At 41.4% G+C, this 137,393-nt stretch overlaps 13 protein-coding genes, 1 long non-coding RNA gene and 2 other non-coding genes across 25 annotated transcripts; 8 read left to right on the top strand and 8 right to left on the bottom strand.

The window, feature by feature from the left end:
- Nucleotides 1–2,207: 2,207 nt before the first annotated feature.
- Nucleotides 2,208–20,621, bottom strand: LOC127766537 (uncharacterized protein At4g17910). Of its 6 annotated transcripts, none has more exons than XM_052291605.1 (17): nucleotides 20,360–20,621; nucleotides 20,211–20,274; nucleotides 20,100–20,133; nucleotides 19,522–19,652; nucleotides 19,232–19,305; nucleotides 19,013–19,091; nucleotides 18,817–18,906; nucleotides 18,486–18,559; nucleotides 17,556–17,643; nucleotides 17,180–17,306; nucleotides 16,992–17,096; nucleotides 16,391–16,514; nucleotides 16,258–16,309; nucleotides 15,034–15,078; nucleotides 14,365–14,463; nucleotides 14,142–14,218; nucleotides 2,208–2,471 (listed from the first exon to the last, which is right to left on the bottom strand). In XM_052291605.1, exons 1-17 carry the CDS (start codon nucleotides 20,401–20,403, stop codon nucleotides 2,438–2,440), a joined length of 1,341 nt encoding a protein of 446 aa, XP_052147565.1. In that variant the 5' UTR covers nucleotides 20,404–20,621; the 3' UTR covers nucleotides 2,208–2,437. The 6 variants fall into 6 exon arrangements, 5 of the variants coding, with proteins under 5 accessions (XP_052147565.1, XP_052147562.1, XP_052147564.1 ...); XM_052291602.1 differs by lacking the exon at nucleotides 2,208–2,471 and adding an exon at nucleotides 5,434–5,931; XM_052291604.1 differs by lacking the exon at nucleotides 2,208–2,471 and adding an exon at nucleotides 5,948–8,291.
- A 4,119-nt stretch (nucleotides 20,622–24,740) lies between these two features.
- Nucleotides 24,741–24,821, bottom strand: TRNAL-CAG (transfer RNA leucine (anticodon CAG)). The gene has a single exon. It is a non-coding gene; the product is annotated as a tRNA-Leu (tRNA).
- A 148-nt stretch (nucleotides 24,822–24,969) lies between these two features.
- Nucleotides 24,970–28,757, bottom strand: LOC127768855 (probable apyrase 6). Its single transcript, XM_052294511.1, has 8 exons — nucleotides 28,136–28,757; nucleotides 27,502–27,614; nucleotides 27,127–27,234; nucleotides 26,984–27,026; nucleotides 26,322–26,504; nucleotides 25,825–25,922; nucleotides 25,546–25,742; nucleotides 24,970–25,446 (listed from the first exon to the last, which is right to left on the bottom strand). The coding sequence occupies exons 1-8, from the start codon at nucleotides 28,656–28,658 to the stop codon at nucleotides 25,191–25,193; spliced, it is 1,521 nt and encodes a 506-aa protein (XP_052150471.1). The 5' UTR covers nucleotides 28,659–28,757; the 3' UTR covers nucleotides 24,970–25,190.
- Nucleotides 28,758–36,800: 8,043 nt separating this feature from the next.
- Nucleotides 36,801–40,847, top strand: LOC127768463 (probable glucomannan 4-beta-mannosyltransferase 5). 2 transcript variants are annotated; one of them, XM_052294045.1, is made up of 10 exons: nucleotides 36,801–37,028; nucleotides 37,123–37,460; nucleotides 37,541–37,639; nucleotides 38,763–39,015; nucleotides 39,273–39,383; nucleotides 39,466–39,602; nucleotides 39,678–39,791; nucleotides 39,874–39,921; nucleotides 39,998–40,073; nucleotides 40,177–40,324. In XM_052294045.1, exons 1-9 carry the CDS (start codon nucleotides 36,920–36,922, stop codon nucleotides 40,046–40,048), a joined length of 1,260 nt encoding a protein of 419 aa, XP_052150005.1. In that variant the 5' UTR covers nucleotides 36,801–36,919; the 3' UTR covers nucleotides 40,049–40,073; nucleotides 40,177–40,324. The 2 variants fall into 2 exon arrangements, with proteins under 2 accessions (XP_052150005.1, XP_052150004.1); XM_052294044.1 differs by adding an exon at nucleotides 40,482–40,847 and having other exon boundaries at nucleotides 36,807–37,028; nucleotides 39,874–40,073; nucleotides 40,177–40,374.
- On the bottom strand, nucleotides 39,272–40,588 carry LOC127768466 (uncharacterized). The gene is made up of 3 exons (XR_008016585.1): nucleotides 40,460–40,588; nucleotides 40,132–40,342; nucleotides 39,272–40,054 (listed from the first exon to the last, which is right to left on the bottom strand). It is a non-coding gene; the product is annotated as an uncharacterized LOC127768466 (long non-coding RNA).
- Nucleotides 40,848–40,881: 34 nt separating the features above from the next.
- Nucleotides 40,882–42,093, top strand: LOC127768465 (E3 ubiquitin-protein ligase RDUF1-like). The gene has a single exon (XM_052294046.1). The coding sequence runs from the start codon at nucleotides 41,383–41,385 to the stop codon at nucleotides 42,025–42,027; it is 645 nt and encodes a 214-aa protein (XP_052150006.1). The 5' UTR covers nucleotides 40,882–41,382; the 3' UTR covers nucleotides 42,028–42,093.
- A 905-nt stretch (nucleotides 42,094–42,998) lies between these two features.
- Nucleotides 42,999–51,739, bottom strand: LOC127766577 (protein DGS1, mitochondrial-like). The gene is made up of 14 exons (XM_052291659.1): nucleotides 51,400–51,739; nucleotides 50,926–51,040; nucleotides 50,620–50,823; nucleotides 50,260–50,388; nucleotides 50,013–50,180; nucleotides 48,415–48,609; nucleotides 47,559–47,659; nucleotides 46,783–46,872; nucleotides 45,212–45,284; nucleotides 45,099–45,127; nucleotides 44,867–44,990; nucleotides 44,228–44,338; nucleotides 43,512–43,612; nucleotides 42,999–43,419 (listed from the first exon to the last, which is right to left on the bottom strand). Exons 1-14 carry the CDS (start codon nucleotides 51,639–51,641, stop codon nucleotides 43,287–43,289), a joined length of 1,815 nt encoding a protein of 604 aa, XP_052147619.1. The 5' UTR covers nucleotides 51,642–51,739; the 3' UTR covers nucleotides 42,999–43,286.
- Nucleotides 51,740–60,229: 8,490 nt separating this feature from the next.
- Nucleotides 60,230–67,448, bottom strand: LOC127766578 (protein DGS1, mitochondrial-like). Its single transcript, XM_052291660.1, has 14 exons — nucleotides 67,159–67,448; nucleotides 66,673–66,787; nucleotides 66,357–66,560; nucleotides 65,999–66,127; nucleotides 65,745–65,912; nucleotides 64,875–65,069; nucleotides 63,842–63,942; nucleotides 62,699–62,788; nucleotides 61,790–61,862; nucleotides 61,675–61,703; nucleotides 61,446–61,569; nucleotides 61,143–61,253; nucleotides 60,812–60,912; nucleotides 60,230–60,731 (listed from the first exon to the last, which is right to left on the bottom strand). The coding sequence occupies exons 1-14, from the start codon at nucleotides 67,365–67,367 to the stop codon at nucleotides 60,629–60,631; spliced, it is 1,752 nt and encodes a 583-aa protein (XP_052147620.1). The 5' UTR covers nucleotides 67,368–67,448; the 3' UTR covers nucleotides 60,230–60,628.
- Nucleotides 67,449–71,044: 3,596 nt separating this feature from the next.
- Nucleotides 71,045–72,680, bottom strand: LOC127765335 (expansin-A21). The gene is made up of 3 exons (XM_052290203.1): nucleotides 72,464–72,680; nucleotides 72,037–72,373; nucleotides 71,045–71,667 (listed from the first exon to the last, which is right to left on the bottom strand). Exons 1-3 carry the CDS (start codon nucleotides 72,606–72,608, stop codon nucleotides 71,340–71,342), a joined length of 810 nt encoding a protein of 269 aa, XP_052146163.1. The 5' UTR covers nucleotides 72,609–72,680; the 3' UTR covers nucleotides 71,045–71,339.
- A 10,447-nt stretch (nucleotides 72,681–83,127) lies between these two features.
- Nucleotides 83,128–88,150, bottom strand: LOC127767365 (polypyrimidine tract-binding protein homolog 1-like). Of its 2 annotated transcripts, none has more exons than XM_052292680.1 (10): nucleotides 87,796–88,146; nucleotides 86,666–86,875; nucleotides 85,887–85,949; nucleotides 85,736–85,809; nucleotides 85,543–85,638; nucleotides 84,883–84,937; nucleotides 84,669–84,773; nucleotides 84,505–84,586; nucleotides 84,078–84,190; nucleotides 83,128–83,923 (listed from the first exon to the last, which is right to left on the bottom strand). In XM_052292680.1, exons 1-10 carry the CDS (start codon nucleotides 87,988–87,990, stop codon nucleotides 83,522–83,524), a joined length of 1,395 nt encoding a protein of 464 aa, XP_052148640.1. In that variant the 5' UTR covers nucleotides 87,991–88,146; the 3' UTR covers nucleotides 83,128–83,521. The 2 variants fall into 2 exon arrangements, with proteins under 2 accessions (XP_052148640.1, XP_052148641.1); XM_052292681.1 differs by having other exon boundaries at nucleotides 83,781–83,923; nucleotides 84,125–84,190; nucleotides 87,796–88,150.
- Nucleotides 88,151–90,272: 2,122 nt separating this feature from the next.
- Nucleotides 90,273–93,954, top strand: LOC127766493 (KH domain-containing protein At4g18375). 2 transcript variants are annotated; one of them, XM_052291544.1, is made up of 8 exons: nucleotides 90,273–90,403; nucleotides 91,117–91,692; nucleotides 92,005–92,427; nucleotides 92,520–92,777; nucleotides 92,865–93,131; nucleotides 93,213–93,271; nucleotides 93,464–93,536; nucleotides 93,704–93,954. In XM_052291544.1, exons 2-7 carry the CDS (start codon nucleotides 91,120–91,122, stop codon nucleotides 93,510–93,512), a joined length of 1,629 nt encoding a protein of 542 aa, XP_052147504.1. In that variant the 5' UTR covers nucleotides 90,273–90,403; nucleotides 91,117–91,119; the 3' UTR covers nucleotides 93,513–93,536; nucleotides 93,704–93,954. The 2 variants fall into 2 exon arrangements, with proteins under 2 accessions (XP_052147504.1, XP_052147505.1); XM_052291545.1 differs by having other exon boundaries at nucleotides 93,640–93,954.
- A 985-nt stretch (nucleotides 93,955–94,939) lies between these two features.
- TRNAI-AAU (transfer RNA isoleucine (anticodon AAU)) lies at nucleotides 94,940–95,013 on the top strand. The gene has a single exon. It is a non-coding gene; the product is annotated as a tRNA-Ile (tRNA).
- Nucleotides 95,014–97,788: 2,775 nt separating this feature from the next.
- LOC127766494 (29 kDa ribonucleoprotein A, chloroplastic-like) lies at nucleotides 97,789–99,760 on the top strand. Its single transcript, XM_052291546.1, has 4 exons — nucleotides 97,789–98,223; nucleotides 98,717–98,818; nucleotides 99,153–99,434; nucleotides 99,539–99,760. Exons 1-4 carry the CDS (start codon nucleotides 97,885–97,887, stop codon nucleotides 99,602–99,604), a joined length of 789 nt encoding a protein of 262 aa, XP_052147506.1. The 5' UTR covers nucleotides 97,789–97,884; the 3' UTR covers nucleotides 99,605–99,760.
- Nucleotides 99,761–111,921: 12,161 nt separating this feature from the next.
- LOC127767510 (cystathionine gamma-synthase 1, chloroplastic) lies at nucleotides 111,922–115,471 on the top strand. Its single transcript, XM_052292862.1, has 11 exons — nucleotides 111,922–112,426; nucleotides 112,523–112,626; nucleotides 112,739–112,812; nucleotides 112,970–113,138; nucleotides 113,745–113,804; nucleotides 113,895–114,098; nucleotides 114,173–114,259; nucleotides 114,521–114,628; nucleotides 114,732–114,827; nucleotides 114,922–115,040; nucleotides 115,122–115,471. The coding sequence occupies exons 1-11, from the start codon at nucleotides 112,024–112,026 to the stop codon at nucleotides 115,240–115,242; spliced, it is 1,545 nt and encodes a 514-aa protein (XP_052148822.1). The 5' UTR covers nucleotides 111,922–112,023; the 3' UTR covers nucleotides 115,243–115,471.
- A 3,349-nt stretch (nucleotides 115,472–118,820) lies between these two features.
- On the top strand, nucleotides 118,821–124,334 carry LOC127765748 (transmembrane emp24 domain-containing protein p24delta9-like). Of its 2 annotated transcripts, XR_008016155.1 has the most exons (4): nucleotides 118,821–119,407; nucleotides 121,787–121,863; nucleotides 121,948–122,384; nucleotides 122,493–124,334. XR_008016155.1 is itself a non-coding variant. In XM_052290695.1 (3 exons), exons 1-3 carry the CDS (start codon nucleotides 118,931–118,933, stop codon nucleotides 122,090–122,092), a joined length of 699 nt encoding a protein of 232 aa, XP_052146655.1. In that variant the 5' UTR covers nucleotides 118,821–118,930; the 3' UTR covers nucleotides 122,093–124,334. The 2 variants fall into 2 exon arrangements, 1 of the variants encoding a protein (XP_052146655.1); XM_052290695.1 differs by having other exon boundaries at nucleotides 121,948–124,334.
- A 2,573-nt stretch (nucleotides 124,335–126,907) lies between these two features.
- Nucleotides 126,908–130,204, top strand: LOC127765419 (probable polyamine transporter At3g13620). The gene is made up of 2 exons (XM_052290323.1): nucleotides 126,908–127,991; nucleotides 129,283–130,204. The coding sequence occupies exons 1-2, from the start codon at nucleotides 127,100–127,102 to the stop codon at nucleotides 129,888–129,890; spliced, it is 1,500 nt and encodes a 499-aa protein (XP_052146283.1). The 5' UTR covers nucleotides 126,908–127,099; the 3' UTR covers nucleotides 129,891–130,204.
- The last annotated feature ends 7,189 nt before the right edge of the window (nucleotides 130,205–137,393 follow it).

Genomic DNA, 137,393 nt, shown 5'->3' with positions numbered 1-137,393 from the left:
ACTGTGCAATTAAAAAAAAACAGGGAGAATGCCCAAGCAAGCATGTGTGTGTATGTACATATAGCCTAGAGCTGACTGGCTGGATCGTCATAATTGTTTCAACAGTGGTATCCATATTAGATTTAGTTTTTGTATGGTGACCCTGAATTATTTATTTAGGAGAATGGATTTTAAACTATCCACGTGTTGTCTCTTTATTTCTTGTATGACATTCAAATAGTTATGAATTTTTTTTTAAAAAAGAGAGAAGATAGATTAATTAATACATGATCGATTACACTGCATTTTACAAAGATATAAGTTAAAATTCGACATCCATAAGTTGTAGAAAGAATAAATTAAACTTTAGCTTAGTTAACATATATTTACATGCAAATTTGTTTTTAATGTTGTAGAAGTAATATTTAAAACTTGCATGTGTACGGAGCAATATATCACATATTATCTATTTTATCGAAAGATTTTAATTTTTTGCACAACCCTTTATATGACTTGTAAGGAACTGGCGAATATATTCGCATCAGTTTAGAATCGTTTCAGATTATTTAGATTTAAAGTAACAGTAACTACTCTCTATGTTCATAAATACTTATCGCCGATTTAATGAGTAAATTTCACAAAGCTACATCAGATTTAAGATTTATGAGTAAATTTTACAAAAATTATGGATACTTTGACCAAATTATTATAAAACTACGTATTTAAGATGATGTATCACAAAATTATAGGTATATAATAAATTTATTACAAAACTATATCTTTAAAGCTAAATATCTAAAACTACAGATGATATAATAAAATTATGATAAAATTATAGATTTTAGAGTTTAAAGTTTTAATATTATGTTTGAGTTATAAATATTCAAATTTTATGATTAATTAACTTGACGTTAGACTTGTAGTTTTATGATAACTTTATTATTACATATGTAGTAGTTTTGTGATATATATCATTTTAAATCTATACTTTTATACTTCTATGAGGTAATGTCAATTAATAATACTTAAAATTGTGTTACCTTTCAAACGTAAAATCACTTCATTAAAATTAGATTCTTTCGAGTCAAAATCGTAACTTTGGATTCTTCCTTAATTAATCAAAGTCCAGAAAGAGATTTTAAGGCAACGGTACGTGAACGGTGTGAATGGTGACGGACGGACGGATGCGGTGTTAAGTTGATGATAGTATCGCCGCGTGCGTGCATTTATATTATAAAATATTGTATAATGACGTACCTATAGTAATTTATTAAACTTCAATGTGGTACAACAATATCGGTCAATACCTTTAATGCTATATATGAGCCAAATACAAATGGACTAGGAAATATAATTGACAAATTTAACATAGTACTTATAATATTATTATTAGATAATGGAATTCATTCCGGCCTTTGCTTTAAAGAAGCTAAAACCAATTATTATAAAGATTATAGCTCAAAAGACTATAAATCTTGATTAAAAAACAAAGAAAACTATTTAGACTACAACCTAAAGACCAGGATGAGCCAATGGCTTATAAGTTGTACGTATAGTCTTTGTCTTCCTAAGCTATGAAGCAGAATATCCAAAAACAATTACTGATCATTACCGATTGAAACGCGCATATCATCGATGTCAACATAGCGAAAGATAATGTCGGAGAGCAACTAAGATGTAAAACAATCCTACGCAGTTGTGAATCTAGAAAATCGATTCGTTGGTGTCATAACGTGTCTATCAGTGTCATAGTATACTAATTATACTTAGATCATAGTATAATAACACATGGATAAGCAGTTTTGCTATAGGTTTTGCCGAAAGCCGTCGGTGTCACCTGACACTGGCCCTATTACTGTAGCTCCGCCTCTGATCCTACGCTCAAATCTTACCACCAGCCTAACCATCGAAAACGGCAACAGGGATGTACACTGCACCAACGGGCAGGGGTGAAAACAGTACGGAAACGGACGGAAACAACTTTTATCGTTTTCATTTTCATATTTTTTCCGGAATCGGAAACCCCGGAAACGAAAACGGAAATGAATACTATCGAAACCGAAAACGGAGCGAAAACGAACCGGCGCGGATACGGTAACGAAAATTTATTGGAATACAAAAACCCCTCAAACTGAGCTTCAAACTTTTGTCAAGTCCAATTCTCAACTCTCAACAGTCAACAATTCATCATAAAACACAATTATATGAAATCGTCTCAACAGCAAAATATATTCCTATGTAACTTCATATAATTTGCATAACAAATATTTAAAAAAATTACAGCAAAAACCATGGTACAAGGTATACAATATACACTATTATTCAGTGCTATACTGCTAATCTGCTATGAGCTATCACTCCATCATCAGTACATCAGTCATTCATCATTCATCAGTCATCACAGAACAGCAACACACATCAGTCCATCAGTACAGTACTTAGCTCAATCACAAAACAGCTACTTGCATTTGATGATTCGATCCATCGTAAATCTGCAGCACAAAAGAAATCAAATCGATTTAGGCTCGTCGGCTCGTCGCTAGGCTGCTGGCTGCTGCCGCTAGGCTGCTGGCTGCTGCGACTGCTGAGGCGAGGCATCGTCGGCTCGTCGTTGTGGCTGTGGCGTCGTCGTCAGTGGTGGTAGCGGCGGCGAAACAGTGGGATGGCGCCGCGGCTGCGAGACAGCGCCGCGAAACGGCGGGACAGCGCCGCAAGATAGCGGCGGTATGAGACGGCGAAGACGGTGGGGGCAAGGTCGCGAGGAGCCGAGGACGGCAGAGAAGCGGTGGCGCGGGCGCCGAGCGGTGGGTGCTGGCGGTGCGCGGAGCGCGATGCTCCGCCGCCGGCTCGCGGTCTCGCGAAGTCGTGTGCCTGTCTCTCTCCTCTCTAGGGTTAGCCACTATTTGGATTGGGCTGGAAGCTTAGGGATGAGTTATAGACTATTGATTCTATGGGCCTTTTTATCTTCGGAAATTCCGACAAATTTTCCGGAATTTTTCTGACCGATTCCGAGTTCCGACGGAAACTGCTATTATCATATTCGATTCCGTTTCCGAGAAAATATTCCTGTTTTCGATTCCGTTTCCGAGAAATTCCGAAAAAATTATGACCGGCTGATTCCGTTTCCGAAAACAGGCCCGGAATCCGGAAAGTTTCCGTTTCGTTTTCACCCCTACCAACGGGGACCTCTAACACGACGCCTCTAAGAAGGTCGTGGCATCTATGGTGTCGTCATCGCTATTATGGGCAAACCTGAAGTATCTACTCAAAAGCATGAAGATGAGCTAGGGTATTGCGACATCGCCTTCGGGAAGGTGTGTGGAGTCCACAGGCATCATCGATGTTGAACACTGCTGTCAACCTACATCGCCACCTAAGCCATGCGTCCCCTCCATCGCCACTACAACCAGCACCGATAGGCAGCCTCTGGCTTGGTGGTCCGCGGCTGCCTTCGACTCTCGGCCAAATCCAGCTGGCCCTCCAACTAGAAGTGGCCACAGCCGCACCTGTCATCGACACCTATGACATGGATCTAAGGACAAGCATACTTCGGGACTTTCGCTAGAGGTAAGTGCATGATGATGTCGTGGCACCGCGCCACCACCACAGTCATTCCTATCGTGCAACAACAGATAGCTCCAGCTATGAGGATGCCGTAACCGCACCGCAAGGGCCACCGCCACGTTGCATACGCCGTGCAACGCTGCAACCTGGAGCTCGCCCTTCACCCCGCCGCAACGGTCAGCCACATCGCGATAGCTGCCGTCGTGATGAATCCGACATCCGTCACTGGAAACCTTGCCGCCGCCTTCCTTGCTACTACGTTGGCGGTGAACTTGAGCGTTGGCGAGGCGGATGGGAGAAGGAGGATGAGCCGGAGGGAAGAGGGAGCTCACCAAAGGGCCTTGTCTGTCGCCCTCACCTGCTCCGCTTGCCGTCGTCGCTGTCGTTGCTCGACTGCGTCTCCTCTTCTCCGTTAGAGCAGTACGCGGGAGGGAAAAGGAGGGGGCTCACTGGAGGTCCGTCACAATCGCTAGAGACTCGTCGCTCACTGTTGGCGTAGAGAAAGAATGAGAGGAGGGGAGGGGAGAGGAAGGGAGGGTAAGAAATGGATAAGGTGAGAGAGAAGGGAATAGAATGGATAAGGTGAGAGAAAGGGGCACACGACTTAATCAATCAGCGTGCGTGCATTAGAACCCCTCATATTTTGGAGCGAAGGGAGTACTAAACACTTAAGGGTGTTGGACTACGACTGATAAGAAAAAAACGAAGCAACCAAAAATAATTTATGAATAAAACCTTTATATTTGCATTACTAGCTATTGAAAGCCAAAGCTAGAAAATAGATTAAGATAAAAAGAACCTAATAAACTATAAAATTAAATTAATTTAAAAATTTAAATTTGGATTATAATAAAAGAAAATGTGTAGGCGCATGCGTTCCTTGCGCCAGAGATGGCTGACTTGTTCAATCAGATTGGGCGGCAAGTGGTCAATCGAAGCCCTAAATGCAGCAAGAGAGAAAGAAATTAAAAGCTAGCTAAGCTAATCTTCCTCCTGATCACAATCCTACCAACCAGTCTGAAGAAGAAAAAAGAGGACCGAGTCAGCTGCATGCTTTGCTAGCAGCCGATGAGCTCTCCCCATCCACGTACACCATTCAATGCGGTGTATGCCATCACAGATCTGACATCCATCAATTTGGCTCGAGAAATATATGTGCAGGATATTGAAGATTAGCCCATCATGCAAAAGAACCGGCTCACGAACCCACTTATTTTATAATATAAATAGATGGATAACCCGGTATATAGGTTTTTAGATTGGTCCATTTATCCCTTACATCAAATCAAAGAGAATTATCATGCAGCTAGGTATTGTCTGCGGTAAGCCGGTAATTACCAATGACATATAAGTCTTTCATATATTTTTTAAGGGGAGTGCTTTATTAATTAGGAAATAGCAGCACAGTCTTAGCTCACAGCCAATTTTACAAAATCATGGAAAAAAAATCTCCACACTGCACTAGCCTCATTCCTACAAGCAAACTGAGAAAATAAATGAGCTACTCAGTACTCACTACTAACCGCTTATACTTATCCTTAATTATGGTTTATTAGTAGAACCAATAAATAGTTTATGAATAAAATTTTTATATACATATTTTTAACGATTTAAAATAAAATACTGTAAAATAAACTACGATGAAAAATATCATAAAGTCACCTTCAAAATTAAATTTTAGAATTGAAATTTTAGCTTAATTGTAAGCATAAATGAAAAGAGGTAGTTGATCATATGTTCTAATATTATAATACTCACTCTGTTTCTAAATATTTGACATCGTTGATTTTTTATTACATATTTGACCGTTCGTCTTATTCAAAAACTTTTGTGAAATATGTAAAACTATATGTATACGTATAAGTATATTTAACAACGAATTAAATGATAGGAAAAGAATTAAAAATTACTTAAATTTTTTAAATAAGACGAACGGTCAAATATATTTAAAAAAGTTAACGGCGTCAAATATTTAGAAACGGAGGGAGTATATAAGTGTCATTGATAACTAGTGACACGACAGTAAGTGGTTGTACACGTACATTTTCCTAGGCTGAAAAAAAAAAAGAAGCAGCCTTGTAGTTGTACTTGTTCATCGTCCTAGCAATTAAATATGCAGTGCAAGTGTGCAACTAGATGTCCTGAACAGCACACTAACACAACCATCAATAATTAATATAGACAAGCAGGAGCATGCACCGGTAATCACTATTATGAGACGAGAAACAGTAGAAAAATACAAAAGAGTTAATCAAGGCCCTATTTAGAATGGTGAAAAACGTTCTGTTGATCTTAATCTACACGGAGAAAATGGACTGATTTATGTGCAATTCAGCATTTTTAATCAAATCGCTGAGAAACCAAATCGGTTCAAACAAATCGGCTAACCTGCAATAACAAAGCAATGTTTTCAGGAAGCTCTAGATCACTATCATTTCAATTAGTAGTAGGGACAACCGTAAAAATTATTCATCAATTATTAATTGTTAGACAATAATGGCAGTAATAGACTAACAACAGTGGCATGAAGTACAAGATAGTAATTATATTGAGGCTTATTCTTGCATGCGTTTGAGAAACAGCCAAGAAGAAGACCATTCAATTTCTTCCCGGATATATTCCAGTTACGCCGAAACGGTAAGCAGAAATAAAAGCATGACCGACATTTAATCATATAAGCTGTGGCCAGCTTCAATTCCTAATCTCGCCAAGAGTTACGTATGTAATTTATCAATCATGACCGACAATTAATCATATAAAAAATGTATTAAAACGTGTCACAAACTAAGCTAGTAGCTACTAGCTGTAGCTATAATTAATGACATGCAAATTAAAGAATCCAAAGCTATATATATAGTTGTTGTCTTGTTTACATTCCTTCAAATTTAAGCCAAATTAAAGGCATCACGAATATGAAGATATATCGAGCGTTCCGCGTTGTTTGGAATTAAATTTGAAAATATACTGTTGTTGACTCGTTTTTTTCTCACAAATATTCGGAATGTAAATTTATTAGCATAAATATATCGTCGATCTCGCACAACAGTTCCGCGAAAGTGACGTGGATGTGACGACGCAAACGGTCTCGCACAATGACAGCGCGAGACCGCAGGATGTCACGTGGTGGTAGCGTGAGACCGCACGGTCTCGCACGATGAAACTGTGACACTGAACGGCGAAATCGAGGATGTGTGTGGTGGCGGCGTCAGACCACGCGGTCTCGCACGGCCAAACCGCGAGACCGAGCAATCTCGCTCACCCAATGAGCGATAGCAACTGTTGAAAATTGTTAGTTACTTCCTCCGTTTCATAATATAAGTCATTCTAGTATTTTTCATATTCATATTAATGTTAATGAATTTAGATAGATATATATGTCTAGATTCTTTAACACTAATATAATATAGGAAATACTAGAATAACTTACATTGCGAAATGGAGAGAGTAGTGATTGATTATCCTAATTAGCAATTAATTAATATTAATTAATCGCTAATTAGGATAATTAATAGTTAATTAGAGTAATTAATCACTAATTAAGCAGCACTCATGGACAAGACGTTCGGTCTCGCTGATTCCTTGTGCGAGACCGTTCGCTCTCGCTGTTTTATCTCGCGATACCACGCGGTCTCGCACGACACAGCGTGCATCGTCACGCTCTCGTCACTTTCGCACAACGATTGTGCAAGATCGACGGTATTTTTGCTAAAAAATTTACATCATGAATATTTCTAAGAAAAAAACGAATCACAGTATATTTTTAAATTTAATTTCGTTGTTTGCGTGACTGGCTTCCTTCTTACTATTAATTGACGCGTCTGATCCTTGCAGTTGTAGCCTAAATGCCTAATAACTACCGGCAAAACGATGGACTTGTCCTACGTACAGTTGCCGAGGATTCAATGCATCCAAATACCCAATATTTGCATTGGCATGGCCAAAATATTCGAGATATATATATACAAGACCATATTTACATTAGAAAATATGGCACTTTCTCGGATTCAAAAATATAAGTGATGGGTATGAATATACTTATATTTTGATTTATAGCAATAAATGCTTATATTTTAAAATGAAGTGACGAGCTAAAGAACCCAGAGAAAAAGAATTGTAATTAAAATCATTTTTCAACTAATCTTCATCAACATTGTAAGCCCAGTTATCACTGCAAATACTATAGCAAGGGGTTTTAAATGATCCAACAAGTTTTTAGCATGCAAAATTTGAGGGCTGAATCTAAAATAGTGTGGATTAAAATTTTATGTATTTTTAATCTAAAAATATGGAAGGGCTAGGTAGAATTGTGAAAGAACCCATGCATTGGTCTTTACCCATTAGTTACCACCGCTAATTATAGTTCTTTAATTTTTTTTCTATCTGAATATTAAGGGGTTGTTTAGTTGTCAGCCACACTTTACTATGAATGTTTTATCAATAAAAATAAGGTGATCAAATTTTTAGCCATACCATTAATTATAGCAAGTATAAGAAAATATTGGCATACTTTGGTGAAACGGAGGACCGTCCTTTGATTAATTAATTGCCTGGCCAATTTAGGACTTGAGAAGGAGAGATATTAGATGATAATTAGGCCGTGCTTAGCTCTATCGTACTTTTGCCACCATGTACTATCAGCTCCCATTGTCACGTAACCCTTGTCCCTTGGCCATTATATTTCATTCTCTTAATTAGAGATGCACCATTGGTGGGTTGACAGAGTTGTGGGTGCATGCATGACGCAAACCCTATAAAAGGGTAAATCTCATGTACATCAATATTCCATAAATATATAGATGTGTGTAACCTTACTTGATGCACAGACTAAAACTTATATTATTAATTATTGTTAAATAATTAAAGAGTCGGTGCAGAGGTCGGCATTTACAGGCCCGTCCATAGACACATGCAAGATGAGCGACCGTACATGGCCTCCAAAAATTTAGGCCCCCCAGAAGTACATGTTTTAATCCATACCCATACGTTCTGATGTGTTTAGGATTTCTGCACTCCTTTTTTTTTATTATTTTCTATCTTTCTGCTCCGTTATATTAGACTAGAACGAGATCTTTTCGTCGGCTCCGGTAAATATTCGATGACGATATCATAGTTATCTTAAAGAAATGTACATCATGATGTGAACCTGCATTCCAAGCAATAAGGATTCCATTTTTGCACCTATTAGTCAGCAAAACTGAATTGGTGCAATGATTTTTTTTTTCTACTTCATCAGATCGCCATTACATAAGTAGGTGAATGTTCTTTGGTATAGCAGTTGTCGCCACGGTATCCTATCTTACTATAAATAAAGTTATCTCCCACTAACTACTTAAACTTAACATGCAAAGATGCCCATCATCATCCACTAACAAGATGACACATCATCATCCACTAATTAACAAGATGCCCACATTTAAACATCATGCAAACATGCTATATCTTTATAGTTTTTATAATTTAAGAGCTTTTCAAATACAAACATGTTAAATTATCATCCAATATAATTCACATAATGTTTCAATGTATATCTTTATTATGTTTTATAATATCCTATATACTTATATAGTTCATCCTCACTTAGTTAGTGCTTAAATAATTAATCTATGGTCCAAATTATCTTTCTCTTTTTTTTCCTCTAATTAAGTCGTATCACATCAATTGTTTTTAGCCTTTAGATGATTAATCTACTGTCCAAACTATCTCTCTACTTTTCTTTTTCCATAAAGTCATACCACCTTACTTTTTACGTTTGAATCACCATTCTACAATTCAAGTTTAAATTATCATAAACCACGTTAATTTACTTAACTTTACACTTTATTTTTTTTATCATACTAAATTCCCGCAACAATACGCGGGGTTTCACCAAGTACATAAAGTCTTGTTCCCCAAGATTTTTGAGGACGGCTCTGGGAAATTATATGTACTTTTAACTAAAAGGGAAACAAAATAAAGATGGCGTAAATTGATATTACACCGGGAATCAGTAAAATAGCAAATATTTGACTTAAGTTGACCTAATTACAGGGAGATTAATATTTGGTCATAGTCTCATAGAAATCACCGTCCAGATACAGATAGCGACCCCACCTATTATTATTATTTTGAGAGGGACGATCTAAAAGAATCGAGTTTATATATCATGTTTATTTATTCTTAGCTGTAGCAGGTTAAAATTATGACATCGATCGAGTTTAAAAATCTTAAGACAGCAATTGCAGAAAGTAACAATCAAGGGAGGTGCCATTTTCATACTGATTTGATGGTTAAACCCTATCGTGACAGGCGAGAACTGGAGAGCAGTATGTGATACTGAATGTGAAATTCTGACAATAATGCCAAATTAATGTAACAATGAGCTCTTCACATGTTGTATTCAATTCGGTCAGCTGATCTGTAATAGTCTTTTTCAACGTCAAAACTCAAAAGTAAACGGCAGTTTTAATAAGATTGACCAGTTGCGATCTGTTTAGAACGTTAGGAGGCTTTCAAATGGGATAGAACATAGAGAAACTCGAGCAGAAAATAGGCAGAATTGATGACAAGATGGACCAATTGGTTTAGCAACTTGGGTACATTTCAAGAAAACTTGCTGACCAATTTGTTGCCAAAACCTTATGAAGTAAGAGTATTTAAGTAAGTACTCCCTTTATCCTATATTCCCTTTATCCTAAAATATAGGGCCTATTCAGATTGTAACCAAAATAAACCTTACCATGTTTTGGCAATGCTAAAATTTTACCAAGATGGCAATATTATCAAAATTTTGGCAGGATTTTTTTATGTATTGACTAAATTTGTGAACAAACTAGACGTAGATATTTTTTTGGTAACTTTAAAAAAAAATGATATGGTTGAAAATGGCATCAAATTGAACAGGCTCATAAACATTTATAATTATATATCTAACATGTTTCCATATTCATAGCTAAAAATTGTTATATTTTGATACGGAAGTAGTAGTAATACATAAGTATGTACTTGTGAAATTTGTGAACTGACAAACTTTCATGGTTTTCTGTCGATATGAAAACTTTGCTCTCCATTCATCGGTTGGCCAAGGTTGACTGTTGATTACTCCCTCCATTTTTTAATAGATGACGCCGTTGACTTTTTCTCACATGTTTGACCATTTGTCTTATTCAAAAAATTTACGTAATTATAATTTATTTTGTTATGAGTTGTTTTATCACTCATAATACTTTGTGTGATTTATATCTTATACATTTGCTTAAAATTTTTGAATAAGACGAATGGTCAAACATCTGAGAAAAAGTCAACGATGTCATCTATTAAAAAACGGAGGTAGTACATGACAAAACGCGACCAAAAATAATTTGTAGGTAAAGCTCTTATATGCATGTACTTGATGACTTAAAATCCAATGCTGAAAACAAAACTATATTGAATACCCTAAAGTTAACTCCAAAATTAAGTTTTATAATTTAATTTTTGGTAGCTGCTAATTTTTTTCAGGGCAAACGATGAGGCTAGAAAACAGCTGCTACCGAAGCCTATTGGATATATAGACTTACAAATCGACAAAATTCAGCCTGATTATTACGTGTTTATGGGTCAAAATTCGCTCTTCCAAAAACTGTTGTGTGCCTAAAATTTGTCCTGGCCTGTTTATGTTTGTTCCGCTCCTAATTCCGCCTTACCAAAATCACATATAGGCCTAATTTGTCCTGGCCTGTTTAAGATCACCCAGGGCCTAAAAACTGTTTGAGCCCTTTTATTGTAACTGGTGGGCCAAACATTTGAGATAATAAGGTAGTGGGCCAAGTATTTAGTTTCAGTCCATTAAACGGGTATCGTGGGCTAATTACAGCCCATTAACGATGGCAGGAGGGTAGTTCCAGCCTGTTTATTCGGAAGGAAAAAGTCCACTTTGACTCCCTTAAAAGTCACCCGAATCTAATCCGTGACCCTCAACCGTAAAACCGGATATGATGACTCCCCGAACTATTCAAACTAGTGCAATTTGACTCCCTCAACGGTTTTGGATGGCGGTTTTGCTGACGTGATGCTGACATGGCGGTGTTGACCCGGTCTTCATCCCACGTGACGCTTATGTGGCATTACAATTAAAAATATTTTGTGGGACCCGTCTGTCATTTACACACAAAATATATTGTGGGACCCACATGTCATCCTTTCTCTCTCCAACCCTTATTCCTCCCCCCTCTCCCTCCCTTCTCTCTCTTTTCTCCTGCAGCCGCACCCGCTGAACATGCCGGTGCAGTTGAACCCGTGTGCCACCTCGCCGGTGCCGAACACCACGATGAGCCCGATGAACCCTTCGTCCAGCCGTTCCTTGACGCAGTAGTCGATGGCCTCCTGCAGCCCGGCGCCCCTGTACTTCATCACGGCGGCGACGTCGCGCACCAGCGTGGAGCGTATGATGGCCTTGCCGATGCGCCCGGTCATCTTGTTCATCAGCCCACCCATGGACATGGCCGCCGCGGTGTGGCCGTTTGAGTGCACCACTGCGCAACCCACCGTCTCCGGCGCGGGATACGGCAGTCAAACTGCTTGTACCAATTAATCACAGGATGTCACGGTTAGATGTTAGCAATTTTCATAGGCGAATTGGTAACATGAGTCAATGCGCTGATCGACGAACCAAGATGCTGTTAGCCTCCTTGGCGAGCTTCAGCATGCCGACGTTGTCCTCGGTGATGAAGTAGCTATTGTCTACGACCTGAAGACCTTGCAAACAGTGACCACAAAGAATAAAATCAGACCAGTCCACGACCTCAAGATCTGCAGGACTCGGGTGGACCACGCTGGTAGGACGGATTCGTCCTGCAGCTGCTGGTCCTGCCAAAATTCGACTGGATTCCATGGCGGCTGCGCCTTGCTACCCCACACCGGCGCTGCACTTGCATCTGCTAGGCAACGTTGTGCACATGCATGTTCTCCGGGCAGAAAGAAACAGAGGCGGCACCCCCTGCCGGCGCAGACCGAGAGGCACGGCTGGGGCCGGCGGCGTCTCAGGCTTCGCCGTCTGCATTAGCCCTCTCGTTCGTCCCAGCCTGGTGCAGCACCATCGTGGGGGAGGCCACCGGCCGAACGCCCCCGCCTTCTCCGGTGAGCTGAGGCCGTCGCCGCCGAAGCCGCCGCTCGACCCGCTCAAGTTCCTTCCTCCGCGCCGGCCCTCACCCTGCCGCCGCCGCCACTCCAGATTCCGCACCGAATCTGGAGGAAGAGAAACATACAGAGAAGGGAGAGAGGGAGGGGGGAAGGATGATAGATAGAGGATGACATGTGGGCCTCACAATTTTTTTTCATTTGAATGACGAATGAAGCCCATATAATTTTTTATTTTAATGCCATATAAGTGCCACATCAACAACACAGATCAGGTCAACATCACCACGTCAACGCCACGTCAGCAAAACCGCCATCCAGAACCACTGAGGGAGTCAAATTGCACTAGTTTGAATAGTTCGGGGAGTCATCCTATCCGGTTTTACGGTTGAGGGTCACGGATTAGATTCGGGTCATTTTTAAGGGAGTCAAAGTGAACTTATTCCTATTCGGGATGTGTCTGATTCTGGCCCAATTGAAGCTGGCCCTATTTTCGGCTTATTAATTTCTAAATAGTTTCTAAAAAAAACTAACAATTTTGCTATATATTTGTCGACAAATTTTCTTCCAAAAATTTGACAGATACAATTACAGTACAATCGTAGTGTAATTACACTGTAACTTGCGTATAATTACACTAGCTATAATGTAACTTGTATGTAACTTTCAAAAATCTCTCCATAACATGTTTATTTCGGTAAAATGAGGCTGTGGGAACAAATCCTTTCACACATGTGTGTGCTGTGATTTTCTTTCTTCCTCACCAGAACAAATCTTGTAATAGATCTAACGATTCAAAATTACGTGAAACTTACATACAAGTTACACGGTAGTTATATGCAAGTTACAGTGTAATTACATACAAGTTACAGTGTAATTACACTATGATTGTACTATAATTACATCTGTCAAATTCAAATTTTTAGGAGAAAATTTGTCGACAAATGTATAGATGGTCTCAAAACTAATTATTTGAGAAATGAGTGGTGATTAAGTTTTATAAGTTTTTGTGCTAAACATCAAAAAATATCGGAATGAGTACCATTTATCTGTTGGATTCCTCTGAAAGAAATTAAGGTTGGGTCGTTGAATGCTAAGCAGGTAGTTTTGTCAAATTCTTGAGTACTGCTTAATTAATGGAACAATGAGCTGTTCATAGATCGTAATTTAGCCAACATATCTGTGATATATGTCTTCTTAAAGTACACGGCACGATAACCTATTGGCTTAGCTATTGCAGCTTCTCAGAACGTTGAAGGTTTCATATGGGACGGAACTAGAGCAATCATCTAGATCTAGGTCTAAGATACAGAAAACAGGCAGAATAGATGACAGGAAAGACTAATTGGTTTAACAATTGGCTTTATTCCAAGAAAGCTTGCTGAGAAAGTAATTAATATGCATACATCGTATTAGATAACTCTTGAATTCACCAAAATTTCATCCTAATACCGCAAAACTGAGCTAAAGCAGCAATCATGCATAGAGTAAAGGAGTATACTAACAAAATCATGAAGGCGGTGCCGGAAGAGGCAGAGAGTGTGTCAACTGAGAGATTTACTACACCAGTTAGGATGTTTGCCTGTAAGATGAAGTTAAATGTTACTCCATACAGACTTACCAAAAATAAGTTCCAAATATACTAGAAACTCAAATTGAGGATCTATTAGTTGGAACATTTCTGTTTTGGGAAAATTATTTTCTAAAATTGTGACCAAACTGTCTTACCAGAAGGAATGAACCAAGCATATTTTGATTGAATGCATCTTCAAGAACCAGGTTCTTTTCATATGAAATAAACCCAGCTAGTGTGAGAACAGATATAACCTGTTTTTAAAATAGTCACCGCCATCAGTGAAATCTGGACAGAAAATTTTAACATGGCTATATCTAGCAAAGATACAATCAGAAAACTCTAACAGGCTATATGGTTGCTAAACCATAAGTAACAGAATTATGTCAGTCAAATTCGTGAACCTCGCCAAATTTCATGGTTCTGACAATACATAAAATGTAGCCCCCAATCATCAAAGAATGAAACCGGCTAGTGAAACAATGAATACAACAGACTAAGAAATTTTCAACCATATTCTATTCATTAGACTGAGTTAAATTATTTCATTCTCATTTGATAATATTAAAGCATGCAGACAAAATAAGATGCACAGTGTAGGTTAACTCCGATGCACAATCAGTTTAAGATTTCAAGTGCATAGTTTTATTTATATCCTTGACTCATGTAATACTACTGTACTAGTGTGTTACTATTAACCATTGCTGGAAATAGTACAAGTAACTAATTCTCCCAATGGTAGAGAGGCTAATTGAGAAATATGGATACCTAAATCTGGCCATGTATGCAAATTAAATAAAATCAAGAAAGGCGAAGAACAATACCTGAAAATTCTGTCCAAATACAAGCATAACATAAGCAAAGTTGCACTGCAAAATGAAATGTACAAGTTAAATTCAAATCTAAGGACGGATTAAGTTGGGAGTTGATGGTACTAATCCTATCTTACTATAAAGTTATCCCCCACTAACTCCTTAAGCTTAACATGCAAAGATGCCACATCATCATCCACTAACACGATGCCACATCATCATCCACTAATTAACAAGATGCCACATCATCATCCACTAACAATCATCACATTTAAACATCATGCAAACATGCTATATCTTTATAGTTTTTATAATTTAAGAGCTTTTCAAATACAAACATGTTAAATTATCATCCAACATAATTCACATAATGTTTCAATGTAGTACATCATATGCATTACTATCTAAGTAACGGTATGTTTTCCCTTTCATTTTTTTTGAAAGGAACCACATTTGTACACAGGTGTCAAGGCTTCTAGGATCAAGTTATATTGAATATATAAGGGGAACAAACAACCTGGACAAGGCCAGAATTTGTTAAAAAGAATGTTTGAAATGTATCGGAACCAATATTTTGACAAGAGATTTCCTCAGCCTTAAATAACCACATCTACCTCCGTCCCAAAATGTAGTTATTTCTAGCACAGTAACTTGTTCCAAAATGAAGCTATTTCTTCACCTACCCTCTCCTCTCAACCAATCACAACCATTCTTTTCACTTACTTTCTCTTCTCCACCAATCACAACACTCCAATCATCTCTACCTACTTTCTTAATATCGGTGCCTACCTCAAAAAGGCCTATATTTTGGGACGAAGGAAGTATTATGTTAGATTTGGTTGGTGCTACCAAATTTTTGTAGCTGCTCCCAGATAATGGAGGCAAACAAAACAACAGGAAATTTCCGTTGGAACTACCCATATTTAGTTTGGTTCACCAGTATGAACCAATGAACCAAAGAGGTCAGGTATTTGCCTCAGGGTCAGCAAAGTAATCGGATCAGGAACTATGCACTTTAGATGCGGTTAATTTTCTAAGCTATGCTGGTCCATTTCATCACAGCATACTCTTTAACTATCATAACAAGGGTACTCAGTTCAATAGAATAAAACTCTGCTCAATATACTATAAACTACTATTAAAATGCACAACTATCTGGTTTCTTATATTTGTCAATCTAATGCTAGTCTAGATTTTTTGTTTCTTAAGAAAGCATGTAATCAATTAATATCCTACCATTCGTCGAGAAACTCTTTCAACATAGCTGTCAAGAATGATTGCCATAATCCTGTAACATGGAATGGGAGGAATTGTTAAAAATGAAGAAAGGTTATAACTGGGAATAATGCATGAAAAAATTGTTTCTTACCAAAAAGATGCAGCAAGAACCCAAACTTTTACCACTTGACTGCTCCTACTCTTGCCTTTTGAACTATTGTCAAAGAATAGATTGTAACCCAAGGAAACACCAATCAGGTACATACCCCAGTAACCTGTTAAAAGGGATGAATCAATCAGATTGCATCACATCACCACAACTTTTTCAAAAAAGAATCAGGTGCATGCAAATTTATGACATTCGGGTATAAAAAGGATCAAAAAGTTACATGCAATCAGCATATAAAGGTCAGCAAGGCAATACAAAAGATGTATATAATAAGCATGGATATTAAGAAATCCATAAGTGAATAGAAACAAAGAAAAAGGGCTAGAAATATGCTGTGCAGACACCTTCATGTATGCCTGAATTATCCACCAACAAGTTGGAGGCTGATTATTTATTGGCACCTTAAGCAAAGAAATAACAGATAAATAACAGACTGACATCAAAACTTTTCATGACAAATAGCATTGGAAAATTTTGTGAACTCAAGTTGATGTGAGTAGTACAATTGGGTTGTTTAAGTGTTACATTAGAGGTGAGTGTTCCTGGTAATACGAAAGAGGTTTTGTTGCATTAGTATACTTACCAAATATGCTATAAACACCTTCCTTATTCTGACTGATGATACCACCGTTTCTTTCATTAGAAATGAGATACTCATTCAACCCAAAAGAGAGCCACGTTTGGAATCCTGAAAACAAATGAAATATCTGGTACATGAAAAGGAGGCTGTAGCACATTTGAAAATAAACTATTCAAATGAATCTTTAGTACCTGTAAGCACAAGCAGACCAGCTAATCCACAATACTTAGGATGGATCCTGATAACGGACGTAAGGATCGAAATTGCTGCAAGGGTGAAAAAGAAGTTCCAGTGCACGCCATATTCTCCTACATGAACCTAGAAAATGAGAAATAGAATATGCATCTTTAGGAAGACAGCAGTACATTTTTGTTTTGTGCTGTACATATACGGTATCTAGAACAAGTCAACAAGAGAAAATAATCACATGGTAATTGAAAATGCTGGATAAGGAAAGCAAAGTTTGAGGATTGTGCATAATTACGAAGTAAATTTAATGTCAATGCATATGGCAAATTGTGGCGAAGGCATAATTTAGGTAATTGACATGGTTATGAATAAAAATACCTGATAATCAACACCTGATGTCGATATGAGACGAGCGAAACCAAGAAATATTAGAGGGCTTATAGACATCAGTGCTTTATTCCAGGTCCTAAGGACACACATGAAGTTGCATTTTAAGACACAGCATACTAGTGACTATTTGCAGACCTCTCAATCAGAATATACTCTTACTATCCAGAGAAAATTCAAATATTCAAACAATGATGTCTGCGAAAGTCAAACATTAAAATAGAGTCTAAATAAGGTTTTAGTGATTATATTAGACAAAGGTGGGATGAATTGTCAACATGTCACTTTCTCAGGATGGTTTATTATTTGGAGAGAGAAATAAATGGGAAGGATTTAAAAAAGATATCGTCCTACAATAAAACAGAGCAAGTGCAGAAATTTGATGGATAATAAAGCTTTTGTGGGTGAAAAGTGATCAAGTCAATCTTAGCTTCAACTTGATGTTATTACTTTTCTGACTTGTCTCCAGATATACAAATATAAGAATTGTGGAGATCAGCATAATTTATCTTCAGTGTGCCAATTCTGAACTAACTCAGCAGACCAAGCTAATTTTTTTATAGATAGCTCGAACTGGTGAAGTTGACTCGCTTTGTACCTGTACCTTCTAGGTTTCTAAACTAGAAGTTCCTACTTTCAATAGATAAAGCCAGCGGAATAAATATATGTTCTTTATATCATTTATATAACATGTGATATATCTAAACCATGATACTCCTTTTTACCTACAGTTCCTAACAAACAACAATCTCTAACCTGCCTAATATTATAACCAAAGAAGAGTAAGATTATCTGTCGTAAGACATGGAATCTACTTTCTCCGCCTATATTTGGCCAACTTCAGAACTGAAAGTCACTGTGATGAAAACCAAAACCCTAGATTTCTTAGCCATATGAGATCATATGTAGTTAAGGACTTACATTGCAGTAAAGTTTCGTGCTTGTCTAGATACCAGTGCATTAGCCACTACAAAAGACCCTACTCCGAGATCCATCTGTTGGACAATGAGGCAGATACCTTAGTATCATGTCATTGAATGGGGAAGAAAACACAGAAACTTTTTAAGTTTCAAACATGATGGGAAACACAAATAATCCAAATCACAAGCATGCAGAATAGGTAACAGAGTGGATGCACAATTTGCAGCCAGTGTCTACTTTTGCAAAAACAAGTTCATGATTCATTAAAAATGCTTTGAGACAGTAAAGAACTAAAATACAACCAATGAAAAAGATGAAAGATACAACTTACGATGCCACAACCATATGTTTCAGCCTTGGCATAACGTCTAGGGAAGATTTTGAAGTCCACTGCTAATATGCACAGGCATGTCACTAGAACCTTCAAAACACCCCATCACCATTAACTTCAATAGTTCTGTTGGATATATAGTACTGAGAAGTAATTAAATGAGTAGTATTTTTCCAATTAATCAACTTTTACATACCACAGATACTCTGTATGATGATATATCTGCTCGGAGCAAAGGCAGCTCATTTGGTCCAGCTTTGAGATGAGATCGAGACCTTAGAATATAGGGAATGCATTAGTTTCTAATCAGCATGGATTTTGTTGCATAAAGGAAATAGGGTGGTCGACTAGAATTGTAATAGAAATTAGAGAGAATGTGGCAAGAAAAACAGGTGTAAGAACTCAGATATGGTACCTCTTAAACATGGTGAGGATAGATATCAGCATTACAAGAGAAAGTGCACAAGCACAAGCCCATTCAGCTAAAACCTGTAACAAACCAAGGAATAATCAAAAGATTGCTATTTAACTTTTTTTCTCTAAGAAGTGTTAAACCTCACTATAACATTTGCAATAAGCAAATAACAATAGTTGGTTAAAAGTTTATGCATTGTGTTCCAATGCTTGGTTCTCTACATATTTTATGATTTCTATAGTTGAACACTGCTACAATGTAATCTCCAAGTCCTATGAAAGAATACTTACTGTGAAAATCAGAAGAACTGGCAATACAATACTGAGGTAATCTATAGCCAGTGTAGAGAAGTAATGCACAAAACCTTTATGACCAGGAAGGGCATCATCATTTTTCTTCAATGAATTCTTCCTAGTATTATCTAAAACAAGACAAAAATAAGGGAAGAAGCAATCACTTTCCATATCTACTCTGAACAGTAAAAGAAGCTCGTGTTATTGATCAATGATGTTAAAATTCGAAAATCCATGAACATAACATCCATAACATCAGATGGGGGCACCACAGCATAATCAAAAACTGGAGTAGAACATGGTAAAATTTCACATAATCGAGTTAAATTTATCAAAACTACATGCTGAGATTACGCAAAAAATTCAACCTGTCAACTTTCTGGTTCAATCTCGCAATGGCATATCTGAACCAAATGCTAAATGTGCAAGAATGCAGCATACTGGTAATCTTATACCACACTTCTAAATGATATCAACAACTCGCTCGTCTATTTCTTGTACAAATCGATCAGCTAAACAATCGCACTAATAGATCAAACGGGTCAAAAATTCCACAAAATCTGTAGCGAACTGACCTCCGCAGCTCCATTTCCTCAGAACGACCACAGCCTGCACAACCCAAAAAAAAAGGGGTCAAACCACAGCACCAACTAACCTACTTCAGCGGGGGTAACTAAGCAACTCACCGGAACCACGGTGGAGAGCGCGGCGATCTCCAGCAGGGAAGACCCCGTCAAGTTGCTGACGAACCTGCGCGAGGCGAAGAGGACGGTTCTTAGGAGGCGTACCAGCGAGAGGTTTTCAGGGGGGGTTTGGGGGACATTTTGGGACTCACTGCTCCTTGAGGAGCTTGTGCGCGTTGATGGGCTCGTCGTCCATTGGTGGCGCCTGCTCGAGGGGCGGTGGTCGCCTCGCGGCGGCGGCGGCGGAGTGGAGGAGAGGGGAAGCAGCGCAACTGCGCCGGGGGAGAGGGAGAGGGGGGGGAGGTGGGAGGATCTGAACTGAACTGGATCGCGCGCGACGGCGGAAAAGAAGGCGAGAAGCCGAGAAGAGAAACCGAAGGAGGAGAAGGTGTGGCGCACGGGCCAAGCCGGAGCAGAAAGGAAGAAAAATGGCACTCTCAAAATATAAAAAGTAAATTGTAATAGTTGTTCTAATGAGGTTTTATCTAGATCTACAAACTTGTAGAATGTGCATCGATATTCTTAAAATTGGTTTATTGCCATGTGAATGATGATGTGACACTTTTTAATTTTTTCCCTTTTTTTTTCTTCTTTCTTCCTCTCTCCGGTAAGCAGCGACACTGACGACCACGACAGGCAATGGTGATAGCGATGGCAAGTCAAAGGAATCATTAAAGAGGCCGCCACCACTGGTATTATCGGTGCCCGCTGCCTCCAATGGTGGCGCCGCTTGCTGGAGGGAGGACTAAGGAGAAAAAAAGAAGGAAGAGAGTAGATAATAAAAAGAGTAAATTTCACTTTGACCATGTATATTTATCAGATTGGCGCATTGGACCAAGGCTAAGCGTATGTTTTCACTTAACACCACATTTCTTTACCATACTTTACAGGTTGGACCAGGGTTTAGCATCTGGACCATCAGGATAGCTTCGGGCTAGTCCATGTGAAGCGTTTGCTTGTATGGAACCTCTTCGCTTCTCTGTGTCAACCCCTCCATGTCCACTAAAGCCGCATCGTGAGCTCGGCCTCGGCACGTAGACACCGGCTGTTATCGACGTCTCTTCAGACTCTTCAAAGGCCTCATCATATTCGGCGGGGCGCGTCTTCCGACCATGTTGTTGGCGTTAGAGCCAAGGGCCATTCTGGTGGACATCGATGCCATCACATACAATGGCATCCGGACTCCGAAGGGCAGAAGCTGTGGAACCGCCCGGATCGCTACTTGGCTTGGTGGAGGCAGTCTATATATGCTATATTAGTCTGTTATTCGGATTTGGGATGTATCATAGAGAAAAATCAAAACAATGTTAAAGTCTGCAACTCAAGTGTGTTTTGGGGCTTGCAGGATTTTATTCCTGTGTACCTTGTGAGTAATCAATTTGTGTTCCTTACTCCTGAGTTCAATTGGTATAACATAACTTTAAAAAGAAAGTTTGGTTCTTAATTAATGCCAAATGGAATAGTTGGGCCCTTATTGCTTCACATAATCTGGAAGCCAATATTTAGGTCTGATATGATTTCAAAATCTATTGACCTAATCATGTTAGCAAAAATTTTTCAACTTCTAAGTGGATCAGGGGTCATATGCATGAACAGAACACCACGGCATCAGCGATTCGGCGTGGAAGTCGTGGCCCATGGCCCCAACATTGGTTACGCTCCTGTACAGGATGACGTTGGGATCCACCTTGCCGATGATCACCAGTCGACAGAGATGCCCTTGGTTAAGGGGCGGAAGCTGTAGCCTGTAGGCGGCAGCGCTGTCGAGGAGATCTCACGCCGTCGCTGCTCCCCACCAAGCGTCGACGCATACACACGCCTGGACTCGCCCCCTTCACACAAACAAGCGCTTCACGTGGACTGGGCCGAGGAGGCTTTCCTGGTGGCCCAAGGGATAAGCCCTGGTCCAACCTACAAAGCATGGTAAAGAAAGATGTTGTTAAGCGAAAATATAAGTTTATCCCTGGTCCAATGTGCCAATCAGGTAAATATATATGACCCAAAGTAAAATTTACTCTAATAAAAATATACCATGTAAGTTCACGTGGCATGCCACATATGCAAGATCATTGTCAAACAAGACTGTGAATCGAAGTGATACAATAAATCAAGTTTAGAGTCATCGATACGCGTTTGCAAATTTGTGGACATAGGTGAAACCTCTTTTTCAAATTTAAGGAAATTTAAATACTAATCGTGCAATTTACTCAAATATAAATATAGGTAAATTGCACTTCTGACTAAAGTTTCACTTTATATTATTCTTATAGTATTTTTTTTCATTTTGAACTAGTTATTGTTTCCACATGTTACCCTTTAGATAGGGTGGCCTATATAAGTGAATTATGTACAATAAAGGTAATTAGTCTCATTGATATGTGGGTCAACCAGTTTAAAGTGCAACATTTGGCAATAATACGCCCAAAGTAAAAAAAAAAACACTTTGAGGATAGTTTAAAGTAAAATTTTGATAAAAATATGTGGCCCAAAATGTAATTTACTCTACAAATATCAGTTGTGTGTTTTGTTTATAGAGAAATTGGCACGTCAAATTATTTGGTTTAGTTCAATGTCAAAATGTAATTTTGGCATTGAAGTCCTTCCCAATTCATGGAGAAAATATTAACAATGGCCAATTTGGCAAGGCTAAGAATTGCAATAAACCAAAACAAGTCCTAAATTTGTGTAGCTCTAAAAGTTTGGGGGAATACTCGTATTTCTAACTGGTTTGTAAATTAAGAATGAAAATCAAATCGAAGTAAAAGAAGTCATTTCTCAAGCTGGTAAAAAAAGACTATTTTAAGAAAAATCAAACCAAAATATATGTGAAATGCTCATGCTGTGGCTACTCGAAATGAATTGTATTTCAAAAGAAAAGGTATGGAATTACAAAATCACATTTGAAGACAAAACCTACAAATGGTTAAAATTATATTGACATGAAAAGTTTAAGTACATTTGCAAAACTAAAAATACTTGACCAAACCATCGTAAAGCTACCAATTTAAGACGTTTATTACCAAAATATAGTTAGCACCTACTTTATCATGGATGAGACTACATATTTAAAGCAGACTATCATGAAATTACAATAGTAGTGAAGTTATCATAAAACCAAAATTTGCAGTTTAGATCATGACGGTATTATTTTTTTTGAGTTATAAATATTCTAGTTGTGTTATAAAAAATGTTACTATAGTTTTTCAACAGTTTGAGCAAAGTATCAAACGATCAAACTATCAGGGTTATGGATACCACATACCTAATAGTAGTTGACTAAATCTAGACAGGACCCACCACATACCATGTCTTATACGGAAACAACCTTCGAATATAGGAGGAGTTCCGCATAAGGAAGGATGAATAGAGTTCTACATGGAAACAATAAGAACTACTCGGATTGTATCCATATTGGTTTCTCTAGTTCTACTTGGACAAGGGGATATCTGTGGGTATAAATACAAGGCCCCCTAGGAGGAGAGGGGACACGGAACAATAGATCAACATACAAGCCAACATGCGTCAAGACAAGACGCCGGATATCGACTTTAGAGATAAGCATGGCTAGTCCCCTACGGTGTCTACGGATACTGTTAGGAGAGACATAGCACTGTCTTTGACCTCGCCGGATGCAGATTCAAGGAGGAAGGCTACCCTGTTGTCGACTACGAGTCAGCACTTCAGACCGCCAAGTCGACAACAGTTAGATAGACTACCCCACATATTGTACTGGTGTGATTATGGTGAATAAAGACCAACACCGGCTTCGGCCAACAGAATGTAGGGCTATTACCTGTAAGATAAGGGGCCCGAACCTGTATAAAAATCCTCGTCCCCGTCTCTTTTACCTAAGTCTCGCATATATCCTAATACCAACGATCCCCATACTATGCAAATACCGGAATCGCGACATCAAACGTCGACACAAACAGTTTTTAAAAAATTACTCTAATAGTTTTGTAAAATTTACTCAAATTTAATCGAAATTAAAGAAGTTTGACTTATGACAAAACAAAAACAACTTATTACAATATGGAACGGAGTAGTAATGAAGGGAGAGAGTTTCCCCTTTTACAACACAACACATACGGAAAATTTTATCGCTCTAAGAGGGAAATGTTTGCATATAATAGGCTAGTACTATGCTTAGATAATTTTCCAAATTAAAAGGTAAGAACATTCCTCACTAAATTCATGAAAAACGGATCTGATAATTTGCCAACAAAGTGAACCGAAATAGTGTGCTTATAAGGTTGTCCAGATCGCTGCAAGAGGGAAATGTTTGCATATTATTGGCTAGTTCTATGCTTAGATAAAATTTCCAAATTAAAAGGGAAGAACATTCCTCACTAAATTCATGAAAAAGGGATCTAATAATTTGTCGACAAAAGTGAACCGAAATTGTGTGTGTTAATAAGGTTGTCCACCGATGTTGGCAGAAATACCTTACACCACTTAAAACTCCGTATAAACCCAAAAAAACAAATTATCATAATGGCAGTTAAACTCTGGATGTAAAAATAAAAAATAAATTGTCAAGAATGGGATTCGAACCCATGCCCTTTCGGACCAGTACCTGAAACTGGCGCCTTAGACCAACTCGGCCATCTTGACTCTTACTAGTTTGCAGAACATTGACAATATAACACCTCAAACATCTTAGGAGGATTACCATTTTCCAACGATTTTCTTGCATGCTTCACAATTAGGGGAGGCATGCATAACAAGTGGATCTGAGACATATCACATACATGAGCAAAGCTAGGTTATTCCATCATCAAATAAATAGAATAAGTAAATGGCAAAATGCTCTACAAGTCCTGTACATACACACATGCTATCCTTGATCTCTCCTCTAAGGCTCCCACCCAGCTCTTAAAAAGGAGAAAGAATACAAAGAATTGAACTCGTACACTATGGTACACATAACAAACATCTATTCCTGTCGTATATATATGTGATTCCTCTGCACAAAGGTCAGCGTCAGCTGATGCGTGTGATTATGTACCGGCCTTTCTCCAAGTCGTATATGATCTTCGTCTTGGGCTTCCTCCATCTTGCCAAGCAAAGTGCTCCACCTAGAAGAAACACCCCCAGCAGCACAGCAAGCAATGGTCTACTTCTATGGGCTGATCTACCAGTTGCTGATGGCTCTACAATTACGCCTTTTATGTTTGAGATGAAAGCCCCCAGGGCCCATTCAACTTGAGTGTCTCCAACCTGATTTGAATACTCAATCCTGCGGATATAAGAACATTTAAATTTAAAAGTAGGTAAGCATATAAGATCGCTGAAGGGTGAATTTCAGCGGAAGATTGATGTGCCATGGTATTCTTGCCTCTTGTCATCCAGTGGTACACCAAGACTGTCGTGCAGTAGAGCTACAATATATGCGGATGAGAAGCAATAACGTGAAAAATCATCATCTGACCGATTAGGATACATTTGCCTAAGAGTAGACAAGTCCTTGTTGCAAAATTGTTCTCCAGCAAGCACAAAATCAGACAGTGATGAAGATTGCTTCAGTCCAAAGAACTGGCACATAATTATGTGAGTAGGTGTCCTAAGAAATGGAAAACATGTACAAGGAAAACAAGGAGGATGTAGAGTTGAGGACCTTTGATGTAAAATAGAAATTTTCAGTTGCTAAGAAATGTCCATGAAGCTCAGGTACAAAAGTTGATCCAAGTTGGCATTGTTGATACTGGCACTCTTCTGCACTTAGGACATAAAATTTCAGAAGATAAAAGTGGTAATGAACTGACACATCATGCTAAATTGACCTTGGGTCAGAACAAAGAAAAAACTCCAACAAAGTATTCAAGCTACAGAAGATATTAAGTCTATGAAATCAAAGAACCTCCCATCTTTGTTGATGTTGAACAATTGAAGGATAACCTGATATTTAACCATTATAACCTTGTTTATCTTCATCTTACTGGTATGATATTTTAGCTAATCATCACATATAAAACTTTTCTTCAGCTCATTTTCATGGTATTCTTAAGCACACAAACAGTGAAAGTAAAAGAAAGAAATCTGTTAGCAACTAAGTAACCAGGTAAATAAAGCCTTTTAGGGATTAACAAAAAACATGGCACATTCATTTCCTACCGTTGCCTTTTTTCAGCAGTGCCAAAGAAGAAGATCTGCACACTGTAAAGTCTCCATCCCCACTATCAGCAAATTGATTCTCTAATTTTGATTTTGAAGCACTGCTTGGTCTTGATATTACTTCTTTGATGCGAGAATATCCTTTAGGAGCACATGGATCAACAAGTGTACCATTTTTGGAGTCTGCAACCACATGAGTCATGATAAGGCACTGCTTTGAACTTCAGTACATGCAGCCAAGTTCCTCTAAAAGCTAATTAACGAAAATAAAATAGAATTTGTGTATTCATATTGGTTTCATTCAGAGCATAAAATGCATAAAAGAATAACAATACAATGATGGATGCAAGTACATAACAGCTTTGATATTCAACCCAGCACTCATCAAACTTAAAATGTACAACTGTTGCTTTGAACTATAGTCCTGACATATTTGTGTCACTGTAGCACATCAGAAGTAGAATAGCCATAGTTAGTATACTAATTATTGATGTTCTATTGGCTAACATCAGCACGTCATATTTGTTAGCTGTGAATAATATTCTGATATTCTCATTTCTGGGAACTTAGTGTTCCCTTGTCAACCTAGCTACCATTGTAAGGGATGTCAAATGTCTATTTTTTTGCTATCCTTTACATTGAAAGAATAAGTAAAAAGATACCTTTTGACCGCAGTATTTCACGGAAGGATTCTTGTGCAGCATTCTGCAAAAGAAATTGAATCATATGGTCAGCATATCGTATCATATTACAAGATTGTCCATAACATAAGTGGTGGGTGATTCAATGTATACAAATAGCTCACTTGTCCAAAGTTTAGAAAGCTGTTGCTATAGAGAGTATATGTTGTTCCACCAAAAGTGAAATTTCTTGACAGTTCCGGAGGAAGTACTTCATCAGAAACAAATGTCAGCTGAAACAATAAGCAGCAATTAGATTGGCAGAAAATCATTAATATAACCAAAGCATTAAGCACCGTGTTAACATTGATATTCAAATGTGGAGCTTGGTTCTAGATAACACCATCTCAGGTAAGTGAGTCTTTTCAGATTAAATAACTTAACTTTATCACTTATTAGTACCATCTTATTAGCATGGATTTTAATTTAAAGAGGATTCATGGCTCAAAATCAAAGGAAAGGAAAGGAATCAAAGAATTTATCTGTCTTTATCAGAGAACCTGTGCTGAGGCGCCCCCAAGTTCAATTATTCCAATGGTTTTGTGTGGATCCCCTCCAAGTGTGCCAAGAGCATAGTTTGCCGCAACCCAAGCATAGATACCCTCATCAGAGCCTATAAGAAATGAACCAGCCAAAAAATGAGCATCCATACTGACAATATTTCAGCTAATGATGAAAAACCATCTGTATCCACCATCCAATGGATTTTCCCTTTACTGATTCACTACCCAAATTACTTTATACACCGCTTTCCCTTTCGAATAGTCGGATTCAGTTTCTTGATGCCTCTCACTAAACCAGAATATAAACCGAATTGAGGCCGTATTTCTCAGGAGTACTACACTTCAACCCGCAACGATACAGCGTAGAGAAGAAACAACGGTAATATCCACTACACATTTTTCAGAAAATCATTCATTTCAGGAATCACCAATGTGCAACCATCACAACAACGACTGAATTGACAACCGCGGCTGTCTCAGCATGACACCTTAGCATTTCCATGGAATATGTCAGATTCATCACCAGATTCAAATTCTAACGTCTCACCTAAATCGAATTCCCAGTCCCCCATCTATAAGGCTACCAGCTATATCACTTGAGCATTACGAACTGGGAAGAAATCGACACTACCTGGGATCACCTCGGCCCAAGAGTCCTCGAACCGGAATCCGGAAGCCCTGAGCACGTCCCTGCAGGACGACAGGATGGCCTCCTGGACGCGCCCCTCCTGCAGCCGCAGCCCGGCGGTGGCCATGAGCCGCACCTCCGCCGCGGCGCCCCCGACCTTCTCCCTGGCGAAATTAATCAGCGGCCGCAGCGAATCCCCGGCCCGCGCGGGCTCGTCGGCGAACGAGGAGAGCCCCGGGGTGACGCGCATCACGGCCGACCGCGCCAGATCCGGCCGCCCGCCGGGCCCCGTGGCGAAGACGTGCGCCCGGCTGCCGGTGCTCCCCCCGTCGATGATGACCGCGAAGCGCGGTGGCGAGGAGGAGGGGGATGGCCGCGGCGGCTGTGGCTGCGGCTGCGGCGGGGAGAAGAGGTGGGCGAGGGAGGAGACGAGGAGGGCGAGGAGCGCGGTGCCGAGGCAGATGCCGCAGAGGCGGCAGCGGCGGCGGCGTGGGCGAGGGGAAGGGGGTTTGGTGAGGTCGGGCATGGCGGGGACACGGCCGGGGCGCTCCCGGCCGGTACCGGCACCGCCGCCGCCTCTTTGACTCGTCGGCGGCGAGGGAGACGGCGACGACGACGAGCTTTATTTTTTATTAATTATTAATGGATTTTTAAATTTCCAGGGAGGGGCGTCTTTATAGTACAGGCTGGCACTTGGACGGCGGGGGTGGAGGCGCCCTCCAACTTTACGTAAACTTCAAACCGAAACGTAATTACGTAAGCTTAGAGTTTTTCAATACAGAAATGAGAAATCAGATGTGTTTCTGAATTCTGAGCGACTATGAATTCAGAGTATAAATAAATTACTACTGAATTCAACGTTCCAATCTTTTGAGTTGCAAATTTATACCACTGAATTGGAAATTTTGGAATATATATATTGAAGAAAGAGGGCGTCTCCGGGGTAATAAGTTACCCCCAAATGCTAGTACAACTGAACTTTCTATGCAAAGAACAAAGAATCTGTTCGTTTCAGTTTAAATCTCAACAATCTGACAGCAATGTGCGGATCCACAAATGGTTGATTTGATCGCGTGGTTGTCTAGAGCCTGAGCTCCAAGTCCAATTCTTTCCCGGCGCCGTCGCCGGCAGCAGCCTCGTCGTCGTCGTCGACGAGGTTCACAAACGGAATAATACTCTGAGATCTCCTCGCCGCCGCAGTCGTCTCACCGTGCAGCTCCATCTGCGGCTGCCCTCGACGGCGGCGATAATCCTGCAGCTGCATCCTGTATAGCTCCTGCATATATATCATTAGAGCAGTGTCAATTATATTATAGAGTAAATTTCAGAAAACTACAATTTGACGAAACTATTCGTTTACTGCAATATTAGCAAAATGTTTCAGTTTGCTTCAGCAATAGTGTGAAAAATTATTACAAAACTGTAACTTTTACGTTATATGCTGCTACAGTATATATGTGACAACTGTAGCAGCAAATTAACTATTATATTATATTGCTACTATCTAGTAACTAATTAACTAGCAGAATTTCTCGCGCAATTGCACAAGTACACATATATATACCTGATCAGACGAACCCTGTTGCTGTCTTAGGAGAGGGGACGCGTTCACGACGCACTTGCCTGAAGCATCCTGATTGATCTGACGTTGGAAATAAGCTTGGCTGCTGCTGCTGCTGCTGCTGCTGTTTGATGCAAGTAATAGCCTGCTAATAACACAATTAAACACGCAGAATTAAGCAAATTTAGTGATTAGCAGAGGGTAAAATGGAGGCTAGGTCAGGACGAGTAGGAAGTAAGATTTTGCTCTGACTTTGTCAGTATCAAAAGGCAAAATTAAGCTAGGCACGTGCCTGGTCAAAGCATCATTAGGAGTAGTAGTGTAATGCTGCTGCTTCTGCAGTGGCGATGAGCCGTAATAATACGGAGTGAAATGGTGATCTCTTGTTCGCGCTGCTGCTCCATTTCCAACCTGCACATATAAATACCAATATCATCGTCAGCTAGGGTTTTGATTGGATGATGTAAGAAAAAATTCCTTGATTTTCACGTACGTATTGTTGTTGTTGTTGGTGGTGGTGGCCGTAGCGCACGCCGGCCACGTGAGACGGCAGCAGCGGCGGCGGCGGAGGTGGTCGTAGTTGCGTAGCAACCACCGCCGCCGCCGACGATGACGACGACGACGACGACGAGGGCAGCAGCGACGGCGGGATCATGAAGAGGCTCTGCGCCGCCTCGAGCTGCACTCTGATCCTCTCCAGCTCCGCCACCCCGAGCCCTCGCCGCGGCTCCCTCCTCATCACCACCGCCGCCGCCGCCCTCTCGCCGTAGCCGGACCCGCCTCCTCCTCCGCCGCCGCCGCCGCCACCAACCGCCTTCCTCTTCTTCCCGGCGATCCCTCCACCTCCACCTCCGCCGCCGCCGCTCTCCATGGATCGCCACATCGATCGATCACACAAACCAAACGCCGCCGAGCACGCGCGCGTCGATCGTCAACCGATCGATCGGCTACTTCACTGCGCGGTTAAAAAAGAAGAGGGAGAGCGATCGATCTGCTCGATGGGGAAACTAATTAACCGAGCTGTATCGATCTCGGCATTGATCGGCAAACATGAATGATCAGATACGCGTGTGGTGAGCTTGCATTTCCGTCATTAACTTCTTGTTGTCTCCTGCGAACGAACGAACGGGATCCCAAATTCGGCAGGGGGGGCGCTGCCATGGATACTGTCGAGATATGCATGCGGCTATAGTAAGGAAACAAAATCCCGTGTCGATTATATTCCGGGGGGCAAATTAATTCTCTCGATCTCTGGGTTGGCAATGCAGTTTTTATGTTCGTGAGATCTTTTTCACTTGGGTTTGTTGGCATGTGATTATGTTCGTGATCTCTCTAGCTATCTGTGTGCTAGCTATAGCGAATTAAGAGCCGAGATTCATAATTAATTAATTTAGCTAGTAGAGCATCGCCATAGGTTTGGATGTATTTTTGGAGCATTGCATGCATAGGTTGTGAATTTGGTGGCGGTTTTGTTGTCAGATGGACTCCTAAACAGGATAGAGTTTAATTTATGCGTTGTGGAGATTTTCAGATTATAGCATTAATTTGTCCCCATTTATCAGTTTTTTTTATGAGGATAACAACGTTGGCTCATGAACTGTAGAGGCTGTATTTGATTTACGTTGCCAAATAAGAACGTTGGCATGAGTAGAGAGTTAGCACAATGTAAAGAAATGATTTTTCATACACCCTCAGTTTTTTGGCAAGGTTAAAAAGAACCGTCTATACTACAATGGAGCAACTTGGACTACCCCCCCACAGGTCTTTCCTATCCGTCCGATCCACTCGAATTAACGCACGGGATTAAGTCTTGGATTCTCCGAAGGAAACACGCAATCCTCCTTCAGTCCCACCCCTAGCCCACGCGCTCCGCCTCCGCCTCACCTCTCGATCGATAACACGCCTGCCCTCCGCGCCTCCGCCTTCCCTTGACCTCGACCGGTAACCGCACTCCGCCTGCACTCAGCCTATCTCGCCATCGCGATCACTTCGCCTGGACACCGCTGCCATTGACTGACCCCTCGCCTTCTCTCCACCGGCAACCGCGCGCGCTCCCGCCGGCGTCGCCTCTCCTCGCCATTGCCCTGCCTGAACGCTGCCGCCGACTGACCCCTTGCCTTTTCCTAGGCTGGCAACCGCGCTCCTGCCGCCGACTGACCCACGCTCATGCCTTCCATTGGACCTCCACCATCGTCTGCCTTTGCACAGCCTGGTAAGCATTATCCCTGCAAAAAACACCAGCGAATTGTATACAGGCCACTTCAATTCACTTCCTTTCAGGTCTTTTTCCATCTTTCAGGTCTCTTCCCTACACAGATCTTACCAACAGGTTAACACTGACATATCTCCATGTCTTCTGTCTTGGATCAAGTTTTCTTTCAGAACTTTAAAGTGCAGACCCGTCAGTTATTGTATCCCCAAAGATGTTTCAAATTGATATGAACATAATGTGAGTTCAAGTAGTGGGATGTTTATGAGCTTATTACCAAACTGCAGATGTGCCAGGAGCACTGATGATGTACCAGAAGGGGATGATACTACTGAACAAGGAGGCGTATAGGATGGGCTACAGGGGAGGCCGTCCAGCCTGAAGGAGCCAATTCAGACTCGGCGTCCGGCTAGACAGGCCAAGGCGAATCCTCGTAATTATGGGCCTGATTGGGCCATGTAAGTGTGCTATTGAAAGCTGTGTGAATTGGCGTGTGTGAGGGGAAAGAACGAGTGAGTGGGTGAGATTCAGATATAAGCAATGTAATGAACTGAAGTAAAACTCAGAACGGGCAACTTGGTGGCGATGGCGGCGGCGGCTCAATCCTGTTGGATTGGAGCATTGTAATCTAAATTGGTTGCCCTATTTCTTGTGTTCTTCCTGAATTATGTTGAGGTGTTCGAGTTAGAAGAGTTGTTTACAAGATGGCCTAGTCCTGTCATTCTGCACATTAGTGTTTGTAGTCTAATTTTCTGAACCAAACAAGCATCTTACCTTGGCTGTGTTTGAGCATCCAAAGTCTCAAGATTTGCTATATTATCTCCTGATTTTGGCATGTGCTATGTGAATTTCATAATATGATCTTTAACAATCATATTTTGCTTGTCAAATTTGAGGATATGTATTCATCAGTAAAGGGGATATTTGTTGCTTCTGAACCTGTACATGCAATTGTTGTCAATCTTTGAGTTATGATAATTTATTAAATATTTAGTCACGTGGATTTCACGTGCATGCTTACTAGTATGTAATAATGTAGAAAAAATAGGAGGGGGCCCAATAAAAAACCTACCTACATGGTTTATTTTCGTAGTCCCGCTCCCTCTCCTTTTCTCTCCTCCCATGCGTTAATTCCTTTTCCATCCTCCCTATTACTTCACCTATCCTCCTTTCGGCCTCTCCTCCCTTTATCTCCTCTCCTCGACGGTTGGTAACCGGATCCGATAGCGGCGAAGGGGTGGGATGAGTGGTGGTGGAGGCGTCAGATTTGCCTCGTGCGGGAAGGGGCGATGCCGTGATGGTTACTAGGGTGACCACGACGACGGTGGGGAGGGGTGAAACATCGGCTAAGTGGGACCACGACAATGACGGTAGACTCGAGGTATGTGGATCCGTCGGTAGCAACAGGAGAAGCGGATCCACTGGTGACCTCTCCCTTCCATCGCTTCTCCCCATACTTAGCGCATGGATCCGCCATCGCCGGGCATATGGGAGCAGCAACGACGACTATAGCAGCCTCAGGAGAATGGATTTGTCGCCGCCGCCGGGCATATGGGAGCAGCAACGACGACTGTAGAAGCCTTAGGAGAATGGATTTGTCGCCACCGGGCAGCATGGGAGCAGCAATGATGACTGCAATGGCTCAAGAGAACGGATCTACCGCCGCCGACCTCAATAGCAGATTTGCTGCCACCAGGCATGGGAGTGGCAACGACGACCGCAATGGCATCGGGAGTGCGGACCTACCGCTGCTGGCCTTGGGAGTGGTGGATCCGCCATGCATGGGAGGATCGACTAACGACTACGGTAGCCTTAGGAGTGCGGATCGAATGCTGCCTGCCTCAGGAGCGGTGAGTGGTGACTAAAAATTGTGGTGACCTTAGGGGCAGCGGTGACAACGACCCTGGGCATGGGAACGACGACCGCTACCAAGCTAGGGTTTCAAAAATTTTCTTTTTGGCTAAAAATTCTTTTTACAGGCAAGCATCGTGATGTGCCACATGCAAAAATCCTATTTTTCACTTGCAGTTGTGTTGATCGCCTAGGAAAACCTCAATTTTTACATACACCTAGCGCAAGGAGTTGCTACTTCCACCTATAAAGATGCATTTCAGCCATTTTAACCTTAGCCAAAAAAAATGAACTTGACATATTTTCACTCAACTTGATTGATAAGATGATTTATATGTAAGTGAAGTAGTAGAATAGATCGAGGAGTCCAAGGAAGAAACGGTACATATCATACATGTCATCGCTTTATAGGAAAACAGATACTTTACCCAGTTATAAATATTTAAGCAATGTCTGATCCATTTTTTTCAAATTTTTGACCATTAATTTTATATATCAGTATAAGTTTATAAAATCCAATAAGTTCATGATATATAGTATTATTTTTCAATGCAAATGTAGGTATACTATTTTGTTTGTGTTTTACACTAAGCATTTGAGAAACTATTTATCAAAATTTATTCTGATTGTCAAATATTTATGATAGAATAGAGCAGGACAATTAAATTGCACACTTTATATCGAGCTGGACATTTCCTTTTTGTTTTCTTCAAATCCCTGCATATATATGCAGTCACGCGCATGCATCGATGATTTACCCAGCAAAACACACATATGATACGGCCGAGATCAGCCAGCTTAATTAGTTAATTATTGTTGGACCATTAGATTTGGCGCGCTGTAAATTTAAGGGCGGAGCTGGAACAAAATGGATAGTAACACTTGCTTAATTTACTTTAGATCAAATTTAAACAGATGTGGAGATATAAGTTTGTATTGAGAGGGTGTATATATAGTGAAAATAAGTAAGATATGGCTACAAAATTTTGTTTGACCGGATTCGTGGGCAGCCCCTCGATCGGCCCTCCCATACTCCACTCCACCTCCGCCCTAAGCTAGCTAGCTCTCGCCACTTGGATTATTTGGTTAATCCTGCATAGGTTTCATTTAATTTTAGGCTGGTTCTTCAAGCTCGATCATCATCTCGTTCAAAATTCAGGCACACGTATGATGATTACATGCATGATGCAAATTGCAACTTGTTCTTCTTCTTCTTCTTCTTTCGTCCCCTGCTATCAAATCTCTGTCCGCTAAAGTTGTACACCTGGATTTTCTAGGCATGGATCAGAGCTCAACTGCCACCACTAACTTGTTAGGATTTGCAGCTTAAATTCGACAGCATTTAATTTATCCACGTGGCGCATAGTACCATAGATAATTACACAGCAAATCGGTCAGCCGGTGTGCAACACTCTGGTAAATAGATATAATAGATTGATCGATCTGAGAAGAAGGCAAGAGAAACAAGTAAAACTTTAGTTAGGTTGTTTCTCTGAAATATTGTAACGTTTTCCATCGTGACCTACTAATTTTGGCTCATAGTACTATATACTAGTACTATGCAAATGGGGGCGATCTAAACTAATCTTTCCGGGTGACAGGTGTTCTCTCTCAGGATGTTTCTCGCAGGAAATTTTAATTCTTAGCTCATCATGCACTGGGCAAGCTTCAATCTCATATGACACAGCCACATATGACATTTGACTGGTGACTCACCATCTTTCCAGCACATTGCTCTCTCTCTCCAAATCACCATACCACCCGAACTGATTTATTTTCCTTTTTATTATGATATTTGCACCTGTACAATGCCAAAAAAAAAGAGCATGGATTCCTAAAAAAAAGCATGGATAAAATATTATACATAACCAACCCACACTCACACAGTTATATTAACCATCACATTTACTATCGGATCGGCTCTACAATTTCGAAGGCCTAGGTAAATTTGATAGTTCGACACTATAGGCTCGTAAGGCTTTTCTTTTTAACTGTAACATAAACTACACATGTGTCACAACCGCTAGATCGAGGACAAACCGACGGACATGATGCCCGAGATGTTCAATGGCTCAATGCCTCAACTGAAAGATCTAAAATACTCAACACGCTTGACACCCTAGATCATCAAATTAAATTGCCCTTCTAAACATGGCTGTCCGCATGCCTTTTTTTGGCACGATATCGATTTGATTTGAGGGCTGAGGTTCCCTTTGGTTTGTGCCTTAGGCGATCCCACAACCGGCCTTAGCCTAGAGCCACGACCCTGCTCTACTCACAACTAGTAACAATTGGGGAAACTCTATTCATTTTTTAAGGGAACATCCCCTTATTTTTTTATGTAACTTAAAAGTCATAAAAAATAGAAAAAAAATAGTAAGATAGATCAATATGTGATATGTCACTTCACAAACATGCACGTTTAAATTCAACTTATACAAGAAAAAACAAAATAACAAAATTTGACTATGAATAGAACGCGTAACCGCGGTCAAATTTATTATTTTTGTTTCGAATCTTATATTTCAAATTTTAACATGTATGTTTGTGGAAAGGTATTTCATATATTGATTTATCTTCATAATTTCTTTTCAAATTTTTGATGATTTTTTAAATAACAGACACAAAACAAGAGGATATTTTCTCGAGGGATAAAAATCCATCTCCAACATATTGTGCACTAAACTATTGGGAACGCACTTTTGTGTGTTTAATCTTATGGAAATCGATTTGAATCCTTGAAAGGACACTCATAAGTGTATAATATACTCATAGATATAATTTAAACTATAGTGCTTTAATTCTCAACATTTTGACAAATTAAGCTGAATATGAATCTTTCCTTGTCCTTACCCAGAATGCAACAAATCAAATGAATCCACCAGTCCATCACCATATCACTATTATCATCCTCTCTCGTTTTTTTAGGACGGTTTTTGATTTAATAAGCAATTAACGAAAATGGTAAATATCCCTAAACTATTAAGCGCAAAATATTGGCATTGAGACCCAATATAATGGCCCCGCCGTGTCGCTGTCCCGTCCGCGTGCCCCCCGAGAGCTGAGCGATAAAAATCCAACTGCTCAGCTCAGCCTCCGTTGCACATCACTCTCCTCTCCTCTCTCTCTCCAGAGGCCACGGCAGCCGCCACCGCCCGGAGAAACAATGGAGGCCGGCGAGGCAGCCGGCGCCGTCCTCTTCCTCCTCGCCGCCGCCGTCTCCCTCCTCGCCGCCGTCTCCACCGGCGCCCTCGACTTCACCTACCTCGTCACAGGTTCCAAGATTTTCTTTCCATTTTTATTTTCCCATCCAAGTTAATTAGCTTCTTGCTTTCAGTGAGCTGAGCTCTTGTCGTGGTACGTTCCCAGTCGTCGGCGAGGGATCGTCGACGTCGCCGGGGAGCGGCGGCGGCGCGTGGTGGCGCGAGGCGTGGGTGGGGGCGCGGTCGCGCGCGGTGGCGCCGGCGCTGCAGGTCGGGGTGTGGGCGTGCATGGTGATGTCGGTGATGCTGGTGGTGGAGGCCACCTACAACTCCGCCGTCAGCGTCGCCGCCAGGCTCGTCGGCTGGAGGCCGGAGCGGCGGTTCAAGTGGGAGCCCCTCGGCGGCGGCGCCGGCGCCGGCGACGAGGAGAAGGGGGAGGCTGCTGCTGCTGCTGCTGCTTATCCCATGGTCATGGTCCAGATACCCATGTATAATGAGCTCGAGGTAATAACCAATCAATTCAACAAGATTCAAATTAGACACAAATACGGCCGAATTCAAATGTTTTGGATTCTTGGGTGTAGGTGTACAAGTTGTCAATCGGAGCAGTTTGTGGGCTCAAGTGGCCAAAGGAGAGGTTGATAATCCAAGTTTTGGATGATTCCACGGACGCATTTATCAAGGTATCTCTCCTTTTTCTTATTGTTAGGCAAGTTTCTGGCTGAATGATATGATTGAGATGTCCAAACTCCGGGTTTTTTTTTCGTCAGGAGCTTAGACCTCTGAAAATCTGTAATTAGTGTAGATTATCACTTTTTCTGTATGTTAGCTTAACGAGTTAGCATTGTTCCTGTGTGAAGACTGAAGAGTAATGAGTTGGATTAGTTGTACATAAGGATGACATTGCTTTTCACTTTCATATATCACTATCAGTATAAAAAGGAGCAAAAGCAACTAAGTTTCGTCATAGGAACCTAACCTTAAGTAGTTAACTGTCTTAGGTCCTAGGACTGAAAGCTAAGTCATGTGCCTGGACCATATGAAATGCACGTGATTACAGTGAAAGAGCATGTAGTCTAGTGGTTACAGTGACCTAAGTAGCATCCTAAAGTCCTGAGTTTAAATCTCCATAAGAGCGAATTTCAGATTGGGTTATTCGAGGGGCTAAGTTCTCAATTTGTAAGGTTGCATATATCTAGTTGGATGTAGAGGCCAGGTAAAAAAAAATACCCTTCTCTAAGAAAAATGAAATGCACGTCATTGATCATTACCTTTTAAAGAAAAGGATGACTACCTTTTAAAGAAAAGGATGACGACATACCCTGTAGCTGTAAAAAACATGATCACTGTCGTAAATGGTTAGTTTCATGTAAAGAAGTATTAGCTGATTCAAGTATCCTTGTCTAGACAATAAGTACTTAATCTTAAATAGTAATTTACTTGCATGAGACATCCTATTTGACAAACTACTATTTACATCAATTACCTTTGTGGCTTACTTTTTGTGTAAAAAGGCAGTTGTAGTTGGATAAAAGGCAGTTGCGGTCCGGATATCTCAGCATTTGGCATCTGGTGAACTGAATGATGTCACCTTTGACTGGCATGTGTAAATATTTTCTTATCCAAGCTGAAAAGTTATAAATTACCCAACTCAACCTCTAGTCGTCCTTAGTACATCTGTACATGTCATTTTAGTGTGCATATATTTGCAGTACCTAGCACTTTGTTAACACAGAAGGGCAATAAATTAATCATCTACCTTGTGAAAATGTAATGAAAATGAACAAGAATTTACTTAATTTGCAGAATTTGGTTGAGCTGGAATGTGAGGATTGGGCAAGCAAAGGTCTAAACATTAAGTATGCCACCAGAAGTGGCCGCAAAGGGTTCAAAGCAGGAGCCTTGAAGAAGGGAATGGAGTGGGACTATGCCAAGCAATGCGAATATGTTGCCATATTTGATGCTGATTTCCAGCCAGAACCGGATTTCCTTCTCAGAACTGTCCCGTTCCTCATGCACAATCAGAATGTTGCGCTTGTACAAGCTCGGTGGGTTTTTGGTAAGACCTCATCTTTTGATATGTCATTGAGACTACCTTTTGCAGTTCTTGCTAGCGGGAAGTATTCAGTATATATTGGTAAGGTGACCAAAATTTTGCATTTGAAGTGGCCTTCTGTTAGCCCTTGATTCTTGTGGTGTTACAAAAGACAAAGATCGAAACAAATGGTTCTGTAGATAATATCACATCATTGAACTCTGATATAGCAATTTTATTTATTCTGATCTGTCCAATTTTTAGTTGACCGAATTTTACAGTGAATGACAGAGTAAGCCTACTGACAAGGATACAGAGGACATTCCTTGATTACCACTTCAAAGCTGAGCAGGAGGCAGGATCGGCTACATTTTCTTTCTTCAGTTTCAATGGTGCACACCTCGACTGTTCATGTTTTATGTAGATCACAAAAGGAACATGGTGATAGTCTCCTAAACACTGGTACCTTGTTAGGGACCGCTGGTGTATGGCGCACAGAAGCTATCAATGACGCAGGAGGTTGGAAGGATCGAACTACAGTTGAAGACATGGACTTGGCTGTCCGAGCAACCTTAAAGGGATGGAAATTCATCTATTTAGGGGACCTCAGAGTAAGAAGACCGAATCCTTAATTTGTTCTGTTCAATCACTCGACGATAGCATCTGATAAAGCAAATACGTCACAGGTAAAGAGTGAGCTTCCATCCACTTATAAAGCATACTGCCGACAACAGTTCCGGTGGTCTTGTGGCGGTGCAAACTTGTTCCGAAAGATGATATGGGATGTCTTGGTTGCCAAGGTACCATTTCTTCTCTTCTTTTTTGATGAACCAGAACAAGTAAATCTGCATAAAACATAACCTGCCACTGTTGCTCCGTCAGAAAGTGTCATCCTTGAAGAAGATCTACATGCTGTATAGCTTCTTCCTGGTGAGGAGAGTTGTTGCCCCTGCTGTTGCCTTTATTCTCTACAATGTTATCATCCCTGTGTCGGTCATGATCCCAGAGCTCTTCCTGCCAATCTGGGGCGTTGCCTACATTCCTACAGCACTCCTGATTGTCACTGCCATAAGAAATCCAGAGTCAGTTCTCTCTTACAATCTTTGTTACAATTCTCAAACAGTTTGTTCATCGCTTTACCCTTTTGGATGAATTTGATTTGCCATAACTGTCTTTTCGCTCCAGAAATCTGCACACAGTGCCACTGTGGATTTTATTCGAGAGCGTCATGTCCATGCATCGGTTGAGAGCTGCTGTAGCTGGTCTGCTGCAACTGCAAGAATTCAACCAATGGATCGTGACGAAGAAAGTGGGGAACAATGCCTTCGACGAGAATAATGAGACTCCATTGCTTCAAAAATCCAGGAAAAGGTTAATAAACAGGTAAAATTTATTTCTCCAATTTGCTACTGCAATCTTTAGATAAGCTGGTAGTGGTAGGTGCTGGAGTTCTGCATGCATGCTTAACCTGACATTGTCATTTGCTGCAGAGTGAATCTGCCTGAGATCGGATTATCGGTGTTCCTCATCTTTTGTGCATCCTACAACCTTGTCTTCCATGGAAAGAACAGCTTCTACATAAATCTCTATCTCCAAGGATTAGCCTTCTTTCTTCTGGGGCTGAATTGCGTTGGCACTCTACCTGATCATTGCTGCTTCTGACAAATCAAGTCAAATCTGCTGCCGTTTCATCAACCTGATATGTGATTCTTTTCTGTGTTTAAATTTCTCCAGAAAGCATTTTAAATTGTAGAGTACGTCACAGTTTATGTTGACCTGTAGTATTTTGCATAGTTACAAAAGGTCAAAAATGTCAATAACAATCCAGTATATATCAACAAATTCACAGGTCTGCCTTTTTGCTGAGTTTCTGCGCACATGGCTCCACCATGAGAAATCTTCCAAGAACACCCCAAAATTGTCAATCATCAAAGAGATCTTCCAAGAACATTCCAAAATTATGAATCATCAAACCCCTTTTGCACTGGGATGTCAAGAACAGCAACAACCTTCCTAGTCAAAAAAGGACATTTCTGGTGTCCAAACAAACCAAATTCAGCCTGAATCCAAGCAAAATCAGCATGCATCCAAAATTGAAGTGATGGACCTTGTGTTGCTGCAAGAAGACGAAGTGCACATGTGGAGCCCAAATCCCAATCGATCGCCACCGCTTTGTCGGAGCTGCAAAATTGTGAGACAAAAAAGAAAAAAAAGGCTCACCTACCTCGAACCCTTTGGCGCCATGTGCATCATCAACCCAATCCACCGATCATCGAGAAGGCGTCTTTTCCTCCTCTATATCAAATCGAGCGAGAACGAGAGCGAGAGCGAGGCAGATGGTAGCAAAAGCATCGCGAAGAATTATTAAGAGGAAATTGAAGAGATCGGGTAATGTCGCTCACCAATGCTCCCTCGTCGATGGTGTCGATCGTGACGCCGGTGACGAACAGGGACAGCGGGCGGCCGGTGGCGGGCGTGCCGCCGGTGCTCGTCGGGGCGTCCGTCTCGTCGGCGCCGGAGCTGCGGGGGCGGGCGTACCTGGTGCACCACGTCTTCTACGAGGACGGCAGCGCCAGCGCCGACGGTGGCGGCGGCGTGGCCCCGGCGTCCAGGGCATCGATCGCGGCGCTGAGGGAGGTCGAGGAGGAGGACGACGACGGCGAGGAGGCGTCCGACTGCGCGATCTGCCTCGACGACGGGGAGGAGTCCAGGGAGACGTGCGGGAGCGGGAGGAGGAGGAAGGAGATGCCGTGCGGGCACCGGTTCCACGGCGAGTGCGTGGAGCGGTGGCTGGGGATCCACGGCAGCTGCCCGCTGTGCCGGCACGAGATGCCGCCGGCGACGGCGGCGGAGGCGGAGGAGGAGGAGGTGGTGGTGGCGATGGTGCATGGGGAGAGGGTGGTGATGAGGGGGAGGCGCGTGGTTCTGAGCGTGCTGGTCATGGGCCGGGCCCACGACGACGGCGAGGGCCCGGAGCAACGCGGCACGGATCCGATTCCTCCTCTTCCGCGTGTGCTCATAGATGATCTGGATTAATTAATAACTCCTCTCAAATTTAAGAAAGGGTGATCTGGATTAACTAGGATTTTGCCGTGCTATCTATGTATATACTCGCATGCAAATGTAAGTATGCAATGCTTTCCCTTTGTTTAAGTATGAAGTAAATAGAAGGAATGTCGAGGTGCTTCTTTCTTTAAGGGCTAATTTACAGATAGCATTTTTTTTTTCATAAACTAATCTTTTGATGAAAGGTTATTAGTAGTATTTTCTTATCTCCGTCATGGAAAATGAAAATGGATGTTAGTCTCTTTTTTTTCAAAAACCATCTGAATAATTTTTTTGACCTGTTTTATCATCAAAAGAAACTGTAATCTACAATTTCTTAACTTATACTTTTACATATTTATACTATATTTTTTATAAAAAAAAATAACAGTGTCATATATTTTGGGGATGGAGTATTAATTATTACTCACTTTAAAATGAGCTTTTTAGAAACATTTTTTAATAAAAAATATACTATTTTAATATAGTTTGAAAAGCGTACTAACTAAAAATAGAAGTTGCAGTGTGGATTTAGGCTATGTTCTTCCCAATGAGTTGAGAACCCATCTCACGCGCACATAAAACGGAACGATTTATTAGCACATGATTAATTAAGTATTAACTTTTTTAAAAAAATAGATTAATGTGATTTTTTTTAAACAACTTTCCTATAGAAAATTTGTGAAAAAACATATCGTTCATTGAAGTTGGAGGAAAAAACACAACCTTAGATCACAGCTAACATATACTACGAAATACTAGTAACATGGAGTATCTGGACACATTCACGCTTTCCAGGGCCAAATTTCAGGGTTTACATCCTCTACCATAGTGGCACTCCAATTATAGATACTTATGTGTAGGACAATAGGAGAATGAGACCCACATACCAAGTGACTTATAATGATAGTGATATTATGGTAGAGGATCCCTCCCCTAAATTTCGATGTGCTTCAATGATGAGAAACAAATGTAAAATGGGTGTGGCACATGAATTAAGCATCCAGTTAGAAGAGATTTTGGATTTACAGTCAGTAATCTCTGGTGCAAACATTGCAGCAGCACAAAAGCCATCATCACTCCATGGAGCCGAAAGGGCTACAATCAAAGTACCCGGGGCATAAAAAATTCAAAATTTGACGACTCTTAAAACGCCAAGCAAATTCATGTCGTCTAAGACTGGGGTTCACTAATCGTCACACGTGACCAAAAAGAAAAGAAGAAAAGGAAAGGAAAGGAAGATGAGAAGACTACAGACGGGGCAAGACACCTGACGGTGATGGAAGTAAGCAGTCGTACATCCCTTTGAGCCGGGACAGCAGAACCAGCTTGTCTTCCATGCCCACACCAGGCTTTGCCAGATCAAACATGTCTTCTCTCAAGCTGCAATCGGAAAACGATTTTTTTGGTTCACAGGCAATCAAACCTAGGTAGCCAAGGGAAGTATCAAAAAGAGCTATGAGTTTGAGACTCACCTTGACCACTCTCCTGTTTCTCTCGCGTGCGATTCAACAGCTTTGTATAGTCTATCAAGGGTGTACAGTGTTAACCCGAACTTACAGCATGCCTCTTCCTCCTGTAAAATTAGGAAATTCAGCCAGACATTTATTAGTACGTATTGTAATCCTAATATTTTTCAAGTTTGTAATTCGAAAGTCGAAAGAAAATGGCTTTCTCATCAATACGAAAGCACTTCAATCTTGGATTTTCAAGACGAAGGTGGGGATGTCCAATCTTGAAAATGGCAGTTTCTTGTTTTCTCATACTTGGTGAAGGAACAAGGTTTTTGCAGACAAAATACAACAGGAAAGCGTTATATACTCCCTCTGTTTTTTCAAGTTGTTGACTTATGACATGACATTTAACCATTCATCCTATTAAAAAAAATTATACAAATGTCATTTGTTTTGCTGTGACATGTTTTATCATTAAAGAAACTTTAAATATGAATTGTACTTTAGTATATTTACACTAGTTTTTTTAATTAAAAAGACAAATGATCAAACGTAATTCTGAAAGTCAACGGTGTTATTTATTAAAAAACGAAGGTAGTATTTCTTAGAGAAGGGAATAGCCACCAACAGGAAACCAGATCAAGTATTTTGTCCCTCATCCAAATAAATGTCAATGTAGTCTAATTTAAGATCAAGATAAGGTCATGTAGTCTAATTTAAGATAATGATAAGGTTACCATTCCATTAGCCATGCAATTCTGAAACTCCATAAGCCTTTTCTCTACATCAGCAAGAAGCAGCCTTCGCTGACGCCGTGCAGTCCTACCTCTTCCCTCAGCACCTCGGCCCTATTTCATAGTGAGGACAATAATTAACCATATCTGAACCTAGTATTCCTATTATCTTTTTCATGCACACTTGTCCATGGTGAAAACTGCAAACCACTGGGATATAATATATCAAGATTATATCTCCTGCTAGTTGCGGATAGTGTTTTCACAATTTGTCCCCTTTTAGAAAATATTATTACAAATAGACCTTTCATGAAACTTTGCTAAAAATAGATCAGAGCCATGACATTAGTTGTTTACGTACATGACACGGTGTATACTACCACATGGGATGTTTTGTAGAACTCTAGCATATCTAGGGACCATCCTATGTGGTAGTTTACACAGCCCCGAATCCTGAGATCCCATGCTACGAATATATAGTGCTTAATATCACGGTGTAGTGCAGAAAGTTCCATTTCTGCAAAAATGTTTTGCTAGGGATCAATTTGTATTTTTTTTTCAAAAAGAAAGTAGTGAAAATCTTCCTATTTGTGCTAGATGCCCCTGAATAAGACAGCAATGGGTCTATATAGTTATACATACATGTGTAGCCCATGCTCGAACTGCAAAGAGCAGCAGAAGTGAAACACCAAATGCAGGTAGTGCTGCAAGAATAGCAAAGTTTATCTCATTTGCCCTAAGGATCTGGTCCAGCTCCAGCATTGCCCTGTGTAAAAACAATTCAATCATCTCTTGCAGTTTAATATTAGACATAATAAAAATTTATCATCATGCATTTTAAGCAGTATTGTCAGAATACATTAGTATAACTTACTCCAGAAGAGCCAGTTTATGCTTCTCAATCTGAATTTTTAGGATCAGAATGTTAGAAAAAATGCAGGTTAACTTGAACTGAGTGCATCCTAAATAGAGATAAAGGGGAAGAACCTGAATAGACAATGCACATGTTAATTTTCCACTGGAAAGACCTTTAAATGGATGCATTGCTTCCTTCTCATATCTGTATCAACATATTAGAGAAGTGTCATTGTTCATTGCTTGAGTCAGTAAAATGTAAACAGCTAGTTTAGTTTTCATTTTTTAACAAAAGAAGCTCCATCAATTTAGTCCATTGAGTGATCTTCAAAAGCATAGAAATTTAGGTATCAGGTAAATAAGGATAAAATGTGAAGTGCCCATTAAGTTATGTAAGCAACATAAGTGCATACAAAGCATGTAATACACAAAAAGTCTCCTGCAGAAGTTCAGATTCTATTGACATAAGCCATGCAACAAGTCACTCCAAGGAGTCATAGAAGCAACTATACAAATGATTCTTAACTTCCTGAAGCTTGTGTCTAATATTAGAATTTAGAAAGTTATTAATTCATCGATCATGGCAGAAACTCAAAGATACTAAACTTAGGATTGTTAACAAAAATTCATCATTTTTAATGCAAGATGAGACATAGATTAGAATTCTACAACACGAACTTAACTGCTATGCACATCAAGATCAAATCATTTTAAAATTTATTTTTGACTAAGAAAATATTGATTCAGCCCACTTTGGAACTGAGTCAAACCCATCTTGAAGTTTTAACTCTAAATAGTACCATTATTTCACCAACAGGTTATAAACCTTTACTGAAACAAAAGAGAGAAATCCTTGAGAAAATTACAGTTGGAAAGCCAAAGATGTGCTATGCCTTTTTTGGTCTCACAGGCTTTAGTTACTGGCAAGTACCACCGAGTGGTAACTAGTAACCAGCAGAGAAAAACCTACTGGCCAGTAACTATGGGTAACCAGTTGCTACCAGCCTACACTGTGAAACCAGGCAGAGAAAATAAAATGGAAGTTCAAAAGCTTTTTGTGACCACAGCTGGAACACGCGTCAGTTTTTCAGCAAGCAATACTGCAGCAGTATGACTAGGAAAGGGTAAACCTTACACAATAATAACGCCTATTGCCCAAATAAATTAGGTAGTTTGCAATAATAGAGAGTACTTATTTGCTATCATATCTATTAATTAGGAAGGTATCAGTTTAGTTTGGAATAAGATATGTAGTTTGTTAGAAAAGTATAGAGTAAGGGGTGTTACGTGTTAGTGTTGGGTGGGGTTCGTTTCTACTTTTTTCAAACGAAACATATAACCCTCGGAGGTATCAAGGGATGCACTTATGTAAAGCCTTATGAGAATCACTAATATTTAGTTTTTCATTACAAGGTCTGTAACTTTTTCTTCCTATCTTAATTACATTGAATGACCTCCTTTGGTCATTCCACCAAAAAAAAAAAAAAAGACAAGGTCTGTCCCCAGTACCAACTGAATTAATTTAGTTTCGAAACAAACAAAAATTAAAAAATGGTACTTGACAAACACAAATTTTTTCTTGTCAATAGATTCCGATACAAAAGCAAAATAATTCCAGGTGACTTTTGAGCGTGCAAATTTTCCCCTTGAAATAAGCTATGACTGTCAAAGCCAAGACACCATAAATATTCAAACACTCTTACCTCTTCATGACAATCTCCATCATTGCTAGCTCTGACATATCTTGTGGCGGTTTTTCATTTGAAGTGTTCCCACAAAAGTCAAGCAACATCCTACAAAGGCAACATGTAACATGTACGGTGAGATAATGCAAGACCATTTTATAATACTCAATGTGTTTCAGAAAATAAATGCAATGCAAACCTGAAATTTTACATAGTTCCAAGAAAATGTGGGAATAAAGTACATAGCTCCAGGGTGACGAATATTGTCAAGGGACTAGAAAAGGCAAAAAAAGAAAAAAAAGAAAAAAAAAGAAGGAAGCAAGAAAGAAACAGGATGTAGGTTATGAGATGAAGCCCTTTTTGTTGATTACTAACGAATATTAGTCAATCTCAACAGTCAACAGATCGATATTACCTGAGATATATAAAAAAGGCACAAGAAGCAAAACCTAATTTTAACCCACAATTTCATACAGGAACACTTCCAAGAAAGTAAAAGGGCGCATATAATTCAAATGGCATGGATGTCTGGTACATTACTGAACCATATATAGTCATTGTAAAATCTTGAAACTGCAGATACATGTCATCTTGTTTGGGTAAGGAGGTGAAACTTAGGCCATATCAAATGGATATTAACTTAGAACACTTCTATAAAAAGTTTTGGTAAGGAGAAAGGCACGTGTAGGTTTGAAGGAGAAAAGCCTAATTCAGAACAATACTTTACTAAGTTTTGAGTAAGGAAGCATGCATGTGTAAGCTTTACAAAAGAGCATGGGCATCATTGGAATAACCTGCGCAATGATTCTTCAGTTTGTTGGACCTCTTGTTTTTCCATTTCACGTTTAGATCTTTGTTTGAATGTCTCAAAAAGTTCATCCCTGATGGAAATGATCTAATGGTTCTCAAAGAGAAGAATGAGGTCATGATAGAGCTTAGTAATATAGATGATTTCTAAATTTGAAAAGTACAAAGAACATCGAGTTTAGCTGGACACAGTCACAGAGGGATGCATTCTTTTTGTTGACATAGTAAGGTCAATTATAAGTTATCAGCCAAATCAAGCATAATTGCAGGAGTTCTGTAAAAAAAGTTATGGACACACATAGGAGTTGAATGAGCAGAATTTAGTGCACTGATGAAATGTGCATGCTGATGAAGGTGCATATTAACAAGTTTCTTAACCTGGATATACTAATTGCCTTAAGATTGTTGATGGTAATAACTAATAAGTGAAGTCATCCGGTAAAGGCAAGTCGATTTTTTAACATTGACAAAAAAGCACAGCTAATAGTACACAAAACAGCATACCACACTTGCTAATTAAGCAGTAATCTTCTTTTCATTTTTAACAGATAAATATTGGGATACAGTATTTCATAGAACATCTTGTATGTCTTCCAATATAATTATCTATACTGGTTAATGTGATTATCTGATATCTCTACCCTCACATACTGCATATAGGGGGATTAGACCTCATCCCTTGGTGGAGATTTTAGTTCAAATTCCTTGCCAACTTGAAGGGATTGGACATAAACTACACCTATCAAAATGAGCCCTAAAGTAACTCAATTCGACTTTAGTTAACTAATGCTAGCATCATGCATATGGTACACAATAAAAGGACATATCCAGAAAGTATCTTACTGGTTGCCCAACATGCACATCCCAAAAACCAACCATCGATTCTTTTGCATCTTGAATCCAGTTGTCAATGTCAGAACTTCCCATCAAGCTACTGTGGCGCAAAAGCCATAAAGAACATGCAGAGAGGCCCAATGCTCCACATGTGTAGGGCAACCAATATATGGTCGTATTTCTTGGTCTTTTGTGGTTCGAAAACTACAATAGAAAAAAAAATATGCTTGAGATAATTATGCAACATATTGCTTCACATAATGGAACTGTAACACATATACATACTTCTAACTTCTGCGAACAGTAGCAAATTTATATTTTCAAAAGTGAACAATCCTCACTTATCCCAAGTAAGAATTACAGATTAACTCAATTGTTTATTACGGTAATAACAGAATAAGTTGAAAATATTTAACCAAAAGAATTGGTTTCATATCACCAAAACCGCACCAGCTCAGAGTTATGCTATAGAAATCTCACCGTTAACTTCTATACCACCAAAACTTTGCATTGTTCACCTCTATATAACTATTATAATTTGTTTTTACTTTTTTTTTAGGCAAAAGACACGTGTACTTTCGTATTTACCCTGTGTGAGAGGGAGTAGAGAAGAAGGCAGCAAGCAGTGCACATGCCAGTCAGCGAGAGGCATGGCACGCATGATAAAGGACACGGCCCAGGTCAAGCTCAAGAAGGAAGAAGCATAAAGGAACTGAACCCTCATTCACTCGCTGGCAAGAGACAGCAACACGGCAACAAGGGGTAACAATCAGCAAGCTCTCATTACCCACATCCATATCCTTGTTGCAGCAGGAGCAGGTGAATGTCTTGCTGGTATCTCCTTGCTAAAGCTGAAGGAACGCATGCCTCTGTGGTATGTCCACATTGCCAGTGTCGAAGCAAAATTGATGCGGAGTCCTGGAGATGGTGGTGGATGGGCATATACAACTAAAACACCACACACAGATTCATGCCGAGACCAGGCAGAGATGGCGTTAGGTAGTGGCACCACGTCAACAGAGGAGGGTGAAGATCAGGTCAGGAGAAAACGAGGGTAGAAAGGAAATTGAGAAGAGGAAAAGGAAGGATTTAAGGTGATAATAGCAGTTAATGGAGTAACATTGTGGTGAAAATAAAAGTTAACAGCAATATTTCAGTGGTATGAAGTTAAACATGTGTAATTTCAGTGAAAAGGGAACTAACTTTTGCAAAAAAGAAAAAGAAAAGATTCACTGGACAATGCTAAACTAGTACTTTGAGAATATTTGGTGTTTCAACAGATTAACCCTTCTTATCCACACGGTTATTATGATAAAAGAGTTGTCAGTTAGAATCAACTACCGTTGTGTCTTGCATTATATCTATACTTCTACCACTAGTTTCTAGACTGAAAGCATTCACATTGCATGGACAGAAATTAGTTGCTAAGTTGTGTAAACACAAATATTTTCTACAGGAAGCACAAACAGGTACAGCCATAGAGGGTGATCTATAGAAATGCTCCCTCAATACGCCTTCACCAACTCGGTTAGCATTAATGTGGAACCCGCAAGGCTGAGAAGTAACAATATGGCATGTGTCTTGTTGTAAAAAGGAGAGTTGATTACCTGATCAGAAATAAAATCATCGAACTTCTGGAGGTTTTGGTAGATCAATGTTATAGCATTTGCTGATAACACCTCTGTCCACTCTGAACTCTCAACATCAACTTCTGGCAATCTTTCAAAGATAAGTTCAGGCGACTTCCCATCATGTGTGCATAATAGAGTTTGTCCCTGAAGAAATGAAACTATGTGAAATAGCTAGCATGTCATACTTGTAACATCCAAAACATGCAAAAAGAACATTGCATACCTCAACAGCATTTCTAAATGATACCTCCAATTTGGAGAAGACAGAATTCAGAACAATGAATAGAGTATGTAGCGATTTATCTGAACTTTCTGTTAGTCCTTTTCTGCACTTATCAACTTCAAAGTAAACCTATAGAAGAGGCAAGGTAGAATTCGAATTCATGTATGAGAAACAGTAGCCATGTTCTATAAGTAAATTTATCCAAAGTATTAAAAAGAAGAGCTTGAATAATTTGGACACCATAGTACACCAGTTGATAGGGGAGCTGCTTCAAAGTTGATATTGAAACTATTGTAAAGAACAATTTATTCTACTTGACATCAGCATTTGATATTGATAATCGCATTTGATTAAACAAACCTCAGCAAGAAAAGCAGCCAAGCAGTGTTGCATACATGTCAGGACAGCAAGTTTTGTTGAGACCATATCAGAAGCAGAGTGCAAAAGGTGCGGGACTGGACTCCCATTGCTCTTGAGTCTAGTCAGTGTTTGCCATGCTGCTTCGACAAAGGCCCTTGGACCTCTTTCAAAGATCATAAAATACAGTTTCTGTGAACTTGTTCCCTGGAGAAAATAGCATAGGACAACGGAAGATGAGTAAGTAGTGGACTTCTCTACATATTAAAAGTGTAGAAGCACTTCAATTTTTATGAATCAACTTTATACCTCTGCTTTGGACTGCCAAAATATTAAGCTCTTCTGGATATCATGCAAATTAGACAGAGTGTGTTGCACAACATCTTGTAGGATGTCAAAAGCTTTGGGCATCTGACCGGCAATCCTGCGAATAACATATAGTCAGAAACATATCCAAGTAACTCTGTGCACACCAATAATCAATGGCATGTGAAAAATCAGTAATGCATTACATGAACCAGCCACATAACAAGATGCATCGAATATAGTAGAAGAAAAACTGATGCACATTAGCACATACTGCAAGCAGTGATCAACATCGAAACACATTAGTACGAGTTCCACATACACCACCTGCTAACCGAGAATTCGCCCCAATTTGTTTTACCTGTCACGTCCACCAATCCACGAATCACAAGTACATGGTAATGGTACTAGTTACAACACTACTCCATGAAAAGCCTGCGAAGCATAAGAAGCATAGGAGCCGAGGGGATTCCTCACCGGGCGGAGTGGGCGGCGGCAGGCCGAATGGGGAGCGGGAGAGCGGCGCGACGCCGTCGGCGGCCGCGGCCGCGGCCTACGGAGAGGAGGCGGGAGTAGTCCGAGAGCGAGGGAAGGCGGGCGAGGAGGGAGCTCCATACGCGAGCGGGAGATGCTAGAGCGGCGGCGGCGGAGGCGGCGAGGTCGGCGGCCTCAGCCGGATCGCCGGAGCTAGGGCTCCGCGGAGGCGGCGAAGCAGCCATACTCCAGCGAGCGGGAGATGTGCTACGGCGGCGGCGGCTGCGGCGGCGGCCGGAGACGCCGCGACGGCTCGTGCTGTGATGCTTTGGACTCGCGTGTGTTTTGGGCTTATTGAGTCGTCAGCCCATTAGGCATTTTTTTCTCATTTTCACATATTGTTCCCATCTGTTCCATTCAAAAACGATGGGTAAATTCAATATTTCTTTTTGAAAATTTTTACTATCAATATAATCGTATTTGTAGGATTTTTTTTATGGTTTGTTCATTTCAAATTTGAATTTCTCCAAAAGTTTTCGAATTCGTGATAGTATGCTTTTGATCGGGAAGTATATTTTTCTCTTCCTAGCTTGTTTGTTTCATTGTAGTTTCCCGTACGATGTCCTACCATTCAAGGCTTTAAGAGTTTTACCGTTCCCCCCTTTTTTTTTGAAGTGGACGAGTTTTACCGTTCTGGGAGTTGAGAGACTGGTTATTTTACCTGTTTCGAAGCTGAAGAACGAGAATTTAAACAAAGAGAGAAAAAAATTCATAATATTAAGTGCCGGGTCCATGAATCAAGTTTAGACTAGCCATTTAAGTCACGCCTTGCGTGACCATGAGCAGACATCTATGGTTACCTTTTTATATATCTCAGTATGTACATTCAATTTTATTTTGATATTTTTATATAGCTGATAACATCATATTGATTATTTAACACTCGGGATAGTTTAGTCAAAATTATACTGTACTCCAGCTCTGACCTACCATATAGATAAAAGTGAAAACAACTGAAATATATATGATCATTATTTGCATACAGAGCCAACTTTAAATGTTTTTCATTAGCAGAAATTCTCACAATAAAAACAAACACATTCTTCTACAAATATATTGGCATTTATTAAATCTGAAACCAATTCAAATATAGAGGGGCCATTACACTTTCAGTTTTTCTTCCATCCAGTCAAAACAGGTTGGATGCAAACTTTAAAGCTTCTATAGATTGCAAGATCAGTAACTTTGCCTCACGAAAGTATTTCCCACAAATCAAGACATTTTAAGGCCATGCATTCACGCCACCTCACTAAATTGTAAATCCACTTGAAACGTCACTGTATGCTAACAATGATTTGATATGAATTTAACTGGAGCATGAACAGACCATCTTTATCCGTTTGTAACAGTTTAATTTCCAGTTGAGAACTGGTTGTAATGTATTAAGAGGCTCAGGGAATAAAGCTCTTGACCAAACGAAAGCATAATTAAGAAAACATTGAAGCTTTCCATCTGAGATGTTCTTCCTGCTGCTTTCTGTTTCCTGTTCAATAATTACCACGGAAGTGGTGAAAGAGTAGAAAATTTCAATTATGTTAAATAGAAAACTTCAATCAGCAAAACTAAAAAGGACTTGATTTATGACACAGTCAGCAAAAATAAATTTATTGTTCTATGAAACAACATTATTCCTCAACAACTCCTATCCAGTTTTTACCATTCAAAATGTACTAATGTTCATGATTCATATAGAGGCCTTAGATGCACGGCAGTAAATCGAACAAAAAGTGAAACCACAAGTTTGGAAAGGCCATTTAATTCATTAATGTCACTTCAGGTGAAAACGAATAATGCAAATCAATATTGCAGTCATTTTAATTGCTGCTTTAAAACTTGTAACATCAAGAGATACTTAATAATACCATATTTGATTGCTTTATTATTTGCTTCATAAATTCACAGAAATCATTATTGAATCAGTGAATACACCCTTCACAGCAAACCAGAGGCTAGCTTAGAGTCAAATACATCTGATCGTTAATAGTACTTTATTTACAGTTAAGCAAATCACCTTGTAGAACTATCTTTTCTTGGTTTCCACTCCTCTGCTTGCTACAACTTTTGCTCGTTAGACACACATATATAGATACACACATCTAGAAATACACCATTCATTTATATAATGCTAGGGGCAACCTTTTCTTTTTTTTCTAAATACATGAATAGTTAGTATTACTTCTTTTTTTTTTTTGGGGGGGGGGGGGGGGATTATTAGTATTAGTTATCTCCCGGTGAGCCACTGCCGTCGGCTTGATTCAGCGAGTCGGACCTCGGGCATCCGGAGCAAAATACTATTTCAATCCATTTGTAAATCATTTTTCTGCTAGTTTGAAATCCATTAGTTATCACACATATCTTTGATAGCTATTGAAACAATTGTGTGTGTAAATATTTATAATTATAATGAACCTGAACTATCAATACATTACATTTGATAGGATGCATTCTTTTTTATAGTGCTCTTAATTGAAATTTGCACACTCAAAAACTGAAATTACATGAGAGGCTTAATTAAGAACTCCATTATAGAACTTATTGATCACCCTTTAGTCTAAATTTACTACTTACATTGTTATTACAAAACTTAATTGATATGTACTGTTATTTCCAATTTAGTAGTTAGGGCATGCATGGATTCAACTTCTTAACGCTAGGTGAAGCCCGTGGTAGGACACATCGCACAGGCTTCACCAACATAAACACCGTGAGAAGCTAGAGGTTTTTAGATACTTACATAATGGTGCAGTTCCTCGGACCTTTTGTATTTCCCTTGGCCATCGTCATTGGAGGACGATGAGAAGAGGCGCTACAAAGGAGGTCCTAGGGAACCAAAGGCGCTCAGGTGGAAAAATGCGCAAGATGAGGTGGCAGCGATCCACCAGTGCGTCGCTGTCAGGTCGAGCCATGCCTCTCGAATCCAGATTATCCCCACAATCGCCGAATCCAGCCCTGATAGGAGGTGGTTGTGTTGGGGATAGGGATGAGGAAGAGGAGGGGGTGGCGGCGGCGGCGGCGGCGGCGGGATGTCACGCCTGTGCCACACGCGTGACGAGCTACAATGCCAGGATGACGTTTACAGTAACGTGTCGGGTGGGTGTGTGCGCATGTGTGTTGTGTGATTCGGCCAAGCGGCCAGGCTGGCATGTATGATCTTTATAAGTAAGGAACCCTGTAATGAAGAGAGGTGTGAAATGAAGAAAGGAAAAACGAATCTCTCCTCTCAACAACTCTGCTCTGCCCCTTTCTTCCTCGACTCTGTCTCCTCCTCCTCTGTTCTTCACCTCTCCTGCTCTAGTTCTTCCTCTGCTATGATCTAGTAGTGTTACAGTGGTATCAGATTCGGGTTTTCTGTGGTTGATGCGTTCAAATTCTCTCGATCCGACTGGTAAAATCCCTGTGCTCCGGTAGGCGGCTACCCTCGGGTGCGGCTGCTGTAAGTCCGGTTCAGGTTTGGTTGGATTTGGAGCGAACGCTCACCACGACGCCCATCAAGCTCAGCGCTCCATTACGCCAATCGCTCGAGTCGATGGAGGGGAAATTGTTGGAGAAGTTGGAGTTACTCACTCAGAAGATGGAGGCTATGGACAACAAGATGACGAAACACGGAGGGCGGCTCGATCAGGCTGTCGTCAAGGTGGATCTCGCTCTGGAGGCGGTCGGGAAGCTGCAGCAAGATCAGCTTCAGGCGGCGCAGCTGCAAAAGAGTTTGGCGTCTTCCGATCAAGTGAGTATTTTGGGCTCCCCGTCTGCGGTTTCTCTTGGTAGTGCAGGTGTTTCCCCACCACCACCACCGCCGCCGCCGCCAAGGTTCCATACTCGTCCTGTGTTTACTCGCAACGAAGCGGAGTCTAGCCAGGGTTTTGATTAGGGTGTTCGTGCTAAGAGTTGCTTGCCTAAGATGGATTTTCCTCGTTTCGATGGCTCTGATGTCCGTATTTGGCTAGATATGTGCGAGACCTATTTTGACATATACCAGATTCCGGCTATGTTTAAGGTTTCTGCAGCAGTCTTGCATATGTCTGGAAATGCAGCATAGTGGTACCAATCCTTTAAGTTAGTAGAAGAGATTTGTGACTGGTCTCAATTTCGTTATGCGGTTGCTCTCGAGTTTGAAAGTACTGCACAGCGTGAAAAAGTTCAGGCGCTGCAAACCTTATGGCAAACTGGTTCAGTTGCCGATTATAAGTCCCAGTTTGATTCACTAGTGTACCAGGTGCGTGTGTTTGATCCATCTGTGGGAGGGATGATGCTGCTGTATCGTTTTATTCTGGGTCTAAAGGAAGAAATCCGCTCAGTTCTGCTGGTCCAGTTACCTGACACTGTTCAGCGGGCTGCTGCAATTGCTTTAGTGCAAGAAAGTGTGTTACTAGACAGTGGACAGAAACCTCTTAAGAAATTGACATACAAAGGGGTTGGCGCTAAAGTGGATACATCTGTTCCTATCTCTGAGCCATCGGCCATTAAACGTGAAAGAGCTGAATTATGGAAAGCTAAACAGTTGAAGGAATATAGAAGAGCGAATGGATTCTGTTTTAAATGTGGGGATAAATATTCACCTGATCATCAGTGTGTGATCACTGGTCAATTAAAAGCTATGCAAATCACTGAAGTTATTCCAGATGATCTTTTGAATGCAGTGGTTGCCGAAGAAGATTCTGATGCTGAGGAGCAGTATCATATTTCTTTGAATGCATTATCTGGTGCATCTCGCCATAATGCTATTCGTTTGAGAGCATTGGTTCAGAATAAAGTATTGTTGATGTTGGTGGATTCCGGCAGCTCTCATAGTTTCATTGATCTCAATTTTGCTCAGCTGTTGGGTTTGTAGTTGTGCCCTATTTCCCCTTCCTTGGTTCAGGTAGCTAATGGTGACTTTCTCTCTTGTCAATATGTGGTTCCTAATTTCACATGGTGGATCCAAGGTCAGACATTCTCTTATGATCTGAAAGTGGTTCAGTTGGGGGGCCATGATGCAATATTGGGGATGGATTGGTTGGCTCAATGGGGTGATATGTCTTGTAACTGGGCAACTAAAACTCTGAAGTTTTTCTATCAAGATCAGTGGATTGCACTGCAGGGTGTTCAAGAGTCTGATTCCCAGACTGAATTATGTGCTATTTCTTACCCTCAAATATTGAAATGGCAGAAGGGTTGTGATATTTGGGCTGCTGTTTTGCTTGAACCTACTGACAATGCAGATTCTCAGTCCATTTCAGAAGTAGTAGCTCCATTAATGTCTGAGTTTGCTGATGTTTTTCAAGAGCCCAAGTGTTTACCTCCTCATCGCACTTTTGATTATGCTATCTCCTTGTACCCTGATGCTGCTCCTGTCAACAGTAAACCTTACAGGTATTCTCCTTTACAAAAGGATGAGATTGAACGCCAAGTCAAGGACATGATTGATTCTGGTCTTATTACTCCCAGCATGAGCCCTTTTGCCTCCCCAGTCTTGTTGGTCAAAAAGAAAGATGGGACATGGCGTTTTTGTGTGGATTATCGCAAACTCAACTCTGTCACTGTTAAGAGTAAGTTTCCAATGCTGGTGGTTGATGAGTTATTGGATGAGTTAGCGGGCACACAGTACTTCTCTAAACTGGACTTGAGAGCCGGTTATCATCAAATCCGTATGGTGGAAAAGGATGAGTTTAAAACCGCTTTCAAAACTCATTATGGCAGTTTCAATTCAGCGTTATGCCCTTTGGTTTAACAAATGCTCCATCTACATTTCAATGCCTGATGAATTCAGTATTTGCATCTCTTATTTGCAAATGTGTATTGGTTTTCATGGATGACATTTTAGTGTACAACCCTAACTTGGATTCTCACCTACATCATCTGAGACAAGTGTTTATGTTGTTGCGACAGCATCAGTTATATGCCAAAATGTCTAAGTGCTCTTTCGCTTGTGCTCAATTAGAGTATTTGGGCCACATAATTTCTGCTAAAGGTGTCAGTACTGATCCTGCCAAAACTGCAGCGATGTTAGCCTGGCCTGTTCCACAAACTGCAACTGAGTTGAGAGGTTTTCTGGGCCTCACAGGTTACTATCGCAAATTTGTTCCGAATTACAGCATTATAGCCAAACCTTTGACAATGTTATTAAAAAAGAAAGCATTCCTCTGGTCAGATGCTGCTCAACAAGCTTTTCAATAGCTCAAACTAGCCATGAGTTCTATCCCGGTGCTAGCATTACCTAATTTCAGTCTTCCCTTTGTTTTGGAGACAGATGCCTGTGCTTATGGAGTTGGTGCTGTGCTCAGCCAGTTGAATCACCCTATTGCTTATTATAGCAAAGCTTTGGGACCAGCTAATCAGAAACTTTCTATCTATGAAAAAGAGTTTTTGGCTATAATGATGGCTGTTGACAAATGGAGATGTTATTTGTAGCGCTGCCCTTTTACTATTCGCACTGATCACAAAAGTCTATGTCACTTGAATGATCAAGTTCTTGGAACTGATTTGCAATAGAAGGCTATGACTAAATTGATGGGTTTTCAATATACTTTTCAATACAAAAAAGGAGTTGACAATATAGTTGCTGATGCGCTGTCCAGGATGCCTGTTATACCTCATTGTGCTGCACTGTCAGTGGCTTCTCCCCTCTGGCTCCAGGAGGTGCTAAATTCTTATTCAGTGGATCCTGCTGCTCAAACTTTGCTGACCGAATTGGCTGTTCAATCTACTAATACACAAGGTTTTTCTCTGCATGATGGATTGATCAAACATCATGGCCGAGTATGGATTGGAGCTAACATTGGATTACAAACGAAATTGATTACTGCTTTTCATTCTTCTCCTGTTGGGGGTCATTCTGGCTCTACTGCTACCTATCAAAGGATGAAGAAGTTATTTTCTTGGGTAGGTCTGAAATCAGATGTGGCTAACTTTGTTAAGCAGTGTCAGATTTGTCAGCAGGCCAAGTCTGAACACTGCAAGCTCCCTGGCTTGTTAACACCATTACCAATTCCTAAGGAAGCCTGGGTGGACATATCAATGGATTTTATCGAAGGTCTTCCCAAGTCTGATGGATTCACTGTCATTCTTGTGGTAGTGGATAGATTCACTAAGTTTGCCCATTTTATTCCCTTGCGTCATCCATTTACTGCTTCCCAAGTGGCCAATGCAGTTGACAAAACAGTTTTCAAGACACATGGCATCCCTCATTCTATCTCAGATCGGGATAAAATTTTCACCAGCCGATTTTGGAGTGATTTGTTCAAAGTGTGGGACACTACTCTGAGTATGAGCTCCGCTTATCATCCTCAAACGGACGGCCAGACCGAGCGTGTTAATCAATGTCTTGAAATGTACTTACGTTGTATGACTCAAGCAACACCAACTAAGTGGAACAAATGGCTGCACTTGGCAGAATACTGGTACAATACCTCTTTTCACACTGCATTGGGTTGTTCTCCTCATAAAGCTTTGTTTGGAGCTAATCCTCATGTCAGTTAAGTGCTAGTACTTCTCTCCTCAGTCCATCAGTCAGTGGTTGATCTTGTTTCTGAACGCAATCAGCTATCTGCTTTCTTACAACAACAACTGCAACGGGATCAGTTGCGCATGAAGCATCAAGCAGACAAAGGCCGGTCTGAACGATCCTTTGCAGTTGGGGATCATGTGTTTCTGAAGTTGTAGCCATATACTCAATCTTCGGTGGTGAATCGTCCATACCCCAAACTAGCTTTCAAGTTCTTTGGCCCATTTGAAATTCTGGAGAAAATTGGTCAGTCGGCTTATCGGTTACAGTTACCAGACTCAAGTTTGATTCATCCCGTCTTTCATGTCTCTCAGTTGAAAGCACATGTTCCTGATCATACACCGGTCTTTACTTCTCTTCCTCACCCTGTGGTTTTGGATGCCGCTGACGTTTGGCCTGAAGAAATACTCGATCGTCGGCTTGTGAAAAAGGGCAATGCAACACATGTTCAGGTGTTGATTAAGTGGTCTTCTTTACCGGCGCATCAGGCTACCTGGGAGGATTATGAAGTGCTCAAGATCCGCTTTCCATCAGCACCAGCTTGGGGACAAGCTGTTTCTCCGGTGAGCGGTACTGTCACGCCTGTGCCACACGCGTGACGAGCTACAACGCCAGGATGACGTTTACAGTAACGTGTCGGGTAGGTGTGTGCGCATGTGTGTTGTGTGATTCGGCCAAGCGGCCAGGATGGCATGTATGACCTTTATAAGTAAGGAACCCTGTAATGAGAGAGGTGTGAAATGAAGAAAGGAAAAACGAATCTCTCCTCTCAACAACTCTGCTCTGCCCCTTTCTTCCTCGACTCTGTCTCCTCCTCCTCTATTCTTCACCTCTCCTGCTCTAGTTCTTCCTCTGCTATGATCTAGTAGTGTTACATAGAGATGAGAGGAGAGGAGAGGGAGAGGAGGAGGAGGCGGAGGCTGTGGGGCACTGGGGACGAGGAGGAGGCAGCGACGGCAGTGAGGGCCGGGAGGAGAAGACAGTGGTGGTGGCGGAAGGAGAAGAGGCGGAGGTGGCGAAGCGACGCGTGCGAGGAGTCGCAGCGATACACGGGAGAGGGAGGGGGAAAATGAAAATACACAGGCATAGGAGGACTAGAAGCTGAGAGAAGTTTCTTGAAGGGTTGTTTCTGAAATCTTCTCTTATCAGATCCGACGGTGGTCATTTACCAGCAGTTGTATCGGACGGTCCCTGTTTTATGGATGACGTGGCCCAACCAGATTGCAAGAAACTTTATTTCTTTCAATACTTTAGATATGTTCAGGCAAAAAAAAAAAACATAATGCCATTTTCCGCTGATCCTGTAACGATGTCTTTGATCTGGATGATCAGAAAATGAAGTTTCAAAACAACACAATCTGCTTCTGTTTTCTTATCACCTCGAACCGTTTGTTCTTTATAGCTCATGGGAGTAAAAACTGTTATTTCCAGTGGCTCATCAAAAAGATCATCCATTCACATCATAAGAAATAAGTACTAGACATTAGGAGCGGCACAAGGCCATTTCTCTATCGTATTTTCGGTATCAAAATCTTCATGGAAATCCTACCAGCAGGTGCATCAGACTGAATGCCTAGGCAGGATTTGCGCATTCATCGTCTCAAAATGAACCACAGTAAGTTCACCAATCATCACCCGAGGAAAAAAAAAGGATGATGAAAAATTTCAGATGCATCAAACACCCCCTAATGGCTATGGAAAGCAGTCATACGTTCCCTTCAGTCGTGAAAGAACCACCAGCTTGTCTGTCATACTCATCTTAGGTTTCGCCAGATCCAAAATGTCTTCTCTTAATCTGCAACACAAACGATTTTGTGGAAAGGTCATCCAGAGTAACCAGGAATCAAATGGTAAGGAATATGAGTTGATACTGACCTTGACCACTCGCCTGTTTCTTCTGCATGTGATTCAACAGCTCTGTATAATCTATCAAGGTTGTACAGTGTTAATCCGAACTTACAGCATGCCTCTTCCTCCTGTAAAGGAAGAAATTCAGAGGCATCATTTGTAAAGGGTGCCCCTCATTCCAATATTATTAAATTTATAATCCAAAAGTTAATAATAATAAGAGGGAGCACTCATCAAAGTGGCTTTGTCATTGATACAAAAGAAGCATTCTCAGTCAACAAATTTAGGCCGAAAAGCTCTTTAAAGATTGAGAGAATGAATCCTAAAGAGCAACTCATATAGATGTAGATAACATTACCATTCCATTAATCATGCAATTTTTAAACTCCATAAGTTTTCTCTCTGCATCAAGAAGCAGCAGCCTTCTTTGGCGCCGTGCAATCCTGCCTCTTCCCTCGGCGCCTTGGTCCTAATTTATAATTAAGACATTAGTCACCATATTTTTTTGCTTTTCTACACGCATGTCCACATACTGCAAAGATCTGTGGCACAAATAGGTTACAGGGAAACACAACAAGGCCCCACAGACCTACAGATACTTCTGACAGATGATGATATTTCAAAGAGAGAATGATAGAATCACGGAACTCTATTAACATACATTCATAATCCATGCTTGCACCACAGTGAGGAGCAAAAGCGAAACACCAAATGCAGGTAAAGCTGCAAGAATAGCGAAGTTTATCGCATTTCCTTTAAGAATCTGATCCAGTTCCAGCATTGCCCTGTGTAAGAAGAATCCAATTACATCTGTTGATGAATATTAGACAAGAAAAATATATCTTTATGCATTTTAGTTATTATTGTCAGACAGAAATAGTATAACTTACTGCTTGATATCCACTGTGCGCTTCTGAAGCTGAATGTTCAAAGTTGAAGGTGAGAATAGGAAATATCATGAAGTGGAATATTCGATGCATCCAAAATAGAGTCAAGTGAACTAACCTGGATAAGCATGGCATATGCTAACTCTCCACCGAAAAGATTCTTAACAGGATGGGTCCATTCCTTCTCATATCTGCGCAAATACATGCATATAGTTCAATGCACAAATAAACAAGATAAAGGATATGTCTACTGTCAATTTAGCTTTCCACTACAGAAGCACAATCTGAGCATTAAGTGATTAACTGGTCATCCTAAACAGAAATTTTGGAACAGCTAGCTATACAAGAAGTATGTAAATATGTAGAACCTACTACTATGTAAAATAGCTATAAAGCATGTGTAACACGAATCTTCCAGATGCTATTGGAAACTAAGAAGCTAATAAGTTAATTTCCATTATTGAAAAGTAATGTCAAATCTGTTTTAACGTCAAATGCTGGGTTTCGAGCATAGAATTACATTCATCTTGAACTTTTAACTTCTATCACCACCTTGCAGAATTTTACTGAGACATGAAATAGAGTTCCCAAGAAATTCAGATGGCTCATTGCTTTCATCCAAACATACTAGGAAACAAATGAACCCTGAAGTTGGAAGAGCCTTACGGTGCAAGGTTTACCCCACGTGCAAATATAATCACTTTAGTTTCAAAAAAGCAACTGAAACTCAAATGAAGTATATGAAGCACATGCCATGTTTTCCTTTGTGATCAAATGATCCCAAGTTCCAACCCTGAATCAAAAGCTCCTCATATGGAATTACCTCTATAATATTTGCTCTTAAAAGGTAGCAGAGAAAGGTCAAGATGAAGAATTACTTTCTTCAGCATAAGGAAAATACAGTAAAATTCTTGAGAAAAAAATATTACAGGTGCCTTTTGAACTTGCAACATTTGGCCTAACACTGTAACGCATAAATGCAAACAAGTCAACACCACATCAGTTTATAGTTTTCAAACAGACTTACCTCTCCATGAAATTCTCCATAAGTGCTTGATCTGATATATCTTGTGGCAGCTTCTCATTTGAAGTTTGCTGACAAAATTCAAGCATCATCCTACAAATCCAATATGTAACCAGTGGGCTTAAAAAATGCAAAATATAGTTTATGCTCCTCTAATGGACTCAGAAAAAAATGGCTGCAAAGCTGAAGTTTTGCATATTCAAGAAAATTAAAGTTTGTAATTTTTTGTTCAAGACAAAAGAAATTGCAAATTTTTTACTGAAAAAGTTACAGCACTCCAGGATGAAAAAACATTAGTCAAAACCAATAATATCAACAAAAAAGTAGATAAACGAGAAAATCTTGGTGTTGGGTTGGGGAATCTTTTTGTTTAGGCGTCACCACTCTTTTGTACAGTATTTACTATGTCATCAATGGCTTCATCAATCATCACACCTGTACAATACTTTCATATTGTTTACTGTGGGTTAAAACGGGAATGGAAGTAGTGGGAAGTTTTCAGGACATGTCCCTAGACACCTACTGCATGACTGACTAGCTGTAGTGTAGCTGTTGCATGGCGAGGGAAGCAAGGAGTGAGAGATATTTTAGGATTTTTTTTCCATTGATTGATTCCTCAAAGCAGGTGCAGTTTGTCTGACCCTTTATACAGAGAAAGGACCTAACATATCTTATCTCAGCATAGCAGCTACTTACTTGGTATCTTGAGGACGAGGACAGAATCCTAACAGTAGTAAACAAAAGATAACAAAAAGGAAACAGAAATTCTAAGCTGGTACCACTGTGCTCTTGTGCCACCACATCTACTTCATGTCACACAAGACAAATACTCATAGTGACTACCCCACTATTTATGCCTAAAATAATTGGAAAGCACTTCAAAATATGGTGGTGGGTATCCCAAATCAAAATTACAAGCATATCTGCTGCATTATTGAAACCCCCATACTGGCATACTCAACTTAAAATTCTTGAAACCACAGGTAAATATCATCTAAAGTATTCATATCTGAGTAAACAGATGAACATGATGAAAATGCAATATTAGATATGCAATATGGTACTAATTTGTCGAGTGGCAGAAAAAACTATGTGATATGATTACCATTAAATTTGCATATTAGAGATGTAGTATCAGGGAATAACCTGCGCAATACTTCTTCATTCAGTTGGACCTCTTGTGTATCCATTACATGTTTACCTCTGTTTTTGAATGTCTCAAAAAGCTCACCTCTGATGGAAATGATCTAATGATCATCAAATGAGAATAAAACAATCATGATGCAATCACAATAACATAATTGATTTCCAAATTTTAAGAACAATATCAAAATTCAGCCACAACAAAGGTGTGGAAAAAAATTGCAGCTATATTAAATCCAACTAGAAGTTCCCCACTAAAACTTGACACTTGATCTCCTACACTAATGCTCTCTGAAGTTATATCATGTTGCATTCAATGGTTCCACAAGGAATAGTATTTAGACTATTTCGGTGCAGATGTTGGTGCATATTACTCTACTATCTGTTGATTTTTATATAATATTGTGTGCGATTTGACTTGGTGTGGTCTGCCAAAATGAATTTCTGACTGTGAATCTTTTGCAATATAGCGTGTGTAACTACAAAATCATGATCATAAGTTATTGCAAACAAAAATTCAAAATTACCATTTTTGTATCACACAACTATATAATGTTGCATCTTACATTACTTATTTATTGGTAAAAAATTACAATGTCCAAAATTTTGAAACTACGTGTGTGCCTTATAATTGTCAACAAAGATAGTAGTTATATGCCTTATATACACATGTAAACTTAAGGATGTTCATGGTAATAAGTGCAAGTGCTGCAGTAAACAAACACATGAAATTGTTTCTATACTCTATCATATATGCTTATACTATAAGAAAACAGTACGGCTAGTATGCACAAGGCAGCATGCTTTTCTTTCCCTTTATCTGGTTTTCCTTTTTGTTAGACAAATATTTGCATGAATAGATTAACAAAATCTTATCCTCCTGTACCTCAGAGAACATCTCATATATGTCAATGTCGGAATAACGAGAAAAGACTTTAACTAGAATGCCTTGATTCACCCTCAGTTAACTTACACTAGCATCATTTAAAAATGCATAAGATAAATAATAGAAGGACATAAATAGAAAGTATCCTACAGGTTTCTCAACATGCACATCCCAAAATCCAGCTATTGACTCTTCGGCACTTTGAACCCAGTTGTCGATGTCAGAACTTCCCATCAAGCTACTGTGTCGCAAAAGCCACAGAGAACATGCCGAGAGACCCAACGCTCCACATGTGTAGGGCAACCAGTATATGGTCATATGTCTTGGTTTTTTGTGCCTTGAGAGCTATAATTGCAGAAAATATTTGCTTCAGGCAATTAAGCAACATATAATCATCTGATAAGAAATGTAAGATTTATTGTTGTACAGTGAACAAACCCATTTATTTCTACATAACTGCAACTTACATAGTTTATAAAAGTAAAAATATGATAAATGGAGAAATCACAAAAAATAAAATACTACCTGGAGAATGCTATACATTTACACATTTACTCTGTATTGAGATACAAGTTTGGCATTGAACACATTTTCACTAGTTCATCCACATGATTAATTCTCACATCTCAAATCTCATGGTTTTGATAATCAGCATGTTGCTCCATTATATGCATGCTAATGGGGCGCCTGTTCAGAACTATAGGTATGACAATACCACTCATTTATAGTCTGAAACAATGCATATGCATATAGCTATATAAACATTTTATACAGCAAGCACAAACAGGTAGTGGGCCTGTTCAGCAAGCTGGCAGCGGCGGCTGCGGCTGCGCGTGTGCATGTGGCACTGTTGGTGCCGGCTGTGCCACAACTGCAGAACAGGCAGCCGAACAGGCCCAATCATAGAACCTCCAATAGTATAACATTGATCCAACCATACCCCATCTACAACTCAGGTAACATTAATAGAAGTAGCAAATGCGAGACAAGTTGCTGTTGTTGAAAGAGAAAGTTGCTTACCTGAGAGCAAACAAGGTTATCTAGCTTCTGGAGGTTTTGGTAGATCAAACATATAGCATCTGTTGAGGAGGCCTCTGTCCACTCTGAGTTATCATAATCAATTTCTGGTAATCTTTCAAAGAGAAGTTCAGATGGGCTTCCATCGAGTGCGAACAGTAGAGTATGCCCCTGAAGAAAATATATTACATAATGCCAAACACAAAAGTATATTATACATATAACATCCAAATGCAAGAAAAGCAAACAATGCATACCTCACAAACATTTTGGAGTGATACCTCCAATTTGGAGAAGACAGTATTCAAAACAGCAAACAGTGTGTGAAGCGATTTATCTGAATTTTCAGTTAATCCTTCTTTGAATTTGTCAACTTCGCAATAAACCTATAGAACAGGCAAGGTAAGATTTGGATTTATAAATGTGGAACTGTGTCATGTAAAACAAACAATGTTATCAAAGAGTTAGAAAATTGGGTTTGAATGATCTGACTAGAGTAGTACAGCAATTTTTGGAAGCGAGCAACTACAAAGTTAGCTTTGAAAGAACTGCTGACACGAGTTTTATTCTACTAGACATAAGCATTTGTAATGATAAACATCTGACTAAACAAACCTCAGCAAGAAAAGCAGCCAAGCAGTGTTGCATGTTTGTCAGGACAGCAAGTTTTGTTGAGACCATATCAGATGCAGAGTGCAAAATGTACTGGGTTGGACTCTCATTGCTCCTTAATCTAGTCAATGTCTGATATGTTGCTTTAACAAAGGCCCTTGGTCCCCTTTCAAAGATCATAAAATACATTTTCTGTGAATTTGTTCCCTGAATAAATATAACAGAACCAAAAATAGGTAAATAGCATGAAGTATAAGATGCATTCTTTTAATTAATTGCAGCGTAAAAAAAATAAAAGATTTATGAATTAACTTGAGACCTCAGCTTTGGACTGCCAAAAGAGTAAGCTTTTCTGAATACCATGCAAACTACACAGCGTGTGTTGTACAATATCTTCTAGGATGCCAAAAGCTTTGGGCGTCTCACCGGTAGCCCTGAAAGTAACAAATGATTTAAAAAACAAACTTCATGCAATTATGTGTCATCAGTCATCACGGTCATCGACGACGCAAAGAAAATACCAGAACATTAGGCATTAGCCACACGCTTACACAACATTCCTATCAGATATTCGCATTTGTAATCGGTAGATTTTGCCTATATTGCACCTAGTCACTAATTCCAAACGCATTGTACGAATTCCTCACATACCACCAGCTACCAACCTAAAACCCCAAAATTTGCCCAAATTTACTCGGTCTGTCCAGTCCACGAATGCACTAGCATAACACTAGCAAGCGAGAGCTTGCAGCACAAGCATAAGAAGCACAGGAGGCACACTAAAATCCAAGCAGTGGTTTCTCACCGGGCGGAATGGGCGGCGGCTGTGCGGAAGGGGAGCGGAAGAGCAGGGCGTCGGCGGCGGCGGGGGCGGCGGTCCGAGAGCGAAGGGAGGCGGGCGAGGAGGGAGCCCCATAGGCGTGCGGGCACTGCCAGGGCGGCCGCGGCGGCGTGTCTCGCGGCCTCGATCGGGTCGCCGGAGCTAGGGCTCGGCGGAGGCGGAGAGATCGCCATAGCGCCGCCGCCGTGGGGGCCTCCGGCTGCGGACTTCGAATTTCCCTTTTTTTTTTCCGACTGTTCGGGGAAAACTCTCTGCTTTACCCCCTCAACCTTTCACAAAATCACAAAACACCCCCTTCTATTACCAAAAACCCTACTGTCTGCGCCTTCAAATTTGGAGTCTTTTACCCTATGCCATTAATAAAGTTGTTGGTTACCTGTATGCCAAAAAAAAAGTTTAGAGTTACATATATGCCATGAGCCCAACTTTCGTTGACCCGTGTGCCATTTTGGATGGATGGAGACATAATAGAGGTGTTAGGGGTTGTTAGGGGCTGTGTAAAGACGGTTTTGCCCTTATGTACAATAATAGGTTTAAAAAATCAGAAAAGTGAAAAATAATTTAGGAAAAGCGTTAAAAATCAGAAAAAATGAAAAATAATATTTAAAAAAGGTAAAAATCAGAAAAAGTGAGAATAAATTTTAAAAGTGTTTAAAAATCCGGGAAAAAAATAGGAAAATGTGGGAAATATTAGAAAATGGTGGAAAAAATAAGGAAAAATTGGAAATAAATTTTGTAAAAAGGAAAAAACAGGTGCATGACCATTGCATACCGACAATAACGGGTAATCAAATATTGTAGTTTGGTGTGAGTGACAGGAATTCATGTGGGCAGGTATTATTGTCCAATACATAAAAACAAGCATATGCCCTTTTTTTTATTTAATGCTTCAAATCAAGCATACACATAGAGCTTCCGAAGGGCACCAATTTCCAAAAGCAATCGCATAATTCCAAATTCCGTTTCTCGCAAAAGACGAGAACTCCAAACCATATACAGATGCATCTCGAAACCCCACACGAGAGAGCGAGAGCGAGAGATCGAGAGATAGCACGAGAGCAGTAGCCGCAGCTAGCACATCGTGATTCGAATCTCACGTGACCACCGCAAATATCTCACTCGCTCACCTGCGGTGGCGGCCATCGACGGAGGGCGCGACGGCGCCGCACCACCCGGCGACCGACGACGACGCCGCCCTCCCGGACCAACCACCACCCGCCGCGCGTGCCGCCCACGTGCCGCGCGACGAGGGAGGACGCGGGAACGCGTGGGCCCTGGAGGAGGAGAGGAGGAGGCACGACGGCCTGGGCGCACGGCGACGGCTCCGGCTCCAGCGAGGCGAGGCGGCGACGGCTCCAGCGAGGCGAGGCGGCGGCGGCGGCGGCGGCGTGCGGCTAGGGTTAGGGTGCGGCGGCCTGCAGCGCAACAGGGAGAGAGTAGGCACTCACGGGAGATAGCAGGAGAGGAGAATAGAGCTGAAAATCCTTAAGGGCAAATTAGTCATTTTCATACATGGGTCCCACATGTCAGAGCTATGGAACCGTTAAGTTCTAACAGAAGGTGGACGGAATGTCACACGGGTCAACGAAAGTTTTTCTCATGGCATACAGGTGACTCCAAACTTTTTTGTGGCACACAGGTAAGCTGCAACTTTTTTAATGGCATAGGGGTAAAAGACGATTTGCAATACTCCCGTGGTTACACGACATAGCTATGGTAGTTATATTTTAGAGTAAATTTCACTTTAGGCTATTTATATTAACCTAAGTTGCACATCGCCACATTGGGATAGGGTTATGTTATTTTTTTCACTTTACACCACCTATTTTTACCATCCTTTGCAAGTTGAACCAGGTTTACTGATTGGGTCACTTGGTATGCATTTACTAGTGGTCGGCAGTCCCCTTCTCCAGGCTCCGGCGAGGGATCCCTCGACGGCGGTTCCGCCTGCCTCTCTGGTACGAGTACTTCCCTCCCAACCTAAAAAAGTCTCCCTTCACACGCAACTGCTATGCAGCAGCATGATCAAACTCAACAGTCAACACACAAACGCTACCATCTAGGTCCACCGGCCACCGGCTGAAGACCCTTGTTGCATACGGCTGGAGGTCGTCGGTGCCAAGGTGGAGAAAGTCTCGTCATCCGGCCGTGTCGCTAGCGTCAGGGCGAAGGGCCTCTGCCTGGTGGATGCCCATGCCACCTCGATTGATGGCTTCCTGAAGATGGAATCATTGGGGTCGTCGGCTGGCTCGTTGCTAGCATGCTTGTTTTGGGTTTATGAGGTATACAGGTATGCGTCTGCTATTCGATCATGGAGCAATCCATGGAGGAAAGTTGACCCTGGGATCTGGGAGAGTGAAACAAAGCAATGTATTCAAGAATTCCTAGGAGATTTGGGTTTTGTGGGGCAATCAATATTCCTCTTATTCTCTTCAAAAAACTAGAGTAATTAATCCGTGTTCCTCGCTTGGTAATCGGAAACATGTTGAATTTTCTCATGAAAAGAGAAGATCGGATCTTGATTACTGCTAAATGTAATAGTTGGCCTTTTTTGCTTCTCATGCATGATCTGAATGGGATAGTTCTGGTATAGTCTTAGATCCTGTCAACATAATCAGATGTGTCGTAGTATTGTTTTGAGCGCGATAGGGCCGAGCGTGATCACCACAGGGTCCGTGTCAGGCGTCCACTGGACGACGACATGCTAGCCCTCACCGATGACCACCCCGACGCGTCGCGCACGCTCCTGGTATCGCGCACCATCGCCACAATGAGCAAACACCAGCTGCTCGTGTGGATTAGGCCGAAGCACAACCCATGCCATAAACCTGGTCCAACCTGAAAAAGATGGTAAAATTAGGTGGTAAATCCGATTAAAAAATAAGGATAAAATGTTGCAAACTTCTTTAACTCCCTGAATATACTCTATGTTTTTGTAGTGACATTATCTATCTTCGTCATTTCGATGAGATTTGATGGTAGGAACGATACAGATAACAATCTGTTCACTTTAGTTATTTGCGGCAGCAGCTGCTTAGCACCAATAATATCTATCAACATTCTAGCTGTTGCTGCAAAGAAGCTGCAACTACAACAATCTCTCCTGAACACACCAAACAATTGTAATTGGAGTGCGATGAGAAAAAAGAAGAGTATCCCGGGCTCATAAAGCTAACGGACAGGGTGGACCCTGTGATGGATGGTGAAAAATAGGGACGTTGATGTTGCGGCAACAACAGTGAAGCAATTGGGTTGGTAGTTAGTGTTGGGCGAGATTAGTGATAGGAGTATAATGAAATTTGAAGGATGGGAGATGGAGGATAGAGGATCAAAGATCAAGCTAGGTAGAGGGGTAGTCAACGAGAACAATGGGAAGGGCTAGGTTTAACAAGTCTAATTGGAATTGGAAGCATATTGGCAACACGAAGTGGTAGTATTGCTCAGTAGAAGAATGTTGTAAGTTTTATTATAACACTATATTTAAACATGTCTTCTCGATATGTCTTGCGAAATCCATATATAGTACCTAACAAGCACAGAAAATAGCGCACCACCAAAAACATATGAGCAGTACACCAACAACATGCAACTGACACATGGATCAATTCTCCTATTACATTCTACCTTCATCCTACAATATTTATCGTTCTAGGTTATTTAGCATAAATTAAGGTTTAGTAAGGAAGGAAAAATTATAGTGCCCTTATTTGTATTGTAGTGAGAAGGTGGTTGGGGTAAAATGGAAAGAAATTTATATGGGGTCATTGATGAGATAAGTAGTACTTTAATAATAATTATTTTGAAACAAAATTTGAAATCCAGTAAGATAACTAATTTAAGACGGGGAATATATTACATTAGTGTTGTCTGGATTACGTCAGTTTCACATATTACATCCATCGCACTACTAACAACATAATATTGCAATACAGTGGAATTCCTACGTGTCAATCGAACCTAATGATTGATCGATCGATAGAGATCCACTTAATAAGTGGCAAGGGGTATGCGATTTCAATCTGAAGTTTAAGGGATGTCTCTTCCTCGAAATCTCGTTTTTTTTTTTTTATCCGACCTATCAATGGACAACATACATCATCGTTCTAGGCGCGCTACTATACGTACGAGTCATCTCATCGATCTTCTCAGGTGAACTGGCGTCCGGTGAAGGTCTGGCCGAACGCCCATCCCGCCGGCGCGACGTTGTACGACACGACGGATCGGCGGTCGCCGGTGGTCACCGTGAACGACAGCGCCTGCCCGTCGAGCAGCGCGCCGCTCTGCCAGTTCTGGCCCCAGTTCCTCGCCATGGCCTGCCACCGCGCCTTCCTTCCCCCGCCGCCGCCGCCGGCGGCCTTCACCGCCACCGCGTGCACGTCGCCGGCGCCGCCCACGTTGCTCACCAGCACCAGGTTGAAGTAGGAGTGCCCGTTGATGGTGAACCTCATCCCTCCCTTCCTCCGGCACGCCACCCTACACACACATTTAGACCTTGTTTAGTCCGCGAAAAATTTTGTTTTAACATGTTACATAGTATATACGGACACACATTTGAAGTATAATAACAAAATAAATTACAGATTCCGCTACGAAACTGTGAGATGAATTTATTAATTAAGCCTAATTAATCTATCATTAGTAAATGTTTATTATAGCACCATATTGTTAAATCATGACGTAATTAGGCTTAAAAAATTAATCTCGTCATTTACACATAATTGTTTTTTTCTATATTTATTTTTTTATTTTGGGAGCTAAACAAGACTGGTAAATCAATGGCGGATTAATTATCAGCTAGTACGACGAGTTGATCAATCGATGGCGGCGGCGGCGGTTGCTGACCGGCGGTAGGAGACGGGGACGATGCCGGACTGGAAGCGGGCGATGCGGAGGAAGGCGGGCTGGGAGAGGTCGAAGTGGTGGAGCGGCGGGTTGCACCAGCCGCCGCGGTCGCCGGGGAGCGCGTGGTTGGCCGGGCACAGGTCGGTGGCCGTCACCACGATGGACTTGCCGGCCGCCGGCGGCAGGCACCCCCGCCGGTCGCCGCCGCCGCCGCCGCCGCACCGCAGCTCGAAGCAGGCGCCGCAGCTCAGCCCGTCCCCGAACATCGCCGCGCTCAGCGCCGCCGTGTACGTGCCGTACCCCTGCCCGTACGTGTTCCCGTACCCGCACGCGCCACCTGCACACAACCGGCGGCGCCATTGCCGCCACTTCGATCAATTCTGAGCTGAGATAGATGTATATATATCGGCGTGCATTGATTACGTACCCATGGTGCCGGAGGCGTCGGCGCCGCCGTAGAAGGTGGCGTGGGCGTCGGTCCAGCGGCCGGCCGCCGCCGCCGCCGAGGAGGAGGACAGCGACGACGACAGCGAGAGCAAGACGAGGAGAATCGGTAGCGACGGCGGCGCCATTGTCGTATCGTACGTACGTGCGCAAGCGAAAGGGAAAGCTGATTAGTTAAGCAGCTTGTCCACTTCGACACATCGATCGTTTTGTTCGTTCGTGTGGGGGATTTATATAGGCGCCATAGCTGGCTAGCTAAAACATAGAAGAAAACACGTATGACTACGAGCAGGTTTTCAATTTCGAAATTGGGTGTTATGCCGGAGGTGAACGAAATATTGGAAATTTCGGGAATTTCTGACCGAAATTATTTGAAAATTTGACCAAATTTATAAAAAAAATGCAAAAAACCAAAAATTTCGGGCAAGATTTGAGCATGCCGGCGAGGGTGAAATTACTGAAATTTTGGAAATTTCGAATCGAAATTTCAAACCTTGCGTATGAGTTTGTAATTTACTCATTAGGCTTCATAATATAAGTTACTTTAATTTTTTTTCTTAGTTAAACATTTTTAAGTTTGACTAAATTTGTGAAAAAATATATAGTAACATTGTTAACACAAAATAAACATATTATCAAAATATATTTAATATTACAACTTACAAAACTAATATATTTACAGGTTTTCTTGTTATTATGAACGAGCTTTTTGAAGATGTCGATGATGAACAAGTACTCCGCCCACCCATGGAGGATGGGGTGTACCAAGTTGCCAGTTGTCTCTTCGGCATTTTGAACATATAGATCTTGTACAACGAATTTGGACGGAGGGTTGTCCAAATTCGTTATACTATCCTCCTCGGTTGTCTTTTTTTTTTTGAACGAAGGGAGTACATCTTTTAAAGAAATACTCCCTCTGTTTCATAGTGTAAGATTTTCTAGCATTGCTTATATTTATGTAGATATTAATGAATCTAGACACACATATATAGATTCATTAACATCTATATAAATATAGACAATGCTAGAAAGACTTACGTTATAAAACGAAGGAAGTACAACACATTTGTTGTCCCGAAGACCGCATAGGCCCGGGGACCCGTCCCTGTTCCTCCAACAGCACGAATGCATGCCTTTTCTCTCATACGTAAGTGTGTATCGAAAATCGGGCAAATTTCATCCATTTCGATTTCAGTGAGAACATACACAACATTAGGGCACCCGCAATGGTTATCTATAGGCTCTCTACAAGATATCCATATCAGCATATTTTCCTACTTGGAAGAGATTAAATGAAGAGAGAGAGCAAAGCTATCTACTAACCTGAAGATAGTCTATAGAGAAAAATGAGACAATGTATTAGAGAGCTATAGATACCCATGTAGACATACTATTGAGGTGGTTTACTATTAATCTAGTCTATTGCTGAGATGTACATGTTTTATAGAGAGCACCTTACTTTACCATTGCGGGTGCTCTTATATCCTATTTAGTTTGAATTTGACATCCGAAATTTCCGAACTTCATTCATTGTGGTGGAGCCCGAAATTTTTATACAATTGAATCGTCCCAGAACCTCGTCGATCTCACCGTCATTCAGAGTTTAGGCTTCAGGCTGTCCATGAACAATGTTGTTCATGGGCATCGATCCTGTGACTTGGGGCAGAGGCAAGCTTCCAAAATCTTGTTTAAATTGTATTAAATATACTACGTAAATTTTATAGAAAACTAATACTTTATTAGTTGTGCCTTATCTTAGCTCTAGTCTTTAAAAATTTATGGCATCGTCACTGCCCTATGACTAACAACTTCCAATATCTCTACTATTATAAAAATTGAAGATGTTTTTGCTGGTACTTTAACACGTCATCCGTGTATGAGTCGGTTTTTAAGTTCATTCTCTTTTGGAAACCGTATTTGGGTCGTGTTTTAAGTTTGTTCGTTTTTAGAAATACAGAAGGAGTCGTATAAGAAATCTCTTTAAAAAAACTCGCATGCTAACTTGAGATGATCGGACTTCTAATTGTAGCTAATGATTTTTTAGAAAATTATATATCCAAACGAATTCTCATAGTGAATTTCACCTTAACTAGACCGTATAACAATAATAAGATTAAAATAGTTTTCACCCGTTGCAACGCACGGACATTTTTTCTAAGTATATTAGGCCCTGTTTCTTTCAGCTTGGGATTATTATAATCCAGATTATTAGGAATAAGTTGAAAGAAACAGACAACTTATTAAAGTAGCTTATTATAATCTGAAACCCAGCTTATTATAATATGATAAGCTCATTTAGGTGAGCTTTTTCTAGATTATTGGGTGAAAAATTACCCATCATGCCACCCCACTCCCTCTTTAGACTTGCAAACCCAATAATCTAGGAAAGAAACAACTAACCGCTTATTCTACTACAGATTATAACAATCTAGCTTATAGTAATCTGACTCAATAATCTAGATTATAATAATCCCAAGCTAAAAGGAACAGGGCTGTCGGAGATATGGGCCCGGGGGTATGCAAAGTGAGGGGAAGTCACCTTCCCATCCAGCCACGTGGCTCTACAGCCTGACCCTCCCCCCGTGTCTCGCGAGTCGCAGAAGCAGCCAGGGGGCCTCGGGGTTCCACGTCACACCCCTTGGGCCCTCGCGCTGCTTCGTCCCGAGGCCCTCGCCCAACTGCCATGTGGCGGGGGGAGCGAGCGGGGAGGAGACCCAGGCTGAACCGCCATCAATGCGCGCGGCGCCCCAACTGTCCCTCACCGCGTTTAATGCGGTAAGGGCAGACGTGCGGTGCCGCCCAATGGACCCACGTCAATCGGGTGTGACCGGCCTGTTGCCGATCACGTCCGATTGGACGGGCGGTCGTGCCCCCACGTCGCCTCTGTATCCGGCGGAGTGGAGGTAGGTATGTCCTATCCCATCGGAGCGTTATCCAGAGTTCCCTCCACGTGAGGAGGACCGCCACAAGTCTTCACTCATTTAAGAGGGAATGACAGGGCTGTCCCTCGTGTCAGGCGGGGGGCGGCGCCGGGTCCCACTCAAGGACGGACTGCTGCTTAGCTTCCGGGCGAAGGCACGGATCGTGGTCCGGTCAAGGTAAGGAGGGTTCCTCTCCCGTGAGAGAAGAGGTAGAAGCGACGTATGTGGTATCCCCTTGAACTATAAAAGGAGGACTTTGCCCGCTGAAAAAGAGGACGACACTCAGTAGGCCTAAACTCCAGGAAGCAAAGAGCAAGAACGCTCTCCGGAGTTGAGGAACCCTTGTAACATTCGACCATAAATCCCACAGATAAGAGTAGGGTATTACGCTCCATAGCGGCCCGAACCTGTATAATCTTGTCGCCCATACGCGGTTAGGAAACACTCAGGGCGGCTACACGATTTCGAGAGGCGAACTCTTTCCCCCGGCCGAACTCACAAAAGGAGGATCTCACGATCTCCCGCTAAAGAGGATCACTCCTCGACATGGGCCTTAATATATACTCCCTCCGTTTCATATTATAAGACTTTATAGCATTACACATATTCATATAGATGTTAATAAATCTAAACACATATATATGTTTAGATTTATTAACATATATACGAACGTGGGCAATGCTAGAAAGTCTTATAATATAAAACGGAGGAAGTAGTACCCTACAACTTTTCTCCAAAATGCAAGGAGTTCAACTAGTTTTTGGGTGATAAGAATATAAAGCTAGGTAGCATGCATATTTTCATGTGGTTAATTGCTACAGTACAGACACAGTACAGTTCTGATCTGCCGATAAAAAGGTCAGGGCTGGCCTGCTACGAGAATTAAATTTGAAAACATAATGATTTGCTTTTTTCTCAGAAATTTTGGGATGTAATTTTTTTAGCAGAAATATATCATCGATCTTGCACAACTGTTGTGTGAAAATAATATTGGCGTGACGACACGCGTGGAATGGTCTTGCATAAGGAATCAGCGAGACCGAACGTCTTGTCCAACGGTGCCGCTTAATTAGTGATTAATTACCCTAATTAATAATTAATTAATCATAATTAGTAATTATTAATTGATTAATTAATGGCTAAAAGTCCCACCAACCGTTGAGGCTGAGTTGCTTAACGATATGCTTGTTATTCTCCTTTTAATCGTCATAGAAATTTTAAAAAACAAATATAATATTTTTTAAGGTTTTATTTATAGTTTTATCCATCAACCAATGTCACCCAACTCCTTTATGAGCAAGTTGCTCCTACCCACTTTATTTTCATTTACTACTATTTGTGTTTTATACTGATAGTACTTTCAACATTCAACATTTTTCATTCTCATTTTTTATTTATAAATTATATTACTACTTGAACTTTTATTTAATTTTTCCAATTTTCAGAAATCATTTTAATTTCTATTCTAAATTTTACCTCATATTGTACACTACATGTATTGTTTCTTTAATTAATTAATGGATAATTAGGGTACTTAATCACTAATTAACAATTTTCAATCGGCATGGCAGTCGGTATCGCTGGCTGGTTCAGCGAGACTGCTCGGTCTCGCGATTTGGCCGCACGGTCTCGCGTCGCCACCACGGTCTCGTGTCGCCACCGCGCATGTCCTCGTTTTCGCCGTTCGGTCTCGCTGTTTCGTCGCGCGAGACTGCTCGCGTCGTTATTTTCGTGTAACGGTTGTGCGAGATTGATGACCGTTACGAGATTGACGATATATTTCTGCTAAAAAGTTTACATCCCGAATATTTAAGAGAAAAAAGCAAGTCAAATGTATCGTTTCAAATTTAGGCCGCCTGCTATTCAGCCTTCAGTTATGTAATCAGAGATGGCTTGCAAAGCCAAAACCACATGCAAAATATTAATGCAGAACCATGAAATGGGTCTACATTTTGCTTCAAAGTGTGTTTCACACCTTTAATTTTTATATGAAGTAGTAAATGACTAGATGGGACAACCATGTTGTGCATTTCCCTTCGAGGGACCAAATCTACAGCAGAACAGCACATCCATGGCCCCTTTTGTAGTCTGTATCCGCTCATCAGTTTCATGTACGGTGCATGCTTGTGGTTTGCAAGCCTGAGGCTAAATTGAATGCTACCTGCATTGCATAAGCCAAGCAGGACCAGCAGCAACCATGACATATCCCATGATGTCAAGATCCCTAGACCATCTCCAACAAGATTGCAAAGAGTGGCTGCAATCTGCATACATGTGGGGGCACTAAATGTGCAGGCAAGACAAGCCTTTAAGCCTCCACAACCAATTGGGGAACTGCCTCTGTGTGTTCTTCTCAAACTACATCCCCTTTTCTTTACCTTCTCCTTCCAATTGCATTGTGCATACAAGTATAAAACCATTCTTGGCTCTTTTGCCATTGCCAGTGCCAGAGGTAGGTAGGTGATGATATGGATGCTAATAGATCTCTCCAGCCTGCAAGTTGCTCCTGTTCGGTTGTAAGTTGTAACCAGTAACCAACTAGTATTTGGTACGTACGGTGGAGATGAAACCAACAAGATCTGTGCGTGAGACTGAAGACTGTGTAGGCATATTTATGAACAGAGATAGGCCATGGATATCAGTTATGGAAGTCTCCCAATTTCAGATCATGATGTCCTGCTGCCTGTTGGCATCAAACTATGCAGATCCAGGAAAGATAGGAAAGAACAGCATCTCAGGGCTGGGTACATTGCACTGATGCACACAGCATCTTCAGTAAAAGAGCCTCTGTGCACTGCGAGATCTTAGAATTCTCCACGGAGATTTTACGATGCTAATTATGGTGGTTCAGTAATTGGGACGCTGTTTCAGTGTTGACATCTTCGCTGTCATGTCAGAACAAACAGAAAACTGAGGCCCATATTTTTCAGACATTTTTTTTCTTGTCGGTAGCACACTCATATGTCAGAGAAGTTCAACCAAACAGATTTACCGTTAGAGGAACCAAAATTACAAGCTAGCCTGTAAAAATTGCCGTATGCAGATAACAAATCTTTATCATTTCCATGTGTCTTAGATGCATCTATCGAAGAAGTATCTTTCAGTAAAGCAATTCCTTTTTGTTAAGAATTTTCTCAATACTACTATAAGAGTTTAGGCCTCCTTTGATTCATGGGAAAAACTGGAGGAAAAACATAGGAACAAGAATACCAGGGGAATTGGTACTATTCATCCCTTTGATTAATAGGAACTGAACAAAGGAAAAGCATGTAAAATTTTCCTACGACCATGATTTCAAGAAAAAATCATAGGAAAATTAACATCCACCGTGAGCTCATTTTTCTTTTGCTATACGTAGGATCAAGGCAAAGCACTATTGAAAGATATGGTTTATCCTAGCAAAATCATTCAAACTCTGATTACTATTAACTTATTAATACTTAACTTTACTATGTTTTTCCTATGCACTAATCAAACGATCATTTCTATAGTTTTCCTATGTTTTTAATCCTCTGTTTTGCATATGATTTTCTTTACTATTTCTATGTGTTTTTTATTTCTACGTTTTTTCAATCCTGTGATTTTCAAGGAACCAACAGTAGTTATAACCCTAGTAATTCAGCAGGTAAACACTGGACAGTTACCAGTTTCTAGAGCACGGCACAGGTGCAACCGTAGGTGACCGACATTTTCACTTTATTGTTACTTTAGATGCCAATGCCTAACCACCTCAGCTTTGAAGCCTTTCCAGTCCTTTGACCTTTTATTTCATCTAATGTCTATTAAAGAAGCCGGCCATTGTTCCAAATCATGGTGTGTGTTTTTTCAGATTTCCTTTCATTGATCACCTGTTTCTTTGGTACGACGTAAGACAAGTAGGAGCGAAATTTAAAGCTCTGTTTGCGAGAGCCGGAGATTCCGAGAAAGGAGAGCACATTGTATTGTACAGTAATTCGCTGCAAAATGTTCTCCGTGAGAGAGCTTATTCTTTTCACTGATGAAAAATCTCTCTACTGACAAAGGCATATCCAAAGTGACAAGAAAGATTTGCTTACAACCTTTCCTAGGAGTAGCTCTCACGCTGAGATTTTATTGGGCTTGTCCATATCATGACTCCAACCTGGCAATCCGAGTGCAGAGAACAGAGATAAGAACAAGAAACACTGCATTGTCACTAAGCTCTGGTCATTAACTGAATCTAAGTTTGGTGACAAGTAGAGCGTCCACATCAATTTGGTTGATCCATATGGTTAGTGTCACAAGATTTTGTCCAGTGTAACTACGCGGCACTAGTGCTAAGTAGTGGCTTGCTACTCCATGGCAGTAGGCTGGTTGTTGTCTCCCAATCCCAAGTGCGGTTTCCAGGGGATTTCACAAGAAAAAAAAACAAAAATAAAATAAATAAATAATGTGGTGAGTATAATTCACACTTTCACAGTGAATACATAATGGAGATGTCTTGTAAAACCTTGGCTCGTGCATTGTCATTGCTGGGTACTCCGTACTGAAAAATCAAAGAGAGAGATGCGTGGACAGGTTGACAAGTGCACAGTCACTTGAGCTTTTTCTTTGCAGCGTGGCATATGCAATGTGATTAATTGCTCCTGACATATACAGGGCATATTCACTTTGATGCCAAAAAAACCATACCAAATTTTGTCATTACATTGCAAAAATTTTGGCTGGATTTTCTATATAGTTACCAAAATTTGACAACAAACTAAATGTAGCTACTTTTTTTAACAACTTTATCAAAATTTGATAAGGTTGAAAATTGCATCAAAGTGAACAGGCCCATAATCGTTCATATTTTTAGTAATGCCATCCGATCGAATCCAAGGAAAGTATATATTAGTAACCGGCTGACTGTTGTTGCTGGTACTGCCAAGATCACTGCAGCAGTGCTGGTACCACAATGGCCTCCCAAACGCGTTGCCCTGCCTCGTCCAAATTGATGTTTTTACTTTGAGATGTGGGCCGTAAGACAACAGACAAGAAAATTATGCGTTGCTCAGCAGAAGCAAAGGGGGGCAGGACAGACGAATGTGGCACTGCCTCCATTTCCAATTACATGTCGCTAACACTATTCATGTTCAATCTTTTACCACTCTTATTTTAATAACAAGTCATTAAATCTCTACTATTATAAAATTAAAAATATTTTTTCCGGATAGTTTGGTCCGTCGCCTTCGAATCCTAATCACTTCCCTCGTCATCATTTTTTTTCTCGGCGCTCGCATGTGTTTCCTTTTTTTTTCTCAGCCCGTAGCGCATCACATCGCCTCCTCCGACTCAGTTCTCCTTTTTTGCCGCGATCCAGCAATCAAGAGATGGGCTTGGCAACGTAGCGATGAGAGAGGTGCACAATGCGCCTGGGAAGGCCAGATGGAGATGGCCTGCGCGCGTGTGTGCATCTTTCTATTTTTGGCCCAGTCAAATAATTGACCCATCCTAATGGTCAAATATAAATATGCATGTTCTCCTATTATCAGGAAAAAGAAATAAAAACAAAGGGAAAAGAAAATGGGTAACTTTCCGATACGTCACCGCGTTTTCGTCCGTCAATTCCGCGGTAATCTTTCGTTCGTATATACGAGCTTTTGTCCGTCGATTCCGCGGTAATCTTTCGTTCATATACGAGCGCATCCGATTACGCCATGGACTCGCCCCCGATCCCCTAGCTCATATATAAGGAAACTTAATCTTTGTTCGTTTGTCACTACCTAAACCCTAAGTCCTACCGATCCTAAAAGTACACTAAGAGATTGTTACAAGGAGGCGAATCAGATCGGTATAAGAGTAAGAATATCCCCCAAATTCAAAACCCTTATTTTGATTTTTCCGAAAAATACGAACCCTAATCTAAGAAATTCCCAAAATTAAGAACAGTTAACCCCGAACAGGCAAATCACCAGCTCAATGGAAAACCCTAAGACTCACCGGGATTAGGGTTAGTTCGTCGGACTTCGCGGCGCACGGCATGAGCTTCGCCTGTGTGCGCACCTCCGAACTCTCAACCATCTTCGTGCGACTGGCGTACGGCTACACGCGCCGCCGTGCATCCCTTAGCCGTCATGTTGAGGAGGAGAACTCAAACTTGAGCGCCGCCTCAGTTTGCCGCTCGAGGTCAAGGCTCGCCTTGTTGTAGTCTTGCGCCATGTTGGGGAGGAGAACTGAGGTGGGAGAGAGGGATCGACGCATGGTATCAGCTCGCAGCACGCCGTTTACCACCATCGCCGCCATTTCGCTCGATGCCGACGGCCTCAGCTCACATGAACCGTCGGCTTGGCCATGGCATCCCACTGCGCGCCGCCGCCCTGGCCTCGCCGGAGCCATGCTCGACATCAGGTTCGCCACACACTGGCGCCTCAACGTCGCCGCCGCTCCGTCGGCGTCGCCGTGACCACTACCCCTCGCCTAGCACCGGAAAATAGGGCCAGGGAGAGAGGGTAATAGGGTTAGGGTTTCGGCTGGTGGCAATTTTATCCGGGTTGATCAATCTAAACCGTCCGATCAGCATTAGAGGACCCACGACTCTCCCACACTACATCAGCCACCCATCAGAGATTGTAGCCATCCATCAGGATCGGACAGCTCACGCTAACGGGCCGCGCTTGGGCTTCGCGTGCCTCATGGGCCGCACGATCACGTGCCAGCTCTGGCCTCCGAGCCGTTGCCGGTCTTCAGGCCAAATTGATTTTCCTTTATTATCGGACCGAATTAATGATTTCCTCTTTACATAACTGCATTTTAATCCGTTTAAGCAATTATTAGATGACATAAAGTTGCATTATAAACTTTCTTGTGCAATTAAGATCATATATGTAGCTAAATGGAACCAACAATAAATTTGGCAACAAAATTTAATTTATTTCCATTATTCATATATAATGTTAATTTAGCTTCATTTTGGCCAAACCATTATATGTTTTTTATGACATTTTGACACTTAGCTTTATTTATAGCCCCAAAGTGAGATACAATTAAAATCCTATGAAATTATGCGTGTTAATTGTCACGTTATGTTTTAATATTTTATTGTTCCATATATGTCTACGATATTAAGGAATAGATTTTTATTTATGTGCACAATTAATATATTTTATTTCAATCATGCCATTTCACTCTATTTTGGCCCAACGGTATTATGGAAATCTTACAAACGGGCTGCGGCTAAAAAGAAAGGAAAGAATGGACTTTCGACCCAAAGCCAAGTATGGATTTTAATTAACTTGTTCAATATAATGTATAGCGGTACCAATGTTTTAATTTATTGCTCAGCTCCTAATGATTGTTGTGCCATTGGAGAAAATGGCTTTTGTTGTACCACTGGAACAAACGACTTTACCGTTGCAACGCACGGGCATTATTCCTAGTACTTAAAAAATGAGTAAAGTGTATGGGTGATACTTAAACTTGTAAGGATGTATCATCTAGATTCCCAAACTCTCAAATACAAATCCAATTTCCAAAACTTGTCAAAGTGTATCATCTAGGTCTCATTTGCCAGTCAAGATGATGTCACGTCATGTTCGTGTGGCATGCCACATCAACGTCACACGTCACGTAAGATCCTAGAGAGGTTGTGACATTTTAAGACCTAAATGACACTTTGACAAGTTCTAAGACTTGAATCTATATTTTAAGAGTTTAGGAACTTAAATGACATAACCTTATAAGTTTAATGACCGCTTGTGCACTTTACTTGTAAAAAAATAGTACCATATTAATCAAAGTGCGTCTGATATAAATGTAACCATGTGGATTTGTTCAACTTAAAAAAATGATTGGTGATCAAAGTTAAAGCAGTGATTTTTTTTGTCACAACAGTGACAAGTAAAAGACGAGGGAATACTAAATTCCAAGATACAGATCAACGAGCTGACGATAAACATAGAAGGAATATACAAAGTTACCTTTGGGAGAAAACTATGATGAGTTTCGATGAAAACCCTTCATTTTGTGCCGCGGATGAGAACAACTGGATGAAGAGTTTATTTATAAAAAAGGTTCCATGAGAAGAAAGACAGGGAAAAGGAACTGGTTTTGCCCTATTGCAAAGGTACACAAAGTTACTAATTAGAAAGGGCATAGTACCAGTTGTGAATAGGAATCTAAATTTAGCGATAATATGGATGTGGTTGCCCGGTTCCTGGTGCACCTGCTGGTCCAGGCTGATTTCCATATTGAGGCGGCGGCATCTGCTGCGAAGTATGCAACTCTTGTGGTGGGGCAGCAGGAGCAGAGAAGCCCCCTGATGCGCCATACTGCATTGGTGACGAGTACATTTGACCTGGATATGCTCCTGGAGCTGGAGCATACCCAGAGTTCCCGGGATTCCAATTTGGCACTTGCCCTGTTGTGCCGTGGTTTGGAGCAGCAGCTCCAGGTGGTGCATATGCACCACCGGCTTGTGGATTACCTTGCCACCCAGCAGATGTTGTTGGTACACCAGGCGGTTGTGGTACTGCTTGCATCGCACCTTGAGGGATTGTGTAATCCCTGCTCTTGTCACTGTGTGCCTGAGAGAACAGACAGATACATGGTTCATAATTCATATGGTAGGAAAGTCTGTGCTTGAATACAAGATGAAGGGTTCTATGATGGCAGTAAATCATATCATCTAAACAGGTTTCATGCCCATAATGCACTAAAGAAAATGCACATCTATTATACCTTTACATTGAGATCAGTATGACGAGAATATGACAGGTGGAGCTTACAGTAGCCACCATCGTAGATGCAATGCCCTTCCAATGCTTCCTTCGCAACTGAAGCTGTAGTTACATCTGAATGGTAATGTAATGAAGTCAGATCATGAAAAAATGTCTGAATTTAAAGCACATGAAATCATAAACAGAACAAGCACATGTTTGTTACGATGTAAAGGAAAGCATGTTTACATTGGTTAGTTCTGCACAACTTCTGCACATTCACTTCAATTACAAAAATAGGAAAATAATTTCTGTAAACGAAATAACAATATCAAGCTTTGTTGGAGGTGTGGTCTGCTAGGTCAAATGTTGAAAATGAAAGCACTAATTCAACACAAAACATAATTATTCTGTAATTCTACTAAGATGATATGTTCCAAGGTTCATACCAGGGTACTGAATCAAAGCTTGTGTTCCACCGTTCTTCTCAAAAATAGCTATTTTCTGGACTGTACCAAATGCAGAGAACACCTGGAATTGATTAATCTTAGTCAGCATGAAGTAACTACAAAACAACAAAATCTTTGAATAAGTGCTTTCCAATTTAACTTACAGTATGGAGAACATCCACCGTGACTGCATATTGCATATTTTCAATTGATGCGAGAAGAACATTGCCTTCAGCTTCCACTTTCCTTCCATCGGCACCAACAGCAGGCTGTGAAGGAACATCAAAAGGCAGTTTATATGAAAGGCAGGTTCATATAAATGGAAAAAAAAAAAGACAATTAAATTATTCAAATGTTGGTGATATCCAATAGTAGTACCTGCAACGTATCTATAGCAGATGAATTAACCGGAAGGTAAGGGTTGGTGTAATCCCTGCAAAATAAAAAAGAAAACATGTTTAACAAGATACATAGTAAGAAGCATTTTGATCTATAATAACACAAGGCAAATAAGATAAGGAACAAAGATGGAGAAGACGAATCCACTGACAAATAAAGATTTTGCAGTAATATACTCATACAAATATGGAAGTTCCATACAAAAAGCAAGAGGCTAAAAAAATGGAAGCCAAGTGCTACTATGGATGAATATGCCCTTAACCCATGAAAAAAGCTACTTTGTTTTAGCCAACAATTAGGTTGCAAATTCAAATCTGGAATCCAGTCGTTGATAGTCTATTTTACCAGGTTTTCAAAGTAATCATGTGTCAGTATATAAGGAGGCAGCAGGATGAACAGGAAAGATGAATAAAGGTAAAATGCCCATGATGTGGCAGAACACGTATTTCTGAATTTGCAGGGAAAATATGAGGTATGATCTTGCAATGCCTAGGCATAAATCTTAATGTAGACATTAAAATATGGTACCAGGTAGTATGTTGATATTACAATCCTCCTAGACATATAGAGATCCATCTTAACAACCGCGAAATTTGATCTTTGTAAATTAACTCAAGGCAAAAAAGATATAAGTGATACCTGCTGCGATGTGACTGGAACTTGATATTCAGATCCTTATGCGCAGAGAACGAAATACGCAAACAACAAGATGTTACATGCTCTGGAAGCAAGTACCTACATTAAATTAAAGTCTCAGAGGAATTCAGTTTATAGGAGGAGCAAAGTGTGAACAATATTAAAAGATGCAATGTACAGAGAACAAAGATGTCACCTTGGGATGCTTCTTCCATCTAAGGCTTCTCTTGCTGCAGAAGCTGTGGCTGCATCTGTGTATTGAATCAGTGCCTGCGGGGGAAGAAAATAAGGTGGGAAGATCGCCTTTGTAAACAATCAAGTATATTAACAGAATTTGAAATTTCAACCTGAAAACCTGCAGCCTTCTCAAAAGTGGCTATTTTGTGAACAAATCCAAAAGCTGAGAAAACCTGAAATATAATAGAAGGGTCATATATAGGAGTAAAAGAGAAAATTAATCCAGGAACTGGCAGCACATATAAAAATCTTGTAGTTGTAGTACATAAAATCAATTATTAAATATTCTATCTGGCAGGAAACTCTTAAAGGTTATCCTTTTGTCCACCAAAAAGACAGAGGACAGAAGATCTTAGACAGATGAACCAGGGACGAATGGAACTATATTGTATTGCTAATAGATGGATAAAAGAACCACAAAATGATCACAAAAGAAGCACCATAGATGTACTAATTTTCTAAAGGTTGGGAATTTAACCTTTCATCAATAACTTGGATAAACAGGGAGGTGCCCTACACCGTGGAAAAGCGTGATGATGAAAGATAATTAGAAAATGGCATCCCCAAGAGTTCATAAAAACTTCAGATGTAATAGTTAGAAGACAGAGGCAGCAAAACAAACATGATATCTCTCCAATTGCAGATGTTGATAACGACATTTTCTCCGTGTTAACATGGGCCTGCTGATTCATGCAGAATACGTTACTACGAGATGAAGAGCTATGTAAAATCTTTGATTTACAAGGATCAGGTCAGGTAGACTCCCTTGGATCCCTTCAGTCAATGGCAACCGATATAGCAACAGTCACACTTAAAATTTTCATGATCTTACTAATTCACCCATTGAAATACTTTCATGTTGGAAAAGAAACTAAAATTTAGAACTCACCAGATGGATCACATCGATGGTGACATCGTTTGCTTGAACACCTTCTATAGTAACTAGCAACACATTTCCAGCAGTCTCTCCAGGGCTCTTGTTGTTAACTATTTCTTGTCTGTTTGAATACTGAATGTAAACAGTTTTGCCTCGGATTTGCGCTGGTTCCGAAGATGATGCAAAGTAAGAAACCATCGAAATAGCTTGATTAATGTCAGTCTGCAAAGAAGGAATGGCTTTGCATAAGTAATGCGCAGCATTTATTACAAATAAAACATAAGTATAAACAATAATAGAATTTGTAGGAAGATAAAGTTTCTGAAAGACTTTCCTAGAAGTCTAAAGATACACCACATTTTATTAGATAATCAATCTCACAAATAGAATCATACTCTAAAGTTACTAATGACACAGAATACAGCTTTGCTGTCATTTCAAAGCTCCCAGCTCCCGCCACCATATATCCAAGAGCCACAAATCACATCCCTGTAACTGTATCCTATCACAAACCAAACAGTGACATGTGGAACTTTTAAAACCACAAAACCACATAGGCCCAGCCATCCATATAGATAGCGGTTACCAAGTATGCTACAGATCGATTCCTGAAAGACAGATTGATACAACATATAGCATTCCAGTATCATAAACTAACCTCGGTCAACTCCAATCACAAACCCAACAATCCACCTGAAAACCCATCCAAAATACTAACATTGTTAAACAACTTTACTACTAGTATCGAATATCCAGTCCCGCGTGTATCCCGCAGCCGCATCTTATCAAATCCTTTACGATGACCGAAGCTCATATCAAGTCCATCTTCGCGATGTGTTGGCATAGCAAAAAAAAAAAAAAAAAGCTAAAACCAAGCAGATGTGAGGACGGCATGTGAGCCAGTGACCCCCACTGTCCCCTAATTACGGACTGCGCTATACTATCCGAGACAAAATCCCCTAATTACAGGACTGCGCTATACCTATACGGCCGAATCGATAGATCGTGGATTGAACATGGCAGATCATCCGGTGGCCGATTCATCCGAACGGATCTCGAATGAGATCGAGCGACGAGAGGGGGGAGATGGAGGCGGGCCAGGCGGGTGGGGAAGGGGAGGGAGAACGGGGGGGAGGGCTTACGAACTCGACGAAGGCCTGGTTGCGGTTGGCGCCGACGCCGCACTTGGTGTTGACGATGCGGCCGAAGGGGTTGCAGAGCTCGACGAGCTCCTCCTCCGCGCACTCCCACGGCAGGTTCCGCAGGTGCAGCACCTTGGACGGCGTCTGCGTGTACCGGAACTGCTGCCCGCCGCCGCCGCCGACCGACGACGACATCTCGCCGGGAGGGGAGGAGAGGGGAAGGGATCTCGCGAGTGTGGAGGCCGGAGGGAGCAGCAAAAGGCTAGGGTTCGAGTTCGAGGAGACCAGCGTGTGGCTGCCTAAAGGTTGTGCCTGTGCGCAGCATAGATCTCTCTACAAACTGACCCTTCCAGAAAACTTTTTGCAACGACCGTGCTAAAAACTTATTTGCATAAATAAATCGTCAGCTCAACGCTATTAAGATTAGTGGTGATATATAATGCTTTAGTGTCAAGAATATTGACGCTCACATCCTATTCGAGAAGACAAAAATTTAACTAGTCATATAGAATTAGCTTCATGGTGTTTGGTACTAAGTTATAAGAAAATATATAAATGCATGCTTGTATATGTAATGCACATGTGAGTTGCTACTGGATCTGGTGCTCGGTACTAAGTTATAAGAAAATATATAAATACATGCTTGTATATGTAATACACATGTGAGTTGCTACTAGGTCTGGTGCTCTCATCCTGAAGACCCTGGTTTGAGTCCTTCCTTCTACTCATTTTAAGGATCTTTACCTTTTTTACCAATTCTACACTTGTTAATTATTTTTCGTATTTTATTGGGAAATGACACATTTTGTTTAAATAAATCATACACGAAGAAAATAATGAAATATTTTAGGAATTTTAAAACTAAGAATTATGTAGATTAAGTGTTTTAATTAAAGTATTAATTATGAAGTCGATAATTTTAATAAAAACATTTTCACCAAAATATATATCACAATTTCTTAGTTTAGCCAATAATATAAGGATTTTAGGAATTTAAAAGAAAAAAAAGCTCCTGAGGACACCAGCATTTGCTTTAGTTCGAGCTTAGTGCTCTCTTAAGAATTATATATATTTAGTGTTTTAGTTAAAGATTAACTATAAAATAGATATTGTCGATGAGTGATACCGCGACTAAGGTATTTTGCATAGTATGGAGATCGTTGGTACCAAGGTATATGCGAGATTGAAGTAAAAGATATGGAGACAAGAAATTTTATACAGGCTCAAGGCCCCTTATCTGACAGGTAATAGCCCTACTCATGTTGGGCGAAGCCGGTGTTGCTCTTATTCATTATAATTAGACCAGTACAATATTTAGGATAACCTATCTAGCCGTTGTTGACTTGGCACCCGAAAATACCATCACGTAGCCAACAACGGGGTAGTCTTCCTCCTCGAATTCGCACTCGACGAGATAAGAGATAGCGCTAAATCTCTCTTATTGGCCTCCGCATACACCATATTGGGTTTGTCTAGGTTTATCTCTGATGTCGATATCTGGCGGTTTGTCTTGGCATGTGTTGATCTGTTGTTGTGTCGTGTATTGATCTTTTTTTCCCTCCTCCTATGGGGTCTATTTATACCATAGGTGTCCCATTGTCCATGTAAAACTAGAGAGATCAATATGGATACAATCCGAGTAGTCCTTATAGTTTACATATAGAACTTTATTCGTCATTCCTTATCCGGAACTTCTTCTATATACGAGGTATGATTCCGTATAATACTTGATACATGGTGGGTCCTGCCGAGCTTAGTCAACCACTTTTTGGTATGTGGTATCCATAATATATTTGTATTTTAAATTTTATATTAAAAAATAATTTCACCAAAAAATATGTCACTATTTCTTAATTTCACCAAAGAAAATAAGGGGTAGAAAGAAATTCCTTCAAATGGGAGGCATCCCTAGTATTTGAACCAGGGTTTCAAGCTTGACAGACATAGCCTCATACCTACTATTTTTATATATAATCTGGTAAATTCTTGCCGCCTCCGATGGAATATTCAATATCTTTAGCGTTAATGTGATATTTATATATAACCTGGCAAATTCATGTCATCTTCGATGAAACGCCAGCGTCAAAGATGTTAAAAAGGATATACTCCCTCCGCTTCTTAAATATTTGACGCCGTTGACTTTTTAAAACATGTTTGACCGTTCGTCTTATTAAAAAAAATAAGTAATTATTAATTCTTTTCCTATCATTTGATTTATTGTTAAATATATTTTTATGTATACATATAGTTTTATATATTTCACAAAAGTTTTAAACAAGATAAACGGTCAAACATGTTAAAAAAAATTAACGGCGTCATTGTTAACCTCGATGGCTCTAAGCGCATGATTAGTTTTTAGTACGATTTATTTTTTAGATAAGTTTTCTGAAAGGGTTAATTTGTCAAATTTTCGGGCTTTAGTGAAAAGCTTGAGATAAAAGGCGGTGTACACGGGTGTCTCCCCCTTGGCCGCTTCCCTAGGCTTGGCGTAAAAGAAAATCTCCCCGTCTCGTCGTCTCCTCCGCTCCTTGCGCCATCTCGCGGCTGAACAGGGGAGGGGCGGCGATCTCCATCCGGCGAGCGGAGCAGGGGAGGGGAGGGGATCTTGGTGAGCATCCATCCGCATTCTCTTTCTGATTCATCTATCTCTCTCTTCCACCGGGATTGCACCTCCGTGGAATTTGCTTGCGTTAACCCTAGCTTCTCTTATAGATCTGGAAGAGGTTCTTCTATTTGATTTCAGAGCCTTAACCTTAATACAAGTAACAGTTTGTTTGTTCCCCCCAATAGTTTGGGGGTTCAACTGAACCCCCACGTCCCAAGTTGGATCCGCCCCTGATTCGCGTGGTTGGAGTGTTTTGGTTAGAATTTTTTTTTTGTCGGGATGTCTTTGTTAGTTCTTCAACTTAATAATAATTGAACTGTAAAAAAAGAGTCGGAGAGGTTATCATGAATAGACCAAACAATTTTTATTTTTTCTCGTTAGATCTTTTATAGTAATCTAGTTGGTAGGATCGAAAGATGACTTTTGTTCATTGTGGTATGGGATTGATTTGTTCATGTGGATTCGTTTAACGCTTGGCCATGATAAACATGCCATCATGCAGCCATACAAGTGTAAGGATTATTAATATGTGCTGTCATTACGAATTTGACAGGGTGATTCGTGTGATTATAGTTGATTTTATTTGGTAAATGAGAATTTCAGGAGGGTTTGATGTGAATAATCTTAGAATAGCTTCCTTCTTGCGCGTTATTTTAGTTTCCATTTATTTGACCCAATATTCTCTACTGTGTTGACCGTTCTTTCTCCGATTGTAGACAATGGTTGGACCTGGGCATAGGAACAGTCACGGGAAGCGTCACTCTGATTATGCTGAAAATGGAGGTGGCAAGAGAAGGAATCCTGGTGATGATACATATGCTCCTGGTCCAGATGATACTGTCTACCGCTATCTTTGCCCTTCTAGAAAAATAGGGAGCATCATTGGGAGGGGTGGAGAAATTGCTAAGCAGATGAGGGCCGACACTCAAGCTAAGATAAGGATTGGTGAGAGTGTATCTGGTTGTGATGAGAGAGTTATCACAATATTTAGCTCAAGCAGGGAAACTAATACCCTAGTAGATGCTGAAGATAAGGTTTGCCCTGCCCAAGACGCTCTCTTTAGAGTTCATGAAAAGCTATCCATAGATGATGATATTGGGAATGAAGAAAGTGATGAAGGTTTAGCTCAAGTTACCGTTCGGTTGCTTGTGCCATCAGACCAGATTGGATGCATTATTGGAAAAGGTGGGCATATTATACAGGGAATCCGCAGTGACACTGGTGCTCATATACGTGTTCTTAGCAATGAAAATCTCCCTGCGTGTGCCATCAGTGGTGATGAACTTCTTCAGGTTTGTGGAGGATCTCTGTTTCCATCTTTTTCCCGCGTTACACATGTCGTACATGCGTTACTACTATAGGCATTTATGGCTCTGTTTGGTAACATGGGTTATTTGTGACACGTCCGCAACATTCTCTTTTACGGAGTACCCTTTTTAAGGTGCAGTGACTTAGATTTAATAGTAGCTGTTTTCACTTTCCAGTCAACCAGCAAAATAACTTTTACTAGTTTAATTTATCATTTACAGTACTTGATTTTTTTTGCTATGCCATCTGTGGAATAGTCAATAATGCTAATGAACCCTTTATTCTTTTGGCACTAGATATCTGGGGACTCAACAGTTGTCAGAAAAGCTCTTCTTCAAGTGTCATCTCGTCTCCATGACAACCCATCTAGGTCACAGCATCTTCTTGCATCCAGCATGACACAGCCTTATCCAGTGGGCTCCCACCTTGGTAGTTCCTCAACTGCACCGGTTGTGGGGATTACGCCTTTAATTAGTTCTTATGGAGGATACAAAGGTGATGTGGCTGGAGATTGGCCTTCTATATATCAACCACGGAGGGAGGAGAGCTCTGCAAAGGAATTTAGCTTGCGCCTTCTTTGTGCTGCATCAAATGTGGGAGGTGTAATTGGAAAGGGTGGTGGAATTATCAAACAGATTAGGCAGGAGTCTGGAGCCTTTATCAAAGTTGATAGTTCAAATACTGAAGATGACTGCATAATTACTGTTTCTGCAAAGGAGGTGCTTTTCTCCTACGGTCCTCTGCTGATTTAGCATCCATGCGGATATTTAATTCTAGTCCTGATCAATTCCGCTTTCTCTTTCTCATGCAGTTCTTTGAAGATCCTGTCTCCCCAACAATAAATGCTGCAGTTCATTTACAACCAAGATGCAGTGAGAAAACTGATCCGGAATCAGTGATCCCGTCTTACACAACACGCTTGTTGGTGTCGACATCACGTATTGGGTGCTTGATTGGAAAAGGTGGTTCAATCATTACTGAGATAAGGAGAACATCAAGAGCAAACATACGTATCCTTTCTAAGGAGAATGTACCAAAAGTAGCAGCAGAAGACGAAGAGATGGTTCAGGTACAATTTAAACTTATGTTTTAATTTTTTTTTTACTGGTCTTTTGTACTGCGATGAGTTCACCAATGTAATTTGCTTGCACAACAGATCAGTGGAGACCTTGATGTTGTAAGACATGCTCTTCTGCAAATAACTACTAGGCTGAAAGCCAATTTCTTTGAAAGAGAAGGTGCTTTATCAGGTTTCCCACCTGTAATCCCTTACCATCCTCTTCCAGTTGGTGTTTCTGAAGGGCCAAAGTATCTAGGCAGAGATACTAAGCCTCTTGGGCATGATTATCCATATTCAAGTGGATATCGTGGCTCAGATGATATTGGCCCTATTGACAGCTATGCAAGTTATGGCAGCTCCCAGGTATAGCTTCCCTTTCACTTCCCTTCCTTTCCTCTTCATGCTAACAGACTCTTATCAAAACTTCGACTGGAATTTCTCCAGGTCTCTGGAGGAGGTTATGGGGCTTATGGTGGATATAGTGGTCGTTCTGGTAGCAGTGGGTAAGCATACCTGTACTTTATGAGTCAGCAGTATAGACAGTACCTGTCATAATACCAAATATTTATGTTTCTCTATGTATGGAAATTCACTCTTAAGTGTGCACTAATTTTTTTTAGGCCTAGTCTACTTAATATTTCATTAATCTTTATATCATATGTTTTGCTCACTTAGCACATTTCATTTTTCATCAGGTTATCTGGCCCTAGTTCATTTTCCTATGGAAAGCGACATGGTTATTAGGACTTAGATTGACAAATGCAACAGGTATGGTTCGTCCACCTTGTCTTGAAATGAACAGAATGATCATGCGATCAAGACTTGCTCCTTATTGCATTTCTGCCTTTTAAACACATTTAACCCAGCTCAGCTATCTTCTGATGGACCTGTTCTTTTCACCTTTGCCCCATGCCCACCTCCCTTACTAAAAACAGCCAAGACAAAAGAATGCCAAGACCAATGAAGTATGGAGCCTGCTTATTGGAGCCCCTTCCCAAACCAGATGACCAAGAGTATGGCCCCAACCTGGAAGCTTTGCCTAAGAGGGACCTGCCTGGATGCCATAGACCATCTTATTTCCCTAGTATACAGCATTTACTTATATTTTCCTCTGGGACTATGTTGATTCCCCGTCTTACATGTTCTAAACCTATGTATTGAAAGTTCACAGTTGAGACTTCCTGTATGTGTTCTCGTGCAACCTGCTTCATCTTAGTAGTTCGTGTGGAAGAACTTGGTTCCCTGTTTGCCAACCAAAAGCCTAGAAGTTACTTGCCCTTGCTTTAAGGATGTGGATCGTGTCATCCTTCACATTCGTTCCTATCTGCACATAGTTCCCCAGAGAATTGTACCTCCTCAGTGAGCTCAAAATAGGCTAACATAAAACTTAAGTTTACCTATAAACCAATCTCAGCATGGTCTTCTGGTATCAACCTGTCTGGTAAGCTATATGACTACTATGGCGATTTACAGTTAGCTGGAAGTTTTCGCTTTTGCTGATTTATAGATCATAAAAGCCCTAACATGCAATTGTGCAAGCCATGCTATACATGGGATCTTGACTTGATGTGCACGTGTGCTCTGATGCTCAATCTGAGTGTGGGTAAGTTTCAGAGAACCTCTCAAAGTTAATAACTGGGTTGAGATTTTATCGAGTTAAGAGTTTCCTTTGTGTTTTGGAGTCTTTTCCTCTTCTTTACCCTTCTCATGGAGGTGCAGGAGCATACGCCGTGTGCTGCTACTGCAGACTTGTCCACTGCTATATGGAACCACTGCTGGAGTTGCAGAACGTTGGTGCCATGCCATGCAGGGCATTTGTTAGTGTATTGCTGTAGACTATGATACATTTTCGATGTAGGCGGTAACATGGCAAACAGTATTGTGCTGCTTTCAGTATATTTCTTTTTTTTTGGCCAAATTTGTTTATGCATGTAAAAGCAATTCTCTCAACATTGTATTTGAACAGTTTGGTCGAATTAGCCGATCATTCTTATGTACTGATTGATGTCCACTGTTGTTGGTGATGGACTACTGAGCACTTTGTAGTACGTGATTTTCATAGACCGGTGCTGTTGTGATTTTCCTAGACAAATGTAGTGTTGTGGCAATTGTATTTAAATGAATAAAGGAACTACCAATATTAGTAGGATAAAGTGCAAAATGCACAGAAAGGCCTATTAGCTCAGCTGGTTAGAGCGTCGTGCTAATAACGCGAAGGTCGCAGGTTCGAGACCTGCATGGGCCACTTTTTTTTGCCACATTTTTTCCCTTCCATGTTCCATCTCCATTTTGCCACTTTTTTCTCTCGCTGTGCGCGCTGTGCATATTTCGGTGGGGAAAAGATTCATCGGCAGCTGCCATATATTATACCTGGCGAAACCCCGTGCATTGCTACGGAAATTTAGTATGATAACAATAAAAAAAATAACGTGTAAGATAGCTAGATAACATCAGATTAAGTAAAATAATGTGGTTTATGATAATTTAAATTTAAATAGTATGTAGAATGGTGATTCAAACGTAAAAAGTAAGGTGGTATGACTTTATGAAAGAAGAAAAGTAGGGAGATAGTTTGGACCGTAGATTAATTATCTAAAGGCAGAAAACAATTGATGTGATATGACTTAATTAGAGGAAAAAAGGAGAGAGATAATTTGGACCATAGATTAATTATTTAAGCACCAACTAAGTGAGGATAAACTATATAAGTATATAGGATATCATAAAACATAATAAAGATATACATTGAAACATTATGTGAATTATGTTGGATGATAATTTAACATGTTTGTATTTGAAAAGCTCTTAAATTATAAAAACTATAAAGATATAACATGTTTGCGTGATGTTTAAATGTGATGATTGTTAGTGGATGATGATGTGGCATCTTGTTAATTAGTGGATTAGTGGATGATGATGTGGCATCTTGTTAGTGGATGATATGATGTGGCATCTTTGCATGTTAAGCTTAAGGAGTTAGTGGGGGATAACTTTATAGTAAGATATGATATGTACATTACTACGAACATGATCCCTCTATTGTATAAGGGCATGTGCAATGGGTCTGGATCCCCTGGAGTCACTCCAACTCCATCGGTGGATTTGATAGAATCTCTACGGTCTCTTTTTTATCGACGGTTGGGATGAAGCCATTAGTTCCCACTTCCCACTAGTCTCTTTTGAAAAAAAAAAGAATTTATCCTAATCTTGTAACAATAACAAATCACCGTCTACAATATATTTAGACAATTTGAGAATATACAAGCTAATTTTACTTGCATAACCCAGAAATTCTTTGATTAATCCATGGTGTAAACACCGTACTGAGCACGTGCCTCTAGTTTTGCATGTATATGGTTTATGTGTGTTTGCATGTACTATGCGGTTAACACTTTTTTTTTTACATGAACGTAGCTTCTTGTGTTTGGGAAAGAAGAGAACATGTATACTTTGTTAATTTGGTAGGCAGAAACTTAACCATTACTAACATAATAAAAAAAATAAAGTAATTCCCATTCAAACCATAGGAAGCAATAGATGGCTTCATCTCAGCCATAGGAAGCAATAGATGCCATGGATTTGATAAAATTCACCCGGTGGAGTTGTACTCAACTCTAGGGGATCTGTACCCCAATATATATAAGCCTATGATGGAGAAAACAAGGTGGGTCCATGCACAAAAGGTACATTTGTTAGCTTGTGACTGAACTACAATTCATTTTTATTTGTTTGTTGCCGGTAGCAACGTGATGATTGGGTAACAGCTAATACCAGCTTTCACATCACAGTGTATATAACCAGGTTGGAAGGAAGCATTCAATGCCTATTACCTGCTTTTCTCCCACATTGTGGATGTCCTAATGTAAGAGATTTTAGAGGGATGTGACATATCCTAGTACTACGAATCTAGACAGACGCTAGGGGATTGTTTGGCTGGAGGAGTCAACCCATCTGGGAGGGATGGTAACTTATTTATAGTCCACCTTTCATCATCTTGCATGTCCCAGTTTTAGAGTTTATAAAAGTGAGGGACAAATATATTAGGGTTTGTTAAAGTGTAACTACTATCAGTAATAAGCAAATTAACTATATTATTTGTACAATAAACAGTGTGGGGGTATGGAGAGGTCTTCTTTTCTCTTGTGGGCCTTACCTTCACCTTTTGCATTCACACATTGGCATATATAAATACTAGAGTTAGGGAATAAAAGAGGGTTTGGGGATAGAGGGACTTGAACCCTCACGACTTAGAAAGTCGACGGATTTTCCTTTTACCAGAAATTTCATTCTTATCAGTATTGACATGTAGAATGGGACTCTCTCTTTATCCTCGTCCGATTAATCCGCTTTTAAAAAGATTTCGAAAACTATGATTTGAAGGATTTGATTACTCAATATTCGATTGGAATGGATTCACAACAATTCTATATATATATATATATATATATATATATATAGACACACACACAAAGCTACTACCTACTGATTCCTAGGCCCATACAAATTTATATTTGTATCGGTATATGCGGAATGTGTGAAAAATAAAATTACCTTGTGATGGAAGCAATAGTAAAATTAAGTAGAAGATATATACCCGCTATTAAAAATACTATCTCATTTCCCAAATGTTTGACGGTAGTTAACCAACGAAAAAAACAGAGAGGGTAGTTTTTGCTCATCCATGTCAGAAAAGCGAAGCCAATATCTATACTACATTAAATGTGGGCAGTGGTGATGCTAGTGAATCTTCCGTCACCACCACTCTTACTAGCGTGTGGGCTTTCACGCTGTTGGTGGTGTTGGTGTTTCATCCTGAAACAATATAGATCTATGTTAGCTTTGTGTTTCTTGGTCTGGCTAATTTAGTAAGCATCTAAATATTGATGGCAAAAGACAGCCGGAATTGTAGATTCTTAAGGCTTTGAAATGAATGCCAAAATTATCCTTTTAAGATTTGGTGGTCATGCACGGGCAAATTAGCTACAAGTATAAACAAACAATATAAAACCCGTCTCCTCTCCTCTACTGTTGCCTCTTCCCAGTTTGTGCTCTCTCCTCTCCTCACTCCGCCTTATCCCCAAAACCCTATCGATCCCATCCCCTTTCCTCCTCACCCATGGCGGCCACGCTCTTCTCCACCGCCCTCTCCCCGCACCTCCTCCCCCTCCCCTCCACCTCCTCCAACCCCGCCTCCTCCTCCCTCTCCTTCCTCTCCAAGCCGCTGCTCCCCGCCCTCGCCGTCGCGGGATGGCCGCGGAGGAGGACCAGCCCCTTCGTGCCGGTGGCCGTGGCCGTGTCGGAGGAGGTCGAGACGGAGGAGGAGGAGGAGGAGGGCTCCGGGGGCGAGGAGTTCTCCGACGACCTGAGGGTCTTCGTCGGCAACCTGCCCTTCAGCGTCGACAGCGCCCAGCTCGCCGGCCTCTTCGAGCAGGCCGGCTCCGTCGAGATGGTCGAGGTCACCACCCCATTCCTCTCGCCTTACTAAGTACTCCTATCACACCACCTTCGTCGAGTCGCTCGCTGGTGTGTCCCTGTCTTTGTGAAACCAGAAATGGACCGCTGGTCGCTGGTGAAGTGGTGATGAATGATTGTGTCTAGTTGCTTCATATTACAGTTCACGACAAATTCATTCTGTTGTTAATTTAGCTTAAACCGCGATACAATTGGGTTGCATATGGTAGTGTGGGCATATTCTCGTTCTTTTAAGAAAAAAAAAACTTATTTCGGGTGCTCATTGTGAGGTTGTATTTGGAGATGATTAAGGATGCGATAAGGTTGCCATTATTTAAGGTTGTTAAATTTGGTGTGCTGGCGCTCATGCTATTAATTCTGTGACTGGCGAAAGATTTAGGATTGCATTTTTCTGGTTAATTGCTCAATTTTAAGAGTAGTACTCGGCTTTGGTTGATTTTTCCTATATTGTATCATGATAAACTGCATTGTTGCAGGTCATCTATGATAAGCTGACTGGAAGGAGTCGTGGGTTTGGGTTTGTGACAATGTCTAGTGTTGAAGAAGTTGAGGCAGCTGTCGAGCAATTCAATGGCTATGTGAGTATATGCTTCCATACTTCTAAGTCATTATTTTTGCTCCATGTTGGTATATGGGCTGGCTAAAAATATATTGCATAAAGTGCGCTCCTATTTCATCTCTTTGGTTTGCATGCTGTGGCTTGCATTCTTTCAAGATAACTGTAGCTGAGGTTGCTCGATATGAACCTGCTTGCTTGTTTTAATCCTGGTTTGCTTTTAGCTTATTCATGACTAGAAAACAAACTTTAATTTACTCTTTTCTGGCATGTTGCTGGACATATGTTGTGTTATATCCTATACAACATCATTGAATTGTGCTTAACTAATTTGCTGATTTCATTTCTTAAAACAGATACTTGATGGGAGATCTTTGAGGGTTAACTCAGGGCCACCACCACCAAGGGAGCAATCATCGCGGAGAGCACCCAGGGGTGAGGCCAACAGGGTCTATGTAGGTAACCTTTCTTGGGGTGTTGACAATGCAGCTCTCGCAAATCTATTCAGTGGGGAAGGGGAGGTCTTGGAAGCCAAGGTCATCTATGACAGGGAGAGTGGCAGGTCAAGGGGATTTGGTTTTGTCACTTATGGTTCCGCTGAAGAGGTTGAGAATGCAGTTTCAAATCTTGATGGCGCTGTGAGTTTTCACTAAGTCTGGCTGGTTTCTTATTCTCATATGTCTTTCAGCATCATTGTTCTTTTAGTGTGTGCTAAAACAAGCCTATTTTCTTTGTTGTGCAGGACATGGATGGCAGACAGATCCGAGTTACAGTAGCAGAATCGAAACCACCTAGGAGACAATATTGAAATTCGTTTAGATGCCCTGAAGCCTATGGTTAGTCCAGATATGAATCATACTATCGTCATGATTGTTCTATAGCATCGATGGAATTCTAGTCGTAACTTCCACCATATGGTTCAAAAGATTGGTTTGGTGATGAGATATATATCATTTTGTTTTAACTTTTTGAACCCACTTTTTTTTGTTATGTATGGCTTGTTCCTTGAATTATAGAGTAAAGTGCACGGCCGGTCTCTAAACTTGTGCTATTCAGGTCTCATAATTTGACAAAGTGTGTCATTCCGGTCCAAAACTGTCATAATCCTTTCGAGATCCCGGCGCTGACATGGTATACCACATACTAAGCACCAACATGGTATCATCAGTAACTACGCAGTATGTCCACATCTGTATTTCTAGATTGACCTGCCCTTCCAACTTGGCATCTCATTGAATCTGCTCAGTATCTTGAGCGGATAGACCAGGTTGGGCTGATCTTGTTTTATTTTGGGAACAATTTCGATTGATGGGGCTCTGACGGGACCAAATATACTTGGACTTTTTTTGTTACCAGTATACGTTGTACGACTCCATTTTCCAATAAAAAAAAGGTGAATAGCCAATACGGTTTATGAAGTTTCGCTTCGGGCTCAATTTAGTTGTTGATGTTTCAAATCGTCCAAAAAAGTCCTCCAAACTTATTATTTGGGTTAATATAGTCCTTAGAAAAAAAAAGCCACGAAAGCATATCAAGTCATTCTTGTATGTAGTGGTATGAATAAAATGACTATTCTACCCTTATATACCATATAGGAAAAAAAAAAGACAAACAGAAAAAATAACAGGCCAGCCCAGTCCTGACATTGTTAATTTACATGATCAGTGCTTGGCTGTAGCAATCGTAAGTGATAATTATAAAACGATCATATACGTGTGAAACATTTATCTTCTTTTTTCTTCTTTCTTTTCTATATGGTATATAAGGGTAGAATGGTCATTTTGTTCATACCGCTGCATGCGAGGATGACTTGGCATGCTCACGTGGCTTTTTTTTGGGTCAAAGGACTATATTAACCCAAATGATTAATTTGGAGGACTTGTTTGGACGATTTGAAACCTCAAGAACTAAACTGAGCCCAAAGCGAAACTTCAGTGACCATGTTAGTTATTCACCCTTAAAAAAAAGGAATAAGTTCACTTGGTGACTCTCAAAAGTGATTAAAATCTAATCCGTGACCCTAAACCACAAAACCGGATATCTTGACCCCCAAACTATGGAAACCGGTACAATTTGACTCCCTCGGCGGTTTTGGAGGGCAATTTCGCTGATGTGGCGTTGATGTGGCGGTATTGACCGGGTCTCATTTACACGTGGCGTTGACGTGGCGCTTAGGTGGCATTTCAATTAAAAAATTATACGTGGGACTCATTTGTCATTCACATACACAATTATGGGGCCCACTAACATGTGGGCCCCACACGCCATCTTCTCCCTTTCTTCTTCCTCCCTTCCCTTCTCTCTTTCTTTCTCCCTCTCCTCTACGACCGTCCGCGGGGAGCGAGTGGCGGCGGCGGCCGTGAGCTGGAGCTGATGCGGCGGCCGGCATCGAGACGTCGTCGGCGGCCAAGCGGCGGTGGCAACAGCCCACGGGCGGCGACGGTGGGTGGCGGCGGGCGGGAGAAGTAGTGGGAGGACAAGGGGAACGGCGGCGGGCGGGAGAAGCAGTGGGAGGACGAGGGGAACGGCGGCAGGCGGGAGAAGCATGCCACGGCGGCGACTTCGACTTTGACTGCTGAAATGGCGATGGTGATGGCGGCGTGGTCAGCGGCGAAGCGCCCGAAGAGGAACTCGGATACCTCGGCCGCCACTTCTCCTCGTCCTCCCTCTGCCACGAGCCACCGCTGCCCTCGCCCACCCGCTCTCCCGCCGCCGCCAGCTCCCGCCCGCCGGCCCCCATCCCTCAGCCGCCGCACGCACCGCCGCCGGCTCCCCTCGTCCTCCCACTGCTGGGCCGAGCTCGCTGTACCCCGCTGCGTGTGCCTCCCACCGCTGCCGCTGTGGTCTCCTCCATCTTCGCCGTGGTGGAGCTCAGCCCGGGTGCCGCCGCCGCTCGTAGGTCGCCGTGCCTCCGTCTCCGCCTGCCGCGGGAGAGAGAGAGAGGGAACGACGAGGAGAGAGAGGGAACTGAGGGAGGGGAGAGAGAAGGGACATGTGGGTCCTACAATCTATTTTCTGTGTCATTGACAAATGGGTCCCACACATATTTTTTAATTCTAAATGTCAGCTAAACGCCACGTGTAAAGAAGACCTGGTCAATACCGCCACGTCAGCGAAACCGTCCTCCAAAACCACTGAGGGAGTCAAATTGCACCGGTTTCCATAGTTTGGGGGTTAAGATATCCGGTTTTGTGGTTTAGGGTCACGGATTAAATTTCAATCACTTTTGAGGGTCACCAAGTGAACTTATTCCCAAAAAAAACTGTCCATTTTGAATTTTGGAATAAGTCCACTTTTACTCCCTTAAAAGTGACACGAATCTAATCCATGACCCTAAACTGCAAAACTGGATATCCTGACCCTTGAACTATTGAAACCGGTACAATTTGACTTCCTTGGTGGTTTTGGAGGGTGGTTTCGCTGACGTGGCATTGTTGACCTAATCTGTGGGGTTGATGTGGCGCTTAGGTGGTATTTGAATTAAAAACGTATACGTGGGACCCGTTTATCATTCACATAAAAATTATGGGGCCCACATGTCAGTGGGCCCCACATGTCATCCTCTTTCTCTCTTCTTCCTCCCCTCTTCCTTCCTCTCGGCCGGCTGCGGGGAGCACGGGCTGGAGCGGCGGCGGGCGGGGGCCGGAGTGGTGGCAGCCGGCGGGAGCTGAAGCGGCGGCCGCCCCGATCCCATCGCCGTGCTCCACCTCCAGCCGGGAAGGCGATGTCGTCCGGGAGCGCCACCCCGAGGAGGATTTCCGACTGCGCCGCCACCGCTGTTGACGCCGACGACGCCGTTGCCGGAGGTTGCAAAGCCTCCCCAAAACCGATAGCAACGGCGTACTGGTCATGGCGCTTGAATGCGATAGCAACAGCTCATGAGATCTCTCTCCACCGATTATCTTCTCCTGTATGTGCCGCTCGTCGATTAGTTCGTTTCAGAGCTTCAGACTACTCACGACGACGATCGCCTTGCCGATCCGCCTCCTGAAAACGACTGCCATTGATGTTAATCCATTTTCCTTGGATCATTGTGTGTGCTACTGCAAAACCGATCTAATTCTGTGTTCTTGCGGTAGTAATTGTCTTGTATATATAGGAGCATTTGTGAAGACCAAACAACTGGGCATTCAGGAATTCAGAGTTCAGATTTTAGTAGTGTTGTGATTTGCAGGGCGGCAGTTGCGTGGCAGCCGACGAAGCCAACGGCTCCTGTGACGAGGACGAAGCGATGTCGGCAAGGGGTGGTGGTGGCTCGTGCTCGTGGCGAGGTAGAGGCGGTGGAAGTGGTGAATTAGTGAAACTGCAGCTTGACCTATATTTGAGGGAGTCCGCCGCGCCCTAATCCAAGCGCCATGGACGAAGGCGGAGCCCTCGACGCCCTTGACCGGTCGGCCGGCGAGGAAGACCCACCCACTCCCCTGCATCCGCATCTCTTTCTCCTCCCTCCCCTTTCTCCCCCGGCACGGCGTTCCTTTTGTCGCATGGGCGGCCGCGGCGCGACGGGATTGCGTCCGCTGTCGTTGCCGCGCTACTCCACCGCCGGTCGTCGCTCACCAAGCTCAAGTCCCGCTTCATCGAGCCTGCCTGCCGCCGCTGCCGCTCCGGTCATTGCCGGCCGCCGCCGCTCCGGCTCCCGCCCGCTGTCGCTACCCCTGCCCGTCTATTGCTCCACGAGAGAGAAGGTGAAGAGAAAAGGGGGAGAGAGAAAGGGGAGAGAGGAAGGAGGAAGAAAGAGAGAGAGAGAGGATGACATGTGGGCCCCACATGTCAGTGGGGACCACAATATATTTTTGTGTGAATCACAGATGGGTCCCACATATATTTTTTTAATTGTAATGCCACGTAAGCGCCACGTGTGACGAAGACTAGGTCAACATTGCCACGTCAGCGCTACATCAGCAAAATCACTGAGGGAGTCAAATTATACTGGTTTCAATAGTTCGGGAGTCATCCTATCCTATCTGATTTTGCGGTTGAGGGTTACATATTAGATTCGGGTCACTTCTAAGAGAGTGTAAGTGGACTTATTCCTTGAATTTTTGATCGCATGAGCTTCAGTTCGTTGCGTGGGACAGTGGGAGTGGTGGGCTTGTTCGTTTGGCCGGCGGTCCATCTGTTCAGTCAAATCCCAGTGGATTTAACTTTGAACCCTATTTTTTTTTTATTAAAGCACAACGCCGTTAAATCTTGGAAAACCCGCTCTTAGGGGAGTCGAACCCAGGACCTCAGGTACTACTGAGGCTCTTGTAACCACTAGGCTACAGGTTCTTTCACAACTTTGAACCCTATTTGAACTTGATTTGCAGAATTTGGATATGAAAGCTTTGGTTTTAACTTCTCTTTTTAGAGAATGGTATTTTTTTACCCAACTTTTGCATCAAAACAGATGTATGCGGTCTTTTTAAATTGGGAACTTTATCCCTCAAACAACCCAATCTAAAATTCTTTTATATAAAGATTTGAACTCAGCATCTTGGGGTGCTACTTAGGTCACAACCACTAAACTAACTTCTCGCACCTGCAATTTTTTTTTCAAAATATCTAGCTTTCTCAAGCAATTCAGAAAACTAGAAGTCAAGAGCTTTGGATTTTTTTTTAACTTTTTTAAAATTTTTAAAACTGACTACCAACCACCTGCATATGTAGTGTAGTCACTCCTTAAAATTTTAAAATCAAAGATGAATGGGAGGATCATGAGAACAAGGTGGTCGTTGAGGCGTCAAGCTCTCGTGCAGCCGCGGAACAGCAACAAGAACAATTCGGAAGAGCAAACATGACCTCTACTTGCTCTCTCTCTCTCTCTCTCTCTCTCTCTCTGTGGATAATTGGAGACGACAAATCACGTCGCCAGAAAGCAGCCTAGTACCCACTGAAATCCAGAACGACTTTTCTCGGAGAAACGAAGCCGTTCGTGCCTCAACAGTGCTGCCGAAACCGACGCCATATCGATCATGCAAAAGCATTTCTGTCTCAAGATCCAGACAAACACTACCAACACATACACACACACTCGCAAACGCTTCATCAGACTTTCTTTTGAGTACTGCAAGTGGAGATAAGGAGAGAAATCCGATCCGTCCTCCTCTTCTCCACCAAATAAAATGATTGGCAATAAGCAGCAGCAGCAGCAGCAACAACAATACGAAAAGAGCATGTAATCTATTGGTTGCAGTGATCTGAATAGCATCACAAGATTCTGCGTTTAAATCTTCATAGGAGTGAATTTCAGATTAGATTGTTTGCGGGACTAAGTTCCTAATTTATAGGAGCGAATTTTAGATTTGGTTAAACAAAGTTCTCAATTTAAATGATTGTATATATCTGGTTGGATGTAAATCCCGAGGAAATAATACCCTTCCTAAAGAAACTTACATCCTGGCCCTGGTAGCGACAAGATCTGCAGAATCTTGCAAATTTGGTGGTGGCCATTGGCGGATCGCAGCAAAAGGATGGGTGCGTGCAGTGTGTGCGTTCGATAATAATAGTATAATTAAATGGATGGGCTAACAAATGTAATGCGTCGTAAACAATCTGCCGCAGTTGGTTTATAGGCAGCTGCCATTTTGCTCAGCACTGTCCGTCCTTGTCCTGTCCTGCGAGCCGACGCGGTGGCCACTAAAACTAACTAATCAAAAAATCAAATCATGATTAGATGAGATAAGGTTGTGAGCTCATCGATCTCCGGCTGTACTAAATTCTGGGGTTCACTATCATTGCCATGAATCATGCATGTCGACGCACAATCTATCTTGCTGCTGGAGCGACCGTCCGATCTTTTTTTTTCTCTTTCTGGTTAGGATATGTGCGGCGAACTTGCTCCTCTATGTCCAGCGGGAAAAAAAAGTCTGAAAAAAATATGTTCAAACCATTTCCACACCAGTATTTTTTTTTGTCTTCAAATGGTTGTCGGTGCACTGTATACTACTCCCTCCGTCTCAAAATATAACAACTCTTTTAGAATTTATTTTAAAATATAATAATTTCTTTACCAATATTCTCTTCACAACTAGTCACAACCCTCCGCTATTCAATTTTTCCACCTACCTCACTTCTTATCTAATCACAACCCTCATTCATTTAATTCTACATGCTTTCTTAATAATCATTTCTAACTCCAAAAATACTTATATTCTGAGACGGAGGGAGTATGAGATATTCCATAGATGTATGGATGTGCTAGTCCACATATATCATACCCAATACATGTACGTAGAGATTGACATGTGGGGCAATAGGACGGTGGGATCCACGCACCAATGGCCGTAATGGCAGTGGCATTATGGTAGAGGATCCTCACCCGCATACGTATAACGAGGATAGGATTCTGAATTAAAAAAAATCAACTTTGGCAAAATCCTGATGACCTACTCGACCTCGACCAAAACTATATCAAAGGATTCCATGATTATTTCTTCGAGTATAAATGGCCTCAGAAGAAGGATTAAGGATCAAATCATCAAGCCTAAAGCAAACTGAACAGATAGAAGAGCAATTCGCTGACCCTTACAATAAGCCATCTCGCTAGAATAAATTTGAAATAGAATTATTAGAATAAAAACTCGAAAATGTTGCCCTATAATAGAAGATAAATCATGGTATTTTTAATAAGTTATAAATTTGTATCACAGTAAACTATTCACAGTGCCACCTTGTATTTACCATTGGACTAAAATCCGATCATTGTGAGTTGTATTCTACCTTTTCTTCAACTCTCCTCCCGCTTTTATCTCTCTCTTTTTTTTTTCACTAACAACAACAACACCAATGTCCCCATCATTCCACTTTCATTACAATGTAAACGTTAGTATATGATGAGAGGATGTCGGCATCGCTAAATTAGGATTCGGGATGAGGGTTGGTGTGAGTGTGGCTATGGGCTGGGGAGAGGGGTGTTCTGAAGCTTAGAGGGATGGTCGGGGAGAGGAGTGGTGGTTCGGGCGGTTGGTGATGTGTGGTAGTCGGGTGGTGCAGCTAGGTGGCAGCAGTACATAGTTTTGGTAGATTAGCTAGTCGCAGGGGTTGAGCGAAATGGAGCGACCATGAGGCGGAGGGAGGTACCTATGTATTAGGTGAAGTGAGCCGCCGGAGATGAGGTAGGCTAGATGACACCGGTGAGTCATGGTTTCATGGAAGTTCATTCGAAGTAAGAAGATAGAAAAAAATATAACATGTCTCATTGGAGAAGATAAACCATGTATATCATGATTTTGTTAGGTGTCGATCCAACGGCTCACGGTAGATACAGGGTTATTAAAATTTTAGTTGACTGATATATAGTCAATCCCATATAAGATCTAAGCATGCATAAAAGTGGGCTCAACAAGAAGTGCTAGGCTGCCAACTAATAATTAGCTTTCACTAAAAGTAACAACAGAATCGCTTGCACCAAATCATATTTAATTTTTGACATGACATTCGACCTTATTAAAAAGACTATGTCAGTATTATTTATTTTATTATAACTTGTCATAAATAAAATTATTGAAGTATTTTAAACCTGACTTATTCTTTTTTATTACCCTAAATTCTTTAACAAAACAATATAAAATTAACAACATCGTATATTTTAAAACAAAACGGAGGAAATATATTGAATTATCTAATGATGTTGCGAAGTCACACCACAATATAGTGTAGGTATGCCGTGACCTATACATCTAATAACACCAAAAAATTCTCTATGTTATTATTCTTTTCCCATGATTTTGGAATATTCGTTTTGGGATGATGGGAAAACAAACGAATGGATATGTATATATCCCTCCAACTCAGCCGATGAGTTGGGTTCTATCCTTATTTGTGACTGACAGTGCATGCTTAAAAAGGTGGCCCTAGGTGGCCCGAGAGCAAGTGCCAGGAACTGAATCAACTGAAATGAAATACCCCAATTCTCCGTGGCCCCGTCCACCTCACATTGAGCGAAAATGTTCTTTTTTTTCCAAAGACATAATTACGTTAGGATTATCTATTGACTTCGTTTTCAGTCTACTAACCAACCAATTTATTTGGATCATTAACCAACCAATTTAATTGGATCATTAACGAACCAATTAAATTTGGGTCACACCATTTCTTTAGGCTGAGTTTTATTTGCTAAGGTTCCCAAGTTACACATCTCGTTTTTCGCGTGTACGTTTTTCAAACTATTAAACAGTGTATTTTTTTGCAAAGAAAATTCTATCTGAAAGTTGCTTTATAATTCATATTTAATAATTTATTTTTTCAAAAAAATAGCTAATACTTAATTAATCATGCGCTAATGAGTCACTCCGTCCAATAATACCAACCAAACATCAACCTTGATACTCCTACCATCCTAATATAATATAGGCATGATCAAACTTGTACAATTTTCAAAACTAATATTTGACTTTTTTTTTTCATATATACTAGAATCTTTGACTTATATTTCTCATATACTATATGGATTGTTACACCAAAATTATAACTATCTAAAAGTAAATTTAAATGTGAATCCAATGATATTATTTTTTTAAAAAAGTAAAATGTAATTTATATTATACTAACCATTGGCCAAATATTTTTAATGTTGAATCTTAAAATATATGCACATGTTAATTATATTATGGGATGAAGAGGGTATTAAGGCTGAGTTCGGCACCGAGTGTTCCCAACTCCTCTTCCTCATTTTCCGCGCGCACGTTTTTCAAACAGCTAAACGGTATATTTTTTTAAAAAAAATTCTATAGAAAAGTTGCTTTAAAAAAATCATATCGATGCATTTTCAAGTTTTTTTTTGACTAATACTAATTAATTAATCATATGCTAATGAATTGCTCTTTTTTCGGTGCTAGAGGTGAACTTTCCTAGCTCTAACGAACGAACGCATCCTAAGCTGTTGCCACTACAAGCCTACAACACCAATTTCTGTCTTCTGAAAACCCCTATTGGTGCTTTGTGAAGTCCTGGTGTGGCCGACTACAATTAGCCTATTTATGGTATTTCCTGCACTATAGGGAAAATATCTAAAGTAGTGAAAGAATTAATCTTTCTCTCATCCTCATTGAGCCACGTAGGCTACAAAACGACCACCATCAGATGTAGGCAGCAAGCAAAATGAACCGTTGGATTCTTAGTTCTATTCAAATGAACAAAACAAAAAGCCTCAAAACTACAATGCACACTGTCAATGATAGAGAAAAAAAATCAATAGCATAGTTCAAGTAAAAATACAAAATGTATTTACTAAAACAAGAACTAGCATTTTTATGAACTTCGATATGTTGTCTTCGGTTTTGGTTTTTAATACATGATGCTCTTGATTTTTAAAGATGTATTTAACAAAATCACATAATTATCATTTATTTTGTTAGTATTTATTTTATTATTTATCATCTATTTTGTTAGTATTTATTTTATTAGAGGTATTTTTATGTATATTTCATATTTACACAACTTTTAAATAAGATGAATAGTCAAAAGTATGTCTAAAAATTAGCGGTGTTGTACGTTAAAATCCAGAAAGAGTACACACTTGCAAAAATAAATTATTTGATTAATTACTAAAGTGTTGCATTTGTACTTAAGTATTTGTATTAAACATTATGTTATCTTAATATATCATTTACATTCCATTCAGCAGAAAAAACATGCCTAAAAAGTACTTAGTATATCGTGATAATAGTTTATTATGTTGTTTGAATATATGGTGATCTAGAGAATGGTGTGTGATATGCACCAACAACAAGCACTTGAATGACTATGGCCCTGTTTAGTTCCCACGCAAAAATTTTACACCCTATCACATCAAACGTTTGAACACCTGTATGAAGTATTAAATATAGTCTGAAAAATAACTAATTATACATATTATGACTAATTTACGAGACGAATCTTTTAAGCCTAATTGATCCATGATTTGACAATGTGGTGCTACAGTAAACATTTGCTAAGGACAGATTAATTAGGCTTAATAAATTCACCTCATGGTTTACTGACGGATTCTGTAATTAGTTTTTTTTATTAGTGTCCTAACGCCTCATGCGACATCCTATATAATACCCGACGTGTCACGCCAAAACTTTACATCCCTAGATCTAAACACCCCCCTATATCCTAATATTATGCAACAAAATGATGTAACTCTGATTTCTACTTCTCTAAAATAACGCTCTCATAATATAATAGATTATTTTTTAAGATTATTGATAGCAAAATAAAATATCCCTATTAAATAAGATTTGGTTGTGGGTGAGTGGGTAGTAGTGTGTAATAGGTAGAAAATTGAATTTGAGTTGATAGATGTGATAAGTACTACACCAAAATCTCTTATATTATTTCTCAAATAAATTGTTATATTGTGGGATAATTAGTAAGGATAAAATCTCTTATATTATGTAACAAGGGAGTATTAAATAGTGCAGATGTACTCACAAAATAATTTACGAGCACGTGTTAACACTTATATGTGGATATTTATTGTTGCGCAACGCGCCATACTGTGTGACTAGTTTAATATGAAATAAGTTATATAGTGCCATGTGTAGATTATCGTCATAAACTGAAAATAAGATATGAAAGTAGAATAAACTAATTTTGTTTATAATACTGCCAAATTGCGACTACCTCAATACTAACAAAGAAATGTAAGACCAGAATTTAGAACCAATAGTTCAGATTTTATCATTCTCATTTTCAACATCAACTTCACATTTTACTGCCTATACATATTTTGTTAATAATGGAATATAATCCCGGCCTTTGCTCAAATAGCTATATCCAATTATAACACCAATTCAACAAAAACTCACACCTGAATAAATAAAAGCACACACAAACTAAGAAAAACTCACACAACATAAAAGATCACAATTATTTTATTGCCTATACATATGTGAGCGGTAAAAAAAAAAACCCTTCTCTAAAAAAATGTCATGTGCGGCGGTAGCAACTTTACAGTGTAACTGTGTGCATACATCATATTATTGATCCTAACTTAGTTTATAAAATCTATGGATGTGTATAGCTACCATCTAGCTCCCTTGAGTCTCGGTCGGTCTTAAATCTCTTTCACTATCAAATACTATCATGTAAGTCTTTGCCAAACCTTGATTAAGACATGGCCAATAATTTATCGTAAGGTACAATTTTGCAAGAGATTAGGTGAATTGTGGGAAGGTTGTGCCATGTCAAAAAAATGTGGCAACCAGCAATGGACTCAAAATTGTTCAGCAATGTTTGGTTAAATGGGTAGATGTGTATAACTAGCAAGTAACAACTAACAACCCACTTAAGTATTATTTAGCTTAAATTGGGTTCAATACTACATTTCGCAACACCAATCGCCAACACATCAGATGTTCAGCTAAGGTCAGGTGTGTCCACAAGTTCTTACTACTATGTTTGGAAAAAGAAGGAGTAAGCCATGTGATATTCAGAGTTACAAACCATGCATTGTCAGAACCTAAGCTCTAAAAAACCTGAAATGTTTGGCAAATTATAGCAGTAACCAAACATAGATGTGTTTGAGAGAAGAGGAAAAGAGAAGATACACAAAATGAGATTAGTCATTAGCGTATGATTAATTTAGTATTAACTGTTTTAAATGTGAAAAATGGATCAATATAATTTTTAAAAACAACTTATAACACACCGTTTAGCAGGCTTAGGAAACACCTGCACGGTAAACAATAGTGTTTCTCTCGCTCCGCTGATGTCGAAGGAACATGTAACTATTTTCCGCTCTTAGATATGATAATCAACTTTTTTTATATGGAGTAGTAGGCAGTTAAACGTTGAAATCTAAAAGTAACAAAGGGCCTGTTCGGTAGGCCAACTGCTGCGGCTGGGGTTGCGTACAGTGAGTGCGAAACTGTTCGTGCCGGCTGCGCCGCAGCCACAACTAGGGCAGCCAAACAGGCCCAAAGTTACCTTAACACCGAATGTAGCTGACATGACTTGAGATTCTCTGCAGTTAAATGCATGGTGTCTTCATCAGGGCCACACCATATGTCAGTGACAAAGTCACGTGACTTCGACGGGATAGGGTCCTGCTCATGCTCAGAGTTGAAAAAAAAAATCCGTTCTCCCCCTCGGGTGCACCTAGCCACGGAGGCCTCTCACCCACCCCACTACAAATAAGCCCGCACCGCATTTCGAAAGGTCACACGAGCGCCACCCACACCCCTTGGATCCCCCCCCTTGAAGCCGCCGCGACCCGCCGCGCCGCCCGCCCAAACCCTAGCCCTCCTCCTCCTCCTCGCCATGGCCACCGTCTCCTCCCTCCCGTCCCCGGCGTTCCTGGCAGCCGACCCGGCCGCCGCGCTCCCCTCCGCCACCATCCTCCGCTTCCCGCCAAACTTCGTCCGCCAGCTCAGCACCAAGGCCCGCCGCAACTGCAGCAACATCGGCGTCGCGCAGATCGTCGCCGCCGCCTGGTCCGACCCCGCGCGCCCCGCCTCCCTCCCCGGCGGCGGCGCCGGCGGCCGTCGCGGCGCCTCCTCCCGCGCCGCCGCCACGCCCGCCGCCGCCGCCGCCGCCTCCGCGGCGGCGGAGGCCAGGGCCGAGGTTGGCGCCATCCCCAACGCCAAGCTCGGCCAGCCGTCCGCCGCCGCATTGGCCGAGCAGGCCCTGCTCGGTTCAGACGCCAGCCTCGCCGTCCACGCGGGTAATCACGATCAATCCCCTCTCAGATCTATCGCCTTCCCCCCGCTGCTTCGGTTTTTTTCTGATCCATTTCGTGCTTTTGATATACCTATCGAAGGCGAGAGGCTGGGCAGAAGGATCGCCACAGACGCGATCACCACGCCAGTAGTGAACACCTCGGCCTACTGGTTCAACAACTCGCAGGAGCTCATTGACTTCAAGGTTAGAAATGATTGGCGATCTTTCGTAAATAGTTGGGGGGTTGCAATTACTCCTACAAATCGATTTGGTAGATGCCCTTTTTGCAAATGTTAAAAATTTCCTCTTCTCTCAGGAGGGGAGGCATGCTAGCTTCGAGTATGGGAGGTATGGTAACCCGACCACTGAGGCATTGGAGAAGAAGATGAGGTGATGTTTCCCTTCTGCCTTTTTGATGTTTCCCCTTTGTTGCTGGTGTAATATTTTCTTCTTGAAATGAATGGTTCTGCTAATTGGAAGTGGGAATGCTTGATGCTGTGTTGGTTTTAGTGGATGGGATTTTGATTGCTCTACTTCGATGTTTCAGTGCACTGGAGAAAGCCGAGTCCACTGTCTTTGTGGCATCCGGGATGTATGCAAGTGTGGCTATGCTCAGCGCGCTTGTTCCAGCAGGTGGGCACGTTGTGACCACCACTGATTGTTACCGCAAGACGAGAATTTACATGGAGACTGAACTACCTAAGAGGGGAATTACGGTAATCTGAGCTTATTATTCTTGTTTGCAGTAATGCATATGTAACTTTCAATGGAGTTTTTCTTGTAGTTGATGTGACTTGTCATTGTTCTATAGTAGCAGAAGGCTTACAAATTTTAAATTTTATGATCTACTTAAAATATTATATTTGGACATGGAGGCTACTATTTCCTGTGTTAATTGGCACAGCAATTACCTGTCATCTTTCTAAGTTCAATTTATGTTGTATAATAAACTAATCCAACATAACTCGCGTTCTTTTGTCCACCACCACTCAATCATTGCTACTTTAGTAATCTGTACAGATTCCTGTGAGAGCCAGATAGAGGCATTTATAATTATACCGGTACTTTTTGCGTGCGTGCGTGTGCACACACTTGATTCTGCAGTTACTATTTGAGATTGGCTTTCCATCAATTTGTAGAAGCCAAAAATGTATAATGATTTCATAGTTGCTTTCAAATTTCCAGGATCTTGGAAGTGCACATTAAATATTTATGTTCTGCAGAATACGGTGTTTGGAATATGCCTATGATCTTTGTTTCATTTGTTTATACATAAATGTTTACAATTTGTTGCTTATCTTATGACACAATTTTGTGTCCAGATGACCGTTATTAGACCTGCTGACATGGATGCTCTCCAAAATGCACTGGATAATAATAATGTGAGTGTGATCTTTGTACTATTTCCTTCTCCTCTAATGCTATCATATGCCTATTTATTAACCAAAAATTTGTCCGTGACCTCTACTCAGGTATCCCTATTCTTCACTGAGACTCCTACTAATCCATTTCTGAGATGCATCGACATTGATCTTGTCTCAAAAATGTGCCATAGCAAGGGAGCATTGCTTTGTATTGATAGTACCTTTGCATCCCCAATCAATCAGAAGGCACTAACTCTAGGTGCTGACTTAGTTATCCATTCAGCAACAAAGTACATTGCTGGGCACAATGATGTAAGTGTTTGGACCAAACTTCCTGTACTCATTACACATATAGATTGCCTTGACAAGAATATTTTGTTTTTTAGGTTATTGGAGGCTGCATCAGTGGCAGAGATGAGCTAGTTTCCAAAGTCCGCATCTATCACCATGTAGTTGGTGGTGTTCTAAATCCGGTGAGTTTGGGCTGGTAAAATATCTCTCTCGTTTGCATTGACTAGAGGTAGTGATAGCCCTTGTTAGGTAATTCTGTAATTAAAATCGTCAATTGTACAGAGATAGATAACACACTATAATAGATGATCTGCAGCTGTGAATGTCTGAAAGCGATTTGAATTGAAGTTGTGAATGTCTTTGCATTCTATTTCTGTATGTTATACTGTTGATGAATATTCTGGTCTCTTGTCTCTTAACTTTTCATGCCATTATGATACCAGAATGCTGCCTACTTGATTCTTCGAGGCATGAAGACACTGCATCTCCGTGTACAATGTCAGAATAATACTGCAATGCGGATGGCCCAATTTTTAGAGGAACATCCAAAGGTTTGCAAACTCTGCACTTTTCATTTGTTGTACAAGCTATGAAGCTACGAGTAGTTCTTTTTGTTGTGTTGTTTTTTCTGAGTCTCTTATTTCCTATCCTTAGATTGCACGTGTCTACTATCCTGGTCTGCCAAGTCACCCAGAACATCACATTGCCAAGAGTCAGATGACTGGCTTTGGTGGTGTCGTTAGTTTTGAGGTAATTTCTTCTCTTTAATTGAATATACTGTTCTCATCTCACCTGTGGATATAACACCACCCATTTAAATTTCTAAAATACCTTGTCTGTGCAGGTTGCTGGAGACTTTGATGCTACTAGGAGATTTATTGATTCTGTTAAGATACCCTATCATGCCCCATCATTTGGGGGCTGTGAGAGCATTATTGATCAGCCTGCCATCATGTCTTACTGGTATGGACTGTGCATATTTTGTCACATTCAGATAATCAATCAATCAAAAAGAACATGTTGCTGAGTTATGAATCATTACAGGGATTCAAAGGAGCAGAGAGAAATCTATGGAATCAAGGACAACTTGATCAGGTTCAGCATTGGAGTGGAGGATTTTGAGGATTTGAAGAATGACGTTGTTCAGGCGCTTGACAAGATCTAAGCACCTGATTGCATCCTCATCATGAGAGTTCATCTATCTGATCTTGTTTGCCTCTGCATCACGTGGAGAACTTTGATATTCCAGCTGAGAATTGCGAATAAGTTTCTTCATTAGTTCCCATTATCTAGTCTTTAGTTCCAATTAAGTTTGTGTCTCTGTTTTTTCCTCTCAAAATGGCTATGTTCAGAATTATTTTTGAAATGCTGAAAATCCACCGTTGTGTTGTGTACTTTTGCTTGCCTGTTGTCCTGTTGGTAGTCGGAACAGAGAAGTTGCTTTGCATACCGTTGGGATGCATTATACCAGTAGTTTTATTACGGTTTGAGCCTTGCTATTGCTGACATAGATCACTATGGGTATGGGATGTATGGATTCAATGAGAACAAAGCCCAATCTCCATTGCAAGGGTGAAAGGATGCTGGGGCTTGATATCATATGATGCTGAACTACGCTTGGTTATTGGCTCCCGCATAAGGTTGCCGCTTGTAGATGTCCATGCGATTTGTGGTGAGTATTCTGACCGTAAGTGGATGTATGCTGAAAATTTGTAGCATTGTGTCCGTGACAAAGGAAATGTAGGACTCCAGAAATTTCCATTGATCCTAATGGCTTCATTTTCTCTCCTTTCCAAATGAAGGCCTCCAGTATGGTATGGTTTGGATTTTTGGTTACCACAGTTAAATTTTGTTAAACAGATTGATAGCGTAAAAATTGGATGTGATTGCTTGTATACAATGCTCCATAGCTATATTGTACGGATTATTTCCTGTATTTTGGCAACGGTAACATTCAGCCCGTGCCAAAACTTTGTAGTCAAATGCCCATCATATTGGACCAAAGGAAATAAAAAGACGCCATAAAAAACTCACTGTTAAACCATTGAGTGTTGTTATTTGAGCCAAGACATCGGTGGTTTACAGCTTTGCTACACTTGAAGGAAGGACGTGGAAGGCAGAATAATGCATTCTTTTAAGATGGGTCTTCTTCGATTAATCAGCTTATTGAATGTAATGTTAATGCAAGTGTAGGTCTAGAGCAACGGCATGTGGCAGTGGTACACGAGCAATTTGGTTCAGGAAATGCTATGAATACGATATTTTACGTACAATCTTAGTACGAACAAAATGTACGACAGGGGTCAGGAGCGTAGAGCTCATGGACCCTCAAGCCCATATCTCATATCTAGACTCATCTTCTTTCTTTGCCTCTTAGCTTATGTCGTAAATATGACTTTCCATTTTATTTTCTTTCCTATTTAATGTCCAAGACCATATAATGCTGGTATAAAAGAGAAAAAACAGTTGCCAAACATATACAAAATGCCCTCTTATAATATTTTAATATGAATTTTTGCTTTGCAAAACATGCCATTTTCTTAGTTGATCAATTCGCCACATGATAAATTAAATGTTGAGTGCCGAAGTACAACAACTCCTTCTGATTATATGATTCTTTACGTTTTAGATAAGGTTAAGGTTAAATATTTATAACTTTAACTATCAATAACTTAAAAAAATATTTAGTTTACAACATATATAGATTTGTTTTTATGGTAAATGTTATATAAAAATATAGTCAAAGATATATTTTAAAGAACATGTTCTAATTTAAACGTTAATAATTATGAAACCAGAAAGATATGATAAAGATATGATGTATATAGATTGGTTATGAAGAAAATTACTTCGGTTCGCTGTATCAGGATGCTTACGAGATGGCAGGCCTAGACATGATGAGTTTGGGCCTTGGACATGGGCTCACTATGGGAGAGTAATCTTTTTCCATGTGGATCCATACCTTCTAACCGTTAATGTTCGATAGGAGAGAAGCGTTATGTCATCGTAAAAAAATATCGTATGTATAGCAGTGCTGATTTGGCTTTCACCTAAGAACAACATAAACATTCTGTCTAGTCTCTGGAAAACAAGATGTGGAGTATAATCCAATTGTTTTGTCTGAGTTTCAAATAAATAAAATCTGTCACGCCAAATTCCGTATATTTTCGATTAACCATCAATGCTCTATTCGAGAAAGATGTATATCCTTTTTGCCCGATAGCCATATTCTGTCTTCCATAACATTGATAACAAGAGTGTCGGGTGATGTTTGCAAGGTTCTCGATGGGATTTAATTACTCGGGCTTAAAACACATCTTTAGTCTTGCCAATTGTAATTGAAAAATGTTAGCTTGCCAAGGACTTTACTTTGATCGTAGAAAGAAATCCAGTTCCCTCCTTGGGCACTACTAGCAGTAGTTTTTCCAATTCGAAGTAATACTGATTTTCTTTTTTACCATATCCATGTTTTCTAAAAACGTAGTGTCCCATATCAACGTATCGTATGGTGTCGGATGATGCTCCTCTACAAGTCACGTGACTTTGTTACCAACATGTGAGCTTGGTGATCCATGAACTCACATATCAGTGACAAAGGCACACTTACTTTGTAGGCAGATTATTTCAATCCATCAATAACCTCTCATATCTAACAAAGTGGAGAACCAAAGTAAAACTAGAGGAATATAAAAATAAAAGGAAATTGCTATGCATACAACCCAGCTGTCTGACTCACCGTACGACTTAATTTAATTAACGGTTACAAACGGCTGCATTGCAAAAAAGACATACTCTTCATCGTAATTGATCCATGGTCGTATATATCTTTACTGGACGCTCATTCGGATCGGTCGCCCGATCGAATTTGAGAAAAATCGGGCGCTGACGTCAGTCCCCGATTTACGTGCAAAAACTATTTTAAACTGGTTTTTCTCTTAAATTACTTATCCAAATCATGATCCGATTGCACCATTAATTTCGTTGCAGTTAAATCTTCAAAACAAGACCACACATGGATATATTCCGACGAAAAAAATAGCTTATTATTGAATTATTTTTAAATGTTGCATGATATATTGGAATTGTTTTACTAAGTAGATTGAAAATGTTTTACTCGTTTAAATCGGGTGTTGTTTCACCTTATATAAAAACAATGTTTCAGCAAATAGCGAAAGAATGTTTCATTTCACTGTAACATTAGATCTATATATAGTGAAACATTGTGAGTGCACTAGGTGAAACATTTTTCGGTGGAACAAAAAATAAACCAAATTCCCTTAATAGGGGGTTTCCAAAATATGTGGATTTTTCGTTGCAATAGAATATTTCGTTCACTGCAACATTAGATCTATATATAGTGAAACATTGTAAGTACACTAGGTGAAACATTTTTGATGGAACAAAAAATAAACTAAATTCCCTTAACAGAGAGTTTCTAAAATATGTGGGTTTTTTTTTGCAAAAGAATATTTTAATTCAATGCAACATTAGATCTATATACACACTAAAATTATGAATACACTAGGTGAAACATTTTTTTTGTGAAAAAATGGGAGGGAGAAGTAGGTGGGCCCACGAGGTGGTCACGTAGGGGGAGGGCGCGGGCAGGGGGAGCGCCCAATCCGGCACCCCCGCGCCGGTCACCCGGGGTGAATCATTTTCGATCTTTACTTGTACGTCTAGTTGTTAATAATTTGTACGAGTAGATAGTTACACAAACCGAGAAGGTAAGAAGGAGGTAAAATAGACTCCGTTCCGTTCCGTTGCCTGGACACGCCTCGCCTCCTCGTCTCCTGGAACAACGAAACAGGCGAACGCCGCGTCGCCCTCTCCGATCTCTCCCCGCCTCCGCCATGGCCGCGCGATCCCTCCACCACCTCCTCCTCCTCCTCTTCCTCGCCGGCTTCCTCTCCCTCTCCCTCTCTCCCGCCGCCGCACTGCGGTTCGACCTGCAGTCGGGCCACACCAAGTGCATCTCCGACGACATCAAGGTGGGCGCCATGGCGGTGGGCAAGTACCACGTCGTGGTGCCCGAGGGGGGCGGCTCCACCTCCTCCTCCTCCTCGTCGTCGTCGTCGGCGCAGCCGCTGCTCCCGGAGTCCCACCGCGTCTCATTGCGGGTCACGTCACCCTACGGCAACAGCCTGCACTACTCGGAGAACGTGCAGTCGGGCAACTTCGCCTTCACGGCGTCCGAGGCCGGGGACTACCTCGCCTGCTTCTGGGCGCCCGACCACCGCCCCACCGCCACCGTCGGCTTCGAGTTCGACTGGCGCAGCGGCGTCTCCGCCAGGGACTGGACCAACGTCGCCAAGAAGGGCCAGGTCGATGTGAGTGCCTCTCTCTCTCTCTCTCTCCCCCCAATCTGGGATCCCCCAAACTCTTTTTGCTTACTTTGTTCCAATCTGTTAGGATCAATCAATACTACACGGCAGAATTAGTTTTTTTTTTTTTGAAAAAATTGTTAAATATTGTGATCCATGGGTTGAGGCATTGAGCGATCGAGGGCTTACTAAACCAGAATTAGGAAGAATAAACTCTTACCTTGTTCCAAGTGTTCTTTCGGATAATTTGTTAGATATTATGACAGATGGATTGAGGCATTGAGCGATTGTGGGCTTACTATATAGAATAGGAAGAACAAATTCGCAGCAGCTCATAGTGGAGTGGAGACACTATGTGGGTTTGGCTGAATGCTCCTTAACGTCACCTTTGTGATTCTAGCTTGGATTTGATTAAGCAGGTGTGCATTGCATTGCGTGCCAGATTAACATCTATAGATTGCAATGCCGAATGCCTGGGGGGGTTCTTAGTAGATGGAGACTTTCTTATGCTCTGATCTAGTTGGATGCACGATTTGGTTGTGTCAAATAATTTTGTAATTTATGTGTTTTTATACATGCTTGATGCATGTAAGGGGTTTGGCATGTTTTGTCTTGACATTTGGTTAAGTAGATTCTCTGGTTTGGAGCTGCATGCTTCTTATAATGATTTCTTTTGTACCTTTTATCGATTGATTTGTTGTTAGGTTGTTACAATTAATCCTCTTTTCCAACAGGATTGGTATACTCATCCAGGGGGCATTTTATTGCATTTCTGTGCCAGAGGCTAGAAAATTTGGTGTTTCTTTTCTGAACCAAATATGAGTTAACCAGTATTTTTCTTTGGGTATCACCCCTTAAGGACTTGTTGTTTACCTTGATCAAACATGGCTGTTCCTTTTTCAATTTTGTCTGTGGAGGTGCTTGAACATAAATCAGTACTCAGTTTAGTGACCTAATTTTGCTAAAATTTCCACTTCAGTTCATTTGGTTTATGAATTTATACATATGGACTAGCAATCAAGAAAAGTGCAGTTTTAGTTGGATAGTGGGTCAATAGGTAAGCATGGGTGGACCCACTTGCAGCCCTAGTGGCTTCTTCTCCTTATTGAATGTACTTACCTTATAAAACTTCGTCTTTCACTTTATGCATATTAACGTATGCTTTATTGGTGATATGGCGCATAATCTTGATAACCCTAACACAGAGAGAAGGCATGATTTATACTTGCTAATTTTGGTGAACACAAGTCATTGTTGATTAGATAGGCTAGGGTGCTAGACCAATAACAGAATTCTCCCCTCGTGCTGCCACCTCCCTGCACCGCTCCCTCCCGTAGCACCTCATTCATCCCTCAGCGCTCTGCAGCACTTCATAGTCCATACCTCACATCCCTGGCCACATCTCCTTGTTCTGGTCCCTCCCCACATTAGCCCCTTTGGCATCGTTGATGCCTGTATGCCCTATATGAGGCAGCAGCAGTAGTGGCCAAGGAGAGTTCGTCATGGTTGTATTGACTTTGTCGTTGATAGATGCCAAAAAGAGGACAGCTATGTCATACCCAGTGGTCAATTGGGTTTATAATTTACGATAAACTTTGGCAAAGGGCCCAACTTTTTAGCCTATAAAATTTGAGGGCCAGGCCTAAAATGGGGTGATCTGAATTTCTATTTTTTTACCTAAAAATATTTAAGGGCTAGGTAGGGTTGTGAAAGAACCCATCACCCTAGGTAGATATAATTTACACCCATAGTTCAACTCCCATGTATGAAGCTTGAAAGGTTACTCCTTTCTTCAAAGCGCTAATGACGTAGTGACTGCATAAAAATGGTTTGCCTTTGGCATATTGCTTCAAAATCAAGAAGGAACTGGTAATTTTTTTAGAAAGGTATTGCTCCCACCAAGTAGGCCTCTTCACAATTCATGTTGCACCAATGACAAATCATGTTTTCTATCCATTTCCTAATTAATTGTGAGGTTAAGCAATACATGTTAGTTCACACTAGAGCATGTTCATATGTTATTTAAGTGGATTTTCCACTTTGGTTTACCAGGATTGGAATCCATGAATTGTGGGTTGTAAACCTTAAGAGGCTGTCAAATATGCTACTGATTATTATGTTCATTAGCACAGTAGCATGGGTAGTACCGCTTACTACAACTGTACACTATCATATCGTTCACTTAATTGTTCAATCATATCCCCTCCCTTCTCTCTCTAACTGGTGACTGTAGCATCACAATGGGTCTTATCATGCAACTCATTATCAGCAGTATTACACATTGTAAACTAATATGTTAATGTGGACATGCAAAATCACCTCCATATTGTAGTATTTGCAGAAATATATCTTTTGTTCACACATTTATCTTTTGATATGTGGCAGATGATGGAGGTTGAGCTCAAGAAGCTGGAGGATACTATCAACTCTATCCATGAAGAAATGTTTTATCTTCGCGCAAGGTATGGCTTGCAATGATAAAACATTTCTTTGTGAAATTCAATATGATCTCTTAAATCATTATTATCCGTGTTTCATTTCTCTAGGGAGGAGGAGATGCAGGAACTGAACAGGAGAACAAACTCAAGGATGGCTTGGCTTGGTTTCTTCTCACTAGCTATCTGCCTGTCAGTGGCGGGGTTGCAGTTGTGGCATCTGAAGAACTTCTTTGAGAGAAAGAAGCTTCTATAATTCTGACTCAGAACATTTAGGCATAAAATTGTGTGATTTCTCTTTTTATGCTTACCAGGCGTAAATTTCCTGCAAGGGACAGATGTTAGCATAGTTGAGGAACATTTCTTTTCAGTTTCCTAGACCAACTTAAATAGATGTAAAATGCAAAGACGACACCAATTTTTGTTTCCTTGCTTGCAAAGTATGTTGTTTTCATGGTTCAAAAGACAAGGTTCTATTTTTTTGTTCTTGGCCTGGCCTCACTGCTCTAACCAAATACTTCATCTGCAGTTGGTTACTGCTGATTATGGTAAGTTTAGAACCAATGTTGTTGTGATTTGTGATAACACATTCATAATATTTTATATTTCTAACACTAATGCCTTGTACTTCCTATGGTTATATGTTTTTTCTTTAGGCTTGAAGCATGAGTCATTTTTGCCTGCTAGATGCGCCCAAAGACTGATTATCATGTCAGGTTCTGTGACTGAAAAGGGCAAAGGTATACACTGAACTTTCTATTAGCTGTTGCATTTGCCCTTTTTTGGCCTTCAGAAACAAGTGCCGCCTTCTCACCTTTCCATGAAAAGCGCACTTACTTATGACCATATCAATACCAAAGTTTGGCTTACGATTATGTGGGGGTTTTTTTTTTTTGAAGAAACAACTATCACTACGAAGCAACAGGCCAGATGTGTGGACGTTCGGTTAGATGGCCAAACTAATAAATCATGATTACAAAACGAAGAGGAACGTACATAGATTCTTGTTTTATTAACTAGCTAGCCACCTATACACTCAAGGGTCTGAAGGCTCTTCAATAGCTTATTGGAGAAGACATCCCTTGGGAGAATCTAAATTAACGCATAAAAAAAATATAAAAGTAACAGAGAACACCAGCCTGAACCCTGTTAAACAGACTGCAGTGGTCCATCTGAGACAATAGCAATGCATAAACCCGTGCAACATAGAAGTGATGATCCAAGGCAGTGAAGTTATCTTGCTTGATTGATTGTCGTTGTATTTTTGTGGGGACAAATCTTTTAGTTTTAGATCATGCAGTCCAATGCTTATGGCACGTTTCTGGGTAGCAGTTTCCACATTTTATGCGACCAATGTTAATACACTAGTAGTATACTTGTGAAGTGAGTTTTACTCTAATTCTTGCACTTTCAGATTTCTCTATAAAACTATTCCAGGCCTGTTCTAGCTGATAGACAACAGATGAAACTAAGTTTATGACAATTATTTGAGGATACAAATGAATGAGTTGACTATCAGAAATTTGATAAGTTGATTTTATTTTTTTCTAAGAAATGTTGATGAAGAATGTTTTTTTTTTGAAAAAAAAACTGTTTAGGAGATTAGGAAACGTGTCCACGATAATCCATAATATGTATTGTCATTAGAATGCCCGTAATACTTGCATTTTGACAATATGTTGGTTGGCACTAGGTAGTCAGCTTGTATCTGGCAAATCCGACCAACAGTATGTTATGCAAAAGTTTTTTTTTTGTTATTATCAATATTTGTTTGTAAATCCAACTGGTGTGTGCCAGTGTTAAAACGTTATAGTCATGCGTGGTATTTTGAAGAGGAATGAACTGACGAAGTTCCACTGTTATTTTATCGAGAAACCGTTTTTTTTCTTGCAATTATCAGGCATCTGCAGCTGTATGGCTCTTGAATTTTGACTTATCTGCAACTTAACGAATCTAATTGCAGCAACTGGTTTATAAATGTCTCGTTGCTGGTCAGAATAATCAGGCAGCTGACGTATCTGTATGGCTGTATCAGAGGTGTTAGTCCACTTGACGCTTGCTCATTTTGCAAGTACTAGTAGGGGCTGTAGGACAAGTCAAAGAAAGCCTGGTAGATAAAAGAGGTTACCGCCAAATATTTCAACTCAAATCGAAAGCAACTTGATGGAAGCACTGCATGAAGATTTTCAACGAGATGTCTAAATTATTGCAAAATGACGAAGGCATCAACAACGACAGATTCACAGTTAAAACATAAGTACATGTCACAGCGTTAACATAGGTTGAAATGGAGCTGTAACAAGCTGATTAGACCCATTAGGTTTGCGTTATTATGCAGCATCAAGTTACTTTAGGAACTTTGCTATAATTTCGTAAGAAATACTAATTCCCCCTGTTAAAAAAACATCTTTTTTTTACTATGAATATGGATGCTTTGGGATGATACTTTGCTTGCATGCTGCAGCATTCAACGAAAAGTCTGAACATGCAGGCAGCAATGTTTCTACATGCCTTTCTTTCTCTGAAATATTCGGCAAAGATAATATATCTGCTAAGAAATATAAAAGAGTCACAATATTTTTAGGCCATGTTTAAGCTACTCCTAAAATATCCTCACTAGCTGAAGACACTCGTAGGAAAACTCAGCTCGCAATGTAGGATACCCCTAGATGGGCTCCTCAAAATCTGAAGTAACTTAATGGAGACACTCCAACCCATAATAGGTATCCCAATACACAAAGCCCCATATTTATTTTTACTACCCTACCCCTAATCTCTCTCTCTCTCCCACCCCCTCTTCTCTTTTTCTTCGCCACCATCCTCGCCTTTCCCTCTCGCCGCCGCCGCTCGCCTCTCCCGTCGCCGGCGGCCGCGAGGATGACGAGGAGGGCCGCCTCTCTCGTCGCCGGCTTCCACCGCCGCCCCTCTCTCTCCCTCTCTCACGTCGCTGCCCATCGCCGTCCTTCCCAGCATCCTCTGCCTTGCACCGTCGCCGGTTGGGGGCACTAGATCCGGTGCTGTAGTGGGCGATGCGGATCCGTCTTCGCCATCGCCTCTCTCTCTTCTCTCTCTCGTTGCCACGCCGCCGGTGAGGGGCAAGAAGGGGAAGCATAGGGGAAGGAGGTGGGGGACAGGGCACCGGGTCGCCCCATTGTGTACCCCTGATGGAGTAGCTCAGGAAAAGTGAGCTGAGGAGCCCAGAGCCACCCGTCCCTCGTGTAGGGGTCACGCTCGCGCCTCCCTCCTAGGGGACGACCCGACGACGGAAGTTGGATGTCATTTGCGAGGCTACTCTCTAGGGGCACGCGTTGCTGATGGCCTAAGTTCCCACACAAAAATTTTATACCCTGTCACATTGAACGTTTGAACACCTACATGAAGTATTAAATATATGCTAAAAAATAACTAATTGCGCAGATTGTAGCTAATTTGCGAGACGAATCTTTTAAGCCTAATTGCTTCATGATTTGACAATGTGATGCTACAGTAAATATTTGCTAATGATGGATTAATTAGGCTTAATAAATTCGTCTCGCTATTTACTGACGGATTTTGTAATTAGTTTTTTTATTAGTGTCCGAACACCCCATGCGACATCATATATAATACCCGATGTGACACGACAAAACTTTACATCCCGTATCTAAACACCCCCTTATTTTATACGCAACATCGATTTTGAAAGCACGAGAGATGAATATAAAAATCAGTGGCCAAATGATAGGCTGCTAGCGATATGCGTGGCCTATTTCTTTTTAGAATCTTCATAGCTTCCGGAGATATCAGCACATGCTCATGCTCTTAGTCACTCTAGAGTCTATTACTATACGCTCCCTCCATCTCTAAATATAAGTGATTTTGGTTGGATGTGACATCTCTAAATATAAGTGATTTTGGTTGGATGTGACATGTTTCATATCCAGATGTGTCACATTCAACCAAAATCACTTATATTTAGGGATGGAGGGAATATAAGTATGGAGGGAGCAGTTACTACTAAGTTAAAAAGAACAAACATATCTACAAACCTATTTTTTATAAGATGGAGAGGGTACTCTTTCTGTTCCAAAATAATTCAACTTAAGATAGAATGTGATCTATCTAAAACAACAAATTTGTATTATCTTAGAATATGTTATTTTGGGATGGAGGAAATAGTTATCCTTGCGATCTACTCCCTCCATCTAAAAAGGGCAACCTGCAAAAAGATGTGAAACAATATAGTATATAGAGGTTCAGAGTTATTATACTATATTGTGTCATATCCTCTCATAGTCCTTTTTTTTTTTAAGATGGATGGAGCATATTATAGTGATATAGTCATCCCAGTTGGCTATAATTGGAAGTGATTAATCTGGTCAAATCAAATAAAAGAGAATATCCCGTCTTAAAAATAACAAGTCATTTTGAACTTCTCGAGACCCATTTTAGAATTTTGACTACCTAGTTCAGTATAATCATTATCATAAAAAAGTTATTTAGTTTGTTCTTATTTTTTTGCATAAGTGTAATATTATGAAAGCTCTTGTTAGGATAAAGTTGAATATATCATTTTCATATACCCAAAAAGATATTTTGAATGGTTTTTATGGTTAAAATTAACTCTTTTTGAATGTTCGTATTTCAAGCAACTTGTTTTTGAGAGCGGGGGTATGTTACTTTTTTATTTGTCATATCGGATCTAGCCCAAGGAAAACTTTCCTTTTATATTGGATCAATCACAAAAAAAGCGAAACGTCGAACTGAACGCAAATAGTGTTTCTCCTTTCCCTTTTCTTCGGTTTGACTACAGGAGTGATAAAAGCATATCGGTCCAAAATATCTTTCCTACAATCATATTTGTCTCGCACAACAGCCAAAACATAGCAAAATTCTAATTTTCATTACCATGTTCATATAGAAAGGCAATGTCGAAAGCTTCAGATACCAACGATACATTTGAAAAGTTTAAAAGTTGGATTGAAACACTCAATTTTTATTTTGGTACAAAGTGACAGAGCGAGAGACAAAAATTACTCGCACATTTGAAATGTGACCAATTCGATAGATTGCTGCACCATTTTCATATAAAATTCGAACTAAAGCAGTTTGCACGCACCAAACACATGACTAGTTGACTACTAGCAATCACTGCCCACTCATACATAATCCCGGCAATGGCGGCCGAGGCGACCAACCCCTCCTTCACCTCGCCTCACCAACCTCCTCCACGACTCCGGGGAACTCGAATCCCGCCCCGGATAGTCGCCGCCGAGATCGATCCATGGCGGCCGAGGAAGCCCACCGCCTCGCCGACGCCAGCGCCACCGCGCCGCCCAAGAACGCCGCCGCCGTCGATGGCGTCGCCGTGGCGGCGCCGGCGGCCGGCGGCGGGCATGGGAGGGCGCCGGGGAACAAGCTGTCGCTGGTGCCGCTGATATTCTTGATCTTCTTCGAGGTCGCCGGCGGGCCGTACGGCGCGGAGCCGGCGGTGCAGTCGGCGGGGCCCCTGTTCGCGCTGCTCGGCTTCCTCGTCTTCCCCTTCATCTGGGCCGTCCCGGAGTCGCTCGTCACCGCCGAGCTCGCCACGGCGATGCCCGGGAACGGCGGGTTCGTGCTCTGGGCGGACCGCGCGTTCGGGCCCTTCGCCGGTTCGCTCATGGGCACGTGGAAGTACGTCTCCGGCGCGATCAACGGCGCCGCGTTCCCGGCGCTGTGCGCCGACTACGTCGCGCGCGTCGCCCCGGCCGTGTCGGGCGGCGGCGCCCGCGTCGCCGCCATCGTCGCCTTCAACGTCGCGATCTCGGTGCTCAACTACACGGGCCTCAGCATCGTCGGGTGGACCGCCGTGGCGCTCGGCGTCGCGTCGCTGTCCCCGTTCGCGCTCATGTTCGGCGCCGCGCTCCCCAAGATCCGGCCGCGCCGGTGGCGCGCCACGGCGGCGGACAAGGACTGGAAGCTCTTCTTCAACACGCTCTTCTGGAACCTCAACTACTGGGACAGCGCGAGCACCATGGCCGGCGAGGTGGAGCGGCCCGGGAGGACGTTCCCGCGGGCGCTGCTCTCCGCCGTCGCCATGACCACGCTCGGCTACCTGCTGCCGCTCTTGGCCGCCACGGGCGCCATCGACGCGGCGCCCGAGGACTGGGGCAACGGCTTCTTCGCCGACGCCGCAGGTAAATTCTTCCGATCACCAACAACGCCATCGAATCGAATCCAGTAATCAGATCACGTTCTTGCATAATCACAAACACCTAGCACGCGCGCCACGCCGAGATTCTTGATTGATTGATTTATTTATTACTTTTTGCTCTTTTCCATTGACATTGGTACACGATTCCATCGAACGTGTGGACCATGGAAAACAAAAAAGATTTTTTTTCTTTTTGCGGGGAAATCAATCTTTTTTTAGTGTTGTTGTGATTGTCATGAGCCATGGCAAGTTAACAACGTGGGAAAGAGGAGACCAAGCAATTAGGCAGAAAGGAACAATTAGATGATGATATTATTGTCGTCGAAGAAAATCTCTATAAAGTCAATTCCCCTTAGAACAATATGGCAATATCTTTACAGTACTGTCAGTACAGCTACCTCTCCAAGAACAGTACAAAAGATTATGTGTCAGTGTCAATGACATATACTCCTGTTTAGAGCTAGTCAAATCCTATAAATTAATTCATATATCTTACTGTATTATCTTAATTTGGTGTTCCATTTGGACAATGATAATGATGCCCAACATTTCTACCATTCTTCAGCTGCACAGATGAAATTAATTACGCGCTGCATGTTCCATAAAAAGAATACAACAAAGAATACAACATAAATAGTAGATTGTAACGACGCATAATTACCTTATACCTCCCTCTTTCTCAGAATTTAAGGCCTGATCAAACTTGACAATAGTCTCCAAAACTAATATTTTTTTTCGCATGTACTACCTCTATTTCAAAATATCTATTGTTTTAGATTATTTAGTAAAGATTAATGCTTAAAAGGAAATGACCATAGCGCCCCCTATTAAATGATGTATGATGGGGAGTGTGTCGGTAGTTCAGAGTAGGATAGAGAAAAATTTCAATTAGAGGTAACTAATGTAACAAAAGGTACTTTTAAGTGACAAAGCTTTTTGACAAAATTTAAATCCTAAAGCGTCAATATTTTGGTACGGAGGAATTACTACACTGTCTATAGGAACAGAGTCATAGCTATAAGAAAGTATATTCAAATGTCAATCCCGAATCCAATAATACCGTTGTCAACAAGTAAAATTTAATTTACATCAAACTAATTGTCAGTAAAATATTATATTGTGATGAGGAGGAGTGAGTATTTTCCAAGCTTCACACAACAATCGATTTACGCGGCGTATTAATTTAACGATCTCTGCATCTGCATTGCACTACTGTGGATGGTTGATCATTTTGATTGATCACTTTCTCTGCAAACGCATGAACACGTACGCAGGCATGATCGCCGGGGGTTGGCTCAAGTACTGGATCGAGGTGGGCGCCGTGCTCTCCACCATCGGCCTCTACTCGGCGACGCTGAGCAGCGCCGCGTTCCAGCTCCTCGGCATGGCGGACCTGGGCCTCCTCCCGCGCGCCTTCGCGCTCCGGGCGCCGGTGTTCGACACGCCCTGGGTCGGCATCCTCGCCACCGCCGCCATCACCCTCGCCATGTCGTTCACCAGCTTCGACACCATCGTCGCCTCCGCCAACTTCCTCTACAGCCTCGGCATGCTGCTCGAGTTCGCCGCCTTCGTCCGCCTCCGTGCCAGGCTCCCCGCCATGCCCAGGCCCTACGCCGTGCCGCTCCGGGGCCTGCCCGCCGCCGCCGCCCTCTGCGCCGTCCCCTCGGCGTTCCTCGTCTTCGTCATGGCCATCGCCGGGTGGAAGGTGTACGCCATCAGCGCCGTCTTCACCGCCGCCGGCGTCGCGGTGTACTACCTCATGGACCTCTGCAAGGCCAGAGGGTGGCTCACGTTCAGCGCCGCTGCCGCAGACCGCGGAGGCAGCGGCGGCGACGCGATGATGTACCGGCGTCAGGGGAGCACGGCGAGCGAGGTCGTCTGATGAGGGGATCGATCGTCGTCGACGCCATTGATTCCGGCGTTGCATTGCAAGCTGTATATGCTTTCCGATGTTTGTTTCTCTGTGTGTGTGTGCTTCTTTCCTTGTGCAGAAGAGCATAGGAATCGAGTGATTTGTAACAGTCTTAATTAGTCGTAGATGCTGATCAAATCAAGAAATGGGTTGCATATTACTTTCAAATTAGCAAATTGTACATTCATGAAAGTGGTAGAACTAAAGAAGCATACATAAGCTCAAAGAGAAATTCTCGACCTCACTAAAATCCTATTGAAAACCCACCAGGATTTCAATCCTATTAAAGGAAAATGAGCAATTCTAAGGCACAAATCTAATGAACCAATGGTAGCATCTTGTCCCTGATTGCAAGAAATCATGGACAAGCTCAAAATCGCGGCGAACATGGTTAGCACTTAGTAGCTAGTACGAAACACCTAGAAAAACTTTGAAAGAAATACAATCTTGGCTAACCGAATGCACACTTTTGGAGAAGGTGAGGAGCCATACCTACATGGGCGCGACATGGCTTGAACAGGAGGACAACACAGCAGCATGCCGACGGCGTGATGATTCGATGATGGCACGCATGGGCGTCACAGGACACAGCTTAGGAAGAAGAAATGGTGTGTGCCGTCTCAGGTCATCATGGAGTAGTACATGATGTTTGCTTTGCTAGGGGTATTTGAGAAGAGTGTGTTCTCTTGTCTTGAACTGTTGATGTTGGAGGAGAAACTGTATTTGTCGGATCTGCTACAGTACTAGTACTCCTACTCTTACTCCGTAGGCCGGTACATTTCTGTTGGGTGGAAATGGGAGGAAGACTTCCGGACCCATCATTTCGCTTATTCGCAGAATAAGCCAAGCGGCACATTTGCAAGCGAAAAATAATTTGTGAATAAAATTTTTATATTTGTAGCTATGCTTATCTCTGAAGTCGATATCCGGCGTCTTGTCTTGGCGCATGTTGGCTTGTATGTTGATCTTGTGTCTTGATCTATTGTTCCATGTCCCATCTCCTCCTAGGGGGCCTTATATTTATACCCATAGGTATCCCCTTGTTCAAGTAGAACTAGGGAAACCAATATAGATACAATCCGAGTAGTCCTTGTCGTTTCCATGTAGAACTCTATTCATCATTCCTTATGCGGAACTCCTCCTATATCCGAAGGTTGTTTCCGTATAAGACATGGTATGTGGTGGATCCTGCCAAGATTTAGTCAACTACTATAAGGTATGTGGTATCCATAACATTGACAATGTGTTCTTAGCGATCCAAAAGAAAATGCTGAAAAATAAGCTTCGATGAAAAAAAAAACCCTCAAAATCAGCTCCAAATGTAACATTGAAAATTCAAATTTGGCTGATAAGCATAAGCATAAGCAAAAATATGAGGCCCTTCCTCTCTGTTCTCATAAAAACCAGTACTCGGTAGGAGGGATGCGGTGGTTGATAAGAAAAGTAAAATGTGTTTGAAACTCACAACGCGGGAAAAGATGTAGTGCAAACCACATGTATAGTGGAAACCTGAAAACTACCATTAGATCGTAAAATGGATGTTCAATATTCGTCCACGTATGAGTAAAATTTTTACTCCTGATAATGTGGACGAATATCAGACGTTCATTTGATCCAACGATAGTTTTCAGATTCCTACTACATATGTAGTTTCCACCCTATATTTTCCCCTTACTACGCAGCAAACATGTGACATAGAGGAAATCCAAAATCAGAAAATGGAAATGCTAACGCATTTAGAAATGATTAGACTCATTTCTTAGACACGCAAACAATAATAAGAGAGTAAAGCACGAGAGCTAAGGTCTTGTTTGTTTGTTTAGGCCGAAATTCAGGCCCACCCATTTGTATGCCAGAATTGGGCCCATCAAGACGAGGCCAAGGTTAGCTAGTGGGTTGGGCTGGTGTGGGATGCCTCCAGGTGATATTTATAAGGCAATAAGTTCATATTGATTCCCTTAACTAGTAATAGAATCTGATTTGTATCCTATACCGGATATCTCGATCCCCAACTATTAAAACGGCTACAATTTAACCCTATCGATAATTTTGGAGGGCGGTTTTGTCAACGTGGCTCCTACATAGTGATTTTGATCTAGTCTTCGTGGTGCATGGTGGTGGTTTTTTTTCTTTCCTAGCTAATGCCTATTAAGAATCACCGCACCATCTGGTGTTAGTCGTCGTAAAAAAAAAACCCGGTAGATTCTCGTTGGCGAACTTGTACCAGAACTGCTCCGTCCGTGTGAAGCGCAGGTCGGGGGCGTCAAAGCAGAATCGGCATGAGCTCGATCTCAAAGCAGAAAAATCGCCATGCCTGCGCCGTCTCCACGCACTCGAACGTCACCGACGACCCCGGCAGCCGATCCACGAATGGCCGCCAGAGGCACCACGTACGAGTCGTACGACAACACACCCTTCGAAGCTTCCCCAGGAGGACGAACACAATTAGAGCAAGTATAATAGTATAATAGTGAGTTATAAGCACTATAAGTTTACGTGGATGAGAGAGGTAATAAAAAAAATCAAGAGTGTAATGGCTCTCATGCAAGAGCTAGTTTAACACAAACTCCAAGACAATACATTAAATATATAAGTGAGAGATAGAGAGAGGAAAAGAAAAATTGTAGCCGACCTTATAACTAATCTATTATATATGTTGGCTTTAAAATGGACTAATAGTATGAAGTGAGCTCTACTACCATCCTTGCTCTTAGCTGCACCGGGTTCCTGGAAGGACCTGATCACGAAGTTGATGGAAGGACCTCTTGTTGGTTCTTTTCTCCAACAAGAGAGAGTTGGATGAAGATTAAGATTTTCGTGGCACGCTTTTCAAACTGATAAACGGTACGTTTCGTGCGAAAACTTTCTATATAAAAGTTGCTCTAAAATATCATATTAATTTATTTTTCAAGTTTGTAATAATTAAAACTCAATCAATCATACGTTAATACCACCTCGTTTTGCGTAAAAAACTTAATATTCATCTTCATCTTCAGAAGAAAAGAACACCACTATATATACTATATGTGTCGGTTCTTAATCTAAAACCATCACCTATATTTTAAGAATAGGTGATAATAATTTAGAAAAAACCGGTATCTATACGGAGAGAAATATAGCTGTCGGTTCCAGCCCCAAACCAACATCTATAATATATTATAGGTGTTATTTTTCTTAAAAAACAGCACCTATATGAAACCGAGCCGAGCCAAGCCAAGGAGAGGGATCATTTTCCACCCGCCCCCGCAGCCCGACCCTATCGTTTTATCCACATCTTAGCGCTCTCGCTCCCTTCCTTTTTCCAGAGAGTAACATAGCGCTGTCCCTTTCCGTCCTTCTCTTCTCCTTCTTCTCTTCTAGCAAGGTGTCCACGGCGGTGGCCAAGGGCAAGGATAACAGCGGCGGGTGGGACGAGGAGTCCTCCACGTGGTGGTGGTGGCCAAGCACGTTGGCGGTGGCCAAGGGTGGTGGCGGCAACAGTGGTGGTGGTGGAGGTGGCCCTCTCTCTGCATTCGTCTTCCCCCTTCTCCTCCTCCAGATCTGCCAGCCGATAGCGGTGGCGATGGTGGTGGAGGTGGCCCTTCTTCTGCATCCGCCTCCCCCCTTCTCCTCCAAATCCAGCGATGGTGGCGGAGAAAGCTGGCGCAGAGAGCGAGGTGGCAGCCGGAAGCCTAAAAGGAGGTGGTGGTGGAGGCCGTCACACTCCTCCCCCACCTCGCCAAGCACTTCGTTGTTGGCTCCATTGGGCCTTTTTTTTATTATCTCATTGAATACTATATATGTCGGTTGTGGGGTAAGAACTAATACCTATCATTTCTGTATGTGCTGGTTTCAGAACCCCTAGGTATAGATGCCAATAAATTAGTGTCAGCTTGAAAATTGACACCTATTACTGGCTTTTAACCAGTACCTATGTTGGTTTCTGTCCTAGTGGCGGCCATGCCCTCGATCTTGTGGAGGAGTCTCGTGCTCGCCGGCCACTGTGCTGGTGGAAGATCGAGCAGAAAAAAGCAGCAAAGCAGCACTGAATTCCTCCTTGCGTGACGCCATAGTTGCAAAATAACCCACGCAGCCGTTGCAAAGATTAACCCGTGCTGAGCTCCCCCCCCCCCCCCCCCCCCCCCAAAAAAAAAAAATCTTTCTCTTGAGCTTGTTGGTGCTAGCATCTGAATGGAGCCTCGCTGAAGAATGAGCCGGTGGAACTCATTGGTGCAGGCAGAGCTCAAGCTAGTGCTCGGGTCCGTTGTGCTGCACGGCTCATCGTACGCTCTGGAATCTGGATGCCTCGCACAGGGCAGACAGAGAGGGACCGAAGAGAAGCAGAAGGAAAGAGGAAGAAGAAGGCCCTGAAAAGCTGGCTCTCCATTACTTTCTTTTTTTTTTCTAACCAGGCATACCAAGTAGACGAAAACCACGCAAATGCTTTGCACCGAGCGTCCGATGCAAGAAGCTATCGTCGGACGCGCGCGGCTTCGTTACATATCTACATAGATTTTGATGATGTCACAGTATACAACATGCAAATAAATAGCTACAAACTTGATTTTCAAATAACATTTTCTCCCGTACTATTTATCCGATTTACGATTTGATTGCACCGTTATATTCGTTACAATTAAATCTCTATAACAAGATCTCACATGATCATATATATATATATATATATATATATATATATATATATATATATGTTTCAATCGTTAAAATTATATGTTTCACGTGTGAGAAATAAATGTTCCAATTAGGATTTCACTTTGTTGCAATGTTTAAATTTTCTATTGCAACGGATCTTTATTTAATGTCACAGATAGTATTGTTCAGATGTTTCAACATGTATTTTTCAATGTTTCACTATTGCATTCATAAATATTACCTACAATGTATTTGCCGAGACATGCAAGAAACACCTCGTGTAACATTCACAAATGAAATAATGAAACATCACAAAATACCTATTTGAAACATCCCGTGTGTGCAACACTAAAAAAAACCATGGTTAAAAAGACATGAAAAATATGCAACATTGTCGAGTTCCAGCTGAAACATTTGTTACTCATTCATGAAACATTGAATTATAATGCTGGAAACATATATTTTTTTAATCAAAATATAATCATTTGAGATGTTGTTGTAAAGATTTAATTATAATAAATACAACAATACGATCGAAACGCCGATCGGATAAATGACATGAAAAGTAAGTCACCTAAAAGGTTTCTAAATGCTAATATAATACTAATCAATACATGTTATAGAGTGTAGACTTGTTACAGGATTTGCTGCATATAGTGCACACGCTGACACGCATGTTGCATGCTACAGAGTTACAATCACAGTTACAATCACAGGCGCACGGCAGGATGGCATGCATATGTCAGCACTCAGCAGCAAGCAAACCAGGCATCCGATATTAGGAAAAATATCGGACGTCTGATGCGGAGTCGCCTCCCGAAAACCACTCTAATTTGGTGAAAACTATCTTAGAAGTGTAAATTAAACTGTATTGATAGTTGAGAGCATACGATATCAGGTTTTAAATTTAAAGGGTGTGATTTAGACAAATGTGATAGTTTGGGATGTAAAATGGGCTTATCCCTTATCGCTCACCTTCAAGAGTCTTGATGTGACCATGGCTACTATAGATACAACCGTCGTTCACATCAAGATCAAGCCGTCCAAGTTCTGCAATCTAGTTCGGCCACCTCCTACAGTGTCAACTTCAAACGGCCGCCAAATATGCATGCGAGCTCCGTTTTGGGTCCATGAGTACTTGATGGAAAGCTCTCGGAGTCATCTTTTCCAATGGATCCAGCTTCATCACCAAATTCCATCCCAGTCGGCCGAAATCACAAAAAGAAGGTGCTGCGTCACCTATAATGGGCCTATGGGCTTGTAACTTCGTCTGGGACCCCGGCCCAAGTGGGGCCCATGTGGGGTGCGCCCCAACCAGGTGGAGCACGACCCTAGGGTTCCCTTAGGTCGTCCTCCCACCTCCTTAAATAGTTAGGTACCCCTTTAGAGTTTCTGGGGTTTTTGATAGATTGAAGTTTAGCCATTGCTACTTGCTTGCAGCGCGCGTGTCGGCTAGACCGTCCGTCTGCTTGTTCTTCGGAACCCCAACTTATCATTCGTATTTAACTCCTATTTGCAATTCAGATTGCTTTTATCTTGTTCTTGCTTGTTTCTTCGAATTGCTTGCAGGAATAAGGTTGATTTGCACCGGCAAGATCAACAACCCATGGAGAGGTGTATCGATCGCTAAGGCGCAACGCAACGTCTTGTACGGTTGTAGTCGGGTCGTCAACGTTTCTCCCAAATCGTAGTTATCATCAACTCACCGAAAGATCGGGCCAAGAACAGCCTTGAGTGTCGAGAGGAACTCACTGAAATTGCTAGATAAAGATGAAAGTTTCGCTATCAAACACAATATGGTGGGGTTTTGATGATAGAGATAGCTACTTGCTACCGGCTCGCAGCGCGCGTGTTGGCTAAACCGCCCGTCTGCCTGTAATCGGAACCCCACCATATTGTGTTTGATAGCGAAACTTTCATCTTTATCTAGCAATTTCAGTGCTTGTCCTACTTGTTCTTGCTTGTTCTTCGATTGCTTGCAGGACGAGTGCCCTCGTGGCCGGGTTGACACGCACCACAAGTTCGCGGCGACCATAGGAGACGGTGTATCGGTTGCTAAGGCGCAGCGTCTTTGGACGGTTGTAGTCGGGCCGTGAACGTCGTCTTCATCCAATCGAGTTATCCCTTACCTCTCATCGAAAGATCGGGCCACAAACCCTAGCGGGTTCGCATCAAGTCTTGATGACATTATGATTCATTCTCATTTAGAACCCTAGCTACTTTCCACCCCAAAATCTTCCTTGGTGCCACCGCGCATCCCCTCCTTTCCTCCTCCTCTGACCACTGTGCCTCCCCTCCTCCTTCGGCCACCGCACCTCCCCTCCTCCTTCTCTGGCCACCGCATCTCCCCTCATCCTCCAAAGCTCTGGTGGCGTGGATCGATGTTTGGTTTTGCAAATCGAGCTTGGCAGCGTGAATCGATCTCCGAGGGCGCTAGTCAGACGCTAGCGGATGATCGAGCTCGGGTGGTGTGAATCGATCTCCCGCCATGCAAATCGAGCACCGGTGGTGGATCTAGACCTAGCGGTGTGGCAGGTCGATCATGGGCGGAGCAGAGAAGTGGACGATGGCGAGCTCCTCTGCGCGGCGGTATAGTTTGGGGGACGGCGAGCTCCCTCCCAGGTCTCCATGACGAGCTCCCTCACCGGCCACCAAGATGAGCTCCCTCTCTTCCCTCTCTCCCTTTCCTTGCAGTGTGGGTCACAAACTATAGGCTAGAACTGACGAATCCTAGCACATCCCAACGAGGAACTTGTGCCCAAACTAGGATCCGCGTACTTCGCAGAGTAACGAGGGACGCAGATGTGGCATAGAATCTTTGACATAGCTCGTTGGGGGTAG

The sequence above is a fragment of the Oryza glaberrima genome, chromosome 3 (assembly GCF_000147395.1).
Source record: "Oryza glaberrima chromosome 3, OglaRS2, whole genome shotgun sequence".
NCBI lineage: Eukaryota > Viridiplantae > Streptophyta > Magnoliopsida > Poales > Poaceae > Oryza > Oryza glaberrima.
This window is presented reverse-complemented; position numbering and strand designations above follow the sequence as displayed.

Bases quoted from the DNA above. Each gene is read 5' to 3' on its own strand.
- LOC127766537 (XM_052291602.1), bottom strand. From the start codon at position 20,403: ATGGACGACGAGCCCATCAACGCGCACAAGCTCCTCAAGGAGCA. The intron at 19,653-20,099 runs GTCAGTTCGCTA...GTCTTGTTTTAG, and splicing joins GAGGAAATGGAGCTGCGGAG to ATAATACTAGGAAGAATTCA. The intron at 19,092-19,231 runs GTACCATATCTG...CTATATTCTAAG, and splicing joins ATCCTCACCATGTTTAAGAG to GTCTCGATCTCATCTCAAAG.
- LOC127768855 (XM_052294511.1), bottom strand. From the start codon at position 28,658: ATGCCCGACCTCACCAAACCCCCTTCCCCTCGCCCACGCCGCCGCCGC. The intron at 25,923-26,321 runs GTAGGAAATGAA...TCCTAAGTGCAG, and splicing joins ACTGCTGAAAAAAGGCAACG to AAGAGTGCCAGTATCAACAA. The intron at 25,743-25,824 runs GTCCTCAACTCT...ATTATGTGCCAG, and splicing joins ATTTCTATTTTACATCAAAG to TTCTTTGGACTGAAGCAATC.
- LOC127768463 (XM_052294044.1), top strand. From the start codon at position 36,920: ATGGAGGCCGGCGAGGCAGCCGGCGCCGTCCTCTTCCTCCTCGCCGCC. The intron at 40,074-40,176 runs GTCAGTTCTCTC...TTTTCGCTCCAG, and splicing joins ACTGCCATAAGAAATCCAGA to AAATCTGCACACAGTGCCAC. The intron at 40,375-40,481 runs GTAAAATTTATT...CATTTGCTGCAG, and splicing joins AGGAAAAGGTTAATAAACAG to AGTGAATCTGCCTGAGATCG.
- LOC127768465 (XM_052294046.1), top strand. From the start codon at position 41,383: ATGTCGCTCACCAATGCTCCCTCGTCGATGGTGTCGATCGTGACGCCG.
- LOC127766577 (XM_052291659.1), bottom strand. From the start codon at position 51,641: ATGGCTGCTTCGCCGCCTCCGCGGAGCCCTAGCTCCGGCGATCCGGCT. The intron at 46,873-47,558 runs GTTATTCCAATG...TTGCCTTTGTAG, and splicing joins ACTGAAGAATCATTGCGCAG to GATGTTGCTTGACTTTTGTG. The intron at 43,613-44,227 runs GTAACCTTATCA...CTAATTTTACAG, and splicing joins ATTGCATGGCTAATGGAATG to GAGGAAGAGGCATGCTGTAA.
- LOC127766578 (XM_052291660.1), bottom strand. From the start codon at position 67,367: ATGGCGATCTCTCCGCCTCCGCCGAGCCCTAGCTCCGGCGACCCGATC. The intron at 66,788-67,158 runs GTGAGAAACCAC...TGTTACTTTCAG, and splicing joins GCCGCCGCCCATTCCGCCCG to GGCTACCGGTGAGACGCCCA. The intron at 65,913-65,998 runs GTATGCATTGTT...TATTTTCTTCAG, and splicing joins CACTCCAAAATGTTTGTGAG to GGGCATACTCTACTGTTCGC.
- LOC127765335 (XM_052290203.1), bottom strand. From the start codon at position 72,608: ATGGCGCCGCCGTCGCTACCGATTCTCCTCGTCTTGCTCTCGCTGTCG. The intron at 72,374-72,463 runs GTACGTAATCAA...GGTTGTGTGCAG, and splicing joins CGACGCCTCCGGCACCATGG to GTGGCGCGTGCGGGTACGGG. The intron at 71,668-72,036 runs GTCAGCAACCGC...ATGTGTGTGTAG, and splicing joins GTCCCCGTCTCCTACCGCCG to GGTGGCGTGCCGGAGGAAGG.
- LOC127767365 (XM_052292680.1), bottom strand. From the start codon at position 87,990: ATGTCGTCGTCGGTCGGCGGCGGCGGCGGGCAGCAGTTCCGGTACACG. The intron at 85,950-86,665 runs GTGAGTTCTAAA...ATTATATTTCAG, and splicing joins CCATCGATGTGATCCATCTG to GTTTTCTCAGCTTTTGGATT. The intron at 84,938-85,542 runs GTATCACTTATA...TTTATTTTGCAG, and splicing joins TTCCAGTCACATCGCAGCAG to GGATTACACCAACCCTTACC.
- LOC127766493 (XM_052291544.1), top strand. From the start codon at position 91,120: ATGGTTGGACCTGGGCATAGGAACAGTCACGGGAAGCGTCACTCTGAT. The intron at 92,778-92,864 runs GTACAATTTAAA...CTTGCACAACAG, and splicing joins AAGACGAAGAGATGGTTCAG to ATCAGTGGAGACCTTGATGT. The intron at 93,272-93,463 runs GTAAGCATACCT...ATTTTTCATCAG, and splicing joins GGTCGTTCTGGTAGCAGTGG to GTTATCTGGCCCTAGTTCAT.
- LOC127766494 (XM_052291546.1), top strand. From the start codon at position 97,885: ATGGCGGCCACGCTCTTCTCCACCGCCCTCTCCCCGCACCTCCTCCCC. The intron at 98,819-99,152 runs GTGAGTATATGC...TTCTTAAAACAG, and splicing joins TCGAGCAATTCAATGGCTAT to ATACTTGATGGGAGATCTTT. The intron at 99,435-99,538 runs GTGAGTTTTCAC...TTTGTTGTGCAG, and splicing joins TTTCAAATCTTGATGGCGCT to GACATGGATGGCAGACAGAT.
- LOC127767510 (XM_052292862.1), top strand. From the start codon at position 112,024: ATGGCCACCGTCTCCTCCCTCCCGTCCCCGGCGTTCCTGGCAGCCGAC. The intron at 114,260-114,520 runs GTGAGTTTGGGC...TTATGATACCAG, and splicing joins TTGGTGGTGTTCTAAATCCG to AATGCTGCCTACTTGATTCT. The intron at 114,828-114,921 runs GTAATTTCTTCT...TTGTCTGTGCAG, and splicing joins GTGGTGTCGTTAGTTTTGAG to GTTGCTGGAGACTTTGATGC.
- LOC127765748 (XM_052290695.1), top strand. From the start codon at position 118,931: ATGGCCGCGCGATCCCTCCACCACCTCCTCCTCCTCCTCTTCCTCGCC. The intron at 119,408-121,786 runs GTGAGTGCCTCT...GATATGTGGCAG, and splicing joins CCAAGAAGGGCCAGGTCGAT to ATGATGGAGGTTGAGCTCAA. The intron at 121,864-121,947 runs GTATGGCTTGCA...TCATTTCTCTAG, and splicing joins ATGTTTTATCTTCGCGCAAG to GGAGGAGGAGATGCAGGAAC.
- LOC127765419 (XM_052290323.1), top strand. From the start codon at position 127,100: ATGGCGGCCGAGGAAGCCCACCGCCTCGCCGACGCCAGCGCCACCGCG. The intron at 127,992-129,282 runs GTAAATTCTTCC...ACACGTACGCAG, and splicing joins CTTCTTCGCCGACGCCGCAG to GCATGATCGCCGGGGGTTGG.